The sequence below is a fragment of the Pithys albifrons genome, chromosome 14 (genome assembly GCF_047495875.1).
Source record: "Pithys albifrons albifrons isolate INPA30051 chromosome 14, PitAlb_v1, whole genome shotgun sequence".
NCBI lineage: Eukaryota > Metazoa > Chordata > Aves > Passeriformes > Thamnophilidae > Pithys > Pithys albifrons.
In genome coordinates, this window is record NC_092471.1 from 3,047,993 (window position 1) to 3,192,171 (window position 144,179).

The 144,179-nt window shown below is 40.4% G+C and overlaps 1 protein-coding gene across 3 annotated transcripts; it reads left to right on the forward strand.

Annotated features, from left to right (window-relative positions):
* Positions 1-33,419: 33,419 nt before the first annotated feature.
* Positions 33,420-108,076, forward strand: KLHL4 (kelch like family member 4). 3 transcript variants are annotated; one of them, XM_071569517.1, is made up of 12 exons: positions 33,483-33,505; positions 70,393-70,807; positions 89,472-89,642; positions 90,318-90,454; positions 91,278-91,474; positions 94,229-94,441; positions 95,773-95,959; positions 99,128-99,352; positions 101,247-101,409; positions 104,148-104,360; positions 105,650-105,821; positions 106,472-108,076. In XM_071569517.1, exons 2-12 carry the CDS (start codon positions 70,770-70,772, stop codon positions 106,529-106,531), a joined length of 1,776 nt encoding a protein of 591 aa, XP_071425618.1. In that variant the 5' UTR covers positions 33,483-33,505; positions 70,393-70,769; the 3' UTR covers positions 106,532-108,076. The 3 variants fall into 3 exon arrangements, with proteins under 3 accessions (XP_071425617.1, XP_071425618.1, XP_071425616.1); XM_071569515.1 differs by lacking the exon at positions 33,483-33,505 and adding an exon at positions 69,637-69,780; XM_071569516.1 differs by lacking the exon at positions 70,393-70,807 and having other exon boundaries at positions 33,420-33,505.
* The last annotated feature ends 36,103 nt before the right edge of the window (positions 108,077-144,179 follow it).

The following is a 144,179-nucleotide window of genomic DNA, read 5'->3' on the forward strand; positions in this document are numbered from 1 at the left end:
TTAGGAGTATTTAGGAATACTTAGGAGTATTTAGGAATATTTAGAAGTATTTAGGAATATTTAGGAATATTTAGGAAGTGGCATGACTTCAGGAGCCAATGTAAAGGTTTTCTCTGGGGGGGACACCAGTCTAGAGGCACCTTCCACACATTACTGAGCTAAAAGCATCTAAAGAACCTTGTGATATCTACAAAATTCCTGTGGGATTGATGAGCAGCAAGTTGAAACATTCCTTCTCTTATATTTACCAGTTGCTTCACTGACCATCTGCTCCATAACTTCAGTCCAAAATTTACCATTAAAAATTACGTAGCAAATCATGTAAATAATGACTGGAGAGATTATTTCCTAATGTGAAATTCCAGTGTTGTTCTGATTATTGAAACAGCAATTCCATTGTGCTTTAGCTCTTTCAATAAGAATTAAATTTAACAATTAGAATGCTTCCATCATTAATCAGAACCTGGACTTTAATGCAAATAGCCATATGTAGCTTGATGAACCATTCCAGTGGTATGTTAGAAAATAAGGCTGGCATTGCAGTTTTGGAATAATGCAGGTCAGGAGTGTGGGCACGTGCCAGGTTTGATGCTGGCACAGTGTAGATGGGGCACAGTCAGCACTGTGCAGGTCAGGCAGGGGAGCAGCAGGGAGGGCACCAGGGGCACTGGAGGGGTGTTTTGTGTCTCTGTGGGAATGGCTGTGCCACAGAGGTACCCACTGCCAGGTACAACCAACGTGGGCAACTTGGAACTCACTGCACTAGAATGGGCCAAAGTGCCACACTTGGAGTGAAACAACTTCTCATGGCCTGTTGAGGGACCTGGGCAAGCTCAGAGAAGAGAAATCCATGGAAGGTTATCAGAGAAAAGCCCATCTCTGAGTGCTTTCTGAGGGCCAGCAGCTGGTAGGTGGGACATCACCCTGGAGGGGCACCAGTGGGGGTGGTTGGTCAGTGGGCCAACCTCGGGCAGTGCCCCCTCAGCTGCCAAAAACAAACCTCTTCTGAACCAGGAAAATCTCCAGGGAAATCACACATTTTAGTGACAATGATTAAATTATTTTTAACTAAGAATATGTGTCTCAAGCCCTCGAAACACTAATTGTGAAGGCAGATAAAAGAGATTCCGCTGCTGCTCTCTCTGTTTTCACTGTGACCACCAGCCAGCTCCCTGACACTCTTCCCTGGGATATTTAATTTCTTCCTGAATGAGCCACTGTTCTTACATAAAGGGCCACTTTGTTTTTTTGGTCTTCAGGGAAAAAAAACAACCCAGCCTTAGATCTCCAAAGAGCAAGTATTCAAATGACTGCTTATAAAATAGCACAAAAATTGTAGTTGTCGTAATCTCCTGTAAAAATATTTTGCCTGTGCAAGACACTTTAGCCCCAAAGTTACAGAAATAAGTTCATTGCAAGAATCCTTCGAATTTGGCAAACAACCTCTTTGATCTCAAACTTTCCATACAAGGCACTCTTTGACTATAACCTTTGAAGCAGCTCAGTTTCTAAATTCTACCTATTCTTTTATATCAAGTTATGTTTGCCCATTTTTTTTATTAAATGTAGAAATACTAATTTATTTTTCAAGACTGATTTTCTCCAGTTGTCTTTTCTTTTGCTGATGGAACCCTAATGATTTTATAAAGTAATTTTTTTTAAACTACTGATATCTTTATATCTTGGTCAGCAGGCACTGGTTCAGAAATGAAAATTTCTAATTTGCTCTTTCAAAGCAGACCCAGCATCTGATGCACAGAATTAACATGCCTGCCTCTCTTTCATATGATTTTTAACAAAACAAGCCATTATTCTGACAGTCACCCTGCATGTAGTAGGGTTGCTGGAGAAATTTAGGTAACTAAAAATCAACCAAATAGCAGAAATATTCAAAATTCTTTACAATTATAACAACTGACTTCAGTCCAGAGCAAGATAATTCCACTGAAAATATATTCCCATGTTTCTGAAACACTCATCCCTTCAATCTGTGCTCCATGAATTCCACCTCTCCAGCCTGCACCGAGTGGAACTTCACTCAGAATATTTTTACCAAGTGCCTTTCACTTTAAACTGTGACCAACTTTTCTTTCAGACTGAAGGAAAGAAAATGATTTGAAAAAAGAAAATTGCCAAAGTAAAAACTTGTGGGTGCTGGATTAATACTTGGCTAAAATACACAATTTATTGTAGACATATTTAAGGTTTTAAGCAGATTTCAATTTGGCCATGAGATTTCAGCCCAAATATATTCCAAAATCACCTCCCTGTGATCCAAGTCCATGAGGATAATGTTCCAATGGGCTGATGGTAAATGTCTCTGTGTTAATTCTGCTACATTTTTAGAGCATTGATAGCATTTTAAACGAGCATTAGGCTCGTTTTATGGGAGCTGTGCTGGAACTTGGCATCTGAACTGGAGACTGAACAACACACAGAAAATCTAAACTCCACTGACACATTCTAAAGCATTTCATCACCCCAAATGTCTTCTTGGAAAATCCTCTGACCAACACAAATCATTCTGAAGACACTGCAACCCGCTTATTTCCACAGAAATGAAGAATTGATCAAACTAGTGCTGAAAAGCCTTTTCCAGACTTTTGATTTTCAAAATTTATCAGTCTAATAGAGTTCAAATTCTTTAGCTTTGTTCCCAAAACAAGAGGATTATTAGTTTGTCTTCTAATAAACCCACCCAGGTAAATCCTGGGCAGTAACTCGGGATGAGTGAACTTTATCTCTGTTTTGGGGTGATTTTTGTATTTATATTTCTGCAGTGAGAAACCCACCCCAAAGTCCACACGAGGATTCTCAGGCAGCTTTTTTCACATTTTTTAACTACTGATAATAGAGTGAGAGAGGAAATGCTTATTCAAGCTACAAAAACATGAAAGGGGGGGAAAAAAAACCCCCAAACCTCTTTCATGTCAATTTTCCACATTAAAATTCTTTGCCTGTTTCAAATTTAAAAGCGAGTAATAGCTAAAATATGCCCTGAGTTCTGTCAGACACAGAGCAGCTCACACTGCACATCCCTGGGGCTCTGGGAGCCCAAACCCCCGGGGTGATGCCCAAAGTGCTGCCCACCCTCGTGGCAGTGCCAGAGCAAACGGTGCCAAAGCCGCGGCTCAGGCTCTGCTTGCACGTGGATTCCACCAACCCTCGGGGGGACAGAGGTGCCTTCTCTGGGATGTTTGCTGGGCAAATTCTCAACACTCAGCACAGCCAAAAACCTGTTTCCTTCAGCTGAAATTGGTATCACAGGGATGGGTTTTATTTGGATTAAAAAAAACCCTTCAGTTGGTAAACCCGAGCCTTAATTATTCACACAAGCAGAAGTTGCACTAAATCGAGGGGAATTTGTCTGTAGATAGACTGAATTATAGTCAGTTTTTTTAAAAAATATAAAGGAATTCTCATGAGATAATACTGGGTAAAATCACATGCTGAATTTTCTAGAATTAAAATAAAGTGAATCTGAAATTTCAGTAGAACATAATCCAAATTAAATACTAAAATCAGCTGAGTAACAGTTCAATTAACTCAATCTTATAACCAACCAGGTTTTTCTTTTTTATTAAAGACCAAACTATTATCATAAACTCAAAATTTCTCCTTGCTGTAAGGTGACCTTTGGAAATAAGCAATTGTAATTTAAGACAACAGTGTTGAAAAGGGACTTTCAAATCAAACACTGAGAGGTTTTTTTTCTGGTCTTGGATTTGCTGCTTCTTGTTTGGGTTTTTTTTGTCGTTTGTTTGGCTTTTGTTTTTGGGAGTTTTTTGTGTTTGTTTTGGTTTTATTTTGTTTGTTTTTTGTTTTATTTTTTTGCCTTTTTTTTTAGTAAATGAAAAAATCAAACACAGCAGCTTACACCCTACTAGAAGAAAATAAAACAAATTCTACACAGGAAATGCTACTCACCCTCCTAGAGGAAAACCAAACAAATTATACATAGGAAATACTAAACAAACACTCATTTTCGATATTTCAATATCGTGTCTTTCATCCCAACTGCCTTTGCATCTGTGTAATTGCACAATTAATGTGCCTTCCATGGATTACTTCATGGAAAATAACACTTTCAAGAGAAATTAAATATGGATCCAACCTTCTGGCTGGAGATGTCCCTGCACTGCAGATTGCTGGGAGTGTCCCTGGGGACAGGCAGGAGTGGCAGTGCCTGCTTTGCTTTTAACCACGTTCCCAGACAGGCTCTGTGTGCCAGGGCTGGTGTGAGCCAGGGGGGCAGTGCCACGGGCACCACTCACCCCAGTGCCCAGCACAGGGAGCATTTCTGGGCCACACATTTGCTCTTGAGAGAGGGAAGGGACTGGGAACAGCCTTTAATAAAGGGACACAGATGTTTGTGTTTATTGCACCACCTGAGCTAATTAAAATTCTTACCTTTTTTAAAAAAGGAAAAAAGGTCCCTGTGGGAATGAGAAATGGCTTTGAAAAAATATTACAGATGGGATAATGAAAAAGACTATTTTCAAAATAAATTATTTGGTTTAGAGTTTTTGAGGGTAAAAGTGAGCATTGTGATGCTGATGTCCAGTTTGTGAGCTTGCTTTGTTTGCATTAGGACAATTCCTTTAGTCATTCTTTGTTGGAATTAGGACATAAGGAAATGGGTTTGTCTGTCAGACAAGGGCCTGAAGTTCCATGAAGTTCCCCAGGACCTTGTACTGGGTAAGAGCTTTTGTGCTTAGAATTTCAGGGGGAAAAGACTGGAAGAAAGGATCCTGTGCACCTGGAAGGCTCAGAGGTGACACCCTTTGCCATGGGTAGCAGGGGAGTTACAGGAATCCTAAAGGAGATAAAAATCCTGTCGAGGATTTCCCAGGTGGTACTGACCTTTGCTGTGTCCACAGGGATTTCTGAGCACGACCCAAAAGCAAATATCAGTTTCCCTGAAGAGATCTACAGTTGGAAAAATTCCTACCTCAGCTGGAGGTGCACCTATTTGGGTTTTATTTCATTGTAATTTTCAAGGACTAAATTCTTTCTGTAGCGAAGGAGTTAATGAATATAAATTGAACAGCCCCCTCCCATATTTCATTGAACTCTCTTGAAACCAAAATGTCAGATAAAAGAAAAAAAAAGCTTTAATCTGAACTAGTTTTAGAGTCAAATTCTTTTGTAGTGATAAAAAGATATCTGTTCACAGATAGGTTTCTGTTTACCTAACAACTAACAAATATTTTCTAAAGGTCTGAGAATTTTCCATACCATCTTGATACAATTGAATAGAAGACCCATTTAGCCTAATGAGCATTAAGATTAAATCATTTACTCACAGATCAAAGGAGATTTTAATTATGTAAACGAGTTGTTCAGAAACACAAAGTGTTCCATTAAGCTTCACAATTAATACATACAATATTTATGAGTTCGGACTTTTTTCCTTGTTAAAAATTGATTGTTACATCAAAAAAAAAAGTTCCCCTGGATGCACTGATTGAAGGAAAAAATATTTTAAGCCATAAAAGTAGCAGGCACGCCAAAGATTTTACTGCCTTTTTGCTTTTCCCTCTCCTCTTCTTTTCCCCCCCTTTTCTTTTGTGTTGTTGTTGTTGCTCTGAGCGTCTTGTCACCAGATGTTCATTATGTGTACAAAAATATTGAGTTCCTCTAAGTACCCCCAGCATGGGCAAACCATCACTGGGGGCCTGAATGCAACTGGGGGCAAAGAAAAGCACTTCTGAAAATCCCCAGTCCTCAAAATATGAAACAACAATAACAAGTAGCATGGTACGAAAAGGAACTGGGGTTTGGTTCATCCCAAATTATTTTTCATCCTTTTTTTTTTTCATAAAGGGAATAACCTTAAAATGAAGCATAAAAGGCTGCCATCCTGCTTCCATATTCTGCCAGATATTACTGTTCAGTAGCACGAGGTAGACCCTTAAATCACTATATTATTTCTAACAGGCAAGATGAAAATAAATGCAAAGAAAACAAATGATGGAAAGAATGCTGATAAAATATGCAAGCTGGATTAGTTATAGAGTAATTTATTTCTACTAGAAGTTCTACTTAGGAAAGCAAATCAAAAGAATGGAAATTTGCTGACACTAAGTAATCCTGGAAAACACAGGGACTGGTTGTAGGAAAACTGATGACTACTTAAGAGGGATGAAAAATCCATTCAAATTCTCAAGGCCCAGAGGTTTGCATTAGAAAAGCTTTTGACAAGATTAGTTTCTAAACTTAAAGAAACTTAGGAACCATTAAAAAAAAAAAAAAGGTGATGGCAGAACACTTGTACTAGATGTGCTGGGGTAAAATTCTACCCTGAGTTACAGAGTAAGCTCCAAGAGACTAAACCAGATCACTCCTGAAGAATCTGAGAATCCAAACTGGTTTAATCACAGTTATGGAGGGGACTCAGGGGCACTGACAAATGTGTCAGTTTGACCAGAATAGTCACTGATGAGTCCCTGTTAGATTTACAAGGAAGAAGGATAAAATATTTAAATATGTTATGAAATCTGTACCATTGTGTCAGTGAAAAATTCCAACACCTTCAACATTCTGTCTTAACAGAGAAGCTGAATTTTTTTTTTTCATGTATTAGGAACTCATCATACTTTAGCTCTTTCACTCAATACCATGATCCTATGATTGATCTTATTTATTTTTGGTTTGTGTGCAACTTGAAGTTGATGCCAGAGTTATTCTAATTATAACACAGTCAACAGAATGACAGAAATCTTATGTCCTGGAACTCCATAAATAATTCAATGGAGTAAATGGAATGCAACAGCTCGTATTCACTGCAATCCCAATACATTCCCAAACTTAGGGTCAACTGCAGGTGATTTCCATGTATTTACCTCCCTGTTGCAATACAGTTGCATCCCAAACCAGAATCATCTGCCGTGCTCCTAATGCTCCTGCTTTGGATACAGATGGCTGGAGAGAAGTTTAATTCCCTACCCCCTCTATTCACTGTCTATTGAATTAAGTGTGAATGTAAATTATCCCAATCACTTCCCTGGAAACTGAGAAATTCCAGAGTCTATTTTTCCTTTTGGTGAGAAACCAACTGATAATACTTCCAGTAACTTCTCATCCCTTATCTTTTTCACCCACAATGCTCTCAGTTTCCATTAATTGCCTTTCCTCAACCTGTACAGCAATGAACTCCCAGCAGAGCAGGACACCAGTGAACTCCCAGCAGAGCAGGACACCAGTGAACTCCCAGCAGAGCAGGACACCAGTGAACTCCCAGCAGAGCAGGACACCAGTGAACTCCCAGCAGAGCAGGACACCAGTGAACTCCCAGCAGAGCAGGACACCAGTGAACTCCCAGCAGAGCAGGACACCAGTGAACTCCCAGCAGAGCAGGACACCAGTGAACTCCCAGCAGAGCAGGACACCAGTGAACTCCCAGCAGAGCAGGACACCAGTGAACTCCCAGCAGAGCAGGACACCAGTGAACTCCCAGCAGACCAAGACACCAGTGAACTCCCAGCAGACCAAGACACCAGTGAACTCCCAGCAGAGCAAGACACCAGTGAACTCCCAGCAGAGCAAGACACCAGTGAACTCCCAGCAGAGCAAGACACCAGTGAACTCCCAACAGCCAAAGCAGTGGTGCTGCAGGCCCTTGTCCCTCCACATCCAAGGTGGAGGGAACCAAGGCCATGTGCCTTGGATCGTGCTCATCCCACAGACCCAGCTCTGGAGTCACCACTGGTGGCCCCAGTGTCCTACAGAGTTCTCCTGAGGAGGATAGCAGAGCACACAGCTGGGAAGGCTGAGCTCAAAGGAGCTGTGCCATTAAGGGAGATGATGCTCTGGCTGGATTCAACCTGCCTGACATGGATTTTCCCAGGGGATTTCAGCTGAGTGTCCAAGCCATGATCCCTGCTTGCTCCCTTTGGAACTCTGGCTCATCCTCACTCCTTGAGTGCCCTCACTTTGCTGCCAGCTCCTTACTCAAAGACAGAAGACATCTCTGCATCCAGCTCCTACCATATGTCCCACCATTTCAAAGGCCTGGCTCCAGCTAAGTCCAAGGAGTTAAGCACATGAGCAGGCAGAGAGGATAGAAACAGAGCTTGAAATTGGTTTGGAAATGTTGAAATGAGCTAAATTTCCTGCATGTATGACAACCACGGGAAAGGAGCAGAAACAGGGAGGGGAGGTGGTGAGATCCAACCAGGCTTTCCATGAGATCCCACCAGGCTTTTCAACTGCCCTAGGTCTGCCTAATGTACCAGAGAGACAGGACAAAACGTGCCATCAGTGCTGCCTCATGCACTGGCTGCATCACCTCTGAAGTGCTGATGTTCAAAATGTGCATTCCACAGGGTTGTTCCAGTCCACAAAGAATTCAAAGGAAGCAGTTTCCAAAGTTATTGGGAGGGGTCCCCCCCTTATATAGTGAATAAAAGACAAACCCCCTCTATGTTGCAAAAATACCTTGCCATGTTTTTCTGGGAAGGTACTTAGTTTGTGGAGTTGCTTTTTAACATCCAGGAATATCCACTGCAAAAGTGAGTGCATTAAGAGCACTGCTCATATATCCATGTCATCCATAAAGTTATGTCTTTCTCAAATCATGGAATCACCTGAAAACTTAAGCCACACACCTGTTCCAGAAATCTATTTTTAATATCTATATTTTCCATATTCCAGTTAAGTGGCAGAAGGAGGAAGAAGAGCTCAGAGCAAGAAATAGGGTGACTGAGTCTCTCCTGCTGTCTCTGCAAGGTTTTCTGCAGTATATTGTCTAGAGCTTTTCTCTGTCCACTCTTAAATGACTCCAAAAAAGAGCATTCATCACTTTTACTGGAAGATGATTCCCCAGTTTAGCAGTTGACAGCCAGAAAAGAATAAAAGTTTAATTTTTCCTGGTTTATCCCATTATTCCAGAGGAAACTCTGTGCCATCCTAAATGCTTGCTCTTTAATTTGTGCATGTACAGTCTTGTATTATCTCATGTGTGTAGCCTTCACCAGGCCAGAAATGATGACTGTGATGTACTTATTTTTAGTGCACTCTCTAATGAATATTCATTTTCTTCTTCAGGGTGCAAAGATAAGTAGGGAAATAAGGATGTGAATAACATGAAAAATTAAATTTTAAATATTCTCAATACATATATATATATATTCCTTAATTCAAAGTGTTTTTATAACAAAGATGATAATAAAAAATATATATAATAAAAGAGAAGTCACATTGAGCTTCCGGCTGAGGCAAATTAAAGCACTCAGGCCCATCATTAACCCTTGCACAGCATCTTGAACATGAAAGAAAAACCCATTTTATCCACCAAACCCCCACCTATACAGAAAGAATTAAAAGGAGCAGAGCTAAAAAGATAACCAGAGCTAAGGCTTTAAAAACCCCATAACTGTTCAAACAAGAACTGAATGAATTTGAAACCTGCCGGATGATTCAATTTTAAAGTCTTAGTCCAGTTCCTGCGCTGTTACTTTCGGTGGAATTACATGAATGGCATTTCTATGTCATTTGCTGCTCCCTAGTGGAGATCAAACATCATTTCAAGGTTAAAACGAATGAGAGGAAAAAAGCATCAAAGGCCAAGTGTAGATTTTGTGCTATAAGGAAATCTCACGTGGCCCTCGGTTCTGGAGGTTGAAAAATGAAAATTTAAATAAATATGGGAACCTACATTTACTTACAACTATTTGCAATGAGAGTTTAGGGCACAGAGACACTCGAAGCTGTGATTTCACCTGGAAAAACTGCCACATAATGGAGCAGAACTCCCTGTGGAAATTCAAAGGCTGCATCATTTAATGGCAGGAGAGTAGAGACCAAAGATTAATAAACTGATGATTTGGGACAACAACTTAAAAATCCCAAATATTTACACTGGCTTTGGCCAAGTCAGGAATCTCAGCAAAACTGAATGAAAGCAGTGGCAGAGCATCACTGGCATGACACCAGGTCTGTACCCACCGACCTGGTGATGGCCTTTTGCCAATTTCTTTTCTATGTTGTCCAGTTCCTCCTCCTTGTTTTTTTTTCCTGTTTTCTTTTCTTTTGCTGTTGTTTTGCTTGGTTTTTGACCCAAAATTTCAAACCAACAGGCTCACAGCCCCCAAAGCTACTGCTCCTTTTTGCATTCTTGATAGCTGTGCCACAAGGTAATTTGAATTTCAAATGAATATTATCAAACCTGTGACAGCCACCACGGAGGAAACTGTAACAGCAAAGGAGATTTAAAGAAGTGACCACACCCTGCTTGTATCATCTATTCATCTTTTCAACTGTCCCTTTGAAAACCTGAAGTATGAAAACACAACCCAACAAGAAAACAGGATGATTTGGTATAATTTTTCTTTCAAACATACTAATATATTTTGCTCTAGTCTGAGGAAAAGCACACACAATGCTGCAGTGGGGGACAGAAACAACTCACTTTGTCTACAAAAGAGAAAAACTGCAGGACACATTTCAGCACCTGCACTGCAAGGAATTCAGGGCTGGCCCAGGGGGGCAGAAATACATTTCATGGACTTGGGGGACTTGCTTTGAGTTCCGTTTTCTCTGCACAATTTACAAGTCTTGTCTGCAACATGTTGTGCCCTGTAGATGCTTTTGGATCCCATTATAGATTGTCTTGGTTAGCTAATAAATAATTGTTTATTCTTTAGGGAGGAGGAGTTTTTCCAGAGAACCCAGACATTAAAATTATTTTGAAACATTTAGAATTCCAGTTGTTATCCCATTTCATACAACAGACCACTGTGGGGGCAAACATTGCTTTCTTGAATATAAATGAAAAATATCATAATGAAATTAGTGAGAGTGATGCTTGCTACCAACCCCCAAATCTGGCTCCTGGAGACTGCTTGGGTTGATGAAATACACTTTGAAATCCAGACATTTAATAACCCTAAAAGCCTGCAGAGCAAAATGAAAAATGGCTGTGCAAAAAAGAAGAAACTTTTTTGCTTAACCTGCACTACTCTAAACGTGACTATTCCTGTGCTGAGGCAGAGCCTCTGTTTGTTTGTTCTTGCCTCTTCCATGCCATTGATTCCCTCATTTCCTTGAGTGCAGGGATGGGCTGCTTTGCTTTCCCTGATCAGAGAGGAAAAGGCAATAAATTCTATACAAGCAGGATGCATTTACAGTCTCTTCATGCCATTGGTAAAGCACATTCATTTCTAGCTCCTTCTGCCATTAAAATCACACTGGGGTGACCAAGTCCCCTTTGGTCTCAAATGTCATGATTTGTACAGGTTTTGCTTTTGGAGGGGTAACCAAAACATCTCACCTGGTTATCACCAGCTACACACTGATTTGGGTTTGAGCTTTCAAGGGTGGCTCTCACATATGCAGAAATTCCTCCATTTTAAATGGCATTTGGGCCACCTGATTTTCAGCTGACTCAATTCAAATGAAAGAAAATTTTCAGTGGAAAAAAATGCCATTGAAATTTTGGAATTGACACTCAAGGTTGCTCCGAACATTTATTTGAGGAGTCAGACTCTTAAATATCTGTTTGGCAGCTGAGCTGCAGAGACTCAGAGCTTGGTCACCTTCTAGTCCTGCCCACAGTTCTTATTCACCATTTTCATTCTTCAACACTCATTAAAACTTCATGTACTGGTCAAGACAGTCATTAAGAGTATCTGATGGGCAATGGCTCATGTGTGAACTGCTTAATTTAGTTAAAAATTCCTCTACATTCATTCTCACTATGAAGAGGAAGGAAAAGGACAAGAATAAGCCCATTTTTGAATTTTCTCTGGTGTTTCTCTTGTACTACTCCCAGAACAAATAATAATGTATTTATTAAGTACTTGCAAGTTTGATTTCACATTCATACAAATTAACTTGTGACTGTTTCTATGTGGGTTTGGACAGACACAACACCTTCAAGTGAGACCATTTACCTCGTTTATTGGGCTCTTCAGCAATTCTTACTTTGTTGCCCTGTGCAGTCAAATAGAATTCAATACCTTATTTATAGCACGCATTTTATTCATTGTTTTGCAGTTGGTTTTCATTGGCAGTTTCAATAATTATTGTACTCTTGTGCAGAGCAAGTGCAACATATTAAGCTTACTGGAAGTACAGGCAAGTAAAACTTTAAAATCAATGAAATAAACTAAAAATAGTTGAAAAAAAAACATGGGAAAGGGTAAAAAAAATAAACCTGTACAACAGGAAGAATAGAGTTGTGCAAAACTTGTTAAAAAAATCCAAGAAAGTTTTAATACTGGCAAATCTAATCCTAAGTGTTCTACACACAAAATTTGGATTTCAAACAGGAGGGATTTGCTGATTAAAAAAAGTGTTGCAGTGTCAGGTCCTCATTTCCCCCCTGCAATCAGATTGATAAATAAATGCCAGAGGACACCAAAATCACCTGCAGAACCAGAGCCACTGTCACAGTTCTGCCCTCCAGAGCTGAGCTTGTCTTCACTGAAACCCTTTAGACAACATTTCCATCTCTGTTATTACCTACTCGTTATATTTTTTATAATGTTATTAATTGCTAATTTGTTATATAGACCTAACGCTTTCTCACCTTGAATTTTTTTGATTTATAAACCAAACCCAAACAACAACCCAAACCTCAACAGTCACACTGATGTTACTCTTCACTGTCAAACCGTTTCTTCCACCATCATCCCTTCCTCTTTCTCCCTAAAATAGTCTCTGTTATTGCAGTGCCAGGTGTTCACCCATGTGGGCCCTCGTGATAGCAAAGGAAAGAACACTCAGACAATGGTATTTTGTGCCCACCAATGGAAGATCAATATTAAGCAGAGAATAATGATATCAGAGGAACAACAACGAGTCCTGGCTGAAGGAACTATCCCATGTTGCTCTGGAGTGTTTCCTGCAATAATGTTATCTGTCCTTCCAAGGCTCACACAGAACAAAGCAGGAGGCTGGTTTGCTGCTCTCATCCCTTTCTGGAGGGCAGAAGAGGCGAATTCCACGTGCCTTTTGTGTGTCAAAGTCCTTCATGTGGAATCACCAGTTCCCTGTACTTTAAAGGTCCCATTCAGACTTTATTCACAGTATTTCAATGGATCAAAATGCACCTCAAGAACAACAAGGACACAGGATCACAAAAGGTCTGTGCAGGGTTTTAGGTGCTCCCATCAACCTCTGGGGTACTTTGTCAATCTGAGTGCTTGAAAAAAGCCAAATATATCTTGAAAAAGAAAAAAAACTACAGAACTGCATTTGGAAATAAAGTGTATGACACTGGACATATGATCTCTCAGTCGAGATCTCATCTTTGCTGCTTGAACTGCAAGATGGAAATAATATGAAATATGAATATGACAGTCCTTGATCTAACCATGACATGGAACAAAGAGGCACACTCAGCTACCACAGGCACCACTTCCTGATGGAAAGTGGACCTGGAATTTTGGGCTTGAGACAGGAATTTTTCACAGTTTTCTCTTCCTGGTCTCACTGAATTAAAAATCAGCAGGTATGTAGATATGAGATCTGTCAGTTTTAGAGTTATTTGCACCAGAACATACTGCAAAATTCAGTATCAGCCAATACAGCCTCTCTGCACCAGAGAGCATGGAATTCAATGTGCAGGATGGTGGAGGGGAAATACACATTTTTACTGATTTATTTCTACAGTTTCAAAAGGTTTTGGTTTTTTTAAGCATATGAATTTTCATTTTAAATGCAAATTTGTAGTGGTATGATCGACTAGGACATGGTGGAATTAGTATTGTTAGCAGTGATTTATCTCATCACCAAGAGAAAAATAATAAAAATTAACATTACACAGCAGACAAATTCCTGTTAGTTAAAAGCTCAGTAGCACAGTGAACAACTCCTGTTGCTGAATAAACCAGAAGTTGCTGTTTGTATTGAGTATATCTTAAAAGAAATTATAGGCAATTAAAAATTGACAAAGCTGCTCTAATGGAATGATAATGGTTGTCAGGGGTAGTGTCCAACCAGACAAGAAGCAACAGAATTAAGAGATCAATTAAACCTACAAGAAAGTTTGTGCACTCCTTGTCACAGTGGTTGTTCCAAGAGAGGACATTCTACACAGAACACTCTTCCACAGCCAAGGAACGAACCAGATCTGTAACAACTCGTCTCAAAAATTCAAAGATAAGAAAAAAACCTGAGAAAACACATTTAACTACGTAAAGAGAGCGTTTTGTAGGAAGTATTAAACTTCCTTCTGACCTACTGGGATTCAAAAGTCATATAGCAAAGTTCTGGGAGGATTATTCCTCTTGTTTTGCCTCTGGGCAACTCTGTATATTCTCAAAGAGTCCAAGATACATTTGGACTGAAGGGAACATGGAAATCCTTGGTCCCTTCCTGCAGAAGGCGACACCTCCGTGGCAACCCTCGCTGTTAAGTAGCTGAAGCAGAGAGATGTCCCCTGTTTTATTTATTTTGGGCATTGCAGGCTCCTGGGCTGCACTTCATCACCCAGACGGCTGAATCCATCACCCTCTACCTGCAGCTATAATAGGAGTGCTCTCAAATCAACAAGTCTTTCCTTCAGAGTAACTGAACTGTAAATTGTCCTTGACCAGTCAGACAAACAAAAACAACCTTCCCTGTTAATCTGCTCAAGACAAACAGTTTGCTGCCTCTCCCGTGCGAAGAAGGATGTCGCTGGCAATGGGGGTTTATCTGTCACATCCCTCACACGCTGCCATTCTGCTCGCAGGTTCCAAAGCCTGCCAGGTATTCAGAGCAAGATGCAATCCGACCTCCAGAAATGTAAATAATCATTTTGTTTCTAAGATCAGGAGGATTTTTTAAATGAAAATGAGTTTTCCCAGAGTGCCATGATCTGGTAAAGGGACTGGAGTGGGACCAAAGGTTGGACTTGATGATCTCGGAGGTCTTTTCCAACCCAATCCATTCTATGATTCCATGATTAGAATGTATTAGGGAAACAGAAGTTTTTCTGCTAGGTAGGAGACAACTTGATAACCCAGTGCCAAAAACAGGCAAATTTTTATTCTTGTGCAGGATCAGGAAAGCCATTTCACACAGCACAGAGTTACTCGGGATGATGCGTCTGCCTCACTATTGTAACTTTACATATCAGATATGTATCTTCTAAAATTACTGGAAACAATTTTTATTTAGTTTGTTTTATGTGTTCCTTGCGGCAACTGAGAGCAGATATTTTCCAGCTCCTTGCTTCTTGTAACTGGTTATTTAAGGAGTTTTACCAAAAAAAGCATCCCTGAAAGGCTCCATTAAAGAAATGCTGACACATAATGTTACAGTATGTTACAGTATCTTGGGTTCTATCAGTCACATTTCATTACTTTTACATAACGTGGCTCTACTGATGCAACCTGATGTGACAGGTCACACTGCAGTGTCAGCGACAAACTTGGGCTGAAAAGTTTTTATCTTTAAAGAAACCACTGTCTAGACAAAACACATGAGAAATGACTACACATAGTCCTTTATTTATCACCACAAATAAATAATTTAAATTAAGACCAACACCAAGCACAGAACTCCCCTCCATGTTGTGCATACTCTGTGCAGCCAAAGTAGGGGATATTTAGAGTATTTTCCTACTGGCACATCTTTATTCAGAACATCCAGAGGTGCCTGGGTCAACAGCTTCCTATTTATTCAAATTTATATTGACTAGCTTCAGAAGGCAAAGCTGACAAAATGATTAATTAGACTTTATAACTCATTGGCAGCCTGCAGTTTAATAGAATTAGCAGAGCTTAAGTTCATCTTTAAATACCATGACGGTTTTCATTTGAAAAACGTCAAATTACATTTTTCAGCCGGTACCAAATACAAGACGACTCATTCCAGACTTATGGAAAACCCAAAAGGGCTAAATAGGCACCACAGTCAATAAGAGATTTCTATGACAATTAAAGTATTTAAGGGAACTGAGCCAAATTTTCCCTGTTGCCACAGTGAGCAGCAGCACCTGTACCTTTGTGCTTGGGGCGTGTGAGTTCTTGGGATCTGCTAAGAATTAATTAAGCTTGACAATTACAAAAGTCATATGGTCAAACTCTACATGGTGAAAGAGAAACAGTTACCAAGCCAGTATTAATAGTGGTGGTTTGGTTTTAAGTGTAAAAAGGTCTCTCTGGTCTTCTCCAGGGGACATGAGCAGGAGGGTTGTCACACATCCTATTTATGTAAACTATTCAAATGCAGCTTCTGATGGTTCATATTTATGTATATAAAACTTAAGTAAAACTTATACTGAATAATAAGATCTTCATTTTTTTTCCTCCTCTTTATCCATCTTTATTTCCACCCCCAGATGCTTTTATGTGATGTAGCCTAAAGGAATACAATAACACTCTTCACAATGGGTTTGTTTATTTTTTTTAAAGCATTGTCTAATACAGACAAGTTTTCTACTACCTTTCAATTTGACTGTGGGATGCTACTTTTTGCAAACCATATCCTAGCCAGAGAGTAATTATATTCATGTTAACAAGCATTTTTAACTGATAATTTTAGACTAAGATGTATTAAATATCAGTTTTTATAAGGGATGAAATCTGGCAAAGGTGAACAGCTCTAATAAGAAAAGGTCACCATGTACAAGTCTCCATAATTTCATTCATGCAGTACATTTTGCTGTATATTATATTTTAAGCCTGATCTAGACCATTAATTTTGAAATTATAGAAATACAGGTAATAAAACAGTTTACTGAAACAGCCACTCAGAGCACATATTTTTAATTAACCATTGAATTTTATATGATAACCCCTTCCAAATGGAAAAGCCATTCCAAAGATTTGCAGGTATCCAAAAGCCCAGGCCTTTGATTAAGGCTCTTTAAAAGATGAGGAAATAGAGAGTTAATGGAAAGTCAGACATTGTGTTGAGATGTCTGAGTAGAAACTTAGTCCTTTGAAAGTCTGTGTGTGTGTGTGTTTATATATACACATACATATATATATATATGGAATTCCCTCCTCATTCCAGGAACTGGAAAGCCTTTCCTGTACAGATAGGATGGAATTAGGAGACTGTGATGGCAGGAAAATAGAAAATGGTCAGGGTATTTATATAGCCCTTTGTCCACTTAGGGGTTCTCAGGTGTATAAAGAACTCAGATCCCTTGAGATAAATTTAATTCTACCAGAAATTTGCTGGTTGGGTTTTGATCATGGACCTTGTGAATAAAGAGGGAACAGAGAAATAAAACAGCACAGACAAGCTTTGCCCCTTAGCAGTGAAATATTTGAGTCTTATTTTCTAGCAATGCCATCAGACAGGTCTGATGGTCCTTCAGGAAGAGGTAATTTTCCACTTAAATGCATATGCATATTAACTTGTGGAACACTGTGCAAATGAAGGAGGCAATCTGTAAGAACCTTAAAGGCAGCAGAGTGAATGAGACTGCAAAGAGCCAATTCAGCATCCAGGGTGTACATGGCTGATCAGAGAGCGATAATGAAGAACAATATCCCTTTGATGTTAATTAGTTGCACTTGATAAGGCGACGCTAAGTGGGTTTCCAGCAGCAGAGTGAGAAACATCAAAACCTCAATAAAGCTTCCAGAAGGCTAAAACCAATAAGGATTTATTAAAAAGCAAACCCAAAGCAGAACAGTACCAGGAAGTCCCTGATTCATTGGATTATCTAAACTCCAGAGTAAGGGGAAAGACTTTGTAAAAAAGCAGAAACAAATATCATTTTGCCACTTTTCCCCTCCCTTTTTCTAGTCCTATCACAGTCCTCTTTCTCTCTTTTATAATCCACACTGTACTTCTCCAAACCCCAACAGGGCATGAGCAGATTGACCCAGGGCATCCTCATGGTCTGGAAAATCACCATCCAATTTGCAAACTTGCTCTCGCCTCTCGTTCCTTGGCTGTTTGTTCCCACTCATGGCCAGTCAGATATCAAAGTGCTCAAAACAGCATTCCTAAAACTCCTGAATCCATTTGAAATTCAGCCTTTCAGTCACCACTGAACACGTCCTGAGGACAGGCAAAGGAGGAGACTCTGCTGCCTTGCCCCTACAATTTGGGGTTGTTGGAAAGCATCTTATTGCTGCAGTTCTTCTGCTTTGACAATTTATGGGATGTCATAACTCAGCGTTACAAGTACAGAAAGGGAAAAATACACAAGGAACAAAGGAATAAAACCATTCCATAAATATTCCAGCTATTGGATCAGCAAAACATTTCAGTTGAGAAGCCTCAAACCCTACTCAGCCATACTTTCAACATTGATATTGTAGAAGTTGTCTTAAATTTGGTTAATTTCATAAGTACATTAGGTTGTAAAACAAGTTAAAATGGTCTTAAATATCAAGTAAAATTAAAGTTAGGGTAGGAAAGGCTCATGTTCATGCTGTTAAATGTTAAGCCCATGTTAAATTTCTGATAGCTCATCAAATATGCAGTGATTGTGGCTGTAGCATTAAGTTGATCAAAAAATAAGAAAGCAATTTTATGCACTTCCTATTAAAAAAAAGGAAAAAACAGATCATGCTTTGATTTAGGTTCTTATCATCTGATAGCCTTAACTTCATCACTATGTAAGAAAATGGAGGAAATGATTTATTGTTGACTGTCATTCTTTCTGGAGATGAATAATCTTCTTCCTCAGTATTAAAGTGGCTTTCAGGCAAATCAATCAGCCATAGATCATGTCATAAGACTGTCTGCTGATGTTAATAAAGCATTTGGTAATAAGGAGCTTTATGTGTTGTATTTATAGACACAGAACTACCATAATGACCTGTTTAAAAAGGGACAATCTTGCCTGTGACATTGTTTTAAAATAAAGTTTAACACATACAGAGTCATAAGTTCCTTAATTTCCCAGCAGATTTTATGGACAAGGGATCAACAGTTTGCAGGAAATGCTTTCTCAAATGAAGGGATGAGTGAGGAAGACAGTGGTCAACTCAAGGTACAGAACAAGTAAATTAATTATAATAGTGCACTTTGAAAATTAGCATATCTATATATCCCAATGTTCCTGCATAACCCAAAGCCTCCCTTTTGGATTACAAGGACAAAAAGAGAAGGATTAATGTGGAACAGCAGATCTGGTTAAGCCTTGCTTTAAAACTGCTTCTTCTTCCATTGTATATATCATAATATGACAAGATAATGAAATGTCAGGACTGCAGAACACACAACATTGCCCAGTCAAACTTCAGCACAAGCACAGGGTAATTTTCAGGTCAGGTATTCACAGAAGTGGGTAATTTAAATTATCTATGAATTCTTTCAAGCTACTGAAAATTCATTACCTCCATATCTCCAATAATAAGGAAAAATGACATTTACTGCAGAATTTAAATATTTAGAGGAATGACTGAGTAATGACTTATGGTCATCAAATTCAGTTTTGTAATTGAACAATGAAGGAAAAAAGAATTAGAAGTACATCAAGGGGCTCATGGGAAACGGAGAAAGAATTCACTTGCTGAAACCTAAAATTTGGACTTAAATTACTTGCATGTGTCAAATATTTAGCAAGCTGATCTGTGTTGATCTTCATGGTTTGGACATGCCATTCTATTATAGCTGCTTGGATAGAGGATGGTGGCTATTAATGAATAGCTTAAAAATGTAGCATTAAAAGAAATGTTTAAACAGCATTAAAACAAAGGACTCCTCAGAACTCCCCAAGGGACTGCCACGACCCTGTCTAATATTTGCAGCGATTGAGTTATCAGGGAGGAGTTTAGAGATCATGTCATGAAAGCACAGACATTTTCCTTATTGAGCAGAGACTTTCCCTGTAGGAGTGAACCAGCCAGAGCTCCTTGGAGCACCACAAAACAGGGAAATATGCTGGAAAATCAGATAGTAAAGGGTTCAGGAAATCTTGGCAGGGGCAGTGAAATGGGCAAGTAAAGAGATATGAGGAGCTGCAGGTTCTGCTCACAGGAAACCATCTCACTGCTGGCAGTTCAAAGATTAAGGGAGTGCAGTGAAAAAAATAGCAAGGAATGGACCATTGACCAGTTTGGTTGGATTTGGAACAACTGTGGAGAAAGCAGCCAGAGATTCAGAGAATCCTGAAGGCTGGAAAAGACTTAAGACCATCAAATCCAACCATCAACACAGCACCACATTCACCACATCCCTTTAATATGTGAGAAACAGGGGGAAAGAATTCAGCACTTGAAATGTGCTTGTCTAAGACAAGTAATTGCTGGAATTCTAAGCAGTCATTTCTATGTAAGAGTCCATATTTTGAGTTGCCCAGAATGAGAACTATTTTTAAGAGCATGCAAGATTTTAATTACTGAAGAACATAAACTAGAAGGTCTGCAGCACTTTTTCTCAGCCAAAACATCCCTCAGCCCATCTTTTGAGGCTTCCTAGACCTGGTGATGTGAGAACACCACGCCAGCCCAACCAGGCCTCCAAATATTTGATTTTAATTTCACTTTGAAGTTTTGCTACCCTCTTTTGCCTTCTCTGCCAAACCTTACTTGGTTAAAAATGTCATTGCCATAATTTAATTTTTATTTTTTTTTAAATTATTAATCTTTTGTGGGTTTTTTGTGGGGTTTTTTGGTGGGTTTTTTTGTGGTTATTTTTTCTTTGTTTTTTGGGGTTTTTTTCACCATTCTAGATATCATAGTGGGATGGGATTTAGTGGCCTCCTATGTGTGGACTCAGGTTGAAGAAGCCAGTTAGATTAGTTCCCTGGTTATACTGTGGAGTTATTTGCTGTCCTGATGGCACTGAATTAGATTGCTGAAGAACAACCTTTACAATCTGTCACTTCTCCAGATCTTTTAAGTGCCGTGGATATCATCCTAGAAATTTCAATCACTAGAGTAGGAACAGCTTTGGAAATTATTGATGTCTATAATCAGGTAATATGTCACAGCAACAATGTCATCTTTGTATGGATTCCAGCCGGTGGAGATATTAAAGGAAATGAAATGGGAGATAAAGCAGTCAAAAAAGCTTTGCAAAATAATTCAGAAGTCATTGAGAAAAGAGAATTTGGTCAGTCAACAAACAAAAAAAGCAAAGCCAAACAACTAATTCTGGCAGCTGAAGGTTAAAAAAGGGTAAGTTAATTTACAATACAAGAATATTCTGCTTCTGTGCCCAGCTCCCAAAGCCCACGGAAATGGTGAGGAAACAATGCCCAAGAACCAGAGTGTGTTTCTCCCTCTCTCCTGCCAGCAGACTAATCACACCTGCAGGCTGGAATGCCTTCTCTTAGGTGCAAGTGCTTCTCATATTCCTTCCTACAACCAACATTCCCTCCCAAGACTTCAAAGTAAACTCCTTACAACAGCCAAAACATTGTTCAGCAGTGCACCAGATTTTATATTCGGTTCAAGAAACCTGATATTTGTAGAAATGAACGTGTTCTCTTACTTGAATAATTAATATTAAATGCAAATACAAGATCTAAGAGGAATGAAAAATCAGATAGTGCCCTACAGGTTGCAATTACTTGAGCTAAAACTATCTATTAAGTCATACTTGGTATTTTTTTGACTGAAGTCTAAGAAATATTATTACCACATAGTTTATAATAAATGTTTTCTTCAATGATGTTATTATTCACCTTTATACAACAGTTGAAAGTGGGACATGAATTCACCTAAAGGCATGTTGGATACCTTTGCAGTAATAGCCAGAAAAACTGAACACCACCATCTAAAGATACACTCCCAAATGAACCCTCTGACACTCCATGAAATTCCAAATGCTCAGACACACAGAGGAACTTAAATATGGGCATGATACAGACTTTTGGGAGAGACTATTGTGATTTTTCCATGTCTTCCTTTCTGTACACCCACCTTGAGATACCTTAACTGGGCTTGGCTTCCTGGAGACTGAATTGCTGAGCACCATCCCTGAAAGGACCTGCTACTTTATCCAACCTTTAGCATGATCAGTGCACAGACCTTTTTACTGTTCAAGGAATAGAACACTAAGGTAGAGAGGCAGAATTTACAGATAAAAACTCCAGTAGAAACACAATATGTAAAAAGCTTTTCCTTATTTTGAAAACCATATAGTGGGAGCTGCCAGCAGTCCATGCCAAAGCATCACCTTCTATGTCCTTATGCCAACACCAAAGACTTTCCATCAAGGAAATCTTAATAAATGTTTGACCCTCAGCTATGGCCTCTTTTCCTCCCACTGACCACAATTTCCTATACAAAAGGGCAGGAAGGAAAGACCTACTAACAAAAAAGGAAAAATCTGTTTAAAATCTCGAGGTAAAGAATATGGTACTGTGTCAATCACCTTTTCAAAAATCGAATTATGTTTTAACTGCAAAAGTTAAAAAGGAGGAAAGTTGAAAATATCTTACCCCCCTCTAGTGGCGAATGTGAGATGGACAAGAACCGAAAGAGTTTTCAAATCGGTTATCAGAAAAATAATTTTTATCTTATATTTCCTTGTTACTGTGCTTCTGTTCTCCCTTTCTGAATATTTGCTGTCTTCAACAGATTTTTTTTTCTAAAGAGATTCAAACAGGTATAATATACCCCTTGGCAAAAAGACACTGGGGAACTTAAAGAGTGTGTACCTGCAAACAACATCCAATACAACCAAGGAATATTTTCCCAACAAGTTACCTTCAGTCAGTGATTACCCGCAGTCCTTAATTTGTTCAGGTCCATAAACACTTCCCACTGTTCATATAATAGGCAGTGCTAAGAGAAATTTGTCTTTTCAAGCAGTTTTTGAGCCAATTATACACATGGATTGGTCTGAACTTTCCAATTGTGTTTAAGGGGATTCCACCTCCTATTAAACATTAGCTATGGAGCAGCAATTGCTAAAGCTCTTTTTTCAAACCCCATCCATTACTCAAGCCCAATATCATCACACACCATATTCTAATGCAAGCAAAGTGCTGAATGATTTCAGATACTTTTTTTACAACTTCAGCTTTCTGGAAAATGCAGCCACTAACACAAAGGAGGCACCACAGCCAACTTTGGATCTCAGAAGTAGCTGATCCTTAACAATGTTATTCCCACTGCAGTTTATACAACTTTGATTCTGTGCAAACAACTTTGCTGCCCAATTATTTTGTCCCTGTAGAAATGCCAACATCAAATCCACCTGGGAAATGTAGATGTGCTTGGAAAAAACAAGGTGCCACTGCTATCAATTACTAGAGCAGCAGATAGAAGTCAACTCATTATAGAGTACTTAAAACTCTAGACCAAACTTACTATGAATTACTTTCTCAATCTAAATGCCAATATTTTACGTGGGTGTATTGATTCAGACATACAATCCTGTTTACCTCTCTGGGTCAGAGCTTGTTTCTCTGTTGTCACTGAGAGAGGACTAGGGCAAGGAGAACAGTGCCCAGCTTCATTAGGAGGTGACAAAAGCCTGGGACTGCAAGGCATATGGCACTTCAATGCATATTCCAGACCATTTTTTATATTTTACATAATGCTCAGGTCTGAAATTTTGTGCTCAAGCTCTGCTTGAAACCAGCACTTTAACATACACAAACTGTAAAGGGAATTAAGAATGTGATTGAAACTAAACAAGTTCTTCATTGTATTGAGGCTTCAGAGAGGCCTCCCTAAATCCAGTTAATTAGGCAAGAATCATTGCATCAAAGGCAAACCCACACAATGCAGTTTGTTAGTCACTCTTTGCCATTCCTCATGCAATTACCCGCTTTGCAACAGCTCACCAGAATGACAAGTCTCTAAAAAGACAGTTTCGAGATCCCCACTCCCCATCCACTCAGATGCCTCTGCTACACGACCTTGGCTACAGAAATGATGATGCAAAGGGTTTAACAACTCCCTTTAAGAATTCAGAGATCCTCTCAGAAGTCTGGGAAAACTGAATTACTTCTCTGAAGCCCCACAGACAAAACTCATGACTAAAACCCAACATCACCAAAATTCCAAACAATAAAAATGTAGCAGCAAGCAGAAGGATAAGAAAACAAACTTGATGAATTCAACAATTAATAAATATCTTATAAAGATGACTAGTACTCACTGACAAGTCTTCCTAGAGTTGTTTGTCCTAATATCCTCTGGAGCACAAGCTGAGCCCACACCTGGCAGAGCAAAGTCTGGCAGGGTTATAAATAAACACCCTCACAGGTGCTGTGGGATTGCAAGTCACAACCTCACAGGTGTTTGGGGAAAATTGGATGAGTCTCTATCAGGGTGATGTTGGATGCAGGTGAGGGGGCTGTACAGTGGTCCTAGAGCAGGGTATGGCTGAGACCTGCAGTGGAGTCTGTGGGGCCTCAGGGGAAACCTGTCTGAGTGGGGGAAAGAAGCTGGGAAGGAGGGGAAAGGTGTGTGGAACAGCCGGGCGGGACAAGGAGGTGCTGCAGGTCCAGAGCAAGGATTGCCCTGCAGACACAGAGAGGCCATGGGGCAGCAGACACCCACATGCAGCCTGGAGAAGATGCCCTGCCACGGCAGGGGGGTATTTCCTCCCAGAAATGGGGCACAGGGGAATGGTTGGAGGAGAAAGGAGAACTGACTGGAACCCCCCATTGGTCCTGCCCCTCTCAGGGTAGGGCAAAGCAGCAGGGCTGGGGGGAAGCAGTGAGGCTGAGCCTGGGAAAAACAGTGTGGATGTGCATGAGAGAGGTGCTGTTTGCACTGTACCTCTGTTTCATGCTACAAAAATCTATTCTAATTGGGGATAAAGTAAATGGCTTTTTGCCCATTCAAGTCTGGTTTGCTCCTTGGTGAGCTGGAGGAGATGCCAGGCAGTATCCACTATATTTATAAATTTTCCTTAGCCTTTGTTCACCTTTTTATTCAAAACACCAAACAGTGAGTAAAGCAATGTGAATTTGGAGAAATACTCTGACATTCCAGGCCAACTTTTCCCCCAAAGGGCAGCACTTTCCAGTATATCTGAGCAGTGCTGAGGTATCTTTACACACACAGTGCCTTGCTCACTGTTCAAAGGAGCATTTTAATGAGTGTCATCTAGTTTTTGAGCTCCAGCTCTAATTATAAACTCTTAGGAGAGTTAAGAGAATGGGATTCAGGTGCAGCTGTGCACTCAGTTGCTGTTTCCTTCTAGTATGTTCCTGCCCTCCCAGTCAATTCAGGTACAAACCCTTAAAACTGTGGGAACCAAATATTTGTGATGGGGATTAGAGATCAGCACTTTCCTTGTGGAAGTTCTGAGCCAAAGTGAATTTTATTTCCTAAATGCTGTGGTGGTTTGGAAAAAATTCCACAGCACTGTGAAGAAAATGATAGTGGTAATTAATATACATAGTAGTAATTAATGATTACCCAGGATGCCCATCCTGATTTATCTTTGATGATTATGTTTACAACTCACATCAAAGCATCACTCCTGACTGAAATTGTAAGCAAGGAGTGAGCAGCAAAAATGCTGTGTTTGGGTCCCCATTACATATTTCTGATATTGAAAATAATGAGTAATTTCAGAGTGGAGATTATCTGTGCAAAATAATATCTTCAAACCTATGTTCTGCAGCAACCAGCAGATTATTTGCCATGGTACTGTGAAGGATTTCTAGGCTGGGAGACAGAAATAATAGCTATGAGTAGTCACATACACCCTCATTTCGACATATTTCATAGCTGCAAAAGAGGGAGAATCGTGCAGAAATTCTGTCATCCTGAGTGACATCTGATGGAAATTCCTGACCCTGTGTTTTAGCAGGATCTGTGACACCTACTTTTGGCCACAAACAACCTGCTAGCACACTGACTCTAACTGTGGCAGAGTTCTGCTCACGTGGATTCCTGTTGCAGCTGCTCCCAGGAGGGATTTGCTGATGACATTCCACACTCACAGCTTGTCTCCTCAGCAGACCCCAATGAACTTGCTTTCCCTTATTAGTTCAGTAATAAATGATGGTGGAAATGTCTGTGATCATCTCTCTGGGGTTATTCAGGAGCACCTCAGAGGCAGTGAGGATGTAACAAAGTGTGAACAACCTGAGGTGAAGGAACCACTACTCAAACCCCTCCAATCTGCTCCAATTGCTTGTCTGCAGAGACATCTGAGCTCTGACAAATGTGTTCACTGTGAGTCTTCTCATCAGTGGAGGGGGATAGAATTGTATGTCTGACACACTCCTGAGGCTCTCCATCAAAGCTCCAAAGGGCAGAGTGATGGCTGGGGAGTGATGGTTTGCAGCTCTGACAAGGAAAGCACAGAAAGGCTGAGCTGAAGGAGCAGGAATGGGGTGTGAGGAGCACCCACAGCCCCGGGTGCTCCATCAGGGGTGGCAGCTTTACAGCCCAGAGGGCATTAGAGGACCTGCTGAAGGCAGATAAGTCTTTGCAGATGGACAGGGTGTGATGATTGTCCCCGTGAACTCTGTGGATGGAGCCTGAGCATCATTTTTTTTAGAACTGCAGCACTTTTATTACTGGCTGAATGTTTATGAGTAACAACAATTAGGGCTCAGTTTGCTGAGAAAAGTATTTTTTCTACCTGAATATATTTCATACATAAAATGGAACTGCCACATGATTCATTCAAAATTCCATAATCTTATTTTTCAACAAAAGTCCACTGGTTCCCATTATAAGCAGTTGCACTGTAATTCTGAATATGACAGTGGGAATCCATAAACAGTTAAAATCACAAAACTTCTTATGTTATTGAAGCATTGCCTAATTAGCTGTAATTTCAAGAATTATTATTGGTGTTTCAGTGGGTTTTTTTCCGAAATTTTGATCAAAATCAGTGAAAACTGAATCTGTATCAACATCCCAGCCCAGTGCTGATATTAATATTTAGAACACACCTGTTGTATTAATTTAAAATAATTTAAAATTTAATTTAAAATTTAATTAAATATTTAATTTAAAATTCATTTAATATGGATAAAAAGTAAAATTTCACCTGTTACTCCTCTAAATATCCTTGACAGATTTACAGGCACTCTGATTCATACATTAGGCTCTAAAGAAAGACTTCACTCAGGTAAATTCTTTTATCTTTAGCATTTTGCTTACAGAATGGTTTTTTCTTTCAAGAGAACCCCTCCCAATTTGAGAAGCATTATTCTCATGATTTTTAAAATATATAGTGTATTTTATTTATCACTGTGTTAATATCAATAAAGTATAAAGAAAAATCGACTTTTTCGAAAATGTCTCTGTAAAACTAGTTTCTAAAGTCATATCAAGATTGCTGCATTCACCGTGTAGTGAATATTTGTCGGCATCACTACAAAATGTTTGTATTTCAAACATAACCCCAACCCAAGCCTGTGCAGGGAATTCTGTCGGGAGCCAGCAGAGGGACCCCTTCCGTTAGAAATTAAAATATCCAAATCCCAGCCCTGGAATCCAAACCCACGAGGGTTTTCTTTAGGCATAATCCCAGACAGTGTCTAAAGGATTAAGGGCCAAATTAGCAACATTTCTGATACCAGACAGAGTAACCAAATCTCTTTTTGTGTTCTTTTCTTTCCAGTGAAAGGATGAGCTGTGATAGTTTAAGATTACCTTTCATCACGTGTAATTTGGGCTGACTGATACCACTGTCCTCAAGTTGTTAAATACCACTATGTCAGTCTTACAGAATCCCAGATTATTCTGAGCTGGAAGGGACCCACAAGGATCATCGAGTCCAACTCTTAAGTCAATGGCCCACACAGGGGATTGAACCCATGACTTTGGCATTATTACAGCCAAGGTTTAACCAACTGAGCTGATCTCAGGGTAGGAACATTATCTGGTCATCCTGTGTGGTGTTACCTGGGGGTAAAATAGGAACCAGTGCTGTGGCAGGGGCAGAAACTTGTCTCCTAAACTGTCTCCTCCTTATTTAAACCATTGCCCTCCTCAGGATTAAACAGGATGTCCATGGGAATTTGACCATATGAGAACAATCTCAACCTGAAGAGAATGTCTGAATTCCTAAAGCATTTTACAACACTGCCATTGAACCTGTTAGTGACTGGAGCTGAAATACATTATTCAGCCATACATGTATGGCTCTGCAGCAAACACTCCTTAAATGCATCTTGAATTTGAGGGGAAATGTGATGAGGGAGTGTGTCTCCTGCAATTGTTGCCATGGCAGCTTACCCAGTCATGCTGTTGGAGAAACAATTAATTTTTCACGGGAACTTGGTATTTTATAACTTTCTGCTTTTTATTCTTCGGTTCTGTGAACTCCCAGAATACTATTTCTATTTATTCATAAGTGGTGAAACCATTGTAACCAATGCTTATCACACTGAGATATGACAAACCCCTCTTGGTTCCAGAACATGTATTTTAAATAGAAATTGTAAGCTATGGAATTCTGCAAAGGCAAACTCTGCTGGCTGCTTGTGAGTCCTTTACAGTGTTCTGAGATACTAATTACATGTCAAAGGCTACTTTGCCACATGCTCTGGTCCTACAGCAAGACTGGAAAGTAAACCAGTGCCCCCACTCCCAGTTTGACCAGGCTGTGGTTCTTTGATGTATACTGGGAACACTCAGCAAGGTCTGGAGAGCCAAAATAGCTGTGGGGAAAAGCATTACAATGACTGTTACTGTTTAATAACACAGAAAAAGGAAGCCTGGAATCATAGAATCAGTTGGGTTGGAAGAGACCTCCAAGATAATCAGTCCAACCCTCGGTCCAACTCCAGTCCATTTACCAGATTATGGCACTCAGTGCCACGGCCAAGCTCAGGTGAAAAACCTCCAGGGATGGGGAATCCACCCCCTCTCTGGGCAGCCCATTCCAATCCCTGAGCACTCTCTCTGTAAAGAATTTTTTCTGCTCTCCAACTTCAATGTCCCCTGGCAGAGCTTGAGCCCATCGTGCCCCCTTGTCCTATTGCTGAGTGCCTGGGAGAAGAGACCAACCCCCACCTGGCCAGAACTTCCCTTCAGGCAGTTCCAGACAGTGCTGAGGTCACCTCTGAGCCTCTTCTTCTCCAGGCTGAACACCCCCAGCTCCCTCAGCCTCTCCCCACAGCACTTGTGCTCCAGTCCCTTCTCCAGCCTCGTTGCTCTTCTCTGGCCCCGCTCCAACCCCTCAATCTCTTTGTAAACCCCTCACCTTTTACAGTTGTGCCTCTTCCACTGACAAACAACATCCACAATCCAGTGGATCAGACACAGAACCGATGGCAGGGGTATCTTGAACCTATTTATTAATGAAGATATAAAAAGACCCATTTTTATAAGTGTAACAGTGTTATTCTAATAGCAGCAAACACAAGGAGAACATTTCCCTGCTCACAACAGAACATTTTCCCTGTCTGAAAATCCACCTCTTTCCTCCTCTCCCTGGAATTCTCCCCCATTCCCTTATGTCACCTGAGCAACTCAAGTCCTTCAAACACCCTTACACTTGCATGGCACAAAGTGATTGGCAGGATGTCACCATAAAGGGATTGTGTGTTTTTCCAAATTTTCATCATTTTTGATGGATGTGTAAAAATTTAGGGAGAGTTAAAAAAACCCCATGGGGAAATAAGTTTTTAATTACATATGCCAAGATGATGGAGAAGTTTATAAGTGTATCAGAACAGCAACATGGGAAATAACAGCAAACAGTTTGCAGAGAGTTATTTGATGACAAGACAGGACTGATAATTTGTCAGGATAAAATTTTCATTTAATGTTTCCCCAAAACTTAACCATTAAAAATAAATGTTCTTTACTCACAGGGTTGATCTCTGTGTTTCAAACTCCTGATGCTTTTTCTTTCCTGTTCCAAAGCACTGCCAGACAGAGATGAAATCCAATTCTATCTAACAGCATAATACAGGAATTTTTCCCCCTCATGTGCTGATAACTATCCCACTGAAAACAGATGGTGGGTGTTAATTCCTACCCAGCTGACACACAGAGTTTTTGATCAGCATGTAGGGAAAGAATACAATCACTTACAAGTTAGTCTGAAAACCTCATTAGATGGCCAGAATTTGCTGGGCAGAAAGCAAATGGGCAGCAAAACTTAAAAGAAGTGAAAAGGTTTCTTGTCTTCTCAAATCTGCCTGTTTGAGTCTGTTGGAACATTTCTACAGATGTTTCTTGCCTCATACAGACTTATGTATTTGTGTGTGTAAGTAATTGTAATGGTGAGGATCTCTGAAGAGTGTAGTTATATAAATACATATAAATATATATACACACACATCTCACTATCTATGTAACTATATTTATATACGTAAGAATTTCCACCCCCATTTATATTTCTTGAAGCTTTACACCACTTTCATAGCTGGCAAATTCTTGCCTTTCTGGGATTACAGAAACTCCTCCCTGGTAATTGAAATATGTGTGACGTTTCTGGAGCACTCAGTTAAAAGGAAGGAGAGGAAAACACAAATTCAGAACTACAGAGCCATAAAAGTCTTGCCCTTTTTTTAAAGGTTGTGGTCTGACTGCACTTCAGTGCTGAACTCTTTGGATCTGCAGCAGTTCTGTGACAGAAAATATCTCATTTACTTGGAGTGCTTGGAGACACATCAACCACTGTGGTTCCTACAGTGCAGCTATAAAATATTTTCTTTCCAAATGCATTTAAATATGGAATTTCTCCCTGTCTCTGCTATAAAGCTGCCCCCACTATGAAGCCTTCACACCATTTCTGTCTCTCAGCAGCAGGTGGTTTCCCTCCTCCTGTGTTAAAAATTCAGGAGCTTAATCCTAAAAGGCACCAAAGATTTTAACAAATGGTCCTTCTGAATGGATAAACTTCACCTTAACTAGAAAATAAAAATATTAAAATAAATTATTGGATACTGGGGGAAAAAAACAGGGCAGAGAAAATACGAAATCTCAGTTTGCTTCTTGGAGAAGTCACTTGTGCCATCACAGTAAGTCATCAAAACCATCAAAAAATACCCAAAAAGAGAAGTGTCCTGTTGGTTTTTTTGGTAGTGCCAATCCCCACTGATGTTAAAGTTTGTGCAGAATTATTTAGACTTCACTGCCCTGAATTTCACAGCAAAACAGTGTTTGAAAGCTCAGCTGGGCAGATGAACTTTCCATAAATTATTTTCAATAGTATTGCTTGACTTTTTAAAAATTTATTTCTCTGGCATTTATTTTCCCCCAAAGCAACGTCAGCTCTTGCCTTACATAACTTTTATTTAATTCAAAATCAATAAAACAATACTCACATACCCTTGGCATTCAAAAATGACATTTCTCCTTTGTTTTTACAGCACACGAAGCAAACAAAAATCAATACTTTATCTTTCCACACTTGAATAAAAAAGATAATAAAGCAGCAGGCTCACAGTGCTGTATAATATTGATTGTGGAGTCTTTCAAGATAAATTACTGAGATTTAAAAATAATTCCTGGTAAGGGCAGCACTACAGATTTTTTTTTTATCAGTTTTCACATCACTTTCAGGGAATATGCACATCAGTGTGTGAGTTAAAATACAAATTCCTTTGTAAAACTCCAATGAAAAATGGACTCACAGGCCACATTTAAAAGTGAATTTTTCATATTTTTTTTTTCTGTAGAGGAAAATGATGCAAATTTGATGATAAAATTCATTGATGATATTCCAAAACTTGTATAATCCTTGGAGAAATAAGAGAAATTTAGGAAAAGCAAAAAGTTATTCTGAGGGATTATTTCTTTTTCAGAAAAAAAGTAGCTTTTCAGGATAGGCCTTTTTGGTGAATGTCAAAGCCCAGGCAAGATCTACCTCATCATTATTTACTAAGTATGTTCTGAAGACAAATTTAAGAAATTTTCTGTGCCCCTTTGACTTGCAACCTTTTTTGTGTCATCTTGAAAGGATTCCTTTAAGAGACTTTTAGATTTAAATTAATTCCAGTATGAATGTAACTCATTTAGCAACTTTATTTTAACTGTTAAACTCTAATAAATCATTAACTGTCACTGAAACGTGTTCATAAAAACCTGAGTCTTAAATTATATAAATGAAGTTATTAAACCATTTGACTCAGGGGACAATGAGCCTAAACAGAAAATGGTTTGGGCAGGCTGGAAGTCAATATTATTTTTTTCCTTGCAAAGGTAAAGACCATACTAAAAAATAACCAAAAAATAAACCCTCCAGAAATTGAGACTTTGATCAAAGTCCCTTCTCCTTTGAGACTTCAATGTAAGTCAGGATTGGTGTCAAATGAAAAAGCAGATTCAGAATGTTCAGATTTCTGGGAAATGAAAATCTGAATGAAAATCAAGTGGATTTTGACCCCCACATCCCAATTTCAGCACTCAATAATTGATGGGATTGAACAGAAACAAGGAGGGATTTATGGCATTCATTTTTGATGCCCAAAGCAACAGGAGATTAGAAATGACAGAATCTTCATTCTTTTCCAGTGGAACATACGAGTGAGAATTTTATTTTTAAAGTATTTACAGAAATCTTTGTAATCACTATTGGCTCCTGACTTAAAAAAATAAAGATTTAAATTATCTCCACGTTTTAAAGAAAGGAAAGTTACAGGAGACACCCCACACAGCCAACCATCCTGATTGCCACCAATTTTCTATTGCAAAATTCACCTTACACATGAAGCTTTAGAACAATAATCAGTAGAAAGATGCCTCATCTCTCTTGGCTTTTAGATGCAATTTTAGAATAAACCACATAAATTATTAACTCCAGTAAGTGTTTCTAATCCCTTTTTGTGCCTGGTAGTCTTAGACTAAGGTATCTGGCACCCTGAGCTTGTCCGGAGCTGCTTCTCTATTTGGATTTGTGCTTTGCAGAAAGCAGGGCTGAAATTCAAGGCTGTATTTACCTTCCTCTCCTGACTGTGCTAATCTAGAAGATGTTTTAAGCCAACAGATATAAAAAGTCAGAGGTACATCCAGTATTCTGTCACATTTCTGATAAAATCACCTCAGCTCCTGAAAGAAGCCACACCAATTTCCACAGCACACCAACACCAACAAGGAAAAAGGGCCATCCTGTTCTCCTGGAGAAGTTTAGCCAGGAGTGATGATGCCAAAACCTCCACAGCTCAGTTTTACAGTGACCAAAACTAATTGGATACATATTGACATCAGTGCATCCTGGTGGAATGTGCTTCCAACCAAACTGGAAGCTTGAAATTAAAAAAATAAGTGGAAGTTTCTTTCTGGAATTATCCTGTTTCAGCATTTTCCCAATAATCTACATTGTTAGTTCCCAAATTTCCACATGTAGTACTATGAGATTATTTAAAAGTTCAAATGAAAGTTGCATTAAAATTCAAGTGAAGATCATTTCAATCCCCCCAAACCAGGTCACGTGGTGTTCAGCAGAGGCCTCAGGAAATGATCCCTGGCAAAGGAGTTGCTCAATGGAGCTGCTGAAGGAAATCCAGCGGAAAACACCGAGCAGGAATTTCCGTGCAGAGAGCAGATATGTGGCTTTAGGGCAAAATGCAAATGTTACTCAGCAGCCCAAGGGCAAAGGAAATAGGAAATGGGCTAGAGAGTTCTCTGAAATAACCTGTCTCTGAAATGTGAGCAAACACACCCCTGTGTTGGCTTTGCTTTTATTTGAAAGCCTTCCACGAGTCAAGATCCCTTTGCAGCGTCGTGGCATTATCTGAAAGTTGGCTGCTTCCAACCCAAACTTCTTAAAGGTAGGATAAAAAGCTTAATTTGGTTCTTATCTTGGCCTATCGTTTGCATGTTTATTATTCGAGCCTTTGGGATAACTCATAGGAAAACCCTGAGCTGTTCACGGAAACAATACCCCTCAGACACGGAGCAGTGGACTTGGGTGCTATTCACAGTCTGCTGAGACAAACAAATGGTTCAGCCAAAATTTTTGAGGAGTCTTGGAAGGACAGAATCCACCTCTGTGGGGGTGTCACCCCTGAGCCTGCCAGGGCTGGGTCAGGGTGGGGCAGAGCTTTTGGGAGCCGATGCAAGGAGGAAATTACTCCTCACACGCACCACTGAACTTGTACAAGGGCAGAAAAGGGGATTGTGCTTCAAACTCTGCATGTTTAACCTTGAAACACTTGGCTATACAGGCACCACATTCCAAGGATACCTTCACTGCAGGTAATAAAGGTGCTTGTATGAGTGAAGACAAAATAAATGCTTATTAACATTCAACTCCTGATATTTTTATCATAATAATATTGGTCAAATAAACAAAACAGTAAGTCCTTATACAGGGGAATATACTGACAATCCTTCCTTTAGCCATTTCTTATATTGTCCACATTGATTAAAACAAAACCCAAACAACTTTCTCAAAGTTAAAAAATGAATGTTGGAAGTCATAACTGCTGCAATTAGTGTTGCATTATCTTTTGCACTCTGGTCTCTTTGTTCAGTAAAGTGTCACTGGAATTGCAGTAGTGCCCTTGCTTTGACAGACGCTTTCCAGGCTTATCTGAAGCACAGCAGGAAAGAAAGAGAAGTCCTTTTCATGGACTAGTCACACTGTTTAATTCCAGATACCAATAATATGAAACAATACTCTCTAGATGCTTCAGCAGAAAAGAAAGGCTCCTCCAGAGGGTGATTTAGGACAACTAAATTAGAGCTGTTGTCCTAATTGCCCTCGGAAGGCTCGTGCAGCCCAGGCAAAGTGAGTGTGTCCTACAGTGGCTGGTACAGAGGATAGAAAAAAACTGCAAGCCAGAAAGAAGGAACACACAAGGAAAATATTCAGCATGATTGCAAACCTTGTACCCCACTGGCTGCTTGTCTTTGTTCACTCTCCATATCTTTTCCCTCAAGCTACTTTCTGGTTTAAGCTACAGGACTGTGTGTTCCTCACCATTTCCTTAATTTATAACATAGATAAATAAATGACTTCACCAAGGAGGATTCATCTAGTCAGTGTCCTCACATGCCTAAATGCTCACATTTCTTAAGTAGGATTGAATTTATTATAAATAAGTAGAGAAAGTGGATCTTTACAAAGTGTCTCCCCAGTGAGGAAAAAGCAGTTTAAAAGTATCTCATTTTTAAAGCTTGATAAAAACAAGAATGGCCAAATGACCATGGCTGGTGCAGATAAAAGTGACAGTAAAACAATGAGAATGCAACAGAATCACAGAGCAAGGCACAAGCACAGAAGAAATTTCAATTTGTTTTGGTGAAAAGAGAAAAGGACAAAGACATTACACAAATTAGCTGGGAGATGTGATCACATCAGAAACCACAAAAGATGCTCTCAGTAGGTTTGGTTATATTTCTGTAGTTCATTGTGCTTGAATTTGCAATGCTGGGGAGACTGGGAGGAGTTCCCTGAGCTGGATCTCTGGGCATGCCCTGACCCTGCAGGGTGAGGATGCCCCGCAGAGGGTTTGGCAGTCCTGGCTCCAGGACACACCCCCTGATCCTGCAGGGTGAGGATGCCCCGCAGAGGGTTTGGCAGTCCTGGCTCCAGGACACACCCCCTGACCCTGCAGGGTGAGGATGCCCCGCAGAGGGTTTGGCAGTCCTGGCTCCAGGACACACCCCCTAACCCTGCAGGGTGAGGATGCCCCGCAGAGGGTTTGGCAGTCCTGGCTCCAGGACACACCCCCTGATCCTGCAGGGTGAGGATGCCCTGGAGGCACCACAAAAGCAGAACTGAGAGCCCTGAACCTGCCACCCTGGGGGACCCCAGTTCTGGCTCATCTTCCAAGTGCTCCTTTAGAGGAAACCTGAGTGCAGAGTGGACAGGACACCTCCCAGCTCCCTGGCACAGGGAAGAAGGATGCAGGGAGAGCAGTGTGGGGAGAGCCTTCCTCAAGGGCAGGATTCAGCTGTGGTGCCACCACGTGCCACGGCTCTGCTGTGAATGAAAAGGAGGAAGGAAAAGGATGCTGAAGTAATTTTTACACTTGCTTTTTATTTTTCTTAGATAAACCAAAAGCCTTGGCAGGGAGGAAGGAGTTAAAATAGGGAGAAGCTTTATGCATGGAGAAAATGATCCAGTCACTTCCGACTTCCATGACTTTTGTACATAATTAGGCAGCTCTATCCCTTTTTAAAGCACTGGGTATCTCAGAGCTCTGTAGGTAGTGATGACAGCTGACTGTACTTGTGTGAAGTGAGAGCAGATTCAGATGATTCCTTTAGGAGAGTTCTTTTCAAAAATGCCCATCACCTTGCTGGCAGATAAATAAAGATCACACCAATCTTTCCTAATTCCCCTGCACAGCAGAGCCAACCCCCATTGGATCAGCTCTGGAGAATAAGTTTGGGAATATCACAGGAATGAAGAAGTTTTTAAGCCTCCTCCTCTTCCTGTAAAACTCCATGGTTATCTGGAAGGTTTAGGTTCAATTGTAAGAACCACCAGTCTGGGTATTTTATTTTTTTTTCTAAAAAGTTCCTGATTTTTCTGTTAGTTGTTGGTAGATATATTGTGCCACCTACTGAAAAACAGCCAATCTATTTATTACATTTAATCCCAGAATTAAGCAATTTAACTTTTTGTTAAAAATCTGACCAATTTCAGACCACAACAAGGACATTTTGCCTTTACTCACACTCAGAGTTTACTGTTAAAAACTACCAAACAAAGAGTACCCCTCAGAAAATGCTCAGCATAGAACAGGATGATGCATCATTTTGAGTCTGATTTTTGCAAACACCACATTTATTGAGTATTCTGTACTCAATGGAGCAGACTTGGGCAGGGAAAGCAGAACTAAGTGTCTAAGTCTTGGGGAATTGACCATTTTCCATTTGAAAGCTCCTTGTTAACACAGTTACAGCCATGCAGAACAAGGTTCCTTAGCAATGGGTCTATTCTGATGACACATAATTGATTTAAAGCTGTATGGGGTCAAATATACCCTCTGTAAATACAGAAGATAAAATCAGGCAGTGATTCCAGAATATGTCAAACTGCCAAATCCCCAGATATTCATTTTAGAGGACAAGAAGCATGGAAAAGGTGAGTTATCTCTCCATAATACACACATATGTAACTATTACCAAAATATTATAAATGTATAAATTATTATAAAACTTTGGCAGTTCCTATTTGGCCACAGAACATACTGGGATAAATGAATCCTCTGTGTTCAGCAGCTGTACTGAAAAGATGGATGGAATGAGTCTTCAAATCGACCAGACAAGGCAGGATTTAATTATTTGACTACAACATCAAGAAATAAAATTGCCTAATCTGAAGTGTGCAACATTTGAACCTTTTGCTCAGAAAAGCAACAGGACTGTCTACGTCTGTCTCTCAAGAAAATATGAAGCCTTTACATGAAACCTTGTTTACTACATGCTGGATAATTAGCTTGTCAAATAATAAGACAGTGTCAGTTCTGTTCCATTAGCTAGCTGAAGATACTTTAAATTACATGGAAAATGGCCAAGGAATAATAATATCAAGAACTACCATCCCTTGGAGGAGTTTTGGTGGTTTTTTCCTCTCTCTCCACTGCAGATCTTGTATAGGGAATTTTTAGACAGAAAGGCCCCCAAATTTAGCCCAGAGATTGGAGTGTAAATACCCAGGAGGGGAAAGCAGCTCCATCAAAGCCTCCATGTCATATTATATTTACAACCAGATGCAAGTGGGTGACGATTGGTATAACATGATCTAGAGCAAGGTCAGTGGCCCCCTCTGCCTTCCCAAAGCCCAGGGACACACACCTGGTGGAGCAGCAGAAGCTGCTGCTGTGATTTTTCCCTGTATGCAAATGCAACATAACACCTCCTCTCAAACCCTCAGAGTGTGCACCACAAATAACTGGGCTAAAAATAACCTGCAAAAATATGCACCAAACAAAAAGTCAGCATCTTAAGGCAGCATCTGCTGAGCTCTGGTGAAGCTCCAGGAATTCTTACATGGGTGGCTTGGTCTCTGAGCAGAGCAGGGCAGGGCTAATTTTACTCTGTAGCTCAAGTTAAAGTTGGCTGCATCAACACAAACAGAAGTAAATAAAGCATGATTAAAGATTACAGCACTTTTAAGGCTCTTTGCAAACTTACTGGTAAATAAAAGCAATGCCCATAAAGGAGTGGGTTCAGAAGTCACTGCCAAAGGGCTGAACCCCATGAACTGCAGAGATCCTTCAGGTCCTGTTTCTCAGGGCAAACTTGGATTGGCACAGTCTGTTTGATGGATCTTTGCAATTACATGTATAACAATTTAGAATCACAGAAGAATTCAGGTTGGGAGAGTCTTCTGGAGGTCCCGTTCCATCAAGGTTTGGATGACTTTGTGACTGATCCAGACATGGATCTGCAGAGTCTGGTTTATCAGTAGTGGAGGAAACAGCCAGACAACATCACAATTTGGATGTGGGCTGAAAAGACTGATAGAAGTTTCTTCCAGAGCAAGATGTTCTCCCTGTTCTTTGAGCTACCTCAATCATGTTATATATTATATTATAATCCAACACTCTCTTTTCAGTACCAGTTTTTGCTTTTTTTTTCCCTGTGCCTACTGCTCGTTCTGTCAACACTTCTCTGGTTCATTTTGGAGTCTGAGAACCCTTCGAATTACAAAATAAATGTACTGTATCAAAAAGCCTGAGACATGAAAACTTGTATAACAGCTTGTATTACACCACATCAAAATGGAAAAGAACATGTGACACCGTTATCAGCTTGTGAGAGCTGATATCACACACAGTAAGTCTCTAGAGATACCAGGAGCACAGTGAAGCTCCTCATGTAATCCAGCAGGCAAAGTCTGGGCTGCAGGTCATAAAGCAGGAGCAGTGACAGCAGAGACAATGGGGCAGAGCCCACAGGATAACCCAGAGCAGAGAAATAACCTGGGATGGCTGTAAGAGCTTTGGCACCTGGCAGGATGGATTAATCTGCAAGGAATCCAAAATATGGGCAGAGCCTGACTTAATTTCCACTCTTGTTTTGGAAGGCATAATGGAAAAGTACCTTTTTAAAAAATTAGGAATCTTTCCATACGCCACTTTGAATGTTGACTTAACCCATCTGTCAGTAAGTAACTCACCAAAGTGCTTTTTCATTTTCTGTGCATGACTATTCAGTGAGACTTGGGCTAAACACATTCAAATGCTTTATGGGATGAAAGTCATCATGATAGATATACTTATTTATTTTTTCCTAACTAGTTGAACTAGTTTTTTTTTCCTCACCATTCCACTAACAGTTCTTCATTCAGACTTGACAAAAAAAAATTCTTTCCCAAATCCCTGAGGACATCCCTTGCCTCAACACCCCTTGGCTGTAACACCTCTGGTTGCAACACCTCTCAAATTCCTGCCTTTCTCTGTTTACCTGCTTGAGTCTCTCTATCAGTCCTGCCAAATGTTCCCTCCTCTCTTGCTGCTCCTCAGTGGCAACAAGCAGCTTGCAGAGTGGAAAGCCGGGATAAAAAAAGCCACAGTTTCTGCTCACTTCCCAGTCTTCCCAACTCCTGACCAAGGTAAAGCCTCTGGAGATGATGAGAGTGGTTGGCAATGAGCAGCCAACTCTGTGCCAGCAAAGCTGAGCAGAGGTAGAAACACATAAGCACTAATTGTTACATAACCCTGGAAAATGTCTGCAGGCTTTCTTTGAAACGTGGTTTCAGTATTTCTCAGAAATTCTCTTCTTGGCTGACAGCAATATTTTTACTGTTTGGAGCACAGCATTTATTATTCATCTGTTACTCAGTTATTCTGAGTTAGTTGTTCTCATTATGAGTTGTTCTAAGGTACCCACATTGGGTTGTTTATTCATCTTGGATGGATTAGAGTCTTTCACTAAATGTCAATTAAGAATTGGAATGTATCACTCAGTTTTCTTAGCAGATATCCAGTACAAAACCTCTATTAAAGAAAGAAAAAGCTGCCTGGTCTTAAAGAATAGCAGATCAAAGCTGCCTGAGAAAAGGGATGGTGTCTTCTAAGAGAACTAGGATTGCTTTCCAAGGGCCAGTCTTAATCCTTTCATATAATATTCATACACAGAAGTAAACTCAGGTCATGCTTCAAAGGAGTTATTTCAGCAATTAAGTTATGAAGTTTAACTTGAGTATTTGTCTAAAAATAGTAAACACGTGACCACAAAAAGCTTAAAACTGAATTCCTTTAAATCCTAATGCATTTTAAAGTATTGAGATGGTCAGAAAAAAAAAGAACCATGAAAATGAATTTGCTATTGCTTATAAAGTGTGATGACAGGTATTTTTGAATATACCCACTTCAAATAATTAGTTTTTCAACATGGCTTTAAGGCACTAGGAAAGCTTTACACAAAGAGAGATCTCTAACAATGCACAGGGCAGGAGCTCATTTGTTTGGTCACAAACATCTTCAAGACTTACACAGAAAGACACAACTGGAACTGGACTGGTAGAACTGGAAAACACAGGAAATAAAACCACTCTCCATTTCCATTCCTAGTAACATAAAAGCTCCTCCTAGAAGTGAGATCAAACACATAATTCATGTCATGATGTAACCTACTAAAGTCATTAATTGCTTTAACAGCAAGTTAGGAACAATTATCCTTGGCTCTTGGACACTTATTCTCATCCCAGAATTGTTTTGTTAAGACATTAGCCCTATGAATTTAGTCAGATAAAAATTACAGCAATTAAAAAATGATAAAAATATAGCTGTGTTTCCTTATTCACTGAAAGGCAGAAGTAGAAGGATTCTGGTTTATATGAAATTTACTTCATTGCTACAATTTAGTATTTAGAACCATCTTCATAAAGAAGATTTAATTCTTGTATTGCTTAAATAGATACTGAAAATTATTCTGCTGGTATCTCTTACTGAATTGCTGAAATAAAATTAACTTCTGAGAGGAATCAAACAGTTGGAGACCTTATTTGAAAATCCAAGAAATAAGAAGTCAGTCATTTAGCGGACCATTTTCTCTCCCTGTAAACATCTCAGTGATGCTTCTTTCAAATCTATGTTGTTTGAAGAAGTGCTTCCTAGATAAGAAATAATTACATGTCTTTCATCTGTTTGGTTCATCTGCTCCCACAGTTAATTTCTCCTTCAGCATTTTAATTGACTGTCAGTGCTGTTCCTGCTGTGGGGAACTGTTAAGTCACAACAGGTTTATAAACGTTATAACTATATTTTAAGAGGGACCAATAGGTTTGTTAGTATTATTATGTTGTTACAGGAAAAAAAGGAGACTTGTTCACTTCAGAGAGCTCATTGTTTAGAACCAATCTCTTGTAATGTGTTTGTGGCACCCAGTGCAGCCCCAGTGATGAAACCATTCCCGTGTGTCCCGTGGTGTCCTCATCCTGCTGTGCCCTGCTCAAGGAGCTGTTCCCGTATCCCAGGATGGATGTGCTCTGTCCTGGGGCACTCACACCACCATCTGCAGCACCCCAAGCTCTGGGGGCAGCTCCTGGTTGAGCTCATCAATCCAACCCTTCAGCTGTTGGCTGTTCATAATGCAAACACCACCCAACCCTTGCTTTGGCCAAGGATGTGGAGCATCAATGCATCAACACCTTCTAAAGCTGCACCTTGGAGATTCTCTTCCCAAAATGTGCTGCTTCCTGTCTCTGACAGGGTTTCTGTGCCCAGCCTGGCCTGTTTTTAGAACCCAAATCCTTCATACAATCATAGAATCATAGAATTGATTGGTTTGGAAAAGACCTCTGAGATCATCAAGTCCAACCCTTGGGCCAACTCCAGTCCCTTTACCAGATCATGGCACTCAGTGCCACGGCCAAGCTCAGTTGAAAAACCTCCAGGGATGGGGAATCCACCCCCTCTCTGGGCAGCCCATTCCAATGCCTGAGCACTCTCTCTGCAAAGAATTTTTTTCTGATCTCAACTTCAATTTCCCCTGGCAGAGCTTGAGCCCATCGTGCCCCCTTGTCCTATTGCTGAGTGCCTGGGAGAAGAGACCAACCCCCACCTGGCCAGAACTTCCCTTCAGGGAGTTCCAGACAGTGCTGAGGTCACCTCTGAGCCTCCTCTTCTCCAGGCTGAACACCCCCAGCTCCCTCAGCCTCTCCCCATAGGGCTTGTGCTCCAGTCCCTTCTCCAGCCTCGTTGCTCTTCTCTGGCCCCGCTCCAGCCCCTCAATCTCTTTCCTCAACTGAGGGGCCCAGAACTGAACACAACACTCAAGGTGTGGCCTCCCCAAGGCAGAGTCCACGGGAAGGGTCACTGCCCTGGGCCTGCTGGCCACGCTAGTTTTGATCCAGGACAGGATCCCATGTTTCCCACAGTGATTGTTGCACGAGCTCCCTCTCCCCACAAGGCTCCACAACAGCTTCCTGACAGCTTGTTTGGAAGAACTTTCCACTCCCTCCAATGTTGTCTCAGTAGCTTGGTAGATTTGTTTCTGACCTGATTGTATTGCCATGTAATAGAGACACTTCACACAAGAAAGTTCCAATGGACAGACTTACTTTCCTCCAAATCTTACGCAACAAACATCCCATAAACCTACAAGAAATGTATGAGAAATGAGAAAAGAAATGCCCACAGAAAGGCCAGTGATGGAATAAAAACTCTTTCTCAGAGAGCAAAGAACTGTTCAGCAGACCATATTTTTGACACCTCTCCATTTTGGTATGAAAAAACCCTAAAGCTCTTTTTTTTTTTTTTATGAAGAGAATGAGACTGGAAAAGCACATGACAAGCACAACAATAAGCCCTGTGAGCACAGAATTTGAGTGGAAATTTGAAGTATTTCTTGAATGAGATCCATACAATATTTTCCATTTGAAAATATGAGTCTTGCAAGCCATGAGTTACAAACCTTATTCCCAGTTAACAGTGACAGTAACCAGGATTATCATCCTGAAATCAGATGAAATTGAATCTCTTTACACCACAGAATGGATTAATGGTTTGCAACAACAAAGTTATTTCTAAATCCCTTTCCTAATTTACATGAAGGAATTAATATTCTGAAAGAATGTTCTCCAGTATGTTGGTGGAAATATAATTAACAGAATCAATGCAGTATTTACATGAGTATTTGTTTTGATAAACAACCAAATGTGCTGAAGACAATTTTTTGGAATAAATTGGTATTTGTTATTTTATGGATGGCACAAGTTGGCCTGAAAGCTTCATTATCATTCAGGATTTTAATTACAGCCATAGCAACAAATGCCTGCAAATTCATTCAAGCTGTCAAGTTTTTTAGTCTTCCCTCAAGTCACTCTTCCCTCACTCTTGGGAATATATTTTTTAAAGTATTTATTGCTTAAACAGCTTTTCACCCTACAGTAGAGGACATCCATCAGGAAGATCAATAAAACCTCAACCCTCAGGGGTTTGACCAAGGCCAACCAGCAGATAAACTACAGATGATGCTCAGAACCTGAAGTGAAAACTCAATTTAACTTAAAACACTGTCAGGGTAAAAACACTGCCTTTAAAATCCCATCTACTTCAAGCTCCATGGGGGACCAAAATTTCTACTCCTGAAAAGCAATAAAGGCTCTCACTTTTGTAGGCAAACCCACAGAACATGGCACAGCCATGGACTGTTCTCAGGTCCTTTAAATGTCTTTCTTTTGGCATCCACAATGATAATAATTTCCATTACTGTTTGTTCTATATTAAAGACTGCTGAAGTTTAATAATCTCTAGTAAAAGTACCTGCATAATTAATTTTCCACCAGTTGATACATTTTAACTGTGCTTACAGCATGAATCTTTGAACTCAGCTGAAAGGCATGAAAAATAACAGGAATTCTTGCATTAGCACTCCAAGCTGTTCTCTCTGCCATCCTCCTGTTTCAGTTGGGTTTGTTGGCTGGAACAACGTCAACAGAACTAGAAAATTAATTATAAGGACTATTTCTGAAATCAAGGAGGGAAGGGTTTAAAAAAATAAAGAAACCTCTGATTTTTCCTTTGCAGAGCTGTGTGGGATTTTAAACTTCAATATGACTCATTTCTTGCTTTAGTTTGTATTATTCAGGTTGGGCATAGATCTCTGTACTTGATCTAATTTCCTTTTCTGTCCAAGTGCACATTTACAAAATGGACATGGCTTAAACCCAGGGGTCTCAGAACCACAAGGTCCATTTTTTTTTATACAAGAATTCAACATGTTTGGGGTTTTTTTGATAGTTTTTTTGGCTGTTTGGGGTTTGTTTTTTTGGTTGTGTTTGGATTTCTCTGCACAGAGAAATCTGCTGTGAGTTCTTCTTTTCACTCCATAAATCCAGCTGAAATTGGATAGAAATGTAAGACTTGCTCACTACTTGTGTTCTTACACTCTATTTCATTTGTCTTATCCTGCTTCAGACTTCTTGTTGTATCCAAGTCTATCTTCAAAAGAGTGAAGAGTCTGTCACTGGGAGAACAAAGGGTGGTCACTGGGGGACACCAAAGGTTTCTTCTCCCACTGACCAAAGGTGGATGTCAGGAAATGGTGGAACAGCAGAGCAAGCAAACAGCTGGTATGAAATCTTATGGACTGAAGCTTTTATTGAGGGGTAATTTTAATTTTGTGAGATTATAATCCTAGTCCAGGATCTTGCTCCTGGGCAGTGAGACACAATTTGGAGTCCAGCATTTCATCACTGCAGGATTTGACATTTCTCTGTATTGAATCCGACTTCACTGCCCACTGACTGACCCTCTGCTCAAATCCAGGCCCTGACTCTGTTATCCTGCTGGAATATTATCAGGAAACATTCACAATTTATAATTCTAATCCTTTTCTTGATTGCTATGAAAATGCTGGAGAGAAAGTCCCAAGCAGGAAGGTTTCTGTAACTCTCCTAATGCCTTCCCTCAAGGTGAAAGGTGACCTTGCACTCCCACCTCTTTTTTCTCACTTCAGCCAATTATTTATCCACCTGGGGCCCTTCCTTCCCAGCAGGGATCACAAGAGGATGTGCAGAGCAGGGAATATCCAGATGAGACATTTGGAAACAAAGAGCAGGAGCTGAAAACACAGACATCCAATAATTATTGGTTCTTGTGTGGATGCTTAATGGGAGGATAAAATGAGCAGTCAATCAGCTGTGCTGCAGGACAGGTAACAGAACATGGGAATTCAGGAGCCAGAGCTCAGCTCCTCTGCTTAGAGATGGAAGATAAGACTTGCAGTGCTGTTCATCAGTCACACCAGAATTCCTCACCTCAGATAAATGTATTTCCATAGCAAATCCAATCCTCAATCCTGAATCAGGTCCTGCTGTTTTGTGAGGCCTACCTAGGCCTTTCCTTGGAAAATATTCTGGAAAAACCTGCCATATTTGAGCACATGTTTTAATGATACTCAATTCTGGCCTCCAGATACCCACCAGAACCACAAAGAGAGTTGTTTTCAGTGCTATGATGCCCCATACAGGACAAAAGGCTGTATTAGCTCAATACTAAGTGATTTTAGGAGCCCCTTAGAACAGCAAAAGAGCCAAATCCAACTAGAATTGGTTTTGTCCTGGGCTTTTTCAGAAAGCTGAGTTGCTCCACTTCCTAACTACAGGGTTAATGCTCATTATTTCTTTTCCAGCTTTGTCCCTTCCTCTTCCTGCCATTTCCATGGGCAGCCAACAGCAAGGCTTTGTCCTTTATCAGGCATCTTCCCTAAAAATCAATGCCAAGTTCTATTGAGACGTTTGCTTTGAAGAAATCAATACCATTTGCATTTTGACTTCAAATGGCATTATTTGTATTTACAAATGTCAAAACTCCTACAAGGAATCCCTGTTCTATAATTAGAGAATTTCTAAGATGTCAGTACTCATTAGTGCTTCAGCAAAGACAGACTGGTACAGCTCTCACAGTTCCAAGTGATAATGCTTTGGCAAGTATTTGATTATCCAAAAAGTTCCCTTGGATCAGAGGAACTACTGATCTAGAAACATATTTACAAATCCCCTCCTGTTAATATTCTCTGGCTTGGAGGCATTCAAGCAAACTTGTTCAAATCAAATATGTAAATCAGAACCCAGGACAACCATATTCTCAGTCTGCCCTTTGAGATGTGAACAGGGTTAGGTTTTAATAATTAAATTTTAAAGGGAATGATGGTCAGAGCTCTGAACTTCAGGATGAAACTTTTCCTACTGAAATAAAGACTCTCTTCTCCTAGTTACAGCCAGTATTTAATTTTTGAACCTTTCACTCAGTTCTCACACTACCATGTGTGCAAATGAGATGCAGCTTACACTTGTAATTGAATTATCGTGACATTCTCAGCACAGACAAAGTTAACTCGAGTCAGAATTCCCGAGGGAGCCCTTGTTGGAAGTGCTAAGATTGCAAGTCAAACACTTGCTCTGAAGTACAAGAGTTTTCACTCTAAGTGCTATTTTCTCACATATCTCAAACTCAGGATTCTCTACTACACCACGAGATGTCTGACATGAATCTACCCAAATCCCACCCCAACACTATGAACCCCATTTATGCTCTTTTCATTTTAATTTAAAACCTGTTCCTGAAGAAAAGCCCTCCCTTTTATCACGCCAGCTTTGGTCTGGCTGTGCTGCTTCTCTCCCCATTTCTTATTGGAATTGAAGAGCCTACAGGTGCATCATAATGAACAGGAGCTGCATGCAATCCATCTCCTGCCTTTCCAGCAAGGTGACACTGAAAGACTTTAATTTCAAGTTGTAGAAAATTGTCTTTCTCACTGAGCTCCGAGGTATGAAACAGTTCGTGTTGTGACAGCTTATTTAACAGGCTTTGCTGACTTCACAGGCAGCTTTGTCTTTGGTCAGAAAGACACAACCACAAGGAAGGAGAGGACTGAAATAATGATATAACAAATAGTGAAGATTCATATACAATTAAAAGAAAGCAAAACAAATCTATTTTCTAGCAAAAAATAAATAATTTCATATTTATGCTTCACTTTCCCTTCTGCAACATCTCTGATATTCAATGCCAGTTGCACCACACTCTTGTTCTAAGGCACTTGTGTCACAATTTCCCTGTCTGATTAACCAGAAACAGCTCTGTGAGTCACAGCCAAGGAGGCTCTGCAGTCCTGCAAACACACACTCTCTCTCTCACACACACACGTGTTGGAGAGGCTTTCTCTCTAAAATAGCCTTTATCTGTTATCATGTGGTCAGACATCTCTCATCCTTCTCTGCAGCTCCTTTTTGAGGAGTCCCCTTTAACCCTCAGTTTAATATTTCACACAGCCTTGAAAAGCAACCTTGAACATTTTCTGTCATGGGAAGTTTTGTGTTCTGTGTCTGACTTAAAGAGGAGATGTAAGATTTTGAAGGGAAAAAAGCCAGGATTTGAACAGAGTAATTAGTCCAGAGCTAAATTAGTCCACAAAGTCTGTTTCCATTGTACAAGCAACAGTATTAAAGAAAAAGCTTATTAAAAGTTAGGGATAAACATGGAGCTATCTCCAGAAGATAAACAGCACATGAAAGAGTATCAGGAAGCCACAAAATATTAGACTTAAATGCTCATCCCCATAATTACTCTTCATGTAAAATGATTAAAAACCTTTCCTGAAAACTCAACATTTATTCCATCAGCCTGTGTATTTTGCTTTTCTCTCTGGTAACATTTCAGAGGTTGTGAGAATTTTCCAGGACTTTGAACCTGGGTAGTTTTTAACCTGGTGGTGGAGTCACCAAAAATTGAGTGGATGTGGCACTTTGTGGTATTAAATGGGGGCATTCAGTCAAAAGTTGGACCTGATGATCTTGGGGGTCTTTTTCAACCTTAATGATTCTCAGTGTTCTCAAACTGTGCTCTGAACTAGCCAAGCAGGATGGAATGGCAGTGAGAAGGTGTTTATGTGATGGGATATAACGATTTTTTCATGCTGCACAGTGTCAGAAAACTTAGATTAAGTAGCTGATCAATTTGCAAAGCATTTGTTAACCTTTCTCAGCTAATCAATTCCTTTTCCATAATAAAAATAGGTATTTTTTAAAACTAAGAATCAGGGTCTCATTTCAAAGGACTAAATCAAAGTTTAACAACACGAGAGGTTCAAGCAAATATCACAATAAAAACCACGTATCAGATCCCAAAGCTTTACTTCAATTTACATCTTTGGTGCAATTTCCACTTCAGTAGCTCAGTTCCACTGAGCAGAGGCAAGACTTACTCATTCCAGGTATGAGAAACTTGGGAAATAACTGAGGCTGTTATGAAAAATTACACTGAAATGATACGGGATCTGTCCCATTACTGAACCTCAGTGCTCCAGTCCCTCTGCAGCCATTGCCATACACCACGCAAGGGTGATAATGAACTGGTATGCAAATGGTAATTAGACATTTCGTGGAAGTTTTAGGAACAGGAAGTGTGTAGTGAGCTGTGACAAACACTCTGCTAAGCCACTTGTACTTTTTCCAGCATGACTTCCTGAGTGTTCAGTCTGATGGAGCTCCAGGAGGATCCCTGGAATGGATCCAGTTTGGATCATGCACTGAAGACTCAACTTCAGATAAAACTTGAACTGTTACACACAGTTATATCAGTTCTATCAGGCTGTACATGTGGCTGATACACCTTAAAATCTTTATATAGATGTCCAAAATATCCATGCCAATCTGATAAGAAATACCTTTGGCAGGGCCCAGTTCTGTTTCCCATGAAAAGCTGATTTACAGGAAGCATCACCCACATGACTAACAAAGTCATTCACAACAAGCTGAGCTCAGTAACTTTGCTGTCACCTCAGAGCAAGAAAAATGCTGGACATACCCAAACAGCCCCATGCTGACTTAAATAGGGATTTATTCCTATTTACAAATTTAAGTACATCCCTCCAATTCAGACTTTCAAGCATGACCTGATCAATACCTGGTCAATACTCTGCAGACGTTACACAGTTTTGTATAATCTGCCATTTTATTGTTTGCCTCGGTCACATTTAAATTCTTTCCTTTGCTTTGTAGTCCCATGTGTACTAATTATTCACCTTACTAATTTCAGTAAAGACAGAAGGTGGAAAGCCACCAGATCCCAAGTCCTGCCTACAGCTCATGGAGAAGATGTGAAATGCTGCACTCCTGACTCCAAGTTCTCAGCAACCACACCAAGGTGTGCTCACTGTGCCCACGGCTATTGGGACACCAACCAAAGAACTGATATTTTTGAGGCTATAAAGAAACTCAGAATTCCAATTCTCATCACAAAACCACAAACATTTATAGATCACACCTAGATTCGAATTCAAAAATATTTAAAATAAAGCAATGAAGGCGAAGCAGAATAAAGTAGAGTTTCAAAGCATTGAGTGGCAAAACTTTTAGCCTGTTCTCTGCTTTTAAACATATTTTTTTGCACAGAGAAACAGAACTTTGAGCCACGTCCTTTAGAGAAAACTAAACTAACAGATCACTGGCAGTGTCATGAACAGGTTCAGAGAATTACTGGCCACCCAAACCCAACGGATTCCTTAAAGCTGCATGGAGAGAAAAAAAACCCCAAATGTCAAAATTTGTGATTTTAAACAATGGTTGTTTAAGTCTGGAAAACTTAAAAATACCACTCTATTTCCTCTCCCTGTGCTTACTTAGTGCAGCTATTCCTCCACAGACACGTTAATTGAGTGGAACAATCCCGCTTGGCTTCGGTGATTTTCTAATTTGTCACAACCACCTCACTCCTCTTGAGGAGTCAGACTTCTTCCTCACACTGCCAAAACAATCCTATGAAATATGGTTTGGTTTAATCACAGCATAATTAATGCCTTGAATTTTAATTACTGCTGCTGTGATCTGGAGATGAAAATATTCCTCTGCCAGAATAATACATTTAATAGGAAATGGACACAGTATTAATAACCACTCTATAGCAACGTCAGTAATGAGTTCCTTGGACTGAACAGGCAGAATCTGGGGGAAAAAAATAACCCACAAACCTACAGCTTTTCTGCCTGTCAGAATACGGATGGTTGTTGCAAGTGGAATTTATTCATTTTATGTGGTTTGCAAAAATAAAAACAAAACCTGTTTTTTCAGTGTTAAAGGCCATCTATGAGATTTTCCCTTTTATGCAGTGATGTGACATGGAAAAAAAATATGGATAACAGGCAAGGAATGTGGAGTGACATATTGACATCAAAATGTTTTTGCTAAATGTACATGTTTTAAATATTAATTCTGTTCTGGAGGGATGTAAGAAGGAATAATTCCCAACTGAACTCATTCCAGGGCACTTTCTCTTTAGAGCAGTGATCCCATGTCAGGTTACTTGGAAAATATGGTGAAAATCTTTATTAGACAACCTGCTAAGTGTGCTGATAATTTGGTTTTAAGACACGATCACTGTCAGATATGACCTGGTTAACACAAGGTTTAGTCTTGCTGACCAGAACTGACCAGGTGACAAAATACTGGAACAAGGGAAAACCAAACCAGTTCACCCAGAGCTCACCAACTCACCATCAGGGACACTGATTTTATTTCCTTTCTGAGCTTGTTAACTATTGTTCCTTGGGAAGGAAAAACTGATGTTTCAAACACATAAACAGAATCAATTTAATAACAAGTCACAGAAATTAAAGGAAAGAGTCTATGAATAATAAAATCATCTACGATCACTCAAAGGCACCCCAAGTTTGCTGCTGGTGCACAAAACCTTTCAGTTTACTTTTGCAGATTCATGGAGTTTGAGATACTCAGTCCTTTATAAGATGAGGAAAGAGAATTTTAGCCAGAGTAATTAATTCAGGTTTATTATTAGCTAAACTTCATGGCTCAAAAATATTCCAAAATATGGTATTTCTATCACTACAAATGAGTGTGGAGTATATAAAGAATTTGTAACACTCTCCTCTGTGCTCGATCAATGATCTAAAGAAAGATGTGCTATTGTTGCCACCATCTGCCTTTCTTTCTTCTCCTACCTTTGTTTCCATTTTTACCTCCTTGGGATTCCTCCATTTACTCCCAGAGGAGCTCCTGACAATCAGACCCAAAATGAATTCAAATCGTGACTATAAACATGAATTCCTCAGGTTCAGAATGAAACACCAATATATGCCAAAAAATCTTACACATTCACAACACAGAGCTACAAACATATGCAGTAACATATGCCTTAAAATGAACAGTAGAGTTATTTAAAATATTGAAATATTTTTAATTTTTGAAGACAGGAAAACAGCTGAACTAGCAGTAGCACCATTAAAAATCTGGCAATCTAAGATTTCAAATGTTAAATATTACAAATGTTAAATATTACAATGTATTACAAATGCACAGACCTAAAGCAGCCCAGCAGTAATTGGCATTTACTCCACATTACCTCCTGTCTTTAACAGGAGATTTCCTGAGAGGTGTTGAATACATGTCAGAATTGCAGAAATAATTGAAATATCCTTGGGCATTTGGGTTAAAACGTGAATTTAGTCAAACAATGAAATGCAAATATTGCACCAATACACAATCCATCTGCCTTAGTGGGTAAGAGGGAAGCTTTCCTCCACCTTTCCCTTCTCCAAAAGCTGTTGCTCCACCTGCAAATCCTCCCTGTGGCAGAGCTGGCTCAGCAGGGAGCCAGCAAAGTTATTTTAGTTACTCCCAAAGTGAGGAGCCAGGAATTGTCCAAGTGGCCATGGGCAGCAGGACTCAGCCCCTCTGCTGGGATTCCAGGGATTTGGGGTGGTGGGAGGAGGACACCCCCTGACAGAGATGGCATTTCAGAGGATTTGGCTCCCCCCAGGGCAGACAGAAAGCTCTTTGCTCCTTGGCGATTACTGAGATTTCCTTTACTTTGAAGCTGTGACTCTCTCAGCCCCAACACCTCAGGCTGTGCCCTGGGTATAAACCCAGAGCTACTGAAACTGCCACATCATCTGAAAGAGTAAATTTTACAGGATGAAATACCTGATGGGGTTTATGTTTACTTTACCACACATACATTACGTTTATTATGAAAGCTGCTGGATTTGGCAGGCTTGTCTTGGCTCCCACAGCACATTATTTTCCCATGTTTTCCTCTGTATGATAATCCTCACTAAGACAAAAGAGCTCTCTCTCAAGAGAGGCTAAAGGAAGACAAGCTTAGGATGGATTGTTGCTTTCCTTAAGATCCCCAGCTGCCCAAAGGAGCAAGGAAAATCCATACATCCAGTTTCCCAACAAGCACAACAGAATTTCTGAGAGGGCAGTTGGTGAGGGAGCTGCTCCTGCTGTGCAGCAAACAGTCCATTTTAAAAATAAGTGGGGAAAAGGGGAAAAACCCTCAAGAAAGGCTGATGGGAGCAGTGTGATTTATCCCATGCCAGCTCTTGGCCTCTGCTTTGGTGCAAAGCCTTCCTGGGTCAGCTGGAGATGCCTTGATGTTGGCTGAGCAGCTCTGGCTGTGGATCCTGCAGGATGGCAGCCTGGCCCTGGCACTGTTGGCATCCCACAGAGCTTGGGCAAACCCAGAGCAGCCTGGCAGGATATGGAGCTTTGAGCAGGCTCAGAACACTGCAGGGGCATTTAATGCCTCTGCCCAGCACTGTTAGAGCAGAGCTGAAGTGTTGCTCTACATCTTAGAGGAAGATACAGTTCAATTTTCACACAGTTTTCCTGAACACTATAAAAAAACCCCAACTCAAAACCCAATAAATGTTTTTCCAGTTTTTGTTTCTTCTGCAGAAGGAAGGATCTAAAACTAAGACTACACTAAACACTCTGCTCTTCCATAACTCAGAGAAGACATTCTAAGGAGTGCTCACAACTGAGGTTTTCAACTTCCGAGTATCAAAAGTAAATTGAGAATGAACTTCACGCTGAATTCACATTTCATTTGTTTAAAAGTATTTAAAAGTGAAAAATCCAATCAAATTTTCTATCCCACCTACTACTGCAATACCTTCACATCAAAAGCCAATTGTGGGTTTGAATTTCTTGGGAACAGCACCTGTAACCCAAGAGGAATTGTGCCAGTAATTCCTGGCTGGTTTCAGCTCTGCTCCAGCCCCAGACACACAACACAGCTCTCCCTCAGCCTGGAGCTGTGATCTTGTGGCAGGATTGGAAGATAAAGCCCCAACTCTACCTCTCCACCCACAGATCACCTACAAAGTTACTTCAAAATTGTGAAATTTATAGATATGGACATATACAAAACTATATATGTTATGTAATATATAATATATTAATGTTCACATTATGTAATATATATTATACACATTCAAATATTTCAGTTTGTTAAATGCAGAACACACAAGTTCATGTCATGAGGGGTGTGGTATTTTGTTGAACAGTACCAGTATTAGGTAGATCATGAGATATATTTGTGTAAATATGAACCAAACCTTGTTCATTTCATGTCACCAAATGGAAAAAAAAAATTCAATAAAAAAAATTTTTTTCTTGCTGCCAGAGAGAAAACATTACTGGAAACTTCAATGCTTGTGGCAAAGGGTATCAGTCATCATTAATTTGACTGAAACTGTCAGTTTTACAATATTTGACATGTATTTCTGGTTGGGGCTTATTTTCTGAGCACAGTTTGACAAGTGTATCACAGTACAAGTATTTCAAAATAAAGAGAGAGTTTAGGAAGCAGCAGAGAAACGCAGAGCAGGAAGGTTTTGGGGCTAACTCTGGAGTCTGGAGAGTGGAATGCCCAAATTGAGACAAATATTTCCCAGGCAATAACATACACACAGGAAACAGCCCTTGGGATTTGGAACCTGAGGATGGGAGCACAAGTCATGCAATTAATTCCATGTATTTTAGGGGGGTTTGTGTTTCTTTGTGAGAAAGGGCAGGAATGAACAGATGAGACTGAGCACTGCAGATATTAGAGACTGGCTGGCCTGAGGATGCTCACTGGAACCAGCTGACTGATCTTAGATCTCAGTAACAGCAGCAAGGGGGTGGCCACCACACAGCCCTTAGGGCACAATTAACCCGGGGAGCACCTTCCATGCCCGCCTGGCACCCTGAGAGACGGGTCTGGATGCCCTTCCTTAAGGGCAGCACTTCCCAGACTCATCCAGATCATCACTCTCACTGGAGAAACGAAGGTGACAGCATCCTAAATTCAAAGGCTATTCTAGAACAAAATGCATGATCATCCTTCTAACCTGGAATGTCCATGAGCCACCCCTACTCACCATAATGCATTAACAGTTTCACTGAGATGATGAAAATTCACTATCCAGATGGAGTGTATTCCCTATCCCTTCACCTTTTAAAGGGAAAACTTTCCCCCCCTCTCTTCTTTCCAGATAGCTGTTCATGTTCTCAAGTCCCAGTCTATTTTTGGAAGGCCCTGCTGAACTGTTTCAGGACAGAACATATAATACCCTCTCAGGTTGCCTTCAGCATTCAGTGTGGCTGAACTGGCAGGAGGTTCAGTAGCACTGCCTTAGATAATGGGTTACCGTGGCAACATTCCTGCCTGCTGCCAAATTCTGGAGCTCAAGTTTAAAAGCTGATCTCAAACCAAGGTCCTTTTCCAAAAAATCTCTAAGCTCTGATGAAGAAAAGCAAACACACCACCATATTCCCCTCAAAAAAAAAATTAAAAATGCCTCCCACATAGAAGGAGGCAGTTCTTGTTCTGGCATTTATTTCTAGAGCCCTTCTGACCCCAGTATTGGCTTCTCTTATATTAAAATGCTGTATTCCCACTTTGAATTTGCCTGGCTTAAGATCAAGCATAAAACATTTATATCCTTCTACTCAAACACGTAGAGGAAAATAATGCCATTTCTTGGGCAAGCAGCAGAGTTTAAAGGGCAGTTCTGTTACTGTGGGTTTTCAAAGCACCTTTGGTCACTGCCCTGGGCCTCTGTGAGCCTCAGCAGAACTCAAATCACAACTTTCCCCATAAATAACTAATTCTCCAGCTCCCTGGAGGATCTGAGACAGCTGTAGAAATGGTTGTCCTAATTTTAGGAAATTTAGGGCAGAGTGAAAAACCTCCAGACCTATCAAACAGGTTTTATTAATACAAAAGGTAACACAGGAATGAGTTAAATTTCTACCAGGGCTTGAATGTCATCACAAACTGCAGCGATGGAACAATTCTACCATTATATTCCAACTGTTAGAGCATTTGAATTTAGGTTTTCAACTCCCAGCTATAAGTTCTCAAACAGATAATATATATTTAAACTGAATCACAATTAAAAACCCTCAACAATCTGCAACAACTCACACATCCTGTACAGAGAGAGAATGCCAGGATATAAGGATTCTTTTCCTAAGAATGTCAATCTCTTCCCAAAGGACCTACACTTCAAATCAGCTAAAAAGAAGAGATGCACTTTAACAATCCCTGGCCCTTCAGATAAGAAAGATCCTCAACCCCCTTCTCAGTGATGGGCATACCTGTGGATCCTCTCAAAATGTTCTCTGCCAAGCAAATATAACAATGCCTGTGTCAACTGGCAAGGCATCAGCACACCAGGATTTCAATGCACATCTCCCTTTTCCATGCTGGGAATGAAATACCTGTCACACCTTTGCACTGCTCAGCCCCAGCAAATCCTCCAGCTCACACCAGTCCCATGCCCTGGTTGTGGTAAATTCAATTTAGCCACTACATGAATGGTGAAATCCTAAGAAGTATGAGGAAGATGTTGTGGTATATAAAGATTGCTCCAAAACCTGGAGAGATCTGTTAGCTGCAAAAGCAAATCATTGGGGAAAAAAAAAACAACAACCCAGAAAGCTCATCAGGTCTGGCTGATTCATGCACAAATTACAATTCAGATTGCCTGACAAAATATTTTAAACAAGTATCTTGGTAAATTACCTCATTCTAGGTGGTTTATTATACAAATAAGATCAGCTGAGAGCAGAATAATTGCTCTGTTTCATCTCTTTCTGCACTAAATGCCTGCATTATTATTGTATGTACTTTCCTAAAACAAACTCAATCTCCTTCATCAGCTATTAAAAAGTCTTTTAAACTACTTGAATCATAAACCTTTCTGGTTCCCTGTTGTTCTGTGCTTTACACAGAGGTCTTGTTTGTACTTCCTATAATTATATGTCTGCACATCTGCAGATATGCTTATTGTGAACAGATTATAGCAACACTCTTTGGGGGAAAGTTCAGGAAAATGTTCCACACACACAGGCAACACGGCAGAAGACTTTGTAAGACCCATTGTTTGTAGTAATTTAAAGAAATAATCCAGTCTTTAATATCTTTATAAAAATCTTCGTGGATTTAAGACAGGAAAGAAATGTCTTTGGGACAGATTGATGCTTCCCCTCTCCATCCCTCCTCCTCTGTCATCCTTTCCCCAACTGTGGTGGGTTTGCAGGACCTTGGGGGAAGATTCTGGGTCTGATTTTGCAGAGGGGCTGAGAGGAGCCCTGGGATGCTCAAAACCAATGAAGATTTAAGAGCAGATTTATAGAACAAACTAAATTGCTCATCTCTCCTCTCATCCTCTCTTAAATCTCCCTGAAAAAGTTTTAAATTGCCACACACCAAGTTAAAAAAATTATCCCAAGTGCAAGTGGAGCCTGTCCCAGCTTAGCAGGCTGGAAATATTCAGCAAACTGGTGAAGTCATGCCAGGTTCTCAGTGACAGTGGGATTTGGGCTTGAGTGCTTAGCAAACTGGGGGGACTGGAAATGCAGGCTCTTTTTTTTAATCTCTGTGGAAGGTTAGGTTGGATCTTAGAAAGAGGTTTTCCCCCTGAGGGTGGTGGGCACTGACCAGGCTCCCCAGGGCTGCCAGAGCTCAAGGGGTGTTTGGACAATGATGATCCTTGTGGGTCCCTTCCAACTCAGAACATTCTACGATTCCATGAAAAACTCCCAGAGTAAAATCTGGAGCTCAAACAAACAAACAAAAAAATTCCTGCAGTGTCATTTAAAAAATTCATTCAAGAAAAGAGGTCAAGAGAAATTTTAGCAGTTTCCTTCTCTGCTTTGCAAAGGAAAAACCTCTTCACAGAACTAAAATTGTGGGATTTTGGAAAATTCTCTCACGACTGATGCAATCAGCTGCCAATGTCTCTCTGATTCCACATAACAATGACTTAGAGAGATCTTTTTAAAACACACATAAATTAGACACATATATAAGTGCTGCACATACATGTGTGTATATGTATAGATATATATGTGTATATATCTATATATATACACACACAGAGATATAAGTGCTGCAGAAAGGAACTTTTCCAAAAGGAAACAAGTACCATCTAACTTGGGAGAGTTAGCAAGAAAGTAGATTATTTTTTAAATACAAACACAAAATAATACCTATTATGTTTTCATGGTCCTGATCTTAAGACAATGAAAATACATCTCAGAACCACTTATTATCTATAACACAGCGATTTATCTACTGAATCTGTTCAATAATTGATGAAAATACCCCAAACCTCAGAGTTTCTGCCCTCTCACAGCTCAGCCTGACTCTGAATCAGGGTGGTTACAGAACTGTTTCCCATTGGCATCTCTGAAAGCTCACACAGAGCCTGACAAACTGCAGGACATTCTGCCATTTCACTGCAAAATAACTAAACACTTTTTTTAAGGAGAGATATTTACCCAAATGAATTAATTGGCAACAAAATTTTCTGAAATACAGCAGTCTATCAGGAGAATATACATTAGTCAAAGAAAAGCAATGGACAGTTCTTTGAGTATATTATTTTAGGACTAAAATTTAAGTAGCTTAACAGTTGCACTAATCCATTCTGGTTCATCACATTATTTTCCAGTAAATCAAATATCCTGCCCAAAAACCTTTCCACTGAAGTCACTCTCCCCAGTGCCACTGATGAGACACAAATACTGCACTGCATTCCTTTCTTTTGAGATGTTGTTCTGCTCAGGGGTGTCTCCTGGCTGGGAATTGGTTACCCAGTGAACAGAAGGGAGAAGGATTGGCTTGGGAATGTGCATCTGGATTGGGATCATGGATACTTTGTGGTAGAGTCAATATATTATCTGTCCTACAGAGTTGCTTCTGGATGACACCCTGGAAAACAGTCAGGCCAAGTTAATTATTCTGCTAATCTGCTCCCTGCTTTGAGGAGAGGAGAGTCACAGAGAAGTTAATTTCTATATGGCAAAGAAAAGACAGTGGAATATTGCTTTCCTAAGAAATCATTTGAAGATTTATGAGGAGGTTCTTAGAGCTTTAGATCAAAGATAAGGAAAAAATACCCTGTACATAATCCCTTTGTAATCTAGACCAATACTGTGACATTTTTGTCAGAAAAATCCCCATTTTTTAGACAGATTGCTGTGGCTTTTAGGAATTGAATTGTTTCTTATCTGTAGCTGCCCACACTCACAGACCTGATTTCCTACTGGTGCAGGGAGAACAAGGGGGGCCTTGAAATACTCAAAAATATCAGGAAGGATGGGAAGGGTCTCGTTATCTTCACCTTCATGGCTGATAAAACAGAGCAAAGTGCAGTGTGTAGTTGTTGAATACATGGTAAGCTTATTTTTCTCCATCCAAAAGTGTTTCCACAACTGTAAGTAATGAAAGCTGTACCAAAAAGTAGCCAAGAAAGCACTCACAGTTTAGTACCAGAGCTTCAGGAGCACAAACAATCCCTTGAAACTGTGTGCCTGACAATTTAATTTACTGTACAACATCTGCAAACTGACAGTCTGTGCCTTGTAATGAAGAAATAAGATGCCTGGCAAGATTTATGTGTTAGGGAGAACCCACTGAAACCTGAGAGATTTTAGACAGGACTGAAAAAGAATTGACCAAACTTATTGACTCCTCTGGTGGATCATGTAATTTCCTAAGGTATTTTTTTAAAAAAAGTTTTTATATTGTGTTTATTTGCTTTAAAAGATTCCCAAACTCAAAATGGCACTATTTATATTAGGAAGGGTATGGATGGAACTATGTGGGTTACATAACACAACACAGGAATTTCCACCTACCTGTCCTCATATTCCTCTGCTAAATTAAAAAGGTGGGAAATGTGCACCCAGCCTAAGGGTAAATAATATAGAAAACCCAGGAAAAGTGGCTTTGAAGAAAATCAGGAAGAGAGGGAAAAATAAGGAATAAAATAAACTGCCTGGAGATGAAAGAAAATAAAGTAAGGAAGGGCTTTAGTCATGCTATGGAATTCAGCACTGAATTCAATGATAGCACAGAAAAAAAGAAGAAAGGTTGGTTTGGAGTAAAAGCTGACCTGTTCATAGAAAATGTTCAGTGCTGTCTCTTTTACAGAGAAATAGATGATCTATTACTAATACTTTAAATATCCCTAAAGAGAACATCCCATAAGGACAATTTTGCACTGACCTGGGCCAGGTGCCTGAGATCTTCCTGTTTCTCATTATCTCATTAAAAGTTGAGGTGGCAGCTCTGATCCATTTTACAGCATTTTACCCTGCTGCCAGCATTTCACACAGGCTTCAACAACAAAACATCCAAGACTTCTTTTTCATTTCTTTTTTCCAGGCATGTTTTTTTCAATCCTTGGGCTGAAAGGGTTCCAAACCTGTTCCTCACAGCCCCCCTGGCAGGGCCTGGGCAGCTTTTCTAACTCATTCCAGCCCCCCAGGCAGAGCCTGTTTGCCTGGTGATGGCTCCAGGTGCCACACAACACGTGCTGGAGGGTTTGAAAAGTCTTTATTGTGCCATTCAAAGCCACATCCCTCCTCCTGAGGGGCTCAGCTGGGATGTGTCCTGCCCTGCAAAGCTCTCTGTGGGTGTTATGGGCTAAGCCACAAAACCTGAGCTGGGCTGACAACCAGCAGCAGTTGATGAACAGTAATTAAAAGCTGTTAACAGTAGTGCAGACCTATTATTTTGCCTCATTCCCTCTTTACTTTTATATATTTCTGACGTGTATCAGCATCACATGTGAGTAATGTCTCCATAGAGCTCAGGGAACAGCCTCAGGAAGGGTGACACAAAGGAAAACCTCTCCTTAAATATCACAGTAACACCTACATGCTGAGAATCCAAATTCTGTGTTTGTTCTAAATATATCCTTCTTTGTCCTGCTCCAAACCAGCCAGGCAAGGACCTGCAGTGGGGCTTTCAGGAGCCATTAAAGCCTTCATGGAGTCCCTGCCAACAAAGGGAGTGAAGATGCAGCTTTTTGTGGGTTAGCTCTCGGTCCTGCAAGGCTGGTCTGGCCACCCAGGTTCATGAGCCACCCATGGGCTGGCACTGAGGGCGTGTGGCACACAGAGGGGTGTTTGCAGCACTGAAGAAGCCTCTTCTCCTCCCTCTGTGTGGTGGGGAGTGAGGCTGTCACACACCTGCTCTGCTGGTGGCAGCCAGGGCCTCAGCTGGGTGATGTTGGTCCCAGATGTGTAATAAAATCCCAAAGGACACATGTGGGGTCGTGCCAAAGAACCAGCCCAGCCAGGAATACTTGGGGAGAGCAAGGGAGACACAGAACCTCACCAAGGGGGAACAAGTTCCTTCAACATTTAGATTAGATAATAGATTTGGGGTTAGATTGGCACTCAGCAATAGGACAAGGGGGCACAATGGGCTCAAGCTCTGCCAGGAGAAATTGAAGTTGGAGAGCAGAAAAAAGTTCTTTGCAGAGAGAGTGCTCAGGCATTGGAATGGGCTGCCCAGAGAGGGGGTGGATTCCCCATCCCTGGAGGTTTTTAAACTGAGCTTGGCCGTGGCACTGAGTGCCATGACCTGGTAAAGGGACTGGAGTTGGACCAAGGGTTGGACTTGATGATCTCAGAGGTCTTTTCCAACCCAATCCATTCTATGATTGGACATTATGAAAAAATTCTTCATGGAAAGGATTTTCAAGCATTTGAACAGGTTGCCCAGGAGAGTGGTGGAGTCACCATCCCTGGAAGTGTGCAAAAAACCATCTGGATACAGCACTTGAGGACATGGTTTGATAGGGAATAAGGCAGTGGGTGCTGGGGTGATGGTTGGACTTGGTGATCTAAGTGGTCTTTTCCAACATTAATTATTCTATGATCATTTAAAGCTTTACACAAATGTGTCACAAACATATGTAAAACATAAAAAAGTGGAAAAATAATATCAACAGTGTTATAAAAAGTTTTCTGCAGGGTTAATCAAAATATTGACAAAAATAAGATATTTAAAGAATTCACTTTTCAGCTGGGTGAAAAAGCAACAGTAACTTTGCAAGTTTGTTGCACAAAGAAAACAATTCTTGTACTGGTATTAAAAAATAAAGCCACACAAAGTAATCCTCACCTGTTTATTAAAGCTTCTTGGACTTCAGCAACTCTGTGAAAAGAACGTGATTAGAGATCCCACTATACAAGTGATGTGAATCACAGCACAGATTCTCAGAATCTCTGAGTTGTTTCCTTTCAGGGATAAAATCTGTGTTATTTTCCAGAGGACTGGCTGTCCCAGTAACACAGCCATGCCTTCCTGTGCCATGTCCTTGCTGGCATGGCAGTGAGAGCTCTGCAAGTCACAGGGATCTGACTGTCACCAGGAGAACAATGAGGTGTGTTCCAGCTCACAGAAAGCCATTTCAGAGGGAAAAAAATCCCTCAATGGATCAGCAAGAAGGACTTATTAAGGACAGGCAAATAGCTCTTCTTTTCCCACTGCTTCCTCCCATGGTGTTTTCATTAATGTGAGATATGAAATTACAAAATAAAGCACTAAAATATGCTAACAGTGATTAAGACATAATATGCATCCAAGGCTTTTCTATATGTTTCCATGGTTAGCTGAATCTTTTATTATAAAGAGTGGGATTTGGTAGGTATATTTTTTCCTGTGGTCATGAATTCAGAATTAACACCACCACAATTACAGACTTTGTTCTTTCAAGTCAATTGTATTTTACATGAAAATGGTGACAGCCTCCAGTGTTCCTAAATGTTGAAGAAAGTGTAAAGCCACTCACTAACAAGAGGTATAAGCAATAACTTAATTTAGGAAACTCAGTAAAACAAAATGCCAAACACTGTCATTCCAGCTGTGCCAAGCACCTTAAAACATGTTCTATACTAAAGTTAAAATTCTTTATAACCCCTGCTGTGCAAATTGAGACCTCAATTTAAATTGGCCTTTTAAATTGGCACGATCAGCCAAGAGCATCTCTCCTGTTTGTGGCATATGCTGCACTATATTACTTGGCTATTACCAATTTATTTCAGCACAAGTTTAATTTCAGGAGGCTTGCTAGGCTTAATTTCTTCTGAAACAGCTCTCTGCTAGTGTATTTGCAAAATGATTTAATTTATCACAGCAGAGCTGTCTTTGCTGCAGAATTTCTATAGCTAATGTATGCAGCTGCCAGTATTTCCCTTAATCTAAGGGAAAAGGGCCACCTTGCCCTGCCAGATCTCAGCAGGACACATCCCCCCAACAACGATGGGCATTTCTGTCCTGGAGCAGCTTCTACAGCTCATCAGAGGACCTTTCAGCAAGTGTTGCTGCTTGGCATTATCCCCCAAGTGCCAGAAATTCCTGCTGACCAATCCCTTACTGGTGCATTCCCAGCCACCTGCATCTCACTCCAGCACCCAAAACCAAGCCAGAAACTTCAAATGGGATTAAAGTGTTTGCCTCCAGCTTTTAACACAGAAACTCTGATTGTTACACCTGCAGAAACTCCTCGCACATTATTGCGGTTTGGGGTGGCACAAGCCCCATGAAAATTCATGTTCAAGAACAAGAGATACGACACTGGATCAGATAAGACAATTGGGTGAAGTTGTGAAAAACATCAAGGCAGAATAATCTACACTAAACCAAGAGATGCTCTTCTCAGTCACACCCCTGTCCTCGCCCATAACTGGATTTTTCACCCATTTAACACTTAAGAATCAGATTTAATGTGTTGGGTTCTGCTCTTCTGTCTCCCTTCAGCAGGCTGTGCATCTCTTGTCCATGGGGAATCCGTCATTAATAGGCTTTGCCTCAGAATAATGTCTATTATATTCAGTAATCTGTTTTCTGAAGGTTTCGTGTCATTCCTCTCTCCTTGAAAATTTCTCTCATTTGCAAATTTAATCATTGTGTTTTTTCATATCTTTTTTTTTTTGCTATTAAGAAATACCCATAAAGATAATAAATACTACATTTCCCTATCAATTCTCCAGTTTTCATCTCACCGTGCAGTACTCATACATAAATCTATGGTTTGTTCCCCAGAAAATATAAAAACAGCTCCTAAAAATTTCTTACACACCAAAATAGAGATGCTGAGTCTGACCATTCTCAAAATTGCAGACGTGACAGAACCAAAGTTTTTTGCATGAGAAGGAAGGGACTTGAGTGGCTGAAATGTGGGGTTGTGTTTTTATATTCTGGGCTGGTGTCAGAGTGAAAGTGCAGCCTCAAGGCCCTCTGGCAGTGAGAGCAGCTGGAGCCAAACTGAACAACAATCACATTGGGATGTGCATCTGTAGGGCTTTTTGTCAAAGGAAAAATTGAGTTATTGTGTGCTTTTACAGGTGACATGACCAAAGGACAGTGTTCAGATGCTGGGAGACAGTTTGATAACAAGGATATTGGCTCACAGCACTTTGTCAGATGAGCTTGGACTCTGATGTTTATAAAGTAGGATTTGAGAAAGTATTCTGTCCCTTGTATTCTTACAGAACCACAAAGGAGAGATAAACCTCTGGGAAAATTGGTAGGAAAAGTGATGACAACTGGGAGGAAAACTGAAGGGAGAGAAAAGGTTGATGGATTATTATAAACTCCAACAGTAAAAATCTCCAACTTGTAAAAATATTGCACTGTGTGAATGTGAAGGTAACCCAGCATTCCAGAATCCCTGTTCCCACCCCTGCAGGTACAAGCCAGCTTAGGTGAACTTGAGTCTGTGTCTGTGTTCCAATCAATATGTGAACTGGAAATTAGATAAATCATTAAGGAGAAGGGCATGAAATGATTGTCTCAGACCTCTCCAGCACCTGCCCCAGGCTGGATGTTTCCTCCTGAATAATGGAAGAGCTCTCTAAGCCCTGATGTCAATGATTCAGGGAGATGCAGGACCCCACCTTTTGGGGCCTTTATTGACATACAGAACCTCTCATGAGCCTCACAACTCATCTGTGGGATTAAAAACTACTTCCAAGAACCCTTATATTCTACAATGCACAGAAATGCAACTGCCTCAAGGATTTCCCTCTCTTGAAATTAAAGCCATCATTTATTACTTTTTAAGAGACAAAAACAGGAGCCACATTCAAAAACTTCCCAGAGAGGACTGACCTTGGCCATAAGTCCTTATTCTGTCAAGGCTTTGAGATGGCACATGATCCAGACCTATAGTGACAAGTGTCAAATCTAAACACCAGGTTTTGTTGAGGGTCTGCCAGATCCTTTCCATCCTCTTTCATATCCAATGATAATAATTGATGGTTGAATAGGGGTTGTTACTATCAGTGAGTAAGCAGAAAATTGAAGTATTTGCTATAGGAACAGAACTATCATGATCCTTTTACAGTTATGGACTATGTGTCATAAGAGGCTAAGGATCAGTGCAGCTGTTACATGGAATAATAAATGCAAGTTGCATCTACCATTCTGCTACTCCTTAGGTAAGCAGAACAAATGAACATATTTTATATATAGATAAACATATAGATACTGCCAGGTTGGCACAGTCCTGCCCCAACAGCACAAGAAAGATGTTGATAAAGCAAAGTGAGTTCAGCAGAAGGTCCCCAAGGTGGAGACAAAACCTTAAGTGACCTCAGAGCTGCCATCAGAAAGGAGGATGGCATTAAAACACACAACAGTTTGTATTTCACAGAGTTTAGCTAAATTTCCAGTTGCTTGGTTAGTATATTTTGGTTTTTTTTTTTCCTGAGAAACAGCATTTTACATGAGCAGTAATGAAGACAAACTATATTTAGATCACACCTGCCTGCCTTGGGTTTGAGGTTTAGGTTCAGGTTAATGTAATGAGGGGCCAACAAGTTTGTTTGTGCTGCCTGGCAATGACCTGTTCTGTTCTGTTAAACTAGAAAGGCTTAACTTTACTCCAAACTCTATAGAAAATACTCTTGCAGAAGATAATAAATGCTCAGAGAGAGCAAAATGAAAATAATTTGTTCTGGAGTACTTGTTCTGGTAGGATACTCCAAGAATAACCAAATAAACAAACCTCAGAAAACTCCAAGAAACCAAAACCCCCTTTCTGACTCACATTATGATTCAACTCTGCACTTATTTCTAGGAGGTGTGATATTTTTGTGCTACTCAGGGCTAATAAGGGAAGGGGAAGTCATTTCATGCCTCACAAGAAAATCAATATGAAGTTTGAAATTTCCTTTTGGAACATTTTTAAGAATTTTTTTACCTTGAGTCAAGGTTTTATAAAGGAAAAGTTGCTTGTTTAACCCACTTGAAAAATTTATTTCTTAGAAATGGGCAACAAGTATGACAAAAGACTAAATCCCATATCCTCGACAAATTCTTAACCATTATTATATTTTTTTATCTCTTCCATTTAAAAATGTTTGTGGTCTTGGATTGTATCATTTGGCAATGACATCATTAACATAACAGTTGACTTTTCTTGGGCACAGCAGTTGGGAAAATATCAGGACAAAGAGCTTGGACTTTACTAAATAGAATAAAAAACAGTAAAGGCTATTTTTGTACTTCTTTGCATCAATCCACGTTTTTTCCATTCTTTTATATCTTGTTCTCAACCTGTGACAGGTGTTTCCAGTCATGTGTTTGAGCTTCTTTTTGCTGCATTAGTGGCATCACTTTCAAGCCCTTGTTCATGGGAGATCCTTCCCAGCTGGTTGGAAAGTGGGTATTTTCTCTTCCTTATTTCACTCTGATATTCTGCTTCCCTTCTGAGGGTGACAATGTTGCTCCTGTTAACCAGCCCTACTTATCCCAGGCTCATGTCTCACATTCTTTTCCCTTGGATCTTGTGGAAATGCTGTGATTTGTTCCCAGCTCTGGCATCCAGCTTTGTACGTGGGTTGCAATCCGTGGTGCAGTTCCCAGTTATTTGAGGAAGCAACTGCATTGAACTGTGTCAACACTTTCCCTTCAGGGGATCATCTCTCCTGCCTCCTAAAGTTTGGAGGATCTGATTGTCTTAAACTGAGTCGTGTTTGTGGAATTCAAAGTTTTCTTTTAAAAGAAAGTTGAGCTTTGCTGCAGATTTGAAATATAACTTTGTTTTTGTTTTAATTGTGTTTCTTTCCATGTAACTTTGACTCCTGTAACGCTGGTGCTGTGCTATGCAGATGTTTCCTGGAGTATCTCTCTCACAAAGGATGGACTAATGGCAGTTCTCCTGAAACTTTATTTTCAAAACAGGGTAATAAAAATATTCAACTTGTTCTGTGTGTCTGGCCTGACATGCAGTGTCAGTGCAGGGGCTGAGTACACAAGCTGTGGAATGCAATATTTGGGTAAAGAGCGAGCAATTTTTTACATAAGACTTGATTGTTTATCGACAATCTGTACATTGGTAAATCTCACGCTGTTTTCCCCAAATACACACACTGTAAACAACATTGGTACATCTAATTGGCTTGACTTCCTAAAATATCGTAACAGACACCAAAAATCTTGAAAAATATGAGAAAAAGATTTCACTTTCTGGGCTTGTCTTGCTTTTGGATTGTTTCATTCAGAATAAGTGATTGTTCCTATTTGGGTCCGTTATCCTGGCACTGCAGACCTCTGATCCAAAGCTATCCTTGACTTCAATAAAAAATCCATTTTTTTCTAATCTATCTCATATCCAGCAGAGTTCTGTTTTATTGGCTCTTGGTAGTAATCTAGTCCTTGCAATATTCTTGGCTCCAGGCTCCACAAGTGGTATCTTTCTGGAATCACTCTACAAGGAAGGCAGATGATTCCTTATTTTAATTATTCTTTGCAAGGCTTGTGGCAACAGAGAGATATTTTTCTAACAGGCTTCTCATACAAACACTGTATTACCAGCTCAGGGCAAACAAAAAAAGTAACAATTTGCTGTGTGTCTTTTGAGAAGAGAATAAACATTACATAACTGCATGAATATATTCTACTTGCTTGAATTCTCAAAGAAACAAATCACTAAGTTATTATCCAGAAATCCAGACATTTTGAAATGCATTACAAAACTCCTTTCTCTTGGGTGTTTTGGTGGCAGATGAACTTGGGTGGGAAAGGACCTTGAAGATCACATTCTTCCTTCCCTGCCATGGCAGGGACACCTTCCACTACATCACCTTGCTCCAAGCCCTGTCCAGCCTGGCCTTGGACACTGCCAGGGATGGGGCAGCCACAGCTGCTCTGGGCACCTGTGCCAGGGCCTGCCCACCCTAAGGAGATCCTGCTTTCTTTGAAGAAGAAGATGCCACAACCTTCCTCAGCAACTTCCCACCTGCTTGATCACCATCACAGGTGGAATGTTTTCTTCTATCTAACCAGATTTCCCCACGTGCCAACATGTGCCTGTTGTCTCTAGTCCTGTCAGTGGGCACCTCCAAACCAGCCTGATTCTGCCATCTCTCTGCTCTCCCCTCAGGTACCTGGAGGCAGCAAAAAAATGCCCCTGACCCTTTTCTTCATGAGGTTGAGCAAGTCCTGTTGTAGCTGCCTCCTCTCATCCATCATGTGCTTCAGCTGCCTGACCCTCTTGGTGGCCTTGGCTGGACTTGCTGCAGCCCTGGAAAATCCTGTTCTTTGGAGATTTCCAACCATGAGGGGAAAAATCAATGCTGTTATGGTGGTTATTCATCTAAATGAGACCAAAGTTATTAAATTAGGAATAGTAAAAGCAGAAAAATCGTATAAATTTTCCCATTTAGCAACTTGAACTCAGAGATACAACTAAAAGTATGACTGAGATTTACAAAGAAATTGCCAAGAAGTAAAACACTCTCATTGAATTCAGTTTGAGGGAATTAGTTTTCTCACCACAACATGCATCTAAATGATTAAAAGCAGCTGTGTGGCTTAAAGCTGCACCAGGTTTGTACATATATGTGCCACATACCCACTTCTAATCATTTCAGGCCTGAAGTTTTGGGATATCAAATCACTTACACCATCCTAGTACAGCACATTGAAATTTTAGCCAGGAGAGTAAAAAGCTGTGTAAAAAATAACCTACTTATGCTCTACCTGAAACATAATCAGTGCTGACTCAAACTGACTTGAGCAAGACAGTCTCTTCAGCAAATGTCCAGTTTATGATAATAATTTGAGCTAGACACACTTTACATCTGCTAAAACCTGCACTGAGTTAGCAGGAATTGGAGTCATTCACAAAAAAGAAGTGCTGCTTGTACATTCTCCAGTAAAATCCAGCGGATACAGTGCTGATGATATCTTGGAGTACAGGATGACTTCTGCAAAAGGGATTAGAGGGAAGGAAAATGACAGGAGCTTTGTGACAATGGTGAAAAAATATGGATTAAATGTATCAGAGCTGTTGCTAAGAGGAGCTGACAGAGCTGCTGAGATGACTCAATGACCTGATTAAACAGGAGCAAGAAACCGTGTTCTCTGGCCACCTTGACAAGATTTCATCATAAATTATTTCACTCACTTGGTATATAGAGATTCCCTCCTTAAAATAGATGTCAGATTGTCATGTAGGCAATCCTGAGGAATACATACAGATGGCACTAAGCCTCATTACTTGTGTGAAATGGGAAAGAATGACATCCATAGGTGTGCAGGCTGAAAAGTCACAAAGCATTGCATTAAATACGTACAGTTGTAATGCAAGGAAAAATACCTGAAACACTTGGATCTCCAGAAAATTCCAGATTGTAAAAAAGGTCATCAATTAAGTGTGAAAACATCTTACATGACTTCTGGACTTACAGTAATCTCTTACTCAATGCTCGGCCTTTTCACTTATCCATTCACTCCCAACAATTCTCTAAAATCCCCGAATTTTGGGAGAAACTTCTTTATTAGTTGATATTTTCAACAAGCTTAAACTGAAACTCCCTATTAAATGCATGACCAGGCCTTTATGTCCCTTCTTCTTAGTATGACTTAATAGAAGTTGCCCAAGTTTTCTAGTTTCTATCTATTCCTGTAACACATAAAATGAAGTCTGGTTAATTTACATCGACTGCAGCTCAGCCTCAATGTTCTCTATAGCAACAAATATGCATTGGCTGCATCTGCCAAATCTTTCCTCAACTTCTTCCTTCCTGCCTTTTATGGCCAACTCTTTCAAACAGGTTTTCTTTCATACAAAGTCTTTCCCTCTATGTATCTACATAATGCAATATCTGACAATTATTTTGCTGTTCTCCCCAATTTCTCTCACATGCACCCATTCCACAATGCTGCATATCATTTGTTTGAATCCCATCAATAGGACAAGAGCTGCAGAGCCCAGCAAAAAGGCTGATGATTCCTTAGTCCTATCCTCTCATTTTGCTTATTTCCCCCCCCTAAACTCTCCTTCACATTTCTCTGTTTGCATTACATGTAGCAAAAAAAGAAAAGCAAAGCAGATTTTATTGTTTGATGGTTCAACATCCCATCAGAAAAGTTTGGGTAAAAAAAGAAAAATTCCCAACAAAGACAGAGAAAAAGGAAGTTAATGTGAGAAGGACTGAAGAGGAGATGTAAGAAGGTGTATTGGAGGGGTCCTTTAGCTCTGAGTCCTTTTCTCTTGGCTCTGTGTTACTGCTTTTCCTATTTCTGCCCACTGCTTACAGTGGGCTGATCACCAGCAGCAAACCTTGGAGAATACAGCACAATAAACAAACTCCAGTCCATCCATTCATTTGCCATTTGCACATGAACACATTCTGTGTGCATTATTCCCAAACACACAGGGAACAGTGCTCAGAGCCCTGCCTGTTAACCAAGAGATGGGGAGGGATACATATCTTCTATTAAATTGCTGAAAACATGTTACACTGTTCCCTATCAAAAGAAAGCAGAGAAAGGTGTTTTCAAAAAAAAAAATCACGAGCATTTTGGTGACCGTGAGAAATGGAGAGCAGGATGGGAAAGGGTGTTTGCACAGGCACTGAGCCAGGAAACTGTGTTTGCCACACATCCAGTCACTGGGGGAGCACATCGCGATTTCCCTGAGCTCCCTCCCTCTGTTCTCATCCCCCTGCAATTCCATGGAGGAATCTTTCTGTAGGTGAGAAAATACATCCAGTTCTGCACCATGTACCGCAACGCTGCCTCTCCTTTAGGTAAGTGCTACCACACCGAGGCCATCGGTAGGCATTCTACAGAGCCACACAAACAAATGCAGAATAAGGAAAAGCGGAGAGTTCCACAGCGACTCCTTCCCCAAAATCCGCCTAAAAGAATTCTCTCCCAACCTTCTGCGAGATGCAGCGCTGCTCATTAGCAGGCTCGATGGCAAACGCTGCGAGGTAGATAGAAAGTCTTGTCACTTTATTTGGAGGTGCCTCCCTGCATGTTAAGTTGCGGCTCCGCTCCCGGAGGATCATGTGGGGTGGGTTATATATGCGAGCCGCGCTGTGCTGGGAGTGTGTAAGCCTGGCAGCTGCCGAGGGCTCTGCTGCTGCTTTCCTGTGCTAAGCTGATTTCCTTGGCTAAGGGCTGACCTCATCATCCTGTCAGGATGGATTCCCACCTATACACTTAGCGCGGCGCAGCATCGCCTGCCAGAGCGCGCAGGGTGTTAATCAGGAGGCAGACGGAGACAGCTACCGGTATTTGTTCTTTTGTTGTCTTTTCTTAAGAAGAGGAGTTGATACACAAGAGATAACAAAGAATCCGTTTCCTTCCAAAAAGAATAGGCTTTTGTCTTTTTTTTTCCTCAAAAAAAATGTCAGTGTCTGGCAAGAAAGAGTTTGATGTGAAGCAGATCCTGAGGCTCCGCTGGAGATGGTTCAGTCACCCCTCGCAGGGCTCCCCGGGCTCGGGGGGCTGCCACCAGCAGGAAGGGTATGAGCACAGGGGCACTCCGGTGCAGAGCAGGCTGAAGAACCACTCTCGGGACAGAAACGGGCTGAAGAAAACCAGCAGCCCTGTCCACCACAACATCCTGGCCCCCGTGCCAGGGCCGACCCCGGGGCACCACCGAGCCATTCAAGCCTGGCATCAGCAAAACCTCATCGAACAGCTGCGAGCAAATGAGGATATCCCCAAAACAGGCACAGAGGAAAACTGTGCGAAAGAAGAGTCAAGTAAAGCCTCACAGGAGTTGCAGATGATCACAGAAGAAAATACAGATGAATCTGCAGAGAGGTAGGAGTTTTAAAGTCTGTGCTTAGAAAGACAGACTTAATCCAAGTTGTTCCCTGACACTGTCTTTGTTTTTAGCCAGAGTTCCTCACTGTGTTCATCTCACTTTATGTATGTGCACACCCACACTCAAATGAATAGGAAGACTTGTACATTAAAGAAATGAATGGAAACATTGTCATGAAATTTTGCACTTTGCTTAAGGTACATCATTGCATAACTCTGCCATGGAAATAAAACCTGCCAGGTTGTCACATTACCATACTAATTTTTTCCCTTGATATGTTATGTGTAAGTGCAATGCAGAAAGGAGCCTCCTGAAATCCTGTCCTCATTCTGACTTTATCAATGGGTGCAGCTTTGACAAATGGGAGCTGCTGGAGGAGCACGGGGTGTGTGGTTGCCATCGATCTCTCCAAATCCTCACTGCTTTTATTTGACTGTCTTCCTGACAAGGAAAAGCAACCTTGAACTAAGTGGAAAGGAAGCATCACTACTTGTTTTTTCTAAAGGATTGCTTGAAATCCCAGTACTTTCACAGCTTGTTTAGTTGACTAAGACAAATATTTCGTGCAAGGTCAGGTGAAAAAAACCACCATTACAGCTATGAGACCTTAAAGGTGTAAGCAGAAAGGAAGAGCTATTTTTAAGTAGTGAATACTAGAGAAAAAAATTTTAATGCCAATTATTTGATTAAGCATTTTATATTATTTCTTTTACAAAATCAGGTTGGCATTTTTAGCTTAAACAGCAACAACTTTAACTCCACCTTCACCCCACCTTGGACTCAAATTAAGCATTCATAATGTGATTATTTGCACCATTTGATGAGACTGCCATTAGTCTGTGGGAATAATTCAAATTTCTTACATTGCATTTAAATACAAATCTGTCTTGAACTTATTCTTTCTCTTAGTGCAAACCAAGCTGACAGCTTGCGTATTTTTAGCAGTTATTATTTTTCAAGTTGTGCATCTGCTGTAGGGAACATCTGCAGAGTGAAGAGAAAAATCTGCATTCCAAAATGCCATTTGGAAAGCAGTACCCTTACAAGAATAAAACCAGTGAGGTAGGACTGGGGGAGTTCTGTATGTTTACAAGTGCACCAGTTTGGAGTGTGTAAACAGCATTCCCACAGCAAAACATTCTGAATAATAGTACAAATTTCCTGAAGAAAAGGTAATTTTAGCCACACTTTAAAAGGAAAGTCAATTTAACTTGAAGGAAAAGAAGAGCAACTTACTCATCACAATAAGGTTCTCTATCAGGTGAAGAAGGAGATCTAAAACCCCTAATCAATTCAGTTTGGGAGGAAATAAACCACTGTCTTATAAAATAATGTGACATTTTCTCTACTTATATATAAACTTTCTCCTTAGACCTCCTGAAGTTTTGTGTCTTCAAATTCATTCAAATTTAAGTTCTGCTCTTGAAGCTTTCAGAATAGTTTTGGGGAATGTATATACTAAATAGTGTTATATTCAAATAAGGGGTGTTTGGAAGTTTTCAGTAAAAGCTTCCCATGAATGTTGTAGGTTCAAACCTATCTTAACACACACCTTAGAAAGCCAAAATGATTGGAAATTGTGTAGAAAGTTCTTCATGACTATCAGTTTCTCTATAGTTAAAATTTATTTCAAGAAAATAAACCAAATCATTAAAGACACATTAACGTAGCTCCAATTTCTTAAATATGTACCAACAGAAATCATTAAATAAATCACTGTTCTCTATAGCATCCAGCACAGGCCAGATATGAATTAATATGCTAATTAACTGGGTAGAAATGAAATACTGAGAAGAAGAAATAAAGAGAACATCCCTATATCTGTACCTAGTTGCATATATTTTCATCTGCTCAGAACAATGCCTTGTCTTAGACCTTTGAAATCATCCTTTCAGGCCTCCTTTATCTTTAGAAGTTCCAGGTAGTCCCACTCAATAGTAATCAATGGGCTCTGCTGGTAATTAACACATCTGAGCAATCAGGCATCTGCAGGACCCTCTGAGTCCTTCTCACAGCACAGGTCAGGCTGTCCAGCCACTGCAGCCAAATGCTCTTTCACATCCACACCTGAGGAGAGCAAGGACAAACTTGTCTTTTATGCCATAAGAGCACTGCACCTTCCAAGTTGTTGTCTGTAGCACAGACAAGTTGCCTCTGCCTGTGGAAGTCCCATTTTTAGGTGGGCTCTAAGGCAGGACACTGCTACGTGTCACTTGGACACTGAAAATAGAAAAGGAAAGAAAATCTGGCCAATACCTCAATCTTGAGCAGAGCATGGAAGCAATTTCTACTAACAGCCTAATGCTTCTTATGAGAAAACTTTGGAAACACAAAAACAATATTCTGAATTTCTTCAGAAAACTTGAGATGTCTTTCTCTAGAAACCTCAGGACTTAACACTGTCAGTAGTACAGAGGGAGCACCCTGGGGTTGTTTATTGAGGAGGAAAAGTAAGTCAGAAAGTTCCAAAAAACAGTTCAATTTTGCTTATGAGCATCAATATGCTTGTTCCTGCTTTCTTCAATGCATTTTGGTATTCCAGTACCCAAATTAAATAGTGCAAGATTTAAAGGAACCCTTCTGACCCATTGGCTTGCTCCTATGGAATAATATCCCATAAAAAGAACAAAGTAAATGAGGGTTTAAGTGACCAAAGCCTCATTAGTTTTGTCTAAACAGCAGCCAGTTAAGATGTAACCAATCAATACCTGCCAGGTCATAGCAGGTTAAATAAAGGTCTTACTGGCACAAGGGTAAGGAAGGCTCCCAGTGTGCCTGGGGACTGTCTTGTCAGTGTTGCTCAGGGAACAGGCTCAACAGGTATCCAACATCCTTCTAGAAGCACCTAAAATAATGGCTCTGCCCTGCTGTAAGATCCTTAGTGAAGCTGCATCTATAGTTTGGAAAAAAGATGAGCAGTAGACAATAATATATATTTACTGACCTAATCTGGTTCTCACCAATCTACTCCCAGAATGAGGACTGGGACCCCTTCACTGGGGAAAAAGAGGGAAACTACATAAAACCTGACTGGCTACCAAGTTATTTTGCTTTTTTCTACTGTGTTTTTCCCACTATAGAAACTTCTGGTATTACTGGGATGATCAGAAAGCTGAACCTGCAGAGTAGGGCCATGCCAATGAAATGGGGAGTGAAAACCTTAAAAGATTTCAGGTTTGGCTTAAAGAAGGAGCTTAATGAACTCTGAAAGAACACTTGGGAACTAACCTGGGCATTGCTGCTGGTTCAGAAGGCCAGGCCATGGGGGGTGTGCACTTTGGTCGAGGACCATCTCTGGATGGAATCTTTTGAGGTTCAGGCTCCTCTGTCAGGGAGACCTCAAAGAATTTCCATTTCTTTCAAAGGAAATGATCTGTCAGTGGTCCAGAGACAGCACAGACTGGGAGGATTTGACTGTGTGCAACCCTGACCACACACATGTGCACACACACACACACACTGACAGCACTGCTGGCTCCTGACAAGCAGAGTTGTGCTACTGAGTTACTTTCATTACTTCCCTTGATAAAGTGTGGACTCACAGGCCTGACTGGATTGACCTTTCCACGGGAGAGCCATGCCCAGCATTTATGCCACTCTGCTGCTGTGCCCCTCCTTGCTGTGTGCCTGCTGGTTTTGGGATTCCTTGGCTGTTCTCTTGCACCCCACATGTGCTGGTGGAGCTCATTTTCTGGTGCCCAAGGCAGTCAGGTTTCAGTACTGAATGTAGCATCCATTCATCATTTTTCTCTTGTGCATTACTTTTTTCCCCTAATTATATGGCTGAAAAATTGCCGACAGACTCTAGTTTGGGATACACTCTGGTTTTGCTAAAGACACGTGCCTTCTAATCTCCCATATGAGGCAAAATATACTTCTAATTAATTTTAATAGAATTGTTTAATGTCATAATCCAAGAAGTTGGCACTGATGCCCATGGAACCAGATAACTTGGGAGGAGTATCCTCCCAAAGGCAATGCTTTTCTGTGGTGACTATTTGTGTTGTACAGCTATTTGATAGTCCATCTTAAGACCTGAAAACTCTTTTCTTTTTTTCAGCCATATGAAAATAGCTATGAGATTATTTCCCTCACTGTGTCTGTCATACACTTACATGTACCTGACTATTTTGGGTGTTTTCCCCTCTGTGAGGGTTTTCCCTTGAGTTCTCTTTTTAATTCCAGTAGCATATGACAGTCTTGGCTCACATTCCAGTGTTAAATGAAGGTACCACAAGGAAAAATACCCCTTTAGTTGTTGCAGTGAAAGGTGGCAATTAAAAAAAATCTCTTTGCAGTACCTGGGCCTAATTTCTTGCTCCTAGGCTGCCAAATCTTTGGTTGGCAAATGTGGCACAGATGCTGCTATACCCCTTTCTCCTGAGCACTTCTTTGGAGAGCCACTACACTGCACAGGCACCATGTCCTCCAAAGTTTGCAACAGATGCTCATCCAACCGATGTCTGCTTGATTTTTCAAAGCAAAAAACAATTTCCAAAAAGGAAGAAAGACTGGAACATATGAGTTATGCTGTGAAACCACTGCTCAAACCAGACTGAGAGAGCTTTTGGCACTGAGAGGGCAGCTCTGGGTACCCAAATGACAGTCCTACCACCAACGCACGAGAATGACTGACAGTGAATCACAAGGCACCAGGGAATGGAAGGTGTGACGTGCCCTGTGCAGGGGAGATGATAAAATGCTGCATTCCCTCTGGTACATCATGACACTATTTCCCCCTCCTGGTTCATGAAGCATCTCTGATGCCTCAGGTAAAAGTTTAGAACTGATGATTTCTAATCTCCCAGCACAGCAGCCTTTATTGTTAAAACAAAACTACTCCAGTTTTCTTTTCACTTAACCTCCAGCGTTGTGGAAAAAAAGCTTCCAAAATAAATCTCAATTTTAGTAAATCTAAGGTTTAAAGAGATAGTAAAGAATGCTTGACATCTAGTCAGACAGCATGTCAATCCTGTGACAAAGTTGGATCAGCTATGTTTAGGTGCTTCCTTGGTTATCTGTAACACAATTAAGCTCATTATGTCCTTGATCTTTCACCTATGGATAGAGGGAGCATATTGTTCCCCTTATTCTTTTTATTCCCACACTATTCTTCTTTACACAGTTTGTTTATCAGTCTGAAGAGCTGCAATTCTTGCAGCCTTTTGTCAGAAGTCCTGTGTCTGACAGCTCTGATATTTCCCCGCTGCCCTGTGTGTCTGTACTTGCAGTACTGTGGACAGATCTGGATGTGTTCCTGCTGGAGTCTGGCAAGCCTACTGTAGAGCTGGATTACTTATGTGTCATCCTGACTGAAAATCTGTTGGAATGTTCTGCTCTGGGCTTGTTTTTCCTTTTCTTTTTCCTCAACAACATGGTGCTGTTGCTTATGCCTGGCTTGTGATTCATGTGGAACTCCTGCCCCTGTATCAAAGACCTGTTCCCAAACCATCTGTGCACTTTTGCAGTTATTGTTCTCAAAAAGAGTGCTTTGCACAAATAGATTCCGTTTCATGTTTATCAGATAATGGCTCCAATTTTCTGAGTTACTATTCAGTGCTGATCCTATTTAATATCACCAATTTACTGATTTAATATTCAGATCTGATCCTGGAGCCCAATACACTTGCAGCTCTTCTCAGCTTGACACAATCTTCAATTATAATACACTTCTTATTAAAGATTTCTCTTTATTTGTTCTTCCTTTCAAGTAATTTAGAAAATTTATGAGAAGTTATAGTGGAATTTCAGTGCTAAGTTCCTTAGGAGCCCTGCCTGATTTACCTTCCTATTTATCAGTGGGAATTACTTTAATAACATGATTTCCATCCAGTGTCACACTCACTCCAGAATGGTTTACTCCAAACAGTCCTTGAGACTGAACTCAGTACTACCTAATCTGAGAAAGTGTTAAATATTCTCATGTCCAAGATATAAATGACAACCATTTCTTTTCTGTTCTCCATAATATCTACTAAAAAGCTACTAATGAGCCCCTTCAGTTTACTTTGACATATTATTCTTGGCAAGTTCTTGCTGACTGTTAATCTCTCTTATTTCTGATTGCTTAGAAATAATAATTACATTACTCTTACACTGTAGGGTTTGGCAAGAAGTAACAACTAGGAAAAGAAATTAGTTTTGTGTCTTGTGGAGAATTTGATGGAAATTCACTCACAACTGGTTGGCAAATTACAGGTGAAATTTCATATCTAATGTTTGCAAAGTGTCAAAAATCTATGAAGTTGATTTGATGCAGGAATAAAATCTAAGAGGAGAATTTTCCCTAATCAATGACCAGTGACCAGTGAATTAATTCTGACTAAACAAATGCTGTGGCCTCACACACGAGCTCTTGCTGCAGAAATTGCAATCAGTATGTCTCAAAGGCATCCTCAGATTTTATTCCTACTCTTATCTGCTACTGTGGCATCTTCTGAAGAAAAAGCAGAAAGTACATGAAATTAAAGTGGGCTGAAACAGTTATTAAAGATGAAAGGAATAAGTAGGTTTGTATTTTGAAGTTAATTTTATATTCACCCTGTGGAAGGAGTGGGTATTCATTAAATTTTTTTTTCATAGTTACATAAATAGAATCATAGAAAACTTGAAGCTGAAAAGAACCTCTGGATGTCATCAAGTCTAACCCTGTCCACCCACCAAGAAGGCTAAAATGAGAAATAATTTGACTTACTGGAGACACACAATATTTCAGAGGCCTCCATTTAAAATGCTTAGCTTTCAAAGATGAATTATTACAGGCAAGGGAAAAAAATACCATTTAATAGTAATTTAAGAAACCAGGACAATTCCAATCATTTCAAAACAACTTTTTTATGATTCAATTATCTTCTCATTTTCACTCCATAGAGCTCGCTCTCAGCAGAGACAGCTGTTAAATTACTTTTTAAAGAGTTATTACTGCTCTTAAAATCACTTCTTAATGTCTCCAGAAAAAGTTAAGGGATGATTAAACACACGTGGCCGATGCAGAGCAGTTTGTACAGACAGACTGAGCACACCCCACTGAAAGAGCAGCGAGGGATCCTGGGGATGTGGAAGCATCTTGGAAAAGGGGGACGGGGATTGCTGGGTTTGAAAGTTGGGGCCAGGAACTGTTTCTTTGCACTGTTGGAAGAGCTGAGTTGGTTACTCTGAAATCCTGGAATGAGGAACATTACTAAGGTCTTTCACATTTAAAAAATAAAGGGGTTTGTTTGTTACAGTCAAACAACAGTGAACACAACACAGACCAGTTTGGTTTGGCTTTTTTCATTCTGTCAGAATAAATTATAATATATTTAAGGAATTACTACATCAGGTGATAAGAGAATATGTAGGATTCACCTATAGGTATGTAGGTAAAATGGATACAAAAATGAAGCTCAAGTGCTTTGGGAGTCACAGAAAGAGTTTAAGATAAGTACAGGAAATGAACTTCAGAAAAATAATCTCTCAAATAAAGTAATAACCAAATTTCTTTCTCTGTGACATCAGAGTCCACCTCAGTGACTCCACCAACAGATACACCAGCACTGGAACTTCCCACACAGCTCTGACAGCAAATCTGCTCCCAGCCCACCCCCTTCTCTCCTTTTCCAAGCAAATCCTTAATAGTCAGAGCTCAGTTCAAAGCAAATCAGGATAGAAGAAGATCAGAGAGCCTGGCTCTTACGAAAATCTACCCATCCTATAATTATAAAACATCTTTGGCTTCATTGTAGCAACAGTTTCCATTCTATACAAGTCAGAATGTTTCACTAAAACCTGCCTGCTGCTCACAGGGAACAAAGAGGAGAACTAAAAATATTTAAAGGAACACCCTGCCTGCATTTGAGGTTGATAGATATGATGCACATCTGCATGAGTGCAGGATAAAAATGTTTTGTGAGGAAACAGGCACTGCATTTTCATGTATTTTACAGTTCCAAGAGGCTGCCTTAATCCAGCACTGAAACAGCACACCAAGAGCACAGGATTAAAAGTTTGCTTCATGGCTTAACTAAAACTCACTTAGCCTAAACAAACATATTTAGTGGAAAAGAAAGTGATGCCTGAAACTTGGTCCTTTTCTTCAGTTTGAAAACCTTGGGACAAACATCTAGGTTTTTTACCTGCATATTAACACTCTATTTAATCAAATTTAAGCACTCTCTGCCAATTTCTAACATTTTAACCTTATGTCAAAGATCTGCTAATTAATATCCACGGGTTATGTCTCAGATTTATCACCTGCTTCTTATATTAACTCAGAGACATCTCTCAGCCTCTTGTTATCACGGTTTACTCATTTTAAAGAGAGCATTTTCCTGGGGACAATAAAAACTGAGCAGGGTTTTCAGGTATCTGAATTTGCCTGCAAAGTGGAATTCATGTACATTAGGATTGATTAATTGTGTTAAGTTGGAGAGCAGAAAAAAATTCTTTGCAGAGAGAGTGCTCAGGCATTGGAATGGGCTGCCCAGAGAGGGGGTGGATTCACCATCCCTAGAGATTTTTAAACTGAGCTTGGCCGTGGCACTGAGTGCCATGATCTGGTAAAGGGACTGGAGTTGGACCAAGGGTTGGACTTGATGATCTTGGAGGTCTTTTCCAACCCAATCCATTCTATGATTCTATATAGTTCTACAGTTTATCTTCACGTATCCCATACTAATATCACAAAAATCTAAGTCTACTTTAACTAGAACTTTCCTGTCACACTGAGTATATCCTTACAATAAAATGTTTTGAACAGCAAACAAAGTCAATAGATCTGAGGAAGGGGACTGACACTGTCAACATTTGCCATGCTTCAGTTTACCTGATAAATTAGAAGTCAAGAGGAAGGGAGGCATTCTTGCAAGAAAGGAGCATTTTCAAAGCCTGTTCACTTTAATAGAAGTTCAGAGAATGAAGAACCTTTTTGAACTGGGCAAATACACCTTGATTTAAATGGAAATTGTGAGCAAACCACTAAGAAATCCTAGGAGTTGGAGAAAAGCTATTTTAAGCTATTACATATGGTTTGTGTTGCTAAGGAAACCTCTTTTAGAGTGTTCATTTAGCACAGATGCTCAGGAAAGCTCCGTGTCTCCATGTCATACCATTTCAGCACACTGCAGAATGTGGAGAAATAGAGCTGCACACACACACAGAGGCAAAAATACCTCGGCAATTTTATCTTAGTCATGTTTGATGGCTTTGGTAGAACCTCGTTCTTCCTGGTGTGAACACGATGATAAATCAAAAGCTTTGCAACTGAACCCCTGTTTTCAGACTGAGGATATTTGTTCAGACATTACCTTAATATTTTTCCATTTGGGTTCATGTTTTAGATGCTCATCTACATGGAACAAGAGATTTGCCTTGGCCACGTGCACAGTGAAAGTACAAGTAGAAAGGTCAGCTCTGGTGCCACCGTTTCTGGCCACCCTTCTGACCCCAGGGCAGATGTGACTTGCCAAAACATATTCTATAACCTGCTCCTTGCAGGATTTACCCCCCCAGTGTTCTGTCTTCTCCCTTGACCTCCTCAGTGCCCAGGTAGGTGCCAGCCTGGGGGGCAGCTGCAGCCTAGTGGGTTCAAGGCTCACCTGCCTCTCTGTCGAGTGGGCAGGAGGGCTCTGACCGTGAGCAGAAAAGCCTGTGCTGCTTTTTCTTTGCTTTTTAATACAACAGCAGCTCTAGAAATTTATAAAACACAGCATTTGAACCATTAAGAATAACTCCTTTTTCTAATTTTCCAGACAGAAGTTGATTCTTGCTACAAAGTAACCCACTCAGAGTAATGAAACCCATCAGTTATTTTGAATATCATAACTACAGCTTTCTGCAGAAAGATCTCTATTTTGTGCAATACATTAAGGAATTTTCTGATTTTTTGGATTCTCAAGTGTAATCCAAACCATATGCAAATATTGTGGTTATATCAAGACCTTTAAGCCAAATGTACAGAAACACCTTTTAGAAAAATTCCCTGTAGAAAGCGTTTAAGGCTGAAAATGCTTGTCCTGAGTCATGGTTTGCAGGTCTGTCTCCCAGGGCTCACTCACAGCAGTCTCCAGTCTCTCCAGCTCCTTACCCAGTTTCCAGAAAACTCCATGTCTGGGCAGAAACTCCCTCCTGTGCCATCACTTTGTGTGTGGGTCAGAGGCTTAGGATGGCCTTTGGATCTTCCTGTCTGAGGAGTCTGACCCAGTAAAATGCCCAGCAGTGCAGCCAGCACAGTCTCCTGGCACAGCCTGTCACTGTGGATTTAGGAGCAGTGCAAGACAGATTGCTGGGAAGCTCAGCCTGGTGATCCTGCAGGAGCCAAGGCTGTTCCATCAGGACACAGTGGAGTGGGGAGATAAGCATGGAGAGGAGCAAGGCTGGAAGTCAGGACTAATTTTTTTGGCTTAATTTGTTTTTTCACTCACTTAAAGGATCCCTAATTCACCTATAAAAGAAATTTAGGGTGTCTTGGTGGTACAATATGCCGAGGAAGCTGCTCAGCATGAAGCTCCCAAGGGATGCCATGGAGCAGCAGAGTTGTGTGTCTTATTTCCCTGTTCAAACTGAGCTCAATTACTCGTTGGCTGTTTAAAGTTCCCTTATACTTTTTCATTGGTGTTGCAGTGAATCCAAAGCCAAACTCCACACAGGAAAAGTGGGATTTGAAGGAGAGTTTGGGCTGTTCAGTGGAGCAGGAGGGCTCTGCTGGGTTTATTAACACACTCCTGAGCTTCCATTCTCCATCTGAAATAATTTCCTTATATATCTAAACAATGCATTAGGTTGATAAATCACCTTTAAACTTTCACAAGTTGTTTTGAGTCTCTACAGTTCCTAAAACATCCTTTTTGTTTCTCATGTCAAGCCATTAATAAAAAGGCTGTTATTTCCCTTTTACTGGCACTGCTATGACAGTTTATAAATAAATTGATGGTAAAAGCTACGAATTTTTACCTTTTCTAATGAGTAGCTTTCAATCAGAACCATAATTTAAAATAATCTTGGAGAATAACATAGTTTAAATGTGAAATTTCTAATTTCTAGACTTAAAATTTTCTCATCTTTGTGCTTCTATAATCTGTTGCTGAGGGCCTTTCAGTTTTCCTACACCCCAAATACTCTCTCTAATGGAAGACCAGTTTCTAATGTGGATTATTTGGAGGAAAGACTTGCAATACAGTCAGTGCTCTGTGCACTCATGGCAAGATGGAAAGGTAAAACCCCAGCAAAAAAATTTCTGACCCAGAAATAACATAAATATAGTTACAGCTTTGCCTGTTCAATTTAGTAACTGAGTTTCACAGTGAGTTTGGAGGGAACATCAATTTTATTTAATAAAGAGATGCTCAGCAGTCAGTGTTCAGCAAAAGGGGGCAGGAAAGGCTGAGCTACCCCTAAAAAATTTGATTAGCTCTCATCTCACCTTGCTGGTCAGTCAGAACATGGTAGAATATGTGCTATGATATTGCACAAAAATTAAATAACTCTTAGCAGTTTTCTACGGTCATAAGAGCAGTGTCAGAAACTTCCCAAAAGAGAAACTAGAAGAGAGAGAAGCATCAATGACTTCAGGCCACCCTTAAAACATTCAGATGGGAACAGATGAATGTTTACATGATTCTACTTAAAGACTTTTTTTTTCCTGTAGATTTGAAATCCTCATTCGGTATATTATTCCCTCTTTCCAGATTTTAAATTACTGGGAGGCACAGGATCATGAGATCACAGGGAAATTTGGGCTGGAAGGGATCTCAGGGGGTCTCCAGCCCAACCCTGCCCCAAGCAGGGAGGTCAGCCCAGGTTTTCAGTTGTGTTACTCAGTTGTGTCTTGAAACCCTCCAAGGGTGGAGATTACCCAGCCTGGGGAACAGTCTAAGGCATATCTTGGAGTGTATTTTCTCTGAAACAACACAGAGTGCAAGCAACCTAAATAATCAATTCCTTCTTCAGGAGGCAGAAAACCAATCTGAGGGGAGATTTGTTCCTTCTCTCAAGATCAGATATGAGAGCATATTATCACATGCTTCATTTAGTTGTTGCTATAGTACAACCTCAGCAAAGTTATAATACATATTTTATTGAGTAAATGCAATAAAAATGCTCTTTTTTCTTTTTTTTTGTGAGATCAGATTACAATGCACTTTTTCCTCTCTCCAGCCTAGAATAGTGAATACAACTCCAGGAAAAAAAATCTGTCATAATAATACTATGAACAATATTTTCCACAATCTATATCAGTAAAATACTTTTAGCTCTTTTTTATTTTATTTTTCTTTTGATTTAGGGTACAACTTTTATTTAGATTTTATGTTTTCATTCCAATTGAATTTCAGAGAGCTGAGGCTGACACAGACCTGGCTCCTTGGAGCAGTTATCACTATTATCTGCCTGGATAAATGCCAAGGCACTAATGGCATCAAGAGCACAGGTTTTATTAAGACATGTTGTCAGAAATAGTGTTAAATACACTTGATACTGTCAAATAAAAGCAGACCTGATATCCTATCTGTAAATGCTGCAAAGATGATTCTCCTGTCATAGAAAAGTGCAGTGGACTCATGAAGAGGTTTCCTCATTAAAAAATTGCTGTGAGCTGCTGTCTCAAAAACCTACTTTTCTGAGCAAACACAGTAGATATTAATTCCTGACAGGAGCAAAAATACAGATAATAATGAACATTCTCAGGTATTAAAAAAGTGAAACTCAGTGAGCAAGGGTAAGAGGAGATAAAGCACAACAGTCTACATAGTTTATAACATTAACAATTCCTTCCAGTAAATGTGGAAGGGCATTCACTGTATGTTGGTTGGATTGTACTGACTTGAAGGGAAATGCCCTCAACTGAGCCAGAAACAAATCCAGGAGGATGAATTACTCAAATATCTGCCCAGACCTCAGTCTGAGTTATGTTTTCTGACCCAGAAAACCAGAAGATAACAACAAGCTGGAGAGTACTTTGGTATCAGGGTATCTGCACCTCTGAACACATGGATATACTTGACTATAACAGAAGGAAACACTCTTAGGGTCTAAGTACATAAATGAGAAAAAGAAGGAATTGATCACAGATAAAATCATGTAACAAACAAAACCTTCAAAATAGAAAACTTCATCTCTCTCAGTGTCCTCCACCTGTGGGGCTGACCAGACCTTCATACACATCCTCTGTCACCCTTTCCTAATAAATCTGTAATTGTGACAGGGCACACTGGATAAAAAGGTTAAAAATCTGCCTTCCCCACCCCCCCCCCCCATTGCAGTAGTGTTTGAATGTGGGAGAGCAGCTGAATGAGGGGAGGAGACACCTTGGAACAACCTGTAGGATTTTACATGACTGGGGAGGTGTCACAAGGTAAAATCTGAAGTGGTGCCTTCATCTGGTGGGGATCATCCCATTTTCTGTATCTCCCTTTTGTTCCAGTGCAGCCAACAACAGTGAAGGAGTAGAGCACAAAGCAGATCTGCTCTCAAAGGTGCTTAATGAAGTAAGGAACACAGAGTTAATTAGTTTCATCTGTCAATAGTCAGGCTTGGAGTGAAAACCACTTTTTTTTTGCCTCTGGCTTGTATTTTGTTTTCTCTGTCCTCTCCATACAGCTGCCCCAGGCTCCTCTGCAGCATTTGGCCATTACTTTTCACTCTGTGCATTTTGACAGCTCCAAATAGTGCCATATCATGCCTGCTGGTCACGTCAGGTTTTGTTCTTGAGAAAGATTAGCCCTGGCTACAAGGAGGTTGAGCAAGAAGTACTCAAGCCTCACTGAATTTCTCCTCCATGACTTTTCATTTTCTTCCAACACACTCACGTAATACAAATGTGAGATTGGGAATCAGGCACTGAAGTGACAACTGCAGGAGATTCTTGTGCTGTTGGAGCCTGGGCTAATCAAGGCAACAACTGTTCCTCAGGGTTTCCATTATGTCACACCTTGAATGGTAAATTCCAGTGTACAATGATTTTGGGGTTTGTTTCTCTTAGGAAAAATTAATGTTAATTAAAATAGAATTTTGTTGTACACCAACATTCACCATGCCAGACAAGCGATTTTCCCATGCAGGGAAATACTTAAGTCAAAGTTTGCTGGTTCAGAGGAAGGGACAGGATTTGGGTGCTATAATAAATAATTATTACAGGTCCTAATCAGCACTGGTAAAAAACAAATCAGGCCTAAAGTCTTCAGGTCCTGTGAAGCTGCTGCTTTCTATATCAGCCTTTAAACCACTATTTTCTAACAACACTTTTAAGTTAGTTCAAAACCATCTATTGCTGTGAGTGTATGGAAACTGATTTTATTACTGATGAGCCACATCTATAGAGCAAGAGCATTTTGTAATTAATTTTTAATATTTCCTTATTCTTATGTGGCATTATTGATTTTTTTCATTTACTACATCTTTTTTTTTATCACTGTTGCAACCTCAGGTTAATGTTACTACCTTAACAATCATCAACATATAATACAATTTTCCACGCTTGGATCAAAATTTTTTACCCCTACCCAAAAAACTTAAAGGAAATAGAAATGTCAAGACAGAGTTTGGGGCAGTTACTGATGGGGTATAATTTTATATCACAGACACAGACCCCTGACATTGCCCAGCAGGCAGAGCTGCCCCAGCTGCCCAGGGCAGAGCTGGCTGTGCTTTGCTTAAACAAGCAAAAATAAAGGAGAGAAAAGCAAAATTCTGAGCTGCACTGCAAATGTTGCTGCACAAAAAGAATGAAGTGATGAGGGGGCAGTTTTAGCTCGTGCCTTGTCCCTGCCAAAGCACAGGGAGGGTCCCACAGAGCTGGAGTCTTCCAGCTCTGTAAAGTCCATGGGGTGTCCAGTGTCCTGCCAACTGGTGCCCAGTTTGCTGCTGGTGGGACTGACAGTGCAGAGAGAAGGTGCCCCAAACCCAAAATCTTAAGTGACACCAGTAACTGAACTGCTACCCAATCAAACTGCATTTCACAAACATCATAGCAGGATAAATGGGTGCATTCAACAAATACCCAAGAAAAGTGGTCACCATAGAAATACAAACAATAACCTTATCAACTACAGCAAAATTAAAATACTCCAACAAATCAGCCAGTTTTCACACAACATTATCCTTTTAAGCTTCCTTACCATCAGGTTTTCTTTCTGGTTTTGGCCCTAGTCACACTGAACGAGGCACTTTAGAACATACTGAATTTTAAAAAGGGCATTGCAAATAAATGGTATTTAGGTTTTATCACGTTCTAATTAAATAACGAGGAAATCTGAAATTATCCTTTATATACTGATTAAAGAAGAGTGCTCTGCTGGCTAATGAAGAGTGCTTTATGAAGACAGAAAATAAACTTTACATAATTCAGAAACTTAAAGAATTGCAGGCCTGCAATGAATGACAAAACTCATCAATTCAGACTAAAGAAAAGATGAAATTTTACCTCCACACACCATTTTGGAGTCCCAGCTTGCTCAGGGTCCACTGTAATCTCACTGTTACCTCTCCTTTCCTCAGCTGTGTTTCATTCTGGTAATTACTCACACACAGGTGTAAGCAGCTCTTGGAAAAGTAAAAAGTTGCCTCCTAAAGTTCAGAGAAAGCAAAGATGTCTCTCTGAATCTAAATTCTGTTCCCCCAAAGTTTGTGGTTGCTGTCATAGCTCCATGTAACAGTTAAAATGTGATTTTCTGTAATGAAACTGCAGAGCAGCATCAGGAGGAGGATTTGCCTGGAACTCTTTCAGCACATCGTCTGCCTTTGGAAGTGACTCCCTGAGAACTTCCAAGCGTGGCTAAACAAGTTATTCATCTCTCTTATCTTTATTACACTTAAAACCTGCCACCCCAGCTCAGTTTTGAAAATGTCATGTGAAATGGTGTCAGGAGTCATCCCAAAGGCGAGATGACTTCTGACAACTCCTGGTTTTCTCCCAGTAAGCTTCGGTATCTTCTAAAAAAAATCAAAACCAAACCAATGTTCTGACATGATTGATTCTGACCAGCCATGCTGGTTGGTATTTATGTCCCTCTTGTCATCTACACACTTAATGCTTTTTGATTCTTCAGGTTTTCAGTTTATATCATCTGTTCCAAAATCCCATGTTGCTTTATAAAAATGGGACCATATTTTCACTGTCCTTCACAAATCCTTGCAGAAAAACTCTGAAATGGTTTCACTTGGCTCTGTACCTAAAATGAAGTTCAGAGAATTCAGCTACATTGGCATATTTTAAATATAATTTCTCCTTTTAGGCTAATCCATGTTTTAAGCCATTATTACTAGTGTTGAGGGTGTTACCCCAACTCCATGTCCCAGTGAACATAACACAAAAATGACATTAAGCAATTTGGGTTCCTGATTCTTCAGGGCAATTCACTGATAATTTGCCCTCCTGGCTGTGTGGAAAATTTAATTCCTTGATCATCCCAGCACTAATGCACTGTTGGAAACTTTTATACCTCAGTGTTCAGATTTTGTTGGTCCAAACCTGTATCCATTTTATAAAAACCAATATTTCTCTGCATGATTCCTTCCTGAGCAGGAGACCTTGAGCTGTCCTGGTGTGTCATTCCCAGCACAGAATCCATCCCACACAGAACAGGATCTGACACAGATTCCTGGGCCTCTCCTGGTGCTGCATCCCTGATGGAATCCAACAGCAGATTCAAGGATGCTTTTGCTGGAATCTTCTTTAAGATACTTTAATCTCCGACTTTTTCAGTTCACTGGTACCACATTCTGGAGGTCAATATTTGAGTTTGACAGTGATACACTAAGGAGGATAAATATTTATCTTTGAATTTAATTTTTCCCTTTCATAAAATATTTTATCTACCATTTTGAGTCAGCTGCTGGAGACAAACCAGCAATTATAATATTAATATTTATTAATATTAATCGAGCCCTTCCTTTTGCTTCCAGTATTTTTCAGTCTCTGAAGACCATTGCCTTTGAAATAATTAATTATATTAGTGGTATTTCTGCTGTGGTTAAATGTGACTCTACAAAACCTGTGAAAAAAGCACCCAGGACTAAATGAATTATTAGACTTTCAGTCCCTTGAAAATGATTCTCTAACTACAAATATATACAGACTATGGGGAATTATTGATTTCTCACAGCTAGTTCTGTCTGTGCACAATAGGGATGGTGGGGTATTATTTCAGCTGAATTCTGCAAACATCAAGGCTGAGTAAAATGCCTTTAGATACAACACTTGGGGTGCATATAACGAATCTGAAAAAGATATTTTTTGAAAAAAATAATTTTCTGAAAACAGTTAAAGAAACCCTAAGAGGCAAATAGCAAAACAAGAATGTTACAGAGTAAGAATTTGGCATCAAGGAGCTGATGCAAAACTAATGAGCATATAATCCAATTCTGCAGCTTCTTCTTTTCCAATGAAGCATTGAAGGAAAACAAATAAGAAAGTAGAGTCATTAAACACACTGAGACAAATTAATTTTTGTAAGCCATAAACTACAAAGGAAACACATTATAGGTGAACTTGGTTTGCCCCTTTTTCCTTAAAAATAAACTAAACCAAAATGGGTTTGAAATTGTTAATAAAGAGCTTCAAAAGAAAGATTCCTACCTCTGGTTTGGTCTTACTGTGCTTGCAATTAAAAGTATAAGACTGATTCAACCTGATTTACTCCTTTTTATTTCTCTGTTTTCTGAACTGGGTTTTCCATTGTGGATATAATCCAATATTCTGCTAAATTTAATACTTTAATTTCCTGAAGAGATCTTATCTCTCCTATCACTTATGAATTTGCACTTACACTATCAAAGACAACCAGGAAATTTAGTCAAGCAGCTGCCATCATTTCCTAGTTGGGCTTGAAAATTTAAAAAAAAAACAGGTGTTTTGCATTTTAATAAAAGAGAATATTAAACTGAGAAGATGTTCTTCTATGTAATCTTTAGCTAAAATAATTTGAATATTGCAACATTTTCAAGCTATGTGGTATACATTTATATCCACAAATGCATTATCATTTTACTGAAAACAGATGAATAGAAAAACAAACATCTTTCTAAGAAAATACCAAAAAGTTGTTTGAATTGGCAGCAGAATCCATATTAAAAGGCAGTAAGGAATGATGTTCTGAGAAAATAATATGGGTATTTGTAAGTGGGACAGCTAACAGAATTCTGGAGTGGGAGGAATTATTTATACTGCACATTTCCGTGAAAGGCAGAGAAATGGCAGAGAAATTAGTTTGTCTCCATTATTTGCATTCAGATTCCAAGGCCATGCAATGTCCTGATTCCATCAGCTCTTAGTTTGGTAATTTGTCTGGAATTATGTGGTCCTCAGGAATTTGTCTTCAGGTTCAGTCCTCTTTAATGATGTAATTTAATGTACAAAGTAAGAAGAGAAGCAGAAACGAGACCTAAAGGCATTTAAGTTCCAATATCAGTCCCACAGACAAATTAGTTTGATTTTGGTGTGTTCTGTTTGAGAATGATCATTGATGCAAAACTGCTAAAACTGACAAGATAACTCTGCTAAACTGCAGCTTAACTGCAGCCTTGGGAATGAAAACTTCCAGACATCCAACAGCAAACACTGGAAGAAGGAATGGCAAGACCAGGATTGTGGGAGCTTTGGAATTTTCAGGATTTCTGTGCTGTCTTTTGGACAAAACTCAATGCAATGAGTGTTTTCAGTGCTACCTTCATGGCCTCTGTCTCTCTCAGGCTGTCCACGAGCAGCAGCTCCCTGGGAATGAGCTCCAGCGGCTCCGAGGAATATTTCCAGAGCTCCAACCATGCCGAGCAGACCTTCCGTAAGATGGAGAGTTACCTGCAGCAGCAGCAGCTCTGTGACGTGCTGCTCATCGCTGGGGACCAGAAGATTCCAGCCCACAGGTGCATCCCCCACGGGGCTTCAGATATTTCCAATCAGTGTTGAGTTAGGAATGGACACTTACTGTAATTAGGACACCAACTAATGTGTATTAATATTATGTGATCAATGTTTCAGACCTATTATTTTGAATAGAATCATAGAATGGATTGGGTTGGAAAAGACCTCTGAGATCATCAAGTCCAACCCTTGGTCCAACTCCAGTCCCTTTACCAGATCATGGCACTCAGTGCCACGGCCAATCTCAGTTTAAAAACCTCCAGGGATGGGGAATCCACCCCCTCTCTGGGCAGCCCATTCCAATCCCTGAGCACTCTCTCTGCAAAGAATTTTTTCTGCTCTCCAACTTCAATTTCCCCTGACAGAGCTTGAGCCCATCGTGCCCCCTTGTCCTATTGCTGAGTGCCTGGGAGAACAGATGAAGTACAAACCAGTGGCATTGTCCATCTTCCCTTCTTGCTGCTGTAGAACTACAGTGAGATCAGTGAAAAGAATCTGCCTGAAAAGTGCTTTGGGAGAAAATTAGATCACTAATTACTCTTAACTTTACTGCTCGCTGCTGTAAGACTTGAATGCTACGCTAAATATAATGTTTCTGTACTCTAACAATGCAGAATTTTATGCTTGCTGCTGAGGTCAGGAAGCCATTTGTTGTGCTGAATTGTTGTGCTTTCCAGGCTGGTGCTCAGTGCAGTGTCTGATTACTTTGCTGCCATGTTCACCAACGACGTGCGGGAGGCAAAGCAGGAGGAGATCAAGATGGAAGGGGTGGACGCCGAGGCTCTGAGAGCCCTGGTGCGCTTCGCCTACACAGGTAGCTCTGCCTCCCTCCCTGTGCTCAGCCTCCCTCCCTGTGCTGCCCCCAGCTCGTGGCACTGCATTTATCACCTTAGTATTTTATGAATGAATGTATGAATTTTCGTAGAATGGTTTGTGTTGGAAGGGACTTTAAGGATCACCTTGGAATCATAGAATGGATTGGGTTGGAAAAGACCTCCGAGATCATCAAGTCCAACCCTTGGTCCAACTCCAGTCCCTTTACCAGATCATGACACTCAGTGCCACGGCCAAGCTCAGCTGAAAAACCTTCAGGGATGGTGAATCCACCCCCTCTCTGGGCAGCCCATTCCAATGCCTGAGCACTCTCTCTGCAAAGAATTTGTTTCTGATATCCTTGTTCCCACCTCTTGCCGTGGGCAGGGACACCTTCCACTGGAGCAGAGCCCCATTTTGGGAAAGGTTTTTCTCTAATCACACCTTTATTTTTATTTTACTTAATTTTTTTCCAACCAAATCAAACAGTGCTGTAGTGTTGTCCATGCTACTCCCATCTTTTATACTTTCCAACAGCAAAGTTCCAATAATTGCATTCAAACTCCATAAAATCCCATAGTTCCAATAATTGCATTCAAACTCCATAAAATCATGTAAGTGAAAATACATATTTAAAGAATCCTTGTGTAAGAAAGGAAAATAAATCTGTGACTCACAGGACATTTTTTTTCAGAGAAAAGAACCCCTTTCAAATAATAAAATTACCAGAAAAATGACTTAAAATTTTGGTTTTCCTGTGTGGAAACTGCACAGGAAAGTGACTTTAGATTTTAATTTGTTTTTCCTGTGTGGAAACTGCACAGGTATCCTGGAGTTAAAGGAAGACACCATAGAAAGTTTGCTGTCTGCAGCGTGCCTTCTGCAGCTCTCCCAGGTTATCGAGGTGTGCTGCAACTTCCTCATGAAGCAGCTCCATCCTTCCAACTGCCTGGGAATCCGCTCCTTTGGAGATGCCCAGGGCTGCACAGAGCTCCTGAAGGTGGCCCACACATACACCATGGTAAGGAGAACAAGCTCATTGCTTTCCACTTACCATTACATAGAGAAACATTCGCTTCTGTTGTTTCCCGCTTTCCAGTTTTGCCTTGTGGAAAGACACACTCAGTGAACTTGAATTTGCAGTATGAGTGGTACCTTTTCCTGCCAAAAAAATGTAAGAAGGGCCTTAACATGGCTAATTTCTCGAGTCAGACAGCAATGGTCCATTCTTATGCTCTTCATTCCACACAAAGAAAATTCTAAAGCTGATTTTAAGGTGAGACACACACAAAAAGAGTCAAAATAAAGAACGTATTGGAAAGATTTGGAATGCTAAAAAGAAGCACATCCTTGACTGGAACATAATCCTCCTCTGGCTCAAAGCAAGAAATGAATATTCAGAGCGTGGGAAACAGAGAAGTGAGATAACTTGCTGTGAAACCACATCGAGGGATAAATATTCAGGGCAACAAGATGTGCTATCACAGCTTTAAACACAAAAAGAATAGCGACTGCTACAGCTAAATGGATATAAAAAGAACTACTTGGTAGGAGACACATGGCAGCTTTATGCTTGAAATATTAGTGTAGTGTGTCAAAAGCAGTTTAGAGGCTTCATAATGCAGAGAGCACTCCTGAAAGAGATTGTACACGTCCACGTGCTGGAAAAAGTGAGAGTGGCATGTGGGGATTGAGGGCGCTGCTGGTGCTCCTTCCTGTCAGAGGAATGAATGGTTTGTTTAGCACTTTTATATTTGAAAGTGTGCAAAGGGGTATTTAAGATAGAGGTTGTCTCAGCTTGCACAGAATAGTGTTGTCCTTGCTGTTCCACATCTTTTAGACTCAGCCAAAATGAAAACTTCCCCCCTCTACTGTTGCCTCTTTGCTCCCAGCAGCCCCAGCAGGAGTGTCAGCTGTGAGCATTTCAAACTGATGGTTCAGATTTCTGCAAATCTGAAATTAAATCTTAGGGTTGGATTTAGAACTTTGTGACAATAAGAGAGCCTTTTTTGTTTATCCTCCAGTCCTTTCCAGGAGTTATTCTATGAAACACTATGTATAAAAATGACAGTTGGGTCTTTAAGAGCTGTCTAATATGAAGGATCTGAATCAATCTATGACAATCAGCTGCACTGTCCACAAGTTTTATACTATTTCTCCCTGAAAACAACTTCTACCACCTCTGGAACCACCTCCTGCACCTTTCATGGAGCACAGACCAAGAATGCTGCCATGAAACAGGACCTTGTGTGCCATAAACACACCCACCAAGTTTGCAACTCCTGACAGCTCAGACACAGAAGAGGAAATCTGCACCTCTGAAATAAATGTAAAGAAAGTTTTCTTCCAAACCCTTGAAGTGAAATTACAAAAAACTTTGGAGAATAAGAGATCATAACAATGCATAAACACACAAGTGTTGTGGAGGAAGATAAATAAAACATTCTGTTTTGTCTCATGCCAACCTCAACCACTCGGAAATGTGCACCTTAGGGAAAGTTGTACTGTAAATATAGAGACTGATGCATTTTCAGAAGATGAGGGGCTATAAACAGCAGATCCATTCAACAAAACCAGACACAAGGGAGACCTTCCCCTTCATTCTGGCCACTGATGTCAAGTATTAACAGTTTCCTGCCTGGGCTCTTTTCGTGCAGAGAGAGCTTGTTCTGGTAAACATCTTGTGCTATATTTGTAACTCAGAGTGGAGTGGCCTTCCTGTCCCTGTCCTCTGAATGTCACAACATATTAAAGCAGGATATGCCTAACAGAGCAAAGTTGACATCTCCTTTAATGACTTCTGTATTTACATCCTTGGTACACTTGAAGAGATACAGAAAGCAAAGAAACTACTGGAAATGAAAAATACAATATTAATTACTAAAATTTCTTCACCTGCCCAATTTCAATCTTGTTCTCAGAAAAAATAAATTATTTCTAAGTACAGAAATAGAAGTTATATTTCAAATGTAGACATGAGTTTTTACATGCATTTACTACAAGTAACTTTAACCCCCATCTCTCTTCACCAAATTCCCTTTTTTTCTTTGGACTTAGATAAGCAAACATACTTGATATATGTTGATATGAACTCTAATATTGCTGTCACTCAGCTGTGCAATTTCTATTTTTTGTGAAAAATAATTCTTTGAAAGACACTGGGGATTTAATACAAGTGGCCATTTCAGGAGCTGGTGAGTTTTATCATAGCAACTTAAAGACTGAGACCTCTCTGTTAGACTATTCCAACTTTGTATTGCCTAAATAGTACTTTTGGAATAGTAAGCTGAATTTCCTTTGCTGTATTTTCTGCCACTAGGAGGAGATCATACAGTCAACAGCTGGCACAGCAAAAGGACTGAAAGGTTTCAATGTAATTGGCTCAAAATCTGTAACAGAGGGCACACAGTTATTTGATGCCCACTTGGCATTCATTCTTAAAACACACATTATATGTATAAAAGCTGCAGTATTAAGATCATATTGATGGACAAAAGTGCCAGTGGCAAATCCCTAATCCAGGGCACACTGACAAGAAGCCTGACAAACACCACTAGTGTGTGAAGATGAACATTATTCTTCAATTCTGCAAGAATAAGGCAGCAAAAAGCAACCAAAATCTCCCTTAAGTGGTAGAAGGACACTAATATATTGCATTTCCCTTTACTATGGAATGGAACAGGAATGAAATATATGCAAAGCCTACATTATCTAAGAAAGAGCTATTTCTATGTGTGAAAATCATCAGTGCATTGAAATCTCCTTCTATTTTTAGGAACACTTCATAGAAGTAATAAAAAACCAGGAATTTCTTTTGCTCCCAGCTAATGAAATTGCCAAGCTCTTGTCTAGTGATGACATCAACGTGCCAGATGAAGAAACCATTTTCCAGGCACTGATGCTGTGGGTGAGGCACGACCTGGAGAGCCGCCAGCGAGACCTGGGCATGCTCCTCTCCTACATCAGGCTGCCTCTGCTGCCACCCCAGGTACCAACAGGAAGGGCTGGAGGGCTTTGGTGTGTGTGGGGGTTTAACTGCATAGCATAAATCTTGCTTTTAAACACAGATTCCACAATGCCAGTGTCATGATTCGGGTCAGAATTGCCTCTGAAAAACATCTGTATTCCAAAAGCAGAGTTTTGCTTTGCTGGGTACCAATGGTAATAGTTCCCCTCTAGGAACTGACCAACCTGGGTACCAGTGGTAATAGTTTCCCTATAAATAACCCAGCAACTTGGGTTACCCTCTAGTAACCCAGTAACTTGGGTACCAGTGGCAATAGTTTCCCTATAAATAACCCAGCAACTTGGGTACCAATGGTAATAGTACCCCTCTAGGAACAGACCAACTTGGGTACCAATGGTAATAGTTTCCCTATAAATAACCCAGCAACTTGGGTACCAATGGTAATAGTTCCCCTCTAGGAACAGACCAACTTGGGTACCAATGGTAATAGTACCCCTCTAGGAACAGACCAACTTGGGTACCAATGGTAATAGTTTCCCTCTAGTAACCCAGTAACTTGGGTACTAATGGTAATAGTTTCCCTATAATAACACAGCAAGTTGGATACCATGCAAAGATAACTATTTAGATTTACCAGACTGCAGGGCAAATAAAACCCAGTGCTTATTTTTTTTATTGCCATGAAAAGTGCCAATACAAATGGACCTAAATGATTGCTGACTGTTCTGAGCACTGACATTACTTTGTCCTTAACACTGAGAGACATTTCATCAATGGAGTTTCAAAAGTAGAGACTGGTTCACAGAAAGGTAACACTAAAGTATCTGTGTCACAGAAAATATTTTATATCTCATCAGAAACAGCTACAGGAATATCAAGACTGTCAGTCGGGTCACTGCAGCTACTTTATGAATCTCCATGACTGGAGAAAGAAGAAATGGTTGGACTGAAGCTGCAAATATTCTACTTTAGATAAAGTAGAAAAGTAATAAACACATTTAAATACATTTAGTATCTTTTAATACTCACTGAGATGTCCAGTAGTCTGTGTGAGATTTGCTTACTCACACGAAAAGGAGTTTTGCATTCAGAGGGTGCAATACTACATTTCCAATTTTTAAGCCTCTCCAAAAGTGAAAGAAGATGGGAAAAATTAAAGAATGGCATCATACTCAAAGACTTCCCCCACCCCAATCTTTATAAGTTGTGCTTGCATTAAAGCAGAGTTTCCTGCAAAGCTCAGGTGGTGAACTTAAAATGAGTCTTTCAAGCCCTCAGTACTTGAATGACTAAAGCATGTGCAGTTTGAATGATTTAGACACAAACCAAGAGCCTCACTTTTCATCCCTTAGTTACTGGCCGATCTAGAAAATAGTCCCATGTTTGCAGACGACCTGGAGTGCCAGAAGCTCCTCATGGAGGCCATGAAGTACCACCTTCTGCCAGAGAGACGGTCCATGATGCAGAGCCCTCGCACCAAGCCCAGGAAATCTACCGTGGGTGCCCTCTATGCTGTGGGGGGTATGGATGCCACCAAAGGTGAGTCAGGGAGGCCATTTAATTGTGTTCAGAGAATATATGCCCATTATTTAAATGTTTCTCTCAGGACAACAGCAATTTGGGGATGAAAAGAGGGAAAAGCAAAACACAAAACAGCATCCTAAGTGTTAGAAGTTCTTTCTCCTTGCAAGAATCCTAAGTTTGTAAATAATACAAATATTTTGAAGTGCAGGCTAAAGAAGTCTGGCTCAGATGGTGATTTTAAAATACACTTTTGTAAGAATTTAGGCATATAGTTGACTTTATGAATCATAAGAAAAAAATAATATTTCAAGAATAATTTAATGTTAAGCCCTGTGGTCTATTTTCTGACAAAGTTAGAAGTCTGGAAAAGCTTTAAAGAAGAAGAAAATAAAACCAAAAAACATTGCTAAACTACAGAGAATACTCAGCTAATGCTAATTTGACCTTATTATAAAATGTAAGATGAAAAGACTTGTAGTTTTCATGAGTGCAACAATATTTGCATCTTTTTTCACAACTTCATACACAGGGTTTTTTCAGGTTTTAGTGGAAAGTTAAATATTATAAATATATTCGAGTTTTTGTGATTTGATTTTCACAACTGCAATCAGGTTACAGCTTTACACATCACACTATTCTCTTTAGAAGGCAGAATATTAAATCATTTTCTACAGGAACCTTCACTTCAAACCCACAGCTTGGAGCCAGACAACTGTAATTAGCTTAAAGTCCTGCAACTTGCTGAACAATATTACTTTTAGCTGTGTGAGTTCACTTTTAATAGAATCAGGGAGAAGTTAATCCATTTCATGCTTTGCAAAAAGCTGCTGACGACTGGCTTTTGCCATATGAGCTCTTGCAGAGCTGCCTCCCTATCTCTGTGCAATCAAATAAAGTGTGAAATACACATTCATAACCATCACAACATAAAAACACTAATTCCTGGGACAATTTAGCAAAATGGAGTTAACTGTAGCAATTAGTGCAGATTCATTAGTGATACTGAGTATTTATGAATAAAACAACCACGAATTCAAGGTAGTCTCTAAGATAACTTCTACCAGAAGAATAATAATATTTTCTAACAGGCTTTTCTTAGCAAAGAAAGGGCTATTTCAGTCAACATCTGCACTTCCTGTTGGTGCCTCTTTTACTTCTTGCCTTGGAATAAAGCCAATTGTTTGAACTTTTGCCTTTTGATGGGTAAGACAAACAGCCCTTCCTCTCCTCCCTGCTGTTCTCTACAGCTCTGACTCACACTTTGAGCCTGTCCTGGATTGGAAGATAAAGGAAACAGCAGCTAAAGAGCCCAGGATGCACTGGAGGAGCAGCTCTGAGCAGGAGTAGCTTCCACCTCTGGCAATAACACGCTTGCTGTGATAAAGGCAGACACCAGGATTGGTGTCTCAGGCAATGCCAGGCTTTGTGCTTATCTCAGGTGGTATGTGAAGTCAAATCTCAAATTCAAATGATCAAAAGAAGATCAAAGAGCTACTTTTTGGGCTGGAAGTTTGAAAACTGTGAATGTGTCTGAACCACATTTAGTTTTGAAACTTTCCAATCTTCCAGGCTCTGTAAAAATTACAGCCCACAGGGTATGGCTGAGCACAATTTTACCTCACTGCCTTTCTCCTGTTTTTTAGTTAGTGTGTGAGACATTTCCTTTGAAGTGCAGAACTTTGGGGCACTCACACATTAGCATAGAATAAATGAGAAGGAATCAAAGCGAAGAGGAGCAAACAGACTAACAAGATGGAAAGAACAGCCAAAGAAATCCAGCTGCTCAGAATAAAAGATGACAGGAAAGGGGGAAAAGTAGAACTTCTTTCTTTGATTGCAGATGGAACTGGTAGTTTCTTTTCCAGTCTGTGTTCGTGGAAAAGCATGTAGAAGAAAGAAAAGAAATCATATCAGATATTTCTGGAGCACAGCAGGTGATCTCTAGCAGATCTCTAAACCCAACACTGCCTTTCATTTCAGCTTTATTGCATGGTTGTTTTGCTGTTGTAAATCGTTTCTTAGCCACTAACTGCCTATTGTTCTCTTCAAAATACTACTTCTCTAGTCTCAAATCCCAGTCAAGGCACAGGAAATCAGCTCTATTTTCCTCATCTGGCTGCCTTTGATTAGGCTGAATTTGAGCTCGGGTGCACTGGATGTGCATCTGGCAATTGCCTTGGATCTCACTCAGCCACTGGGCTGGATCAGCTCTCAGGGGAGCAATTTGAGCTGCTGAGTGATGGTGGGAGCCAGAGTGTGGAAAAGTGTCGGTTCTGAATGGCAGGGAGCTGGTACCTTGTGAAGAGTTTCAGTAAAAATGTTACTAGAAGTTCAGTGACCTGAAAAAATGCAAAATATGGCTTATACTTTACAGCAGAAAGGAGCTATTGCAGGGCTGCTGCAAAGGGGAAGCTCAGGGAAGACACCTGTGGGAGCCAGGTCTGTGCCCACACACAGCTCACTCTGCTGCCTGACTCCATCAGAAAAGGGAAAATATCCAAACTATTACCAAAGGTGCATGTCCAGTCCCTCAGACAGAGAGATGTGTGGTTTTCTGGTTTGGATATCACAGAATCATAGAAGAGTTTGGATTGAAAGGGATCTTGGAGATCATCCAGTTCCACCCCCTGCCATGGGCAGGGACACCTTCCACTAGACCAGGGCCCCATCCAGGCTGGCCTTGAACACCCTCAGGGATGGGAAATGCAGAACATCCCTGGGACACCTGTTCCAGTGCCTCACCACCCTCACAGAAAAGAATCTCTTCTTAATATCTAATCCTAATATCACAGTGGTTTAGGTACAAACCTGGTTAAAGAGTGGATTGCTGTGAGGCACCATATTCATAAGAAGTATAAAAAACCCCAAATCACAAAATCCCTATGCCTTTGTATTTAAGTGAATAACAGATTTAACTTATATCTGAAATTTTCAGCTCTACAAAAATTGCCATAATTTAATTCTCCCTCTTCTTGCCCCCAGCATCCTCTCATAGATTTGCCAATCAAATGTGCATGTAATTAATTCAGCTTCTTCACAAAGTTCACATGAGAAACAAAGTTCTCAGGGAGTGACAGCAAAATTCCACGTATGGAATCTCCGTATTTTAGAATTGAATAATTTCTTGCATTGCCCCAATACTGACTGTGGGTACAGCTCCCATAACACTCGTGTTTTTCACAGGCACCACCACGATTGAGAAGTACGACCTGCGGACCAACAGCTGGGTGCAGGTTGGCACCATGAACGGCCGGCGGCTGCAGTTCGGCGTGGCCGTCATCGACAACAAGCTCTACATCGTGGGAGGGAGGGACGGGCTGAAAACCTCCAACATCGTGGAGTGTTTCAACCCTCTCACCAAAGCCTGGACTGTGATGCCTCCCATGTCCACACACAGGCATGGCCTGGGTAAGGAGGGCTCTTTGCCAACACCTCACACCACATAGGAAGGAATTTTGGGTGACACAAACATTGCTGATATAACTTCTGAGAGCATTTAAGAACGTGCAGAAATATTTGTAGAAGGCATTTGTCAAAGGCAGAGCTGCCTAGCACCATAATTTTATGACAGGGGTATTTATTAGTGTTCACCCAACTGGCACTGGTCTTCCAGAGTTCATTTTGCTTGTAGGAAACTTCAAAAGACAAGCAATAGTGAAAATAATCAAATCTTCACACGATTTAATGGTGAAGAGATACATTTACAATACAATAACAAGCTGATTTTAATTCATTTTTTTTTAAATTATGACTTCAGGTAAAGCCATAGGTACAAGCACCTCTGTAATTCAGATCAGGGCATTACCCACACTGAAGAAATCTTTGCAGGATGGAAATAAGTACAACAGGAACGGTTTTAATGTTGTAATTACAAGAAGTTTTACAGAGCTCTGCCATGGCTTAGTAACTATGGGTCTTTACTGCACAGTAATCCTTAATATTATTCACAGTGAAGGAATAATATGAATATGAAATCTAGAATTTATTTCTGGAACTATAAAACATAAGTCCAAGTTTACAGTTGGGGAGACTGATAGAGGGAATATGATGATTTCTGAAGGATTTATGTCTCACAGTTCTTATGGAAAAGCTGGCTACTCTTCAGTTTGCAGAAACAGGTATTGCTTCAAATCATTGGGAAGTTCAAATGGCATGGAATATTTTTATTTTTATGGATAATAGAGAAAGATTGGTCCATAATTATTTGGCAAACCCTTGTGGCCTTTATAATCTCCTCCACTGCTTGGTGGAGAAAATGCTGTGTAGGGCTCTTACCAGCTGGTCCACAAAATTGATAAAACCAAATATTAATAGATAGCAAAGGGAAAGAAGACAAAACACATGAAATAATTTTCATTGAAGTCTTTACAATTACCAACTGCAAGGCCAAAGTTCTACTCAACAAGTAGGTCACAGCAGGAAATCTGAGTACCCAAAGTTCAGCTTCTCTCTGTGCAACAGCCTAGTTTGCAAAGCTCCCTTACACTCGCAGCCCCTATTAACTTCACTGGGATTCTGTGGAGAGTTGGAGCTTTTGTAAAAACCAGGCCATGTATATTTAGGCCTTAAAGACAGATTTAGAAAACTTTTAAGCAGTCAGATTCAAACATTTTGCCTTATCTAACAAAGGGAGGCAACAGCAGGGCAGCAGCAGCTCCCAAGGGGGAGGCACCAAAGCCCTTGTCTCTGGAGAAGCACAATGGCACAGGGTATGTGCCCACAGTGCTTGGCAGAGACAGCCAAGTCCACTCTCCTGGGCCCCAAGGACAGGAGATATACAAGCCAGCTCTTATCCCAAAGTGTGCTCCCCTTAAAGGCATTAAAATGTCATGGTCCTTCAGCTGGGAAGGACAGCCAGGCAGCCACCCACTCAGGCTTTGTGCTGGCAGGACTACAGAGCTTCAGCAGGCTCAGAATTAGGACAGGTCATTGCTTTGGCCATATTGTTCATTGCCTGACTCAAATCTTGCCTTTCTTCAAATGAATAGCATCCTTTCTCATTTAGGGGTCTCAAATTTGATTCAGAACAAGGTCAACAGAAGTGAAAGAGATAAAAGTCCAAGAGAACATCAGAAGTAAAGCAGCTTTCCCCTAATCTTTTGGCAAAAGATAATGGTTATTTAGAAAACACTGTATATGAAGTATTTTATCTTTGTTTATTCTGCCAAATGAAAAGGCAGCTTTTAGATAGTTTAACACCAGCTGCAATTGCTTATCTGCACACAGGGAATTAAAGCATGCAGGGAATACACTCTTGGTCGGTGGAATCATAAGATAACTTGTCCCTAATTCTCTTTTCAAGGAGTAGCAATGCTTGAAGGCCCCATGTATGCAGTTGGTGGGCACGATGGCTGGAGCTACCTCAACACTGTGGAGCGCTGGGACCCGCAGGCGCGGCAGTGGAACTACGTGGCCAGCATGTCCACCCCCAGGAGCACCGTGGGGGTGGCAGCACTGAACAGCAAGTATGGCAGCAGGAAAAGCTCTCTCTGCATGTTCATTGGCTTCCTTCCTGGGAAATACAGTCTCTTAAGTTTTCTTTCCAGTCTTACAGTAATTAACGACCTCGAGAAAACAAAGAGAAAATACAAAGTGCAGGAATAAGAAAGGAAAGCTTTTCCTCGGCCGTGGGGTGAAATGATTTCAAAGTGGCAGTCATGTTTTAAACATATTTCAGGCTTTTTTAAGTTATAGCACTGTGAAGATGTTATTACATGCATATCAGAGTCTTACCTAGAATATAACTCAGGGGGATGTAGAATCAGCTGCTTTAAAAGATATTCCAAGTTTATGTTTACACCATAAAATGGGTGTGTGGAAGGAAGCACCACTTGAAAGAGCCTGTACAGAAATGAAGTCATTTCTCTGTCAGAGAAATTCACGGTCGAGAAAAAATTTTTAAAATATTAAAAGTGTATGGTGTGTTTAATGGAAAGAATACAAGTTTATTAATTAGGTATGGATTAAACAGCCCTCTGTAAGTTTTATCCTTCTCCATCTATTGCTTAAACACACTGAAACCATGTGTTAATGTATTTAAACATTCTCCTAAGATGCTAAAGCCACTTAAGCACTTTTACATGGGAACAGACACCTGTGTGAATCTGCTGTGTAACCTGCACTGACCAGTGTTACACCTTGTTGTAAATCCCTGTTTGAATGCAGTCGTATTTCGGCACAAGGAAGAACAATGCACAAAGCAATGCCTATCAAAAGTCTCTTTTCCTTCTTCAGCAACACAGTTTGGTGCTGGAAATACAAAAGCCTTCTGAAAGACCCCTGGCTGGAGCCATCCTTCCTTCTTATTTTAATCTATAGGAAGCTCTTAGCAAGACTGTTTGTAGGGACTGGAAACACCACAATGGCATTTACCTTGAACCTTTATCATTGACTTTCCTGATCCCTGTAAATTCCAGAGAAAGATAAAGAGCAGCAACAGAGATGTCAGCAAAGGGATATTTGTAAATGCAAAGCTTCTTCACATACAGGTCAGGGTTCTGCATTCAAACATGGCATGACTCAAATCATTAACTCCCAAGTCCAGGAGAGGCAGAACTGCCTCTCCAAGTCTCTGCTGTACCTCAAAAGAAATTTTCTCAGCAGAAACTCCACCAGAAATTCCTGTCAGTACCTTCCCCAGCAACATTCAGGAAACCACTTTGTCAAAGAGGAAATCCAGCCCGAGCCTGACTCTGTTCTCAGTCCCTGCTGATACAAGCTGTCTCCAGCCTGGCTTAAATCATGTCTGTTAGTCTAGTGATGTCATTTCTGCCATACCAGGAGATCAAATGTCCATCACCCAGTGGCCTAACAGGCCAGAATGCTTCTCCTTTTCCTGTTTCCCTAAGTTGTGCCACTTTTTTTCTATTCAACCCCACCAGAAAAGACATTACATTTCTGCAGAGCAGCACTTTTGGATCAATAGTGGTCCATTGAAAACCTCAGTCAATAATGTTATATTTGGTCTTTTCCTTAGAGAATGGGAAACACGACCATATTTATAGACACATTACAGAAAACAAAGAAACTCAACCAATCTGTCTGTATATACAGCCACTTCCTCTTGCTGGGAAAGCTGTGTAAACAAGCAGTCAGGATCTAATGGCATGAAAACAAATCAAAGCCTCAAGTTCTGTGTGGATCAGGCAACAAAGTGAACAGCCAAACTCAATTTTATCAACTCAACACACGTTAGGAGAGGGAGTTGGGAATTCTGCATCATTGTAACAGTGATCAAGAATCTTCTAGCTGAAATACTCATCAGAGCAGTCTAGAGGATTTTCCAGCCACTGGAATAAAACAGGCACTTCTGAAGGAAAATTCAACTGATCTGGTTTAGGTGACTCACTCTGGGCAAGTCCCACTGTTCCCCAGGTCTCAAAGTAGTTGCTGTAGGTAAATTCAATTTCATGGCAGAAAATAATAACCAGGGTTTGAAAGGGAGCAGAAAAACCAGCCCATCTGAACACATGTGATCTTAAATCCTGTTGCAGTCCAGCAGCACTCAAGAGAGCTGAAAACCATAAGGAAATTAAGGCTTTGTGAGATTCACTGACAACATCCACAACCCCTCCCATGTTTCTTGAGGGGGTTCCACAATTTATTCTTACATGTTGTCCCAACAGCTGATGTTTTAGTCTCCAGTTGTTGCCAAGTGCCTTTGGGCTGAACAGAAAAGGTGGTACCTGGATGGTGCTTCCTGTCCAGCAGTTTTTCTTAAATACAAACTTTGGGGATAATTTAATACATCTGATATAGGTTTTTAATGCTTATTCATATTATTAATGTTCTTTTATATATTAACACCACAGGTAAAACGCTTAATATGACACTAAGATGTCAAATAACCCATAGGCCTGGCCCAAGGAATATTATCCATATATCTCAAGCATATGTAACATCTTTCAATTCAATTCCTTCTATAGCTCACTTTTAAAGAAGCTGACATGCATTTTTAAGCTTCACTTTCATTTGTGACTGCTTGAACATTTCCACTGCAAGTGAAGAACAGAGATTGCTTCAGATAGCATGAAAAAGCCTTGTGCAGAGAAAGTTCCAGAGAAAGTTCCAGAGTGTAGTGTTGGAGAGCAAGTAATGGGGACAATTTTAAGGGGGTCTGAATGAAGTTAACCAAATAAAATTCCTATTCAAATAAGAGATTGGAGACTAAAGCTGTTGGCCTTCTCTTGTGTTCTTACCCCAGACTGTACGCCGTTGGAGGACGGGATGGGAGCTCCTGCCTGAAATCCATGGAATGCTTTGATCCCCACACAAACAAGTGGAGTCTCTGTGCTCCCATGTCCAAGAGGAGAGGTGGAGTCGGGGTTGCAACCTACAATGGGTTCTTGTATGCTGTGGGAGGTCACGATGCACCTGCTTCCAACCACTGCTCCCGACTTTCCGACTGCGTGGAAAGGTACGGAATGTTTCGCCCTTTTTTTTTTTTTTGTTTTCTTTTACATTCCAGGAAGGAAATATAGAATAAAATGTCCTCACACATGGAATGTTATGTGTGCAAAACATATCCTGCTTTTTTAAAAAATAATATTTTGAGCAGAATAACTGAGTTGCAATTGTGAGAACAAAAGAATTAAACCTCAGAAGCAAATTGCCCTCAGCTGCCCCTTCTGCCTGAGCTCACCGAGGGCCAGGTAAAGGTGATTTAAGTAGCAAGACAAATTCAACATGTGACCTTTCTACTTCTCAATAGAAAGTGCCAAAACAAAACCAGTTTAAGCTACTTGTGTCATATATTGTAGGAATTAAATATTTTCAGCTGTGTCTTCCTCCAACAATCTGGCTGATATTGGCTATACATTTAAATATATAATAAATATCATGTATTGAAACAGGGAGTACTCACTCCACAAGTATTTTCTCATTAAGAGATTGATGAGAAGAGTTCTTTAGAAAATGCAGATTATGGACATTTGTTTTTAGAAATAGAAGTATTATGAGTTAAATGTTGCTTTGGTACCATGGTGGGTCGTGACACAGTGTGGGAGGACAAGAGAACACTTGGGTGAGAAGGGAACAGGATGAGTGGGGACAACTCCTGGCTCTTCAATGGGTCATCTCTATCCACTGACACTCCTGTGTTATTTGGGACAGAAGAGGAAAACTGAGTTTCCAACCCCCTGGTGTGAATAGCAATGGATTCTGTTCTCAGTTAGATGGTGTAAAGCAGGAACTACCCTGAAATTCACTTTAGTTGGTATTGGAGGTTGACTGAGTAGATCAGAAATAAAGTCCACACTGATATAAGATACTGCCATGCTTTTTGTGGGGCAAACTTAGAGCCACTACATGAGACACTTACCTTCTTCTATGGTGAAATTTTCTGAAAACATTACTTCTGACAAGAAAGAGAAAACCAAAAGCTTTACAGAGGAAGGAAAAAGGAACACGTTGAAATTAACTTTGCTGACTCAACTGATGGCCTTGTTACCATTCCTTCAGGTCCCATTTATGGTTGAAATGTATTGATTGCTAAATCCGATGGAAACGGAGAGTGTGAGCAAAAAGTGAAAACATGGGCATTTTCCATGTGCTTGAAGACCCCTCTAGTGGCTAAATTAGATATTGAACCACAGAACACTTCCAATTCCTGATATAAACTGAATCGCGGTGCAGGAGAAAATAAGCAAATATCAATAATTTCAATTTGAAACGTGTTTCTCTAACTCTGCTCACCAAACGCCCTAGGTATGACCCCAAGACAGATGCCTGGACCACAGTGGCCCCCCTGAGCGTGCCCCGGGATGCCGTGGGGATCTGCCCCCTCGGGGACAGGCTCTACGCCGTGGGGGGCTACGATGGCCACACGTACCTGGACACTGTGGAGTCCTACGATGCTCAGAACAACGAGTGGACAGAGGTATGGGGAGAACCACCCAGGGAATAACAGGAATGGAAAAAACTGTGTTGCAAAATTGTTGCTGGGTTTGTGAAAAATGCCACATCAGGCTGCAGGAATAGTGCAGTGGGGCTGGGATAAAATATCATTGACTGGCTTGTGAAATAATGGGATATAATTTTTCAGACTGATGGGGGAGGCAGGGCATGGACGAGTGAACCACATTGCACAGTTCATTTTGGTCTCTGAGCGCCTAAATTTGCCATTGCTAGAGCTGGTGTGTGTTTGCCAGCAATGGTCTCTTCTGGAGGCACTTTCAGACTTTCATATTTGTGACCATCACTATTGAGACCAAGAGCAAACACCTAAAACTGTCAAGATCCTTTTGTAGCCACACAGTCCTCAGTTTTGGAACACAGAACACAAAGTTCTTTTACACCTGTTAAGAGCAACATTCCCACTTACACTCCTGTCGCTCTCAACAGCTGCTGAATTTTGCCAAAAAGCCCAAAATGGATTTTTTAGAGCCCTTGGTACATCTAATATTTTAGCAGTACATCAGTATGAATACACAAATTGTATTCCTATTAATCTGAAATCATTTTTTTCTATTCCTATCCATAGGAGAGAACTAAAGATGTTTCTTTTTATTTTCCTCTTTTCATGTTTAGGAAGTTCCTGTCAACATTGGAAGGGCTGGAGCGTGTGTTGTTGTGGTGAAGTTGCCCTGAGGACAATAAAAACCAAACAGTGGAGTTACAGAAAAACATTTCCAGAAAGAAGGACAGACCACACACACCTCAGTAGCTTCTGTTCCAGACCACACCTATCTCTGAGCCATCACATTAATAGAGCACAAAAGTGTCTTCCTGCGTTACAAAAAATGGACAATTCTGCATAAATGAATTATTTTATTATTCCTAAACCATGAAACACACTATTGTGTTTAAATGGTTCAGGTTTGTTACAAAAGTCTATCTGTTATTTATGAAATGCAGTAGTAAAGTGAGAAACAGGTGTATGAGATTTCATAAACTTTTCCTTTCTATGTTGGCAGGAATGCAAATGTTTATAAAAAGATCTTTTATATTTTAAGTAAATGAAAATGACAAAGAAACACCTTCAGCAGAGAACTGCACAGAAGGAAATATTTCATTCTAAATACCACTGGGAACAATATTCTCTGCAGAAGTAACTTAATTTCTATATTCAGAAATAAAACTACTAAATTAACTTTAAAATCAAATCAGAGAAGCAGAGAATTGGTTGTTATTTAATATCCAGCATTGCTAGTACTGTGACAGAATATCCAATTTTAGCAGCATATTGAACTGAAAAAGGCAAGTTAAGAAATAGCAGGGCTAAGGTACCTTTATGTTATTAAATCTGTGCCAACAGAAAGAAATCTTTGTCAAAACACAAAGCCAATATTACAGTGCACAGATATGTGATATTTTAATGCTGCTCTGGGTTTCAGGTTATTCCTGGATTCCTCTTTGCCCACCAACCATCTGTCAGTGTGCACTGAACTAATTCCACTATTCTTGGCATAATAACCAGGCATTAAACTTTAAAACAATCATATAATTACATTCCTTGAATATAACTTAGCGAGTGAAATTTTTATATCATATTGATATGACAATCTTTGACCTCAGCTGAAGATTACCAGCTTTCTCTCATGTACAGCAGAAATACAGTAAGGAAAACCCCACATCCACTGTGTAACATTCTGTACCATTTACAGAAACATGTTTATGTTTTATCTCAATTAGGGGAATGCTAAGAATCAAGAATGGACAGGAAAACAGCACATAATATTCCACATGCATGATATTTTCATTTTGTGTGCCAATTTCCGTGGGAGGTTTTGATTCGTTTCGCATTAATTTCATTTTTTTTAATAATTTCAAATGCTGAAAGTGTATTTTAAGAAAAAAGAATGTATGTAAGATATTCTATGCTGTAAAGCACAATACTTGGTCAGTACCCTCCTTAGTGTTTGTTCTGTTGTTGTTTTGTCAGTACCAGAAATTTCAGGACAGAGGTGAAAACTCTTGGAATGTGTAGAGTAACTTTCCTGATAGAATACTGTGTTTTCAGAATTCAGCAATATGCTATTTTAAAAAAAATTTATAGTATTAAGCCTATTGAATGCCTCTAAAGAGAAAATGTCCTAAGCATATTTATAAAAAGAAGTACATTTTTAACTTTAAAAATTATGTTTATATAGAGCATGCTACATTCAAATAAAATTTACTTTCTCTGCTAAGAAACTTTAGACGATATTTTAACAGCTTTGCGGGGTTTATTTTGCACCCTTTCAAAACTAGAAAACACAGAAGGATCAATCTCATTTTTGTACTCAGAAGGTCTGCAGAAAATGCTGCAAACCCAACCAAGAAGAGCCAAGCAAAGGGGGAGCAAACCCTAAAGCACCTTCCAGAATTCCCAGCAGAGGAGGAAGGTATTTTAATTTCCCACCAAATCGATAATGGGAAGCAAACACGAGGGGCCAACCACCAAACTGACAGTGAATCTGCATGGTAAGAACTTTGGGAATGTGGGTGGAGGCCACATCCTGTGGGGGACCTGTGTGACCTCCTGCCTAGAACATCTCTCTGCAGCAACAGTAATTTTAACATTATTAATAAAAATTCTGACACTTCTCTATTCATTGCCATCCTGCTGTGGTCACTCCACAGCCATGGGCACTCTTTGCTGTAAATCAGGATTTGTGTGGATGGAGAGAGAGGTCACTCTGCTTATCCCTCAGGCTCTAAATGCTGCTTTGCTGCTGCTCTGTGACAACATTCCTGCTGCCAGGACCCAGGATAACTTATCAGAGAATCACAGAATGGATTGGGTTGGAAAAGACCTCCGAGATCATCAAGTCCAACCCTTGGTCCAACTCCAGTCCCTTTACCAGATCATGGCACTCAGTGCCACAGCCAAGCTCAGGTTAAAAATCTCCAGGGATGGGGAATCCACCCCCTCTCTGGGCAGCCCATTCCAATCCCTGAGCACTCTCTCTGCAAAGAATTTTTTTTCTGCTCTCCAACTTCAATTTCCCCTGGCAGAGCTTGAGCCCATCGTGCCCCCTTGTCCTATTGCTGAGTGCCTGGGAGAAGAGACCAACCCCCACCTGGCCAGAACTTCCCTTCAGGGAGTTCCAGACAGTGCTGAGGTCACCTCTGAGCCTCCTCTTCTCCAGGCTAAACACCCCCAGCTCCCTCAGTCTCTCCCCACAGCACTTGGGCTCCAGTCCCTTCTCCAGCCTCGTTGCTCTTCTCAGTTGGGTTGGAAGAGACCTCTGAGATCACCAAGTCCAACTCTTGATCCAACCTGACTCTGTGCTCTGGGCTGGTGATCTCAGTGGGGTTGGATCAAGGCATGGTTGATTCTCTGTCCCTGGAGATGTTTAAGAGGAGACTCAGAGCCACATCCAGTCCCTTCTCCAGCCTCGTTGCTCTTCTCTGGCCCCGCTCCAGCCCCTCAATCTCTTTCCTGAACTGAGGGGCCCAGAACTGAACACAACACTCAAGGTGTGGCCTCCCCAAGGCAGAGTCCAGGGGAAGGGTCACTGCCCTGGGCCTGCTGGCCACGCTATTTGATACAGGCCAGGATCCCATTGGCCTTCTTGGCCACCTGGGCACACTGTTGGCTCATGCTGAGCTTCCTGTCACTTAGTACCCCCAGGTCCCTCTGCCTGGCTGCTCTCCAGCCACTCTGTGCCCAGACTGGAGCTTCAGATATTGTGCTCTTGTTTGAAAAGCCCTGATATCAAATGCCCTTTTTTAAAACTCTAAACCACAAATTATATGATGTGCAAGTGATGTCAAATACGTGCAAGAGCCACGAGAGAACAGGCGCTGAGAGACTGGAAATCCCAGCTGGGAATCAGATTGTGCACAGGCTGTTTGGAGCTGTTGATGTTAAACTTCATTTCAACTTGAGTAAGAGGAATATTTCACACTCAAAATATGAATTAATTTCAAAATAATCTATTTCAGGGTGAAATGATGGCAAGAATCATCCTTAGGTTGAAATATTAAGTGTTAGAAAACAGTAAATTTAAGCAGATAATTAAATTTCAGCAATAAAGTGGTACAACCAAGGAACTGCTTGGTATTTTTAGTTATCAAGTGTGTTTTAGGTTGTGAGTTTTTTCCCATATTATTTGCACAGCAGTGGAAAATGGTGTGAAAGGAAACTGGGAACCTGCAAAAGGAAATTGGACACCTCACAGGAAGGTGGAAGACAAGCAAACGAGCAGGATCTTTGCTCAGAGTGCTCTGGAGCACTGGGGTGTCTATGTACATGTAATTGTTATTTAGGCCAAAGGTACAAGAGCAAACTAGGCCACAAAAATCCCTTGATGAGTGATGCACTCAGCAGTGAAACTGCAGTACTGTGGGGGAAAGGGGCACTCAAATTTTGTGGGAGGGGCACTCAAAAGTTGGGGAAATTGCCCCATTACCGTAATTATTGCTATTACCGTAATTACATTTGTTACCGTAATTGCCTATTACCGTAATTACCCGCATTACCGTAATAACGCCTATACCGTAATTGCCCGCATTACCGTAAATGCCCCACTACCGTAATTACCCGCATTACCGTAATGACGCCTATTACCGTAATTACCCGCATTACCGTAAATGCCCCACTACCGTAATTACCCGCATTACCGTAATTACAATTATTAACGTAATTGCCCATTAACCAGGTGTTGGCACCTGAGTGCCCCAGAACTCACCTGTCCGGTGCCCACCTGGTGTGGGGGTGGCACCTTCAGCAGATCCTTGAGGGGCAGCAGGGCCTGAGGTGAGGGAGGGGATGGCACAAGGTCAGGCCTGCACTCCCAGTGCCCACCTGGAACCCCCCAAATCCGGGGCCCGGAAGGGGAAGGTGGGGGGGGGCTGGTGTTGCTCACCTGCCAATCCCTCACATGGGCAGGGGGCTTCGGATCTGGAAACGTCTGAGGGGACACTTTGGGCTGGGAGGGGAGGGGAGGGTGGTCTTGGCACCTGAGACCCCCAAACACACCTGGGACCCCCCCGAAACCCCCAAACACACCTGAGATCCCCCCAGGGACCTCCCAAATACAATTGAGGCCCCCCCAAATACACCTGGGGCACCCCAAGTACACACCAGAAACCCCCCCAAACACACCTGGTACCCCCCCGAGACCTCCAAAGACACCGGGGACCCCCCAGATACACCTGAGACCCCCAAAACATACCTGGGGCTGCCCAGAGACCCCCAAACACACCAGAGACCCCCCTGGAACTCCCTAAAACACACCTGAGACCCCAAACACACCGGAGACCCCTAAACACACACCTGGGACCCCCCAGACACATCTGAGACCCCCCCAAACACACCTGGGGGAAAGGGGCACTCAAATCTTTGGGAGGGGAACTCAAAAATTGGAGAAAGGAACACTCAAAAACTTGGGAAAGGGCCACTCAACTTCCTTATCCCAACACAGCTACAAGGCAGGAAGGCAGTACTAGAACTCTTTGCACATCACAAAAAATGAAACAATTTCCCTGATGCCACAGTAGAATAAATATATCACGGGAAGGACTAAGGCCCAATTAATTCCACACCCAGATTAGTTGATAGGCTAAGCCTGTTCTGGATATTATTTCCAGTAAGCAAAGAAGATACAGAGAAATTTGAAGTACATTTGAGCTACCCAGTCTGTTAGTTCTTGCTGCCACCTTCTCTTTTTTTCTGCCTTATAAAAACAGCTTTTCTACAGTACAGGCTCAATTGGTTGAAGTGGAACTACATGATCTTTATGGTCCCTTCCAAGCCTAACCATCCTAAGAGTGAAAATCAATCTTTCAGCATGAAAAGGGACAATTGGTTGTGTGTGTGGAGGGAAGGAATGGCCAAGGGAATCTCCTGGAAGGGAATCTATAAAGGGTCAGGTGAGGCCAACCCTGTCCCTTCCCACATGTGGATCTCTGTGCACTGACATCAGATAATGTCACTTTATTGCTTCTCACCTGACCCCAGACTCAGAAAGGTGGTTCATGGTGTTGAATAGATGGTAAATACCCGGGTTTCAGCACCTGACTCCTCAAAACTAAAATGGTTCACTGAAATGGCCTCATTTGCTCTGACCTCGGACATCACTAAAATTACATGTTGAATAAAATGCAAAGAATTTATTTGTATGTTTTAGACTAAGTCCTTCCCATGGTGAATTTTCTTATTGATTACAATTAGTGCTGAAGAGATTAAACTGAATTTCTGCAACAGTCACCTCTGATGCAGCATTTCTAAGGGGTTGTATGCTGAGAGTACCTGCAGCTGGAATTTGAGCCTCACCTCGTACTCCCCATCTCTTCTTACAAGGAGAGGGGGAATTTTATCAGAACAGAAATTCTTTCCCTGCACTTCCCCTTTGAAAGAGGCAGGTCTGCTTTTTCCCCCCAGTAAAACTGCATTCTTTGTATCTTTGAAATCTCTTCTGACCTGAGTGAATTCCAGAAAATTGCAACCAGTAAAAGTCACAATTAACAGAACACCACAGAACCTTCCCTGTCCTCTGTCCTCCTTCTCCTGAGGGTGAGCATCCTTCAGAACAGCTACAGGACAGATATATCCATATATTATCAAAGTATCAATGTATTATCTTTTCTTCTGGAAATGCACCTTTCTTTTGAATTTCACAAAATGTATTGAGGAACAACAAGTGGATAAGAAGACTGACATAATTTTGTGTATCCTTTAGAGGTGACTGCAAGAATTTTGGCTTTTTGAAAGAAAAATACCATAGCAAGAAGAAGGTATAATGTTTTAATTTCTATCAGAAACCAGTTTTGCTAAACCACCGTCCTAACTGATCAGTGCTGGGTGACTTGGAATTGCACATACCAAGGACTGAATGGCCCATATTCAATGTTATTGGAAATTGGTCAGCATTTCTTTTATCTGTCCAATACCACGAGATCATTTTATTGAGAGTCACACACTACATTTTTTACATAGGATTTCTCACTGTGAATTCCCTCAGAGTTAACTGATGTTTGCCCATGAATTTTTCAGTCAGGACAGACATGAACCTCTTAAACACAGACCAATACTTTAATAATTCGAGTTCTCTTCCTCAGCAAATTGGATACAAGTTTTCTCATCATCCAGTATTGAAAAGCCAGGTATGGAGCCCTGAGACTGAGCTTTGTCCAGTGAGACATTCAGGGTCTGCTCAGAAGATGGTGCTGTGGGACAATTTATAGAGAATTCTGCCTCTTTCCAAGAGAACCTTGGAGGAATATTTATCCTTGAAATGTAAATCACTTTATTACTCTCCAGAGCCTCCTACATTTGTTGGTGTACACAAACACAGACACTGCTGCCCTCCTGGGAGCGATTTTGGAATGGAAGTCACTGAGTTCCAGCAAAGCCCCTTCTGGAAATGCTCCCAAAGCCCCAGTTGGGATCTCTGCCCCTGTGCAGTCCAGGGGGTTGGGCACATTAAAACCAAAAGCTTGGGTTTAATTTTGCTGAGGGCAAATCGTGAAACGTGTTTCTTTGGCTGCAAAGGCTCAGGGTGAAAAGCAAATAAAGGGGCAGATGGATGAGGAGAAGCCTGGATTTTCCACCTGGCTCATTAACCCCATCAATTAACCACAGCAGCCTCCCCTGACCACCCAGACCTCTTTAAGCTGCAATCTCTGCTGTGGGGTATAACTTATAAACTCTGCCTTTTAGAAAAGCAACAAGGCACATCCATGGATGTGAAGACCATAAATATAACGTAAAATATTTCTTCTGTTTCCCCATTTTCCATATTAGGACAGCCAGAGGTGAATACAATGTGCTTTACACGAAAGACAAGGAAACTTCAGAGGGTAATAAACAGGGAATCATCTTTCCTGCTTCCAGATTTTGGATTCAACTCTTCCAGTCCAATCTCATCTCTCTGTGAAACACTGAGATCCAACTTGCTGCTCTCTGTATTTCTCCCTGTTCCCTCCAGTTAATGCACAATTCAATGACACTCCTCCAGAATTCAGAAAGAGGTTCTGAAGCACCACATTAAATAATTACAGCTAATTAATTACTTCTCACAGAAAATAGAGAGCAGTTTACAACAGCTTTATAAAGTTTAGAAGACAGCTCTAAATAAATAGTCTAAAAAATGCTGAGGAAAGGGAAGTATTACACCACTTGAAACCAACCCTTCTTCTGCCACACTTTAATCAAAGGGATAACTATTCCTGAGTGATTTCCATCAACTCAAGGTAAGTCTGAGCTCAGAGACCTTTGCCTGTGCTCTATCTAGAGAAGGTAAAACACTACAAATGTATCAATAATCTGTTATGAAGCATCAGTATCACATGGCAAAGTTTGCTTTGGCTTTTTCAGGATGCCTCCCCCCACCAAAGGCATTGCCTCAATAATTTCAACTGTGGGGCAAAGGAAACCCCCAAAGCAAATCTCTTTATTTCTGAGGCACAAGCAATGGAGATGGAAAGAGAGCCAAAAATCCCAATGGATTCATTGCCTCAGCTTCCCAAACTGCTTTGGAAGGTCAGATTTGGATGCAGCTGTTTGTATAACAGGTCTCACTGCCCGTCCTTCCTTCTTGCCCTCCCTTTCATCACCAAACAGGAGCTTTCTTCCAAAATTTGGAAGTATCCTCCCCCTAGGGGCTAATTCTATGCACTACCCACTCCTTTATTCTCAAAGAAAAAATAAGAAAATTTCTTAAACCCAAATATCCTGCCCTAAAATGCCCCAAAGCTCCATGTGGTACTTGCCTGGCTTCCCTCTCTGGGTTACATGACAGTGCTCACATGTGGAATCCTGCAGGAGAAAATACTCCCACTTGGCAAGAAATCAGCCCAAGCAGGAGCAGTTTGCATTTCAAGCATTCAAATGTAAGTTAATCTTTCTTAAAATAAAGATAAAATCAGCACTTCTAGATCAAAAAAAAAACCAAAAACCACCACCCTATGTACAGCTACTGAACAACTGAGGATAATTGAAAAACCACGTTCTGCCCAAGGCATTTCTGATAAGAATTGATTATCAAAGACCTCATTAGTTTCTTTCACTCTCCACTGTTTGTATTGAACAATGGTAAATAAAAAAGTCCTGTGATGATTGTGTCTCTGCACCCTCAAGTGTTACATGATGCTCAGAAAAACATGAGCTGGCCTGATTCAGTGGGGAAAAACAGTGTGCCATAGAAAGAAAACTTCATTTTAATCACACTCAGTAATCAGATTCTTTTGTGAAAAAAAGGGGCCTGCAGCTGCTGGATGGAATCAAACACACTGTAAAAATACAGAAAAATCACTGGGGCACGTTTTTCCCAAGCAGTTTTGTACAATCTTCCTTGACAATATTCTGGAATACTGAGGAAGATTGGAGAGAGTCAAAAGAAACACCTCAGAGTAGGGAAAACACCTCAAAAAATAAACTAGAGTAGCTGAGGAACCTGTCAAACTTCATTTATAAAATATAATAAAATACAATATAAAAATCTCATCTGATGATTTACCACAAGAGGTAAAAAGGCCCAGGAAGCAAAGCAGAAACAGTGAAGCTCTAAGTGAATACAGGACTATTTGTTACAGATTTCTGGCCTGTTTTCTTCCTGCCAACTAAATAATTTTGTCAGATCAGAACGAAACGTGGGGTTTGGAATGTGTTTCACTCTACACTTGGTATCTTAGAGATGAAAATTGTAGTTCTATTCATATTTCAATTATTGAGCATGCAGACATAGGAATGGAGTTAAAATTCACAGTGATTAAATACCAAGAGGTTTTTATTTCATTTAGCAACAGTGGATTGAAGGGCCTTAAAACCCAATGAAACCCAAAAAGTGATATAATTTTCTTAAACTTTGAACCTCAGCCTCTGTGAACTCCACAGATACTTAATTTGTCTGTTTTCTCCTTGTATTTTTCCCCTTTTGTTCACAGTCAAGCTATTATTATTATTATTATTATTATTATTATTATTATTATTATTGTTATTATTATTTACATTTCCATTTTTATTTTTATTTTTAATTTTTAATTTTATTTTCATTTTTATTTTTAATTTTAATTTTTATTTTTAATTTTAATTTTTAATTTTTATTTTTATTTTTATTTTCATTTTTATTTTTATTTTCATTTTATTTTCTCCACTATGTTGTCATCATAAACCTCTTTTAATTCTCTCAGGACTGTTGAGTTTGTTCAGCCCTCCAGATCATATAATGTAAGTTCCCCTACATATGTTGGCATCTTGTCATAAAAGTATTATAGCAAGAGATGAAAAGAAACTTTTGCTACAGTTATTTCAGGGATATAGTTTGGAAACTGCTTTGCTAATTGTCACTGTCTTGAGAGTTTCATAGTCCCATAATTTATTCATATAACTTATTTTTATTGTTATTCAAAACAAAACCTTCTCAGGGAATCAACCTTGAAATACCTTCTTGTGGTTTGACCTCTTACTTTCCCTCATAGTAACTCCTGAGAAATCCAAGTGTGTGATTTGTGTCACTTCTTTCTCTTTATGCCTCTTCCACAGAAAAATAATTGCAGCTTAATAGACTTGCTATGAATAGTGTAATTTATGTAGTGTGTGACTTTTAATGCAGACTGAGGTTCCCTTTAAAAGAAGTAAATTAAACATTTTAAAGAGTAAAGATTGTAAGCAAATGGAAACATAATTCAAAGCTGGAGGAGAGTTATGCTACTCGTTGGAAACTGAAGAGAACCAATTTGCATTTCTGTAATCATGAATAGGGGTTGTGAGGTGTCAATTATGTTCCACGTGTGACCTCTTGAGTTTCCAGGTAATGTACCTCAGTTAATTGTCTGTGGCATCATAAAGCACCTTTTCCACTGTGCCATGACTATGAAAAACAATAAAATTCTGCCCGTGCAGCTGAGGTGGGAGAGGCAAAACTGGGACCCTCTTACACTGGTCCTTTCTTAGGAATATAAAGGACCCAAAACTGTATTATTGACAGGAACACACATTGAGGAACAGAATCAGCATCATGCAATATTTTCTACCCAAGAGCCTTATGCTGTAAATATGATGAAAAAATGCAATCTGGGAATTAAAATCTGTCATCAGTTCATTCAGTATTTTGGAAACATTCATATGAACAAATTTTCATATGGTTTTTAATTTTTAATGAAACCACCAATAACAATAAATTTAACTTCTCGAAGGAAGAAAACTAATATGATTTTCAGCTTGCAAAGTAATTCACTTGCAAAATCAGGAGAGGAAGAAGAATAAAAAAAGAGGGCGTGGAAAAAGTATAAGAAAATGTTGAGTGGTAAAATAAGTGAATGGATAAGATGAAAGAAACTTCCACAGTAGATCTGTGTCTGCAGCAGGTGTGTTGGTTACTAAAGAATGGTCTGGATGGACAGAAGACCTAAAGTCAGTTCTACTCTCCAGATATTCAAAGAGTTTTGTAGTGATTTAAATTCTATTTATATGCACAGCCTCTGGTCATCAAACAGTTTGGTGGTTCAGGAATCTTATTTTTTATACAATATTTTAGGAAGCCTAAATCAGAATTACATCACCATTTTAAATAGGAGGAAATTGTGAAAAAATGAACTATAAAAGACCCCTTACCCTCCCTCCCTCTGCTGCCCAACAGTGTACCACAGAATGGAAATCTAATCACCAAACAGAAGGGAAACTAAATCCAACAGAATATTTCCCCTTCCTCAGCTTTCTAAGTCTTCAAATCCATGTCATATGTAAATATATTTTCCAACCTGACAAAGCCAAGGTGTGAAAAATCCTCTTGGGCTTCATGCAAATGTGTTTTGCTGCTAACAAGGACTCTGTGAATGAGTGGTGGGATATCTACTGAAGTTTATATTTATCACCAAGATTGCTTTTCAAAGCCCCCCTGTCAGTAGCAATTTTGGGGTTTTTTTCATTAATTATTGACCCACTTCTCCCTCCTCAAAGACAGACATGGCAGAGGATTTTTCTCAAGTTCAGAACAACAAGGTTGCTCAACAATTTCAGAAAGTATAAACTGATACACATATAAAGTTGGCATTAGTGGAACTTTTAAAAGAATAAAAATATACTGAGTTGAACTACAAATACCAACATTTCCAAAAGTTTCAAGCAGTTCTATGAGAATGAGAACACAATGCAGGTGATTAATATGGGTCCAGATTAAGACCTTCTTTTTTTATTTGTCCTGACATTTTGACTTTAAGAAATAAAAAGTTAAAAATGGAGATGATTTCATTATTAAAACCCTGCCAATGTCTGGTGTTAGAAGCAATGAGATGTATTCAGGTGCTTTGTAAAAGCTGCCTTGGAGTCCTCAGCCTGTGCAGTCTGTGAAAAACACAATATACTCATTCCATATGAGGATATTCTCATATACATTCCCTTTTATAACTCTGAAGAAACACAGACATATGAAAGTCAGATTTTGGCTTTCAATCCCACATAATAATATTCAATCAGCCATACCATAAATAGGGAATTATATTTAGGAATACACCTCAAGCATTCTCAGCACTAGCAGGTGGTACCACACCAGAAGCTCTCACAGAACATCTAAAGATTGTGCCTATTAAAGGCAGATTTAGCAGACACACAAAAATGTACTTCATGTGCTTAAAAACTACCTGACATTTCCATAAAAGAGACATTTTTTTGCCTTGCTGGTTCTCTGTTACAGCACAAAGTGAGCTGTGCTGGGCTCTGTCTCGCTGGTGAAATCTTTCTCTACGTAACAAAATTAAAGCTCTTGATGGAGTCACTTTATGTGTCCTGTAATAAATAATATGAGTGAAAATAAATGCTGTCACATTTCCTGTATTGAGAAAATAACCTGTTGATTAGTGCCCAAACTGCTCACTTTGAACAGCTCCAACAACTCACAGACTATTCTGAGCTGGAAGGGACCCACAAGGATCATCAAGTCCAACTCTTCAGTCAATGACCCACACAGGGGATTGAACCCATGACCTTGGCATTATTACAACCAAGTTCAAACCAACTGAGCTAATCACAAGTTGTCACAAATTCTTTTCCACCAAACCACTGAATGTTACCTTGGAAAGTGCCCATTTCTAAAAGGAAATCGGTGCAGGAACAGTAAATGATGTGTAAAATTGAGTAAAAGATCTTCACTTTTTCTCCATATTTATTGTTGCCAACTAGTCTCAGAATTGCCAGGGGTTGACAGAGGACTCAGCAGAAGTTTCCATCCATCTGTAGCTTATTTTCATTAAACACTGTAATTTTATGTCAAAGGAATTTATGTTCTGCTCTGACATGCATTATACTACATGTCTTAGATGTAATAAAATAGTTTCTGATCACCAAACTTTGAGAGAGATGAATTCATTCCACTTACCTCATTCAGAATATGCCCTGTGATTCCTTCATAGTAATTCCTGCAGCTTTTCTTTTGGGAAATGGTGATTCTGATTGTAGGGAAACCACGAATCTGGAACCCCTGGTGATTAAATGGAAAAGTTTAGATTAAGAATTAAAATTAAACCTTTGATTATTTCTAACTCCAACAGCTCTGAAAGGTTTTCTTAGACTGAAAATACTTACAAATGAATCATGGTTTGGTGAACTGGCACATCACAGAAAATGTAAAGACATAAAGATGTTCAAAAGTACTTAGAAGAAAAATAATGTGCTGTGCAACAAAATTTGCCTTTTTAATTATTCTGAACATATAATAACTTTTAATTTTTAATAAAATTGCACCTGAAGAAGATGTAATAATAATTCAGGATGTCTATTTATTTCAGAATCTGGGGATCTCTAGATTATTTTTTGGGGATGGGGATGATCCTATTTGACCAATTGCTCCCCAACTATTTCATTGAGTGTTTTGTGAATTTAACATGTAAAAAAAAATTATGAATTTTTTTCTCTTGCACAGATGAGATAATTAGCCAGCTGCTCAATATATGTTAAAAGAAAACAAGCTTTTTAACCAAAATACAGGGAGAATTCTTCTTTTTTTGTGTCCATTTCCATGACACCAGGAATGTTTGCACTTCCATGTTTGTGGCAGCCTCACTGACACAGTACAAGAGGATTGTTTGAGGGAACCAAATATTAAAAGCAGGTAGAGGAGAGGAAAGACATCCCTCAAAAGAAAAATGCCAACATTTATGATCTCATCTTTGATCTTGAAGAGTCAGTACAAGGGTGTCATTCTGAAGTTCTACCAAAGTATTTCTGTAAAGGAGAAGGGTAAAAACAAGCCCAAACCACCTTCCTGGATATGTTAAGCAAACCATGAGCTGGACATGGCAACCAAAGACCTCCTCAAAGACAGGGGAGGACACAACTCCTTCCTGAAATGGAGCTCTGAGGAAAGAGGGAGGAGGATTTTGCAGTCAGAGAGTCTGGTGCCTTCCAGGTCAGGCCAGCTCAGAAGATGCCTCATTAATTTTGCTCCATCCACCTCTCTCTGCTTTTCTGTTCAAGAAAGATGCTTTGAACACCAGAAATCTGAGAGGAGCTTTAAGTTTAACCTGCAGAAAGGTGAGTGCAAATAAATCAGGGTGTGAGAGCAGCCTCAGAGAGCTTTTAGGTCCAATCTGTTAAGACATTTTATCTGCTCTCATGTTGTTTCATTAGTGCAAGCCCCCACTTAAAACAGATATATACCTTCAATCATAAAGCCTTGTCAGATGATAGAGATGAGCATGAACCAGTCTAGTTGTCACAGAGGGGTTATCCTTAAGGCCTGGCTCTAGGTCTGCCTAACAGGTTTCTAGGCTTGCATTTTTCAAACCCACCACCTGCTTAAACAAGATGTGCCTGCAAGATTTGCAATGGCCATTTGGGAAACGTGGATCCAAGGGCTCCAAAGAGGACCAAACCCCTCCAGCAAACCCCCTGCCACCTTTGGGCACCTTGCAGTGGGGCTGGGGGCACACGTGGGCTCTGAGGCTCCTGGCAGAGCGATGGCACATGACAACAACTGAGCACATCCCAGTTCTGCTCCACTGAGCAATCTCTCCCTGCAGACTGTGAGCCTTGGAGGACTCCAAGGACTGTGTGCCTTCCTTCTGGCTGGGGTTTCCCCAGGAGCAAAAATGCAGCATGAAAGGCAAAAAAAATCTTCATGGAATGTCTTTATATTTCTTTATATTTATATGAAATTTCTTCATATTTATAGCGCACTTTTTGATCACATTCTTTATGTATTTAAATTCATTAGCAACATTTCAGGGTTGTTTGACTGACTTGCTTGGTAAAATCACTCCATTAAAGTGGCAGCCAGTGCAAGAAAGCAAAATGAAAAAGCCTGCAGGGGAAAAAAGTATTTGCTACTTTTATCTTCAAGAATTATTCTGAATTTTAATCCCTCTCAGGACAAGATATTGGTCCACGTGTAAGACCATCTTCTGACCTGGAGAATTTTTAAGTCACAGCCTGTACTTTGATTTGGGAAGGGAGAGAGAAAAGGAGAGGAGGTTTCTGTGAGCAGTTAAACCCACTGCCTGTGCTGCTGCCCAGCCCTGAGAGAAGTGACAGGCCAGTGAATTTCTGCTTCATTGACTTTCCCAGGCATAAGCACAAAATCAGCTGATGCTCCCGAGCAGGATGTAAATAAAGGCTCCTTTAGGTGCATATCATTTAACTGTGGGGTGCCCTGACTGCCTTCCCTGAGGGCTGGAGATCAGTTACTGAGGTTTTAGGAGAGCCATGTGTTTTTAGCCAAGGCTTCCTTGGGATTAGGGCCAAGGTGACAGCAGGGGAAGGTTTTATGGAAATAAAGCCAGCCCTTCAGGCAAGGCAACGTTTTGAGAGTATCCATCAGCTTTTAAACCTCTCCTTGCCTCTACCTGCAAATTCCAGTCACCTCTGCTGCCATTCCAAATGATCCAACTAATCATTTGATGAAACACTTCATTCTTCAGATCTGATCACTTTAAACAAGAGGGCTTTGCAGACTGATCCTACTTAATCAACTGCATTCTTAAAGCTTTAATTGTGTGAATACTACTAATTTCATTCCAAAATTACTAGTGAACAATTATCATCTTCTCCACTGTCAATTATATGCAAATCATTCACACATCTAAATCAACTTTACAGCTCAGTTTCCTGTTAAGGGTCATTAATGCCATTTTCACGTTCTCTGTGATCTCTCTACTTTTATTGTAGCCATAATGAATGCTGAAATTTGTAATAGTGAAGCAATATTCTTCTTTTTTTCAGTATATCTTGATGACTTTTTCAGAAAAATATCTTTGGACTTCACCAAGTGATTACAAAACCCAACAGCTTTCTATATTCACTATTGAATTTTCTTAGAAAGAAATTAAAAAAAAAAGACATTATTTTCAAGTCATGAATCAGGACTTTTTTACAAACACAGCAAGTGGGGCTGGCAGCTTTGTGCCTGTGAAAATGTCATACCATAATCCACACCAGTAGATCAATGAAGTGTTGGACAGAACCACTCAAAATCCCCTCCCTTCCCATTATGATGCTTTCTGGTCTTCCAAGCACAAAGTACCCATCAACCTGCCTGCCCTGGTTCCAGAAACGCTGCCGTAAAGAGCCCCTGTCAGAGTGATGCATGTCCAGCCCAGCGCAGTGACAAATAGGAAGCAAGAGCAGCTATCACAGGGAATAACAATTCAGCTGCAGCTCTGGCTCAGCATCACTCTGCTTTGATTTCCCACTGAAGGATCTCAGGGTTGCTACTGGAGAGGACATTTTCATGCCAAATCTCCACGATTCACCACAGGGCCAGTTGCCAGTGGGGTGTGTGACTGCAGGAATGCCCTCCTGCTCCTTAAAGACCTGCCACCAGATTATTTTGTCTCTCAGGTAAAGCCTGTAAAGCACAACACAGAGGAAATATCCCCTTCCTCTTTATCAGATCAACTTTTAGACTTCACAGCCTGACATCCTCAGGGTGCTCAGCACGGCAGTGCTCAGTATGTTCTGTCAGTTAAAAAAAAAAGAGCTTAATTAAAAGCATATATGCTTCCAAATTGTAATTAGTCATATGTGAAATCTCCAGAGATGCAACGTTTGGCTTAGATTTTATGCTTATCTACCATTTCGAGGGACAAAACAGTTTTTCCTCCTTGACATTTAGTTTTGGCATTAGTAAAACCAAGCAAGGGAAAAAAGGACAGACAGGGAATTAATTGGCTGTGTCCATTACCATGGAGCCCTGAAGTTATTACTATAGAAACCGTGATGGGAGGCTGGAGCAGAGATACTGGGCTCGGGGCTGCTGTGCCTGCAGCGATCCCATGGCACGGCCAGGGGATGGCACTGCGAGGCACTGCCTGGTCCTGAAGGGACTCACACCACACACTCCTTGGTGGCTGGAGCTGTATGGAAACGGAAGTCTGTAATAAAGGGTTTCATTGCCTTTAATGAATTCCTGACTCGAGTTCAAGAGGGTTGTAGGGGTGACAGTGAGTGCATCCCTTAAGGAAAGGATTTTAGAGTTCTCCCTTAAAGAGAAGAGACCTACCTGTGGGGTGTGTGGTGTCTTGTAGCCAATGAGATGCTTCTGTGTATGTGAGGTGAATGGGCCAGCCAGTAATGCCATGACATGTTGGATGTGAGAGGATATAAAAGGTGTGTATGTTACTGAGGGAATATAGATCTAGAACTGTCTACTAGTTCATCTACTAGGAACTACTACTACAACTACTACTCTATGAACTGTCTGTGAAACTATCTTGAATAAAGTCTTGTCAGCCTTCTGATCAAAGCCTTCTGATGCTGTGCCTGAGCTCTTGGGACCGTCATTCACGTTGCACCCTTACTTGGGAAAAGGACTACCCCTATAAATGGTGGCCCCCAATGTACCCCTACAGAGGGTCTGCTGAAGTTGCAGTGGTTCTGGCTGTGGTGGCAATTTAAGCTTCTCTTGAACTCCAGTGAGTGCTGTAAAGCTGCTCACAGCCTCCCAGGAGCACAGAACACACCGCTTCAAACTCAAGCCTAGTGCTCAAACTCAAGCCTAGTGATCAAACTCAAGCCTAGTGATCAAACTCAAGCCTAGTGCTCAAACTCTACAGGAAGAGCAGAGTCTACAGGACAAGCGTCCCAGGCCCTGCACAGAAACAGCACCCAGGACTTGTGCCAGGGAAAAGAATGTCCTCTGACCCTGCTGAACCCATGGAAAAGCAGCACAGGAGGGCAAATTTTACAGAGACAGTTCTGCCACAATTTGCACCTCATTCTGGCTAACATTTCCAAGTGACAAACTGCATTATCATTTTCCAGAAGGCTGATGGCTGGCTTCGTTCTGCTTCTCCTTCTGGAAAGGAAACTCTGTCTCTAGAAGGGGGAGGAAAAGGAAAGCAGTAACAGCCTGAGCTGGGGAAGGCTCTCCAGGCCACCAGTCAAAAGGATGAAGTGACATTGCCTCACAGGCATTTCTATTTGCTTGGGAGGTGTGTATGTGTGTGTAAGCTTCAGGGCTTACACAAAATACAGCCATACATCACCAGAATTACCCAATTCCCTCCCCAGTCGTGCAGAACCTGGTACTGTATCATCCAATTCCTCACATGCAGTGAGTGAAAATGCTTGCCAAACCCACAAATTCATAGGAATGGATTGTAAATTCTGCAGAAATTTATCTAAAGGCTTGACATTCTAAGATATATGTTCTGGCATTTCTCTGTTTCAGTTTAATGAAAAACCAGAAGGTAAGGGTAAAATAGATTGTTAACAGCAGAACCCCGGGCTTTGGATGTGGCACGTGCAGTGTGGGAATTCATGCCAAAGAATGATAATCCTGTGGACTATCAACCTGCAAGACACACTCAAGACACTAATTAAAACTTTTAACATTTCCATCAAAGTTTCTAGCAGCAGGTGACGACTACCAGCTCCCAAATTGCATATGGAAACACTGGGGGATGGAGTTTCCAAAAGCATCTCCCTGATCGAGAAACGACTTTTGCCGCTCTATGCAATTTTCACTCTTATGCCATTGCAAAATTACACTTTTAAAATCTATTCCTAAAGCTCAGGTCAGGAGCAGACAGCTATGTGAAAACCTGAGGGAAGCTGCAGAGTGAACTGAACACTTCCAGTTGGTGCCCAGTAGATGGTGGCATAGGCTAAAATACTGAAATAATTGATAAAAAGATGGCAACACCGACAAAGTGACAGATTTTGTTTTTACTAAGACTTCAGATCTTCTATCAGGCACCAAGTTTCTTTCTGCTTTGTTCTTCTTGTCCCAATTGCTGTCTTTGTTTCACTTTTTTCAAGTTGAAGAGAAAGGTGTATTTTATTGTGTTCAATCGAATATTAATTTTTGTGTTCTTCAATGTAATATTTATGTTGCAATTCTACTGAATCAAAAAGCCTTCACTTCCCCAACTCCTGATTATTCAGTTTGTTATTTGTTGAAAGGACCTAATTGAGAAATAATAATTATGAAAGAGCATACTGTGAGTATGATTGACCCAGAGTTAGGCATTAGCAGGATGGATCAGGGCAGACCCTCAGACTCCATCACAGGCCAAAGGAACAACAACAGCAGCAACAAAAGGACTTTTCTGCAGGTATTTTCTCCCCAGAGTTACACACTGTGGTTCATAAATCACTCCCTTTCCAATACCAAGAAATAGCAAGAGAAACAAAAGCAATTTACTGTTCTTCATTTCAGACTCGTAGCAATTAGGAAACAACTGATGGATTTGGTGAGACTGGAGCAAGGAATGCTCCATCAACACCATCCCAGCAGCTCCTTGTTAGGGAAGAGCACACAGAATCCTTTAAGGCTTTGCCAATATTAAGGCAAAATTGGCTCTTGGAATTAAATAAGTGCTGCCAAGGTGCATCAGGGCAAGATGCAAGCAGAGATAAAATGAGCTCTCAGAGTTTAGCACTGTCTGTCAGAGTATCTATCAGAAGGAAGAGGATGATCTAATAACTGGAGGGCACCTCTGTGCTCTCTCCTGTTTCCTGGTGGCCAGTGGGAACAGCAACAAAGCCCATCCATTGCCTCTGTCACTCACAGCAAAACCTGTGCTAATGCTGAACTCCAAAGAACATTGCAGTGAAAAGGGGATATGAACAGGAACTAAAACCCCAGGAACTTTCAGCAAGGCACAGCAAGCACTGCAGCTACCCAAGTGCTCGCTCTAACAGTACTTAGGGCAAGATTTCCTAGTACCAATATCTCCAAAGTTTCAAGAGCTTCCTTCACAGAATTACCTACAAGAACTAATTACAACCATGAAAGGAGAAACTTTTACTGTCAGACTCCCAGTACAGAATTCCCTTCCCCAGGAAAGTGATGACTGCAGAACTATTCCAATTTAAGATCAAAAGCCTTTACTCAATTATGTCTATATGCACAAATTAAGATATACAAAACACACTCTCCCAAAGACAAAAAAGGATCCCTAAAGTCAAGGCACCTTGACAGTTCCACTGAGAATCTCACAGGATTAATATAATGTTTTTTCAGGATATAAAATCTAAATATGAACCATCATTGTTCTCAGATGGTTCATGGTATGAAGCTGATGCACATAAATTTCAAGTTTGCCCTTGTGCTGCAGTCCCATTTTCATTTCCTCTAAACAGATTCTGGCAGAATTAGGGAATCAGATTTTAAATGTTGTCTTCATTAAGAAATTCTGTTTCTGTCATCTGGATCTAACAGGCAGCCAACCCAAATCTACAGTGAGAAGAGTTAATGGAAATGAGGAAACTAAGACTTCATGTGGGTAATAATTCACCTCAAACTCCAATTTAAACAAAAGCTGTTGCTCTCTAAGGAATGAAAGGGGTACAGAAGGTATAGGGAAATTATCAAGAAATGAACTATGTGAGGAATCCAAACCCACAGAAATGGGTCAGACTGGTCTGAGAGTCACTGGGCAGGGCCCTGAGCCTGCAGGTACCAAACAACAGCAACCATGCAGATCAATTTGACAATGGCCATCTAGAAGATGACACTTAGAAATAGCACTACTTTTTTTTTTTTTTGAGAACTAACAACAGAAACATTTTCCCCAAATTAATTCTATAATCACTCGTACTCTTTCAGAATACAACTCCTTGTAACAAACAGTAATGGAATAATTTCTCCAAGTAGCAACAGCTGCTGCAGAACAGAAATGAAAAAATATTATTATTTATTGTGATAGGAGTGTCTGTGTGTTGAGACACACACAGACAAATGTCTATATTTTCTTTTTGTCCTTGGAAAAAACAGCTTTCAGAAATTTTTCTTTATCCAGGGTAGTTGTGCTTTACAGAAACATGTCTCAAATTAAACCAGTGTGAATATTTGTAGCTGTAAGACCTAAACCACTGAAGTTATCAAAAAGAATTTAAACCCAAAATTATTTGTCAGTCTCCTTTGGTTTTAAGGCTCTCGTAGTACTCGGATTTATTTCTTCTTGTACTGAAGATTTTGCCCAGTTATATTTTGAGCAAGTGAGCCCTGCTGCTTTCCTCTTAAAACAAGGAGATTCCTTATCTCCACTAAATGGCCAATCTCCTACTTCTATTTTGACATCCAATATTTCTTCAAGTTGAAAAAACCCCCTCTTTGTCTTTTGTGATGCCACAGCTATTAAACCCTGCCCTTCCCATCACATCTTGCAGGGGATGCTCCTTCCCCACACACACTGGATGTCCTTTTCCCAGGTCAATGGATGCTCTGCAACATCTGAGTGCCAACAGAAGGGTGCAATCTGTCAACTTTGCTTAAATGCTGATAGTTTATTATCCCTTGATGTTCTCACACAGGGCTACAGTCAAGCAAAAGGTGGCTGCAACTCCCTGCATAATCCAATGATTCCTCCTGAGCAAGTGCTGCAATTTTCTTGCTCTCTTTATTTATTTGTTAGTCACGGGATAATCAGAGCAATCACTTTTCACCTTTAATTCAAGTGCTGCAACATTTTCTGGACAGAGAATCCACAGTTCTTTTTAAATGGAAATATTTCCATTTGGCTACTTTAGAGTGAAAAAAAAAAGACATTTGTAATCTTTTAAAGCTGCCAACTGGAAAGGATTACAGAAATTGCTGATGCAGAGGACCAGAGAAACAAGGGGTGGTAACTACTGGAAATGAGGTAGCAGGGAGGGAATGCCCCTCAGTTATCCAGTGAACTCCTTCTGATGCAAAACTGAATTTCATGCGACATATAAAAATATAAAATAATACTGTGATTGCATGGAAATGATGCTGGGCTTTGTTGTGTCAGCAAGTGTAACATGTCAGTGCTGACACATCAGCAGCTGCAGGATGGCCCCAACACCTGGAGTTGCACAGACTCCCCACTCAGCCTCCTCCTCCCAGGAATCTTGTGCATTCCAGTGCTGGCAGTAAGTGCCATGAACTCATTCTGAAATGTTAGAGCTCTCTCCAAGTCCATGTGGACACTTTTCAGTCGTTGTCTAACTCCAAATCTCCCCTAGGTCATGTATTCCTGAACAGACTGTGGGTATGGAAAAGGAACAGAGCAAATTCACAGAGAGTAAATCACATGACAAAGGGAACACTCCACAATCTAACCAAGAAAATCCACAAAGCAGGTGTTTAATGCTCATAAATAAACAAAATTCAGAGGAACTAATCACTATTTCTTATCTGTAGTATAATTTCATTTTTTTTCATTTAAACCTCCTTAGACAGCTGAACACCCACAGGTATTTCTGGTAATTGGTTATTTTTCCTTAGAATTTTTTAAAATTTGAATATTAGCACAATTTAACTGCTACATCTTTCAGTACTTCACATGGTACCAAAGTAAACTTAGGGAATTTTACTTTTGGATGGAAGCTCTTTCAGCTGCTGTCAGGCTTTGATATCAGTCAATTTGTTTTTATAGCACCTTTCTCATTAGACTCTCTTTGCAACTCTCATGCAGGGCACAGAATCTGGCTAATAGTGCTCATCAGAAGGTGCCAGGCTGTACTTTAGTTTGCAGGTATTTTTAAAAATAACTCTAATCTTATGTAAATCCAAATTCTAGTTGATTATAAGCCCTTCACAAAGATAAATTATTGCAAACCAATCTTCTGCAGACAAAGATGATTGCAAAGCTGATTTTATGCACGCTACATATTTTACTTCTAACTCTTACAGTCTCAAGGAAAATAACTTGTTCTCTTCTATTAAAATATAATTGAAAACATGTGGCATTCTTTCCCAGCTAATTTACATAGAGCAACTAATGAAAGTGCTGCAGTGAAACTGGGCTTGAGTTGGAAGCAAAAGCAGCCAAGTAATGCCAGCCCAGCATGGGTCTAATTACTCAATTTTTAAACTAATTCTAGACCCTTTTAGCAAATGCCTGATTTAATAGTTTCCCCATGCACTGGTTAATATATGACCCAGATGAAAAAGAGCAATTGTTTTTTAGCATTATAACGAAGGCTCCCTGCAGAAATGTATCCACCCAATCATTCTGAGATGCTTTTTGGATCCAGCTCTCTCCTTCCTAAAGGATCCACAGGTCACCTGTGGCATCGTCTGTGAGAAGTTTTGCAAGGAAATATCGAGGGTTACGAGGCACTCTAAGAGTTCAGGCATCAATGGATCCCAAGATTCCCCTCAGCCCCACGTTCTGTGGTTATACAACCCCTACTTTTCCACTTCTGGTGGCAGAACTGGATTTAATGCAGCAGGTCTGATGCTAAATGAGGTTACTCGTTAATTACACTGAAATCGTGACTTGTCGGGAGCCGACTGTTTTAAAATATATTTAAAAAGAATCACCTAAGGAAATATCATTTCACTTTATAAATCTGGTTTTCTGGAAGGGAGGCTGCTCTAAGGTAATGGAAGCTGCAGGTCTTTGGGAGCACTCGTTGGGGATTTCTGCTTGCCCTTGCACCGTGAACAACTTTAATGTGCTTTAGTTTCTGCAGTGACTTCGCGCTTTGAGCTGAAATCCCCCGGTGACACCAGAACTCTCCCTCACTGGGAGATAACAACCACGTTTAAAAGAGAATCCTTTTCATGTCCTGGACAGTATGTATCTTGCTCCTATGTGCAGATTTACACCTGGCCTCAGTGGCAATTAAAAAGGGAAATCAAGCTTTATTTCACTGTGGTGAGTGCTCTGATCTGCATGTTCACCACGTGTACAAACCCTTCAGCTCAGCTCATCTTTTTCTCTTAGCAAAGCTCTGAGTTCTCTGAAATTCCGGCAGCAGGAATAGCTACAAAATGCAATACTTACATAAATTTCTGGATGTATAATCTCTCATTTTTCTCTTAACAAATTTAGCTGATATCTGATGCCTCTTTACATTTTTCTTTGAGATAGAGTGTTCTCTAATTATTGAAATGAGTATTTATTGGCAAGTGATAAACAGAGAGTGGCTTATTCCAAACAATTTCTGCTAGAACAATCCTAACTACCTTTAAGAGCAGGAAATTGATACTGTAATTTTCAATAATCCTGAATAGTCCTAATCTCCAATGCCTACCCACATTCCTGTTCCATCCCTCGTGCCTCCACATAGGAAGGTGTTTCCTCTGAAAACCTCCCTGTGAATGAGTCTATTTCTGATTTGCTTTATCATATCTAATTATCATGCAATATTGTCTCATGGACTGGATTTCTCTGCTTTCTCTTTTAGCTCTTTGAGACAAAAAGCACAGATAAAAATTGTTTAAAAGAGCTTAAAACTCATTTTGCACAATTGCTGCAGACAAGCAGTGGAAGTTCCTTGAGATCCAGGCCATGGAGCAGGTCATTAACTCAGTGTTAGTCACCCTATAGATTTACCTCTCATCAATTCAGATCAGCTGCACAGTGAACACAAATTCCTGAAGCTACACTGCCCAATGGATCCAACTTTAGATTTCATAGGAAGAACTTCCAAACTATTCCCCTGCCCATCCTTCTTTTCCCTTCATTGGGAACCAGTGATAAGTCCATGAAGCACAGCAGAGGGAATACAAACCATAATCATTTTAACAACCTTTTCTGGGAGATTTAGCAAAGAGAAACAGCTTCAGATTATTAAATCCAGTTTGGAGGAAACAGAAACCTCAACTTTGGCTGGGACCTTTATCTGCAGTCCAAGGCTGTGGAAGCTCTAAATAAAGAGAGTAGGGAAAGTCAGGAATCTCAGGTAACAAAGCACTGGATCATTGATCTTTCTCTGATTGTGTTCTCAACGTGTCTGTGTAACCACAGAATCTGTGCCTCTCATAAACCATAACCTGAGAAAAAAGTTATCTTCCTAAAGTAGAAATAGCATGAAAACCTATCCTGAGCCACAGTTTTTCTAGAAGCACTAACAGCCATTTCTGCTGGAAATGGAAGTTTCTGGCACCTGTAGCTATCCTGTGTGTGATACCTTTGAAAAATGACCAGAAATAAGCCAGGATCTTTTTACCCTGAATGTATTTTCTCTGATGTTTAGTCCACCAATCTTCCAATTATCAAGCAATTTACTTCCTGACTAAAACAGGCTTTTCTTCCACACTTCATACCATTTGTATTTACATGCAAAGAACTTCTGTCTATGAGTAGAATCCACTGTTTTAGTTCTTGTACCCTTTTAAATTGCTATAGAAATACTGCCTTGTGCTTCTTTCCCTTCATTTCCTATAATACATCACTACTTCCCAGTACTCTTTTCTGTCGATTATGAGGTGGAATTAGAAAAACAAAGCCCCAGTTGTGGAGTGAAAGTTGGTTGTAGCAAATAACCAACTCCTGGGGGTCTATTCCCAGCACACCATGCTGGGAGCTGCTGGCTGAGCCACAATCCCACTGATTTGAGCCACAATCCCACTGGTTTGGGGACATTTGACACGAGCCTTCCCCACACCCCACAGTCCCCAGTTAACCTTTGAGTTTTGCAGCACACCAAACACACCATGAGGACATTGTGCATGTGTAAAAGCAACTCAACAGGAGTTGTTCCAATTGTATATCCCTCACTTTCCCTATGGAGAAACGTGCTGGGAAGAAAGGCTTCTGGAACAGTTCCTTCCCTCCCCCTTGCTCAGCTGTCTTAGTTACTGCAGAAGCAGAAATTAAATGCAGAAAATTTACTTACAGACTATCTTTTCCACTAAATATTTTCACTATCAAAAATGGCAAGCAAAGGCTGAACCTGAGAAGACCATTATGGAAAATACACACAGAGAGGATTTATTAAAAATTACTTTTTCCAAATTTTGCTTTCTATGAGCTGTAGATTTCTTAAGCTACTTAAAATAAGTAGGTGATCTCAGGCTTCGTATCATCATAAACTCTTCAGCACGGGGTGTTTTGGTTGCACTGTGCTTAAGAAAGACCTTGGCCCATGGACATATAAAGAATAAGGTTAATTGTTAGTGAGCAAAACCTCTTAAAATACAAGAAATAAAGCATAATAAAATCTATTATAAATCATAAAAATGTATCTCTGCATTCTGTGATCTTCCCAAACCAGGAGGGAATTGCAAGCCCCTGGGTGCACCGATGTGCAAATTAAACCTCGTGTCAAGGCTGTGGTGGGAGCTCAGGGTGGAGGTGCAGGAGCAGCAACACAGACCAAGTGTCAGCTCAAATAAAACCACAGATCACTGTTTTTTTCTCATTCAGTAAACAAAAAAAGCTTAAAAAGGGCAGCATTAATACCGAGGTAGGAGAATATCTTCCCTTAATGGTGCTGCCAGGAAAAGGGAGAAGGGGCTGATTAAAATCTAAACTCCGGGAACTCAGACATTCCCAGGACATGCAACAATTTGTAACAGCGAGAAGAAAAGAATATTGAAGGAGAAAATAAGTCAGAGCTGTCAGATAAAGGCAGTGAGTTCATGATTCTGCAATGCTTCATTGTTAGCCCAAAGGTCAAGTATGTAAGGAAAGATATTGGAACACTTGATATTGCAGTGAAATGCTAAACACACACTCAAACCCATTAAACTTAAAAGCCATAAATTAAAGCAAGACATCACAGCCTGCTTCCATTGTGGTGCCTGACTGCTCTGTGACCAAAGGCAGCAGCTTTTCCCTTCTTTTCTTTGCCCCTTTCTTCAGCTAAATTGAGTGAAAAGCAGCCTGTAGCTTTCGGAGGCATCTGCTCTCCAAATGCCGAATCCCGCCGTGTGTGCGAGGGGATCGTCAGCTGAGGATTCTTCCCACTTCCCACCACCAGGAATATGAAATCACTGTGCCATATTCTCTCAGGATTCTGAAACTATTTCTGGATTATGAAAGGCTAAGGGTTGTGTCCTCGAACTGCAATTGCAGAAGCACCAGCTTGATAAGAGTGGAACAGTGAAGACCAGTTTATGATGACCCTTGTAATTAAAAAGAGTAAGAAAGATCCTGGCATTTGACTTGGCAAAATTTATTGGGATATTACATAAATTAATTGAGACACACACAACAAACTGCAATGGTATTGGTGGCTCTGAACACAGGAGCTTCTAAGTTATAAGGATCTACTTCCTTAAATACAACAATTTATGACCAGAAAAGGATAAATCTCATTGTAGCTACTCAAAGTACTTTCTCTTCAGATCATAATTACCCATTGTTGAATAATGGGAAGTTATAGGACTGTGAATTATTTTATTGTAACCAGATAAATGATAGAAAAAGAAACCAGAAGACAACCTAACAAAGTCTGCCTCCCAGTGTTTGCCAAGAAAAAGAAATCTTGATTACATGAGGGAGTTGAGATCTTTGCTACACAGCACTCCAGACCTTTTAATGTTGTTAAGAGCATAAATAGGCTGCTATATTGAAACAACCTATTTAAAAACATTAATTAATTATCATGAGAAAATGTAATTTGTTCATGATAAACCAGACAGGAAAAATTACAGGTGCAGAAATTGTCAGGAAGTGGCTGCAGCAGGTTGGAATTTTTTAAAATTTTGTTTTGTTCTAATCTAAACCATTTTGGTGTCACATTCTTGCTCAAGTCATAATTAAAGCAGGAGCCTTTCAGATCTGCCACTGGAAATTGCCAAATTGCTCCAGAGTAACAGTACAGATCAATATAAAAGTTAAAATGAGAGTACATTTCACTTCCTTTGGTGACAACAGATCCTTTTAGGGATGCTGGAAAGACTGTACAGGATGCTGGAGTCAAACCAATTGTCTTGAGCAGGATTTGTATGAAATTATCATTTTTTTTATAATCTTACACTAATCAAATTACATTTCTAGAGCAAAAGCATCAACTATTTGTAAAATCTAGAGATCTAAACCACTTTTCAAATAACTCCAGGAGTAATTGAGGTCATCAGAGACAGTGTCTGGGCAGTGTGGAAGACAGCAGATAAAATAAAGTATTTAAGTAAATATTTTTGGCAGACCTCAGCAGCTGGACTCCAATTGAATGGGAATTCTTTTGGGTTTATTGACTTATAATGGTAGAATGCTTTATGTAGCAAGGGATCCTGTACTTGCTTAAAGCAATTTCAGATAGATCCAAAGTTGGACCAAGTTTCTCAGCTGGATTCAGAATCTCTCTGAGGGTGCAGATTCCAACCGTGCATTCAATGACAGATATTCCTGTAACTGCTCCAAATATTACATTTTAATTAGTGAACAACACAGTGTTAGTTACAAGAGAATGGAATTCCTACAGTGCAAGTACTTTAGTGCCAAATAATTGATATTTGTAAACTTCAAGTGGTGTTGCCTGACAGGCAAGGGCAGGGCTGGGACAGTCACGGGCTCTTTGTGGGTCCACACAGGGATCAAACCACAACATTTACAGCCTTCACCACTCTCCATAAACCCATTTACTCTGCTAATAATCTCATCCACTTTGGTTTCATCCCACACTCAGGTGACATCAGCATGATCAAAAGCAGAGAAACATTAATTTATTTAGGAGACAGACTTGCCTGAGCAGCCTCAAAGCAGTAAAAATAACGTGTTCAAAAAGCCTTGAGTAATATTTGGTTGCAGAATTCAGCTGGAGGCTCTGATCCCAGAGATAATTACTCATAATGGAACCCTAGCAAAAATTCTGTCTAGTTCTGCTCTTTTTGTGCATTTCAAAATTTGAAATACTCTGCAAGTCATTTAGTACCTTTAAGCACACATGGTAAAAATTGCAATTTTTTTCCCTAAGGTGGAATGTAAGTCCTTTCTTATAGACCAAAGTAGTGTCCAGATTAAGGGGAATGAAGACAAATAGTTCCACAACTACTGTTTGTGAACAGCTTATCATACATTTGCTTGTGTTTCAGTATTATGAATAATGAAAACACTTCCACAATCATCTGTTGTAATTAGAGTTAAACCAAACCTCAGTTGTTTCTATGATTTTCAACATATCTCCTTGTTCAAGTCAGCTGGAGATCTGAGTTCAGTTCTTATTCCCTGAAAGAGCCACATGATGGGGCAGCTCCAAAGTGAAATTTGTGTAGCTAAAAAGAGAAACTGCTGAAAACTCCATTTTGGCAAAGAAAATAATGAACCCCATATTTGGCACAGGATCTAATATAGAACAGGCTCTATTCTGAGATTTTTCATTTAAAGCAAACAAACCCCCTGACCAGAACCACAGCTCAGCTCACACTGGTTTGTATCTGGATACAAACAGCTGAATTTCACCTAAGCTGGACTTATTTTCCACTGGTTTATTTAAAATATATTAAAAAAAAATTACTGTAAAATGATCAGTGCTATGTCTCAGTTGCACATTAAAGAGTTTTTTTCCCAAACTTACTCTACTGAAAAAGCACCAGCACAGCTTACCACTTAATTCCAACTTAATGGCAGAGCTCAGCTAAACCAGATCCCTATAAAGACATTCTAACAAAATGCAGGTCCATTTAGGGCTGAAACACAAAACCTCTGGTTTATATTTTTCTATTTACAAACAGACTGTTGGACTGCATTTTTTTCCAGGCTCAGGTAAACAGCCACTGCCTCCTGAATTTCACACAGGACAAGCAGTGGGTGTCTTGCAGCTGTCACAGGGAGGGCCTTGAGATGATCCTTTTTCTGAGTTTTGGGCACAGATAAATCATCATTTCATTTTTCCCCCCTTAAAATAGCTCTGTGACATAAAAGGCTGCGACAGATTTTTAACTACACTGTCCTGAATAGCAACACTGTAATTACATCTAAGAATTCACTGAAGTAAACATCTAATTTCTGAAGTGTCAGACAACAGGCAGCCTGATGCAGACTCCAGCTCCACATTTCTGTAGTAATCAATTCACCCAACAATAGAGCTGATTGACAGGAAGCTTTATGCTATTAAAAGCCAAATATTTAAAAAACCTGATTTTCTGAAAGCAACAGAAATGAATGGATCATCTACACTCCCCTCAAGTTGTGCTCCTGCAGGAAAAAGTAGTAACAGAGTTGAAAGCAAAGAGCTTATTGCCCATTTTTAATGAATATAGTCTGAAGTGATGCACAAAATAGCAACAATTGGCAGATTTCTATACTGGGTCCAGGAGAAACTCTAAAGGAATTTTATATTTATTCCTTGGTTACTATTGGTAAATAATTACTATTAGTTTGATTTCTAGAGCTAAGGAGCTGTGATCATCACTTGGGATGGTGCAACTGAGAGAGCAGGAGAAGAAACAGGTGCTAATTGTTATTACCATCATAAATGCTACTTTTAAAAAAAAACAAACCCAGTGTTTGGTGTGGGTCTGGTACACAGAGGCCAGAAAACAGCAAATACACAAATATTCGTGAAAATAAATCCTAAACTGCTTTTCCAGCTGAGTCCTGAGGTGTGTTTTTCCCTATTCACACCGAGAAACAAACCAAACAAAATCTGCCACTGCCTCGTGAGGATCAGTCAGAGGAAAACAATTGTAATAACCTGGTACTCCTGTCTTCTCCTCCTGACCTGAAAGGTTCACTGCCAGTTCTCCAGGCAGCAGGAATAACCTGAGCCATTCCATCTTTCTGGGACATGATGAATGGGCTTCGATTAAAAGGAGCTAAAAGAAGAAAAGCTGCTAATGTGTTTTATACAGTCACTGATCAGTTCCTGAGGTGCAATATTTCATTTGCTTTAGGACATTAAGAAATGTTGTGTACCTAAACACAACACCTTCTCTGACAGTGGATCTGTCATTACATACATCATAGAAACAGGAAGGACATAAATTTGTTTCTGCCTGTTCAAGTCTAATTACCTGTAAAATCATTACTTGGCACTTTAACAAATCGACACAATCAGCTTAATGATCCTGAACACATTCAAATTTGCAATGTGTTCCTGCTTGCTGCCTGGCCAAGGCACAGCAAATATTTGCTGGTTCAGGTGACATCTTAGCAAGGGTCAGGGCTTAAATTTTTCAGCTAACTACAAGTGATTGCAATATTGTCACTAGCCATGGTACCTGTGTTGTCCCATCAGTCCTGCAGCTTGGGAGGAACTAGAGAGACAGCTTTAAAATGATACCTGTGTAGTATTCCTTAATATTTGGAGAGATGTGCAAGAATCATATGGCCCTCAGGTAACCCTACATATTACAGTATCATCCACAGTTGTTTACTACCACTTGGATTTATTACCTTTACAATTTTTCATTTCTCCTTTGTCTTCTCTATAATAAAAACTATCTCATAAATTACACCATTTGACTAAAATAATGAAATATTTTTTTACCCCTTCCCTATTAAATATATTATTCTTATATCTGTAATGCTGAAAATGTGCCTACAAAATTCCACAGGCAAGAAAATTGCCTATTTGCCAAGTTCATCCTTAAAAGAACATCCCAAGGGAAAAAACTGGGTGTGTTTGCAGAGACTCTTCTCAATGAAAACTAAACTGGAAGATGCTCTTCTACTACTAATTATGGGATTCAGAGTGGACCAGAGACAGACCCTAAAATATATCTGAGGAGATTCATGGTTCCTGTTTATCTCCACAGATCTGCTCCTGACATGAAACCTGTTCATACCTTAATATCCCTCTCATAAACTTCAACTATAACTTAAGGTAGTTTTCTTCCCCCACTATTTCTACTCAGAGACCCTGCTGTGTGTCAGCCAAACTACAGCTATTAATGGCCAGTTTCCATCCACTCAGCCTTTTATCCTCCATAAATCTCCCTCCTCCATTTCTATTCATTATCCTCATTGCAGTAGGATTGCTGTTAGGAGGGAATGACATTTTTCTGTTCCTTCCATCTATCTGCCAGTTTGTTTTGTGGTTTAGGTGATTTTTTTCATTTTGTAGACATGGCAGAGCACTTGTTCCTACAGCTGTTCTCATTCAGCCCAGAATTAGGACAAAATAATTTAAATTCAGTGAAGAGGCTGACATTTTTCTTGGAGCATTCTGCTTTAATCCTGTTTGCAGTTCCACAAGAAGCCAATTCCTGCCAAACAACAAGATGAGGATGGTGCAGGGTCTCCTAAGGGGCTCTTTGCTGAATCCGTTCATGACAAAACCCACTCATGGGAAAGCCAAAACATTATAAAGGATTTAAAATGCTCAAAAAAGGAAAGGAACAAATGCTCATGTAATGCTGAATGAAATACTACACACCATGAAAATTTCAGAAAGGGAACTGAGTTGTCCTTCTTTCTGCCTGAACTGTGATAATCGTATTGGAGGTGAATCCCAGGAGTAGTGCAGATTCTGACAGTATTTTGTAACATGCTGGGGGAAGGGAAGAGGAATCTGGAGTTTGGAAGAGTCAAAGCTGAGAGCAAGGAAGAGATTTCCTGACTAGGAATTAACTTGCTGTTAAAACAAGCTCTATCTTCTTTTATGTATAGACACAACTGAATACAAGTACCCCAAAACACCTCAATAAATTTAAATTAATTATTTTATTAGTAAAAATTTACTCCTGTTGGAGTTTAGTCCCAGTCAGCAACTCAGCCCCAGGGAGCTGCCCACTCACTGTCCCCATGTCAGGGAGTGGGACAGAACTGGAAAAGCAAAAGTGAGAAAACTCTTGGGCTGAGATAAGGACAGTTTGAGAAGCAAAGCAAAAACCTCGCACACAACCCAACAAACCAAGGAATTCATTCCCCTTTTCATTGCAGGAAGGTGTTCTGCCATTCCTAACAAAGTCAGGCTCCCTCAGTCCTAGCAGTGACTTGGGAAGGCAGAACACCATCACCCTGAATGTCCCTGTCCTTCCTTCTTCTCCCCCCTTTTTCCTTCCAGGGCGTGATGCCAGGCTGGGATGTGCCCTGTGGGGGCAGCAGTCCTGGCTGTGTGAGTGGGCACCCCCAGCCCACTCACTGCTGGGTGAGGGGCAGAAAGGACCCTGACTCTGTGCCAACACTGCTCAGAGCAACAAACCCATCTCTGTGTTCCCTCTTTCCAGCACAATTCCAAAATACAGCCCTAGACCAAAATTCCCTCTATCCCAGCCCAAGCCATTACTGATTAATTTAAGGACTCCTGGATAACTTGCAAAAATCCAAAGGTCCTCACCCATTTCTAAAAGGAAATACTGCTTGGTATGATAAAGGAAGGATAATGAAATTAATTAGAGGCCTTTCCTCCAGATAAGTGCATGTGCCTCATTAACATTAATGAGCAAGTTTTGTCGTGATGGGAGAAAAAATATGCCCCATATGCAAAGGCACAGATAAAAAAAGAAAGCCAAATAAAAAGATAAAAACAAACAGATAAAAACAGATAAAAAAAAAGATAGATAAAATAGCCAAAGCCCACAAGCTTGTTGCCTCAGTTAGGGCTGGTGATGGTCACAAGAACCAGGAGTGAGAATTCCCTCCCCAGGAGGATGCAGGATGCTCTCCAAGCACTCACACACACTTCTTGCTATTTAATTTGGATTTGGCTGTAACCAAGAATTCAAGCCTGCAGGCTTTATATCATGTAGGAAAGGAGCTGAAATTCAGAACTTGCGATTCTTTCTGCTGGGGAGTCTGACACAGAAGGTCACAAAGAATCAAAATCAGAGAGTTGAAGATAAAGCCACACTAATAGTGCTCTAAAAGCTTGAGGCAGGCTGTGCTTCTACTTGAATTTGGAGTCAGAAAGGGCCTGTTGCTGTCCTTGCTGTGATTACCCATGTTTTTCTCTGACAATTTAGAGCTAACAGGATAGATTGATGACAGGGTCCTTTTCCTTCATATCCTTTCTTGCTCTCTGTTGTGTCTGAACTGTCTCCTTCCCTTGTCATTCACTGCTTTTTTGGGTTTGTTTTCTTTTTTCCTGCTGTGATCAGAGTTATTCTCTCCAGAGCACTTCACTAGATATTAAACCAGTCATTGCTTCTTAAACACAAACCCACAATCCTAGGAAGGGAAGATCATGCCACACTGCAGAAGTTCATCACAGGTGCTGGCATTAATTCAGGTGGGCAATACTTTGTCAGCAGCTGGGCAAGGATTTAAGCTGGAGATTCAAGGGGAACTTGTACAACCAATGAAGATTGTGATGCCTGAAACTGGAAATTTAAACTTCAGGCAGCTTCTGGGAAAATATCAGAATGCTAGGAAAGTATTTCCCTTCAAATAAGTGATTTTCCTAACACAGCAAATGTTGTGTCACTGCTGCCTGGGATTATCAGCACTGATGAACAGCACAACACAACACTCTCACCTTCAGCATCTCCAGTGCATCCTGGATTGCACCAGAACACTCCTCTCATGCTTTACAAAAAAGAAAAAAGTAGAAACCACATGTAAAAAAGAAAAGGAAAGAACTGTGCCATTGTCAAAACAAAAAGATTGCAAAGATTAAGAACTACAACTATGGGGGAGAAAACTGGGGCCAAGAGGAAATCCACTTCCAAAAATGATAACAAAACTTGCACATGGCAGCAGGGCAGGATGTGGCCCCTGGTTTAGAGTATTCCAGAGCATGCCAGATTCCAAAGCCTTTCTTGGACTGCCTGCAGTGATTATCATAACCTGCAGCCCTCCATGAGAGCTCCATATGTGGCAGTTCTGGGTTTGCATAAATTCACACGAGGTTTCAGTTCATCTGTTTCCTCAGGGATGGCTCAGTGTGGATCACTGAGATGAAGTGCTAGAGGAGTTGGTTTACATGGAATAACTTTCATAACTACACTTTGTGCACGTCAAATTCTTTGTTTCTTTGCCACATATGAAGTCTCAGGCTTTTGGTCTTGCTACTGAACTTTCATTAATTTTACACCATCCTTGTTCCCTACTGCTGGTTCACAGTAAAATGAGGAGGTTTTACAGTTCTAGAACAGAAGAAGTTGCTCTGATTTTAAATATATGAGCAGGAAAAACAGTAACAAAATCTTTTAAGCACTACTGATGTGAATAAGTTACTTACTCCTTTTTATTTACAATATTTCTCCTATTTTATTCCTATATCTTAGGAAAAATTCGTTAATTGGTACCCAAGGTACCATATTCATTAAAAGCAGCAATGCCATGTATAGATATGAATATGTATGAATATTGTAATCATATCTTGACTAGAAATCTCCATCTGTGAGTGAGGTTTTGTCTTCCATGGCTGCTCTGTGCTCCTTTCCCAAGCTGAGTGCCCCAGGGCAGGCACAGACATTCCACAGAGTGCCAACTTTGGGGTGGCAACACATGAAATGGCACATTGGCCATGGCCATATTGCTGTATTTCACACTGGCAAGGGACAAACTGGCAGTGCTAAGTCATCTCCAGATCTAATTGAAAGTTATGTTTCAATTTCTGTGTTTAGAACTCTATCCTCAAAAAAAGGAGTCATCTCCATTCAAATTCCTGTCTCCATTTCTCTCAGTTGATCTCATTTTCTCAGCGAGAAAGTCACATTCCTTTTGCTTCTCTTTGCCTGGGTATAGAAAGGCACCAGAGATGAGCAGCTCTCCTACAATTTGTAGTTCCAGAAAAGAATAAACTCCTTCCCTCCAACCTGTCAGATGCACTCCATGTTTCACATTCACTAAAACAGTCATTACAGATGTTAGAAAATTCAGTGTGATGCCTTTTCCAGAAGAAATATCACATCAGCAAACACTCCTTTCAAATACAGCTCTGCATCCACTGAGCAAATTACAGACCATCAGCTTTGCTTAAATGTTCTTTTGGAGGAAAGGCTGGATGTCAACCAATCCACACAATCAGATACAATATTTAACATCACTTCATCAGGAGAAGCTGAACCTCCAAAAGCCATCTCTGAGATGATCCCACCCAAATTACACCAGACTCCTTTGGGAATTTGATTAGGTGAGGAGATAAATCATAACCAGTGCTTGTTATCTCTGTAGTCTATTTTTATTAACAATAACCTTCCCAACATGAGCAGGAAAGCAGAAATTTGATCTGAAATTCAGTTATTTTTACTGTAATGCAAATATTGCCTTTTAAAGAGTATCCTGACTCAACACAGAGTTTCTCCCTCTCCTTACACTGACTCAGAGGACAGAACCTTGAACAATCTTCATCCTGCAAACTGCTCAAGATGGTGATGATTGTCTGGACAAGAGTTATTGTTGCTTTCCAACAAATAAAACCCATGGGCTGGATGTGCAAATCCAGATGTTTGGTGTCACCCATAAACCTCCAAGGCTTCAATCCCAACCATTCCAGTTCAATGTAGTCACTTTGTTGCCTCTTACATATTATAACAAAGGTTTTGTTTTAGAATAACTTCCTCTTTGTACACTAATAACAATGAGTGAATAACAATGAATAAACCAATAAATCCTCCAACTTATTCAGCTGTTACAATGAGCCACATTTGGAATACTGACATTTGTCTCCCCTTTCTACAAGTACAGAATTGAAATCTACTTTAAAAAAGAAAAATAATACTATTAAATTATTAAGAATTACCTTGCTAATGTAAGTTTAATTAAGCATACACTCCTGACACAATATTTTAATGTTCTACATTGTTTATCCCTCTGTAGAGAGACTTTGTTTTAATAAATTGACAGAGATTTCTCTTGTCATGAGTTCTGCTAATCCTTAATTGGAAATCATTTATTATACTTTCCAGAAGTTGCAGTTAAAAAGGGGAGAACCACCAAATTTCTCACTAATCATAATAATTAAGTAAACACTGGAGCACAGGGTGGTGAGGCAGGTTTTTTGTTTGGTTTTTTGTTTTTTTTTAATGCCATTTGTGTTCAACATCTTGCTGTAAAATGAAATCTTCTGGAATTGGTTTAAAATATGCAATAAAATAAAATACTGGGGCAAAGATTCTATTCTATTACCAGCAGGTTTTTTCAGTGTGATACATTCAAAAATAAACCCAGAAGTTCCTTTTTGCTCCTCTTGAGTTGAAAGCAATTTGGGTCATATGCACTATTAACATTAATCCACCTCTCTGGTAATTTTATGAAATTCAGTAAAATTTCATTTAGCAATTCTCCATTTCGTACATTTACAACATATTTTTTCTTATTTATGGAGGTAAAAGCATGGACTCAACATCTTGGCAATGCTTTCAAAGGAGTCTCCAGAAAAGCATGAATCATAGAAGTGATTGGGTTGGAAAAGACCTCCAAGATCATCGAGTCCAACCCTTGGTCCAACTCCAGTCCCTTTACCAGATCATGGCACTCAGTGCCACGGCCAAGCTCAGGTTAAAAACCTCCAGGAATGGGGAATCCACCCCCTCTCTGGGCAGCCCATTCCAATCCCTGAGCACTCTCTCTGTAAAGAATTTTTTTCTGCTCTCCAACTTCAATTTCCCCTGGCAGAGCTTGAGCCCATCGTGCCCCCTTGTCCTATTGCTGAGTGCCTGGGAGAAGAGACCAAACCCCACCTGGCCAGAACTTCCCTTCAGGCAGTTCCAGACAGTGCTGAGGTCACCTCTGAGCCTCCTCTTCTCCAGGCTGAACACCCCCAGCTCCCTCAGCCTCTCCCCACAGCACTTGTGCTCCAGTCCCTTCTCCAGCCTCGTTGCTCTTCTCTTCTCACTTGGGTTGGAAGAGACCTCTGAGATTATCAAACCCAACCCTTGATTCAACCCCACTGTGATTACCAGCCCAGGGCACAGAGTGCCCTGGGCTGATAATCACAGTAGGGTTGGATCAAGACATGGTGGATTCTCCATCCCTGGAGGTGTTTCAGAGGACACTCAGTGCCACATCCAGTCCCTTCTCCAGCCTTGTTGCTCTTCTCTGGCCCCGCTCCAGCCCCTCAATCTCTTTCCTCAACTGAGGGGCCCAGGACTGAACACAACACTCAAGGTGTGGCCTCCCCAATGCAGAGTCCAGGGGAAGGGTCACTGCCCTGGACCTGCTGGCCACGCTAGTTTTGATCCAGGACAGGATCCCATTGGCCTTCTTGGCCACCTGGGCACACTGGTGGCCCATGTTGAGCTTCCTGTCAATTAGTACTCCAAGGTCCCTCTGCCTGGCTGAAAATGCTGAGATTTAATACAGGATATGATTTGTATGTTAAGCCCTTTTGATAATTGCTCTCTCTGAATTAGAAGCTCAATTTTCTGTCCTGATTTTGAAAATTACTAGAGAGTTTTAT

Bases quoted from the DNA above. Each gene is read 5' to 3' on its own strand.
- KLHL4 (XM_071569515.1), top strand. From the start codon at position 69,753: ATGTACCGCAACGCTGCCTCTCCTTTAG. The intron at 70,808-89,471 runs GTAGGAGTTTTA...TGTCTCTCTCAG, and splicing joins ACAGATGAATCTGCAGAGAG to GCTGTCCACGAGCAGCAGCT. The intron at 89,643-90,317 runs GTGCATCCCCCA...TGTGCTTTCCAG, and splicing joins CAGAAGATTCCAGCCCACAG to GCTGGTGCTCAGTGCAGTGT.